The 113,677-nt window shown below is 40.8% G+C and overlaps 2 protein-coding genes across 2 annotated transcripts; one reads left to right on the plus strand and one right to left on the minus strand.

Annotated features, from left to right (window-relative positions):
- The first annotated feature begins 8,367 nt into the window (after positions 1-8,367).
- On the plus strand, positions 8,368-11,596 carry rps17 (ribosomal protein S17). The gene is made up of 5 exons (XM_030765821.1): positions 8,368-8,401; positions 9,191-9,342; positions 9,875-9,980; positions 10,151-10,216; positions 11,481-11,596. Exons 1-5 carry the CDS (start codon positions 8,399-8,401, stop codon positions 11,556-11,558), a joined length of 405 nt encoding a protein of 134 aa, XP_030621681.1. The 5' UTR covers positions 8,368-8,398; the 3' UTR covers positions 11,559-11,596.
- Positions 11,597-15,744: 4,148 nt separating this feature from the next.
- Positions 15,745-101,779, minus strand: neo1a (neogenin 1a). Its single transcript, XM_030765157.1, has 31 exons — positions 101,714-101,779; positions 88,132-88,248; positions 86,889-86,955; positions 71,884-72,201; positions 56,385-56,660; positions 55,326-55,476; positions 47,366-47,502; positions 42,324-42,478; positions 41,839-41,959; positions 33,069-33,288; positions 32,708-32,862; positions 30,973-31,121; positions 30,335-30,473; positions 29,957-30,006; positions 28,424-28,568; positions 27,188-27,298; positions 26,881-27,075; positions 26,214-26,309; positions 22,181-22,413; positions 21,684-21,822; positions 21,436-21,543; positions 21,082-21,276; positions 20,756-20,788; positions 20,264-20,335; positions 19,928-20,066; positions 19,074-19,315; positions 18,610-18,702; positions 18,140-18,298; positions 17,011-17,262; positions 16,614-16,738; positions 15,745-16,014 (listed from the first exon to the last, which is right to left on the minus strand). Exons 1-31 carry the CDS (start codon positions 101,777-101,779, stop codon positions 15,931-15,933), a joined length of 4,542 nt encoding a protein of 1,513 aa, XP_030621017.1. The 3' UTR covers positions 15,745-15,930.
- Between the last annotated feature and the right edge of the window lie 11,898 nt (positions 101,780-113,677).

A 113,677-nucleotide genomic window follows, 5' to 3' on the forward strand; every position in this document is an offset into this window, starting at 1 on the left:
CCCCCCCCTCTCTCTCTCTCTTTCCGTGGGAAATGTAAGTGATGAGGAAGACCTGTGTGAATGTGTTCCCCTCTCATGCTTCCTCTGACACTAACACAACCAGAGCCCAGTGGGAGAGAGAGGCTGTTTATCAGAGGAGCTGAGTCACCCACACACAAGGATTCATCCAGTCAACCTCAAACACTGCCTGCCCTTCTCACACACACTTAACACACCAGTCAGCACAGAGAGGGGCTGTGGCCAGCACATACCTTATTTCTTTTTCTTTTTTTCTCTCTTTTTTTTTTTTGCCTTTTTTTTTTGTTAATTTGTTGCCATTGTTGCTGATGATTTGGTTTGTGTTTCACACCCGCAGACAACGGTCTGTGTGAAAGTCAATGTCTCAGATTTATAAATAGCAAATTTCCTTGGTGTATCTATGGCGTTGATTTATCATAAACATCTGAAATATGGAAAGTGATAATTGTCTTAACATGCTAACTGGCCTTTATATGTGGACTTTGTAAATGTAATGGGCCGTGTAAAAAACAAAAAACAAACAAAAAAAATAACAAAATGAAACAAACAAAAAAAAGGTAAATGGGGCAGTTTTGTCCCCATGGCCTTTGACCCTCATGACTGCTTTGCTGAGTGTCTGTACTCAGAGAGCGGCAGAGCAGAGGCCAGGCTTAGAGTGAATGTGATGGCTGAGCTTCAGTGCATCTCTCAATTCAAACCAATGGCATTTAAGCTGCTTGTTCTAAAGCACTCCTCTCACTACAAACTACCAGCCAGCCATGCTGCTTCTCTTCTTGTGATATTTTACTGCTGACATAATACAAACTGCGTTCTGTTGGCAGGGAAATTGAGCTCAAATGGCAGTTAAAGCTGTTCTCGCTACTGCGCTTCATGGTTTTCTTACACACACACACACACACACACACTGACACACAGAATAACACACACACACTCGTACAAACAGACAGACAGACACACACTTTACTTGGAGTCACCTTATTGTATCTGGCTGAATGTGCTGGTTTAGCTATGTGAAGAGTAGATGCTGTGTTGGTGATGAGAACAGCTGCAGCAGATCCATGTGCCAGGGTGATTATATATGGTTAACAGTGTTTGTGGGGTGGCTTAAGCATGCAGTATGTATCCTTACCGATCTGGTTCAAACGCTCTTGATTGTCTTAATAGAATTTCGAATCATTTATAGTGGCATAGAGGGAACTTGTATTGAATGACATACATTTCAGATAGAAATGGCTATTTCTGAAACGTTTCCTCAGCTTGCTTTTGAGTGGCAGTTTCCACGGGTACCTGTAATCTATACACCCCTAAAGTCTGCGCTGTGATGTAGAATCATTGGACGAGCGTGGGAGGGTATGGACTGATGGCAGACCTTGGGGCGCTGTCATAACAGAAGCACTAGCTTCCACTGCAAAATGTCTCAGTTTAATGCCTTAACTAGATCTCAACTCAGCAGGCCCAACCAGGGCTGGTGTCTGAGCCTTTTCCAGTAAAGACACTATGGATTTTCCTCCCTTGCCTTTGACTGTTGTAAACAGATAAGCTCGTTCTCCTAACCTTAAATTTACACAGGAGATTCAGACAGTCTGTCACCCAGACTGCACCCATTTACAACAGAGCAGATTTAGTCTAAGAGAAACCAAATTCCAACGCCCCCGGTCAGATTTATTTGTTGGTCCGAACGGGCACCTTGCTTTCGTGTTTAGCCCCTCTTTCCCCATTGTCAATGTGTGGATAGTGGTCTTTAGAGGGTCTGAATGTGGGTAACCCTTGACCTCTGTCATATGGGATGAGGCAGTCTTCTGGGCTCGTGAATCCCACACTTAACAGGGGTTAAATATGAGGGGTATAGAGTATTGAGTGCTAAAAGATTACTGTAATACTGTTCTTTTAATACTTCTGTTTTTGTGTTGCAGATGATTGCTTTGAATGAATGGAAATTATAATCTCAGTGGTGATGTTGCCTTGCTTTTTTTTTTTTTTTTTTTTTCCAGTGACTGTCTCTCCACAGCATTACTCCATGTTTTTTGGTTTGTTTGTTTATTTTTTTTTTCTTTTGCAATCCTTTTTAAATGTATAGTAAATGTGAATTTGAAAATGTAAGATAAATAATATAACTTTATTCCTTTTTTTTTTCTTTTGTTTTGTTGCTCACATGGCCATACAATGTTGGGATTTGAGAGAAACCATCAGAGAGTTTGACTGCACTACATTTTTATGAACCTTTTGTTTACCTTAACTGTAACTTGCCTGTACTGTACTGTTCTGACCTGTCCTGCTGTGCTAGTGACTCTTTCTGAGGTTGTCATAGTGACAGAAAAAAAAAGAAAAAAACATCATGAGAGGCATAGTAGAAAAGGTCCTGTCTGATATGTTCTCTCCACTATTGTTCATTCTGACTTTGGATGGAAAAAAAAAAAACAAGATGTTAAGAGTTGTCCTGGGAAAAAAAACCCTGTGGTGGACAAATGTTGTCATTCCTGTTATCTTGCACCTTGGTAACAGCTCAGAGGGGGCAGAGATATCACAGACATCTCCATAACATATTCATCTCTTCCATAAACTCTCGTTCCAGTTTGAATATGTTAAACACCACCTGGACCAATTTTCTTTCTTTCTTTTCTTTTTTTTTTTTTTTTAAGTTCATTTTTATAAGGGATATAACTAAATGTGATGGGACACTGCTTTAAGGTTATCAGATGCCTGCGTTTCACTCCCCCCAAATTGCTATGTAAGCATCTCTAATATTCCACATACTGTGCCCATGAAGTATAGAGTGCATGGGTTTGAACACACCTCCTGGTGGGGTGCTGAATTAAGTAACCAGAATGAGCTTTCAACAGCCTCTGCGTCATGCTTCTTGTCACCCAGTGGATGGGGGTGTTGAAGGGAGGGGAGGGGAGGGGAGGGGAGGGGCGGGGGTGGGGGGGTGACTGACCTGCCCTTTATTGGTGTGTATGCAACATTACTGTACATTGTGATGGCAAATGTCAAATAAGTATAATAGAGTTTTGTCTTACAGTCATCCAGCGTTACTCAAATAACTTTGAGTTCTAAATTATTTTGTGAAAGTACTTGAATACGATCATAGCTTTTTTTTTTGTTTGTTTGTTTGTTTGTTTTGCTCTGTTGAAACTTCTATTGTCATAATTCCTTTTTACAAATATAGACTATTGGAAACACTCCTGTTAGTTTCCTTTTTTTTTCTCTCTCTCTCTCTTTCTGTGGTAATGCATCGCGTGCCTGCACCTGAGTGTTAGTTAAGGATGGCGTATTGCTCATGATGAGCCTGTGTGCCACTGTCTAGTTTGACTATGTGTGTGCTGGCTGTGAGAGTGTCATAGACTATTTGAGTGGACAGGGTTTCCTCCTTCAGTCCCTCTAAGCTCCACTGTTTCTACTTCTTCTTTTTCTTTCTCTTTTTTTTTTTTTTTTGTTTAAGTAGATTACATAAGTAAACTCAAGATGATGATGTGCAGTCACAGTCATCCTGTGGATTTGTATAAGAGGTTGTAGATGAAGAGTTATTTATTACCCTCTCCTGTGCTAATGATTCAAAGGATATACTGTTATTGTAAGACTTCTCAGAATGTCAGCTGTGGTATTAGAGAAGTCTGAGGCTCACAGTAGGGAATACAGGAGATAGGAGAAGGGTGCCACCTGTTGGCTGTGTTTCCTCCACTAGTAAGTTAGACATAAGACGCTGCACTTGCACTGACACACTACACAACGTGTGAAGTACCTTTGAATAGGGATGGCTGTTCTGAGGTTCACGTTTATTCCTCTGTCCTGGACTAGGTTTGTTCATTCCATTGCCATGACTACTAGCTATTTTCTCAGTGCCAGATAATATCAAGTAAATAGTCAATTTGAAGCAACCACATAATGTCCACAAATATTTTATTTTACTCTATTTATTATTTTGGCCGTGGGCAAATCATAAGGAGTAGTTAAATTCACGTTAGATCATTTTGGTGATCTTGTCTTATCATTAGTGCTGTCCTAAGTGTCCATTGAGAGTGGACCTTTGTATGTAAATGATTAAAAATCCTATTGTTGCTCAAAGTTTATTTTTCAGTAGCGTCATCACAAGGTAGGCATTAGGATTGAAAGCACTTTGGATTGTCAGAGTGGAGCATAAAACTGAGTGATGTGTTTTTATGCAAATTTTCCATCTTGCTACTTTGCTATTGCTAAACAAAGGCCTTTCCATGTGTGTCATGGTATTAGTGATTTTATTTCAGAAAGTGTTCAACATAGATGTACAGTATACATGCACAGCACCAATTTTAACTCGTAGAGCGCTTGTGTCATCGAAGAATGACATGACAGTCTGGTTGGAGGATTTTTCTTGGCAAAGTTTCTATGTGCATGCCTTTTTGGATGAGAAAGCAATAGCGTGTACTTAGTAAACATGGCTTTCTTTGAAGTAGAATTTTGGGCATGAGGTAAAATACACTGGTTTTTCTCTGTTCCTGCAATCCTACTGCCTACCAATGCTGCATTTTAGATGTCACAGTTTGATCAGTTATGGTTCGGTGTGTAAACTCCATGGCACATTCCAGAAAGGAAGAGTATACTGTATTGCCATTCCAAATGTTTGTCACACAGGCATTGCCTTTTGCTCTGAAATTTTCTTCTTGATTTCTTATCCAAAGTTGTCAAAAATGGCGTGAGAACTTGTAAAGCAAGCTTAAAAATTAATGTACAAGCGTAAAAAGTAATGTACATTGATTAGTAGGTCTGATTGTACAAATTTGATCTCGGATTGGCTGTGCATTTTTGTCTTGGTTGAGGAAACTGCAATATTTCAATGATTACTGAGTCACATTTTTTAAGTTTGTTTTTTTTTTGTTTTTTTTTTGTTGTTCTTTTTTGTATATTTCTTCCTAAACATGAAAATCAGAATTGTACAGTACCATAGGAGTTTATGCTCTCTCTTCTTCTGGCCATGGTTTCAAAGCTATGATAAAGCATTGAATTTGAAATTGTATTATGAATATTATTGTGTTGAAATATGAATGTTATTTCAAAATGTATTTGAATGGTTTTACCTAGTCAAGGGCTTCAACTGTGAGGGACCCGTCTTCGCTTCTCCAATCCTCCACCCGTCCCCCTTTACCTCTCTTTTTTCTTTTCTTTTCTTTTTTTTTTTTCTAACTATGATTTTTTTTTAAGTTGCAGACAGAGAAAGGTCTTCAGTCTTTCTAACTTAAATGCCTATTTTCCTGAGGAGTCGTATGAAATACCACATGTATCCTTTCAAATTCAATTTTTATTCCCTCCACTCTTAAAGGGAAACTCAAGTTTGCACCCTTTTTTATGTAAAATAAAAGAAAATGTCTCTTAATACTTTAGTGGTTGTATGTGGCTCCATGGTGTATTGTGCTTTTTGTCTGACGTTGTTTTACCACTATAGTTAATCAGTAGACTACAACAGACACAGCATAGCCATGGTCCAAAGCCAGCACTTACGAGCATTGTCCTTGATGGTACAAGTAGCTTAAGGATTAACAAATATGCTTAATTAAACATATGTTAAACATGGTTAATTAAACATATATTAAACATTGAATTACCGACACACACAAGTAATGACTTTGGGTTGAACTAGAGGCTGCAATAATGGACTGATTGTTACTGATGCATCCATTCTCAGGGAAGTGAATGAATAAATTTCAATATATATCAACACAACTTTTAAAAATACAGTGCATCCTTAAAGAGACATATTTCTTCACTTCAGCCTTCAACCTCTGCAGGCTAGTAGAAACACACTTAGTCTCCGCACTTCCCTGCTGAAACAACATACACCCTCACACACATTTCTAAGATAAATAGGTGAACTGTTAAATTTGCAGAAATGAAAACTGAAGTATAAGTTAACCTCTTCGATACATAATCCTCACCTCTGTGAGTGTACTTGGATAGTTTTTTAACATACAATTGAAATTTTAGGGTCTTGTGTTATTTACCCAGAAATCCTTATTTTCAGTAACAGCATACGATACAAACAAACAACAGTGATTTATCTTGCCATTGATGAAAGTGACCACAAAAGATGGGCATAACATGTTTACTGAATCACAAAATGTGAAAAGCAATACCATTGGCAAATACTGGTCCATATTGTATATTGTAATATATTGCAAAGCTTGTATTGACAATTTAATAACAGGCCATAGTGAAAACGAGCCAGCATGTCAATCAGGGAGAACTACCCCCCTAAGTAAAACATGCAACACAATCAGCCCAGCCATTCATCAGAGATGAAGCAAAGCATTGATTCTCTGATCAAGGTAACCAAGGTAACCACAAGCTCCCCTCTCACTTAACAACTAAGTCATAGGTCGCAGCAAAACATGCAAGTGATATAATATCTGTGTTTGCTTATTTTATTTAAGGCCTTCATTCACCAGTTCTGATGTATGCTGTATCAAATTACAGGACATCATACTATGCAGTGGAAAATTTGAGCGATGAATAGTGTAATACATTATTGCCTTGCGTGCTTATGCAGCATCATGTCAGTCACATCAAAGGTTTCCATCCATAATCACACACTGGGAACGCTACCCCTGAATGCATAGCCATGGTAACCTTTTCTCAGGCGATATGAAGCAGCCAGTTTTAATGGAGTAGGTTTATAATATGATGTTTACACATACCAGGAATCATAGTCATTTAGAAAGGAAGACTACATTAAACACAAAACTGATTTTTCCCTTTGTGTAAGGTGGAGTCCTGGATTCAATAATGCAGGTGACTGTGTACTACTCGGCTGTTGTACATCAATTGTTCAGTTTTGCTGCTGTGTTGGGTTCAGAAAGTCTAGAATTCTTATTTTCTTAACATGTATCTGTCTTCATTTGTGTGTGTGTGTGTGTGTGTGTGTTTAATCTTTGATATAAAAAAAAAAATCATATTTCTTTGTGCCATAATTAAAATCCTGTGTATGATATCTGAAAATCTCCTTTGTAACTAGAGGCTACTGAATTTGTTATCAAGAATTTGATTAAGGCTGGTTACACTTTAATTCTTCAGTATCAGAAGTTCAACAAATTATACACAGTTAAAATTGAATTTGGTTCATCAAAATTTGCTGAATATTTTCCAGGCACACTCAGGTTCTTCAGGACCCTCATATCTGTTACAACCTGGACACACTGACCAAGTCAAATGCACCTGACTGTTTATCAGAGTCTGTGAAGCAGGGAGTGACTCAAACCTTACATGACAGAACAAACAGTAGAGTTGTGCTCACGGAGTGCATTTTCTCTACATTTTGTACTATATTTGAAGGCCATAGAAAATCGTTTCTCTTTTCAATTTCTGCATTTAGCTTTGTATTCCAACTACATTCATCCATTTGTACAGAATGCAGTTATTTTTAGTCAGAATGCACATGTAGTGTATTTGAAGCTACAGTCAACAGTTGAAGTGTATGGATCTTGTATCTTTCCAGTAATTACCATAAGAAGAGCCCTCCCAGAAACCTCCCATCTCAGTGAACAGAGAGAGGCTCAAGGATCACATCGCTTGCTTACTTAGTGGTCAGGTTTGTTCGGCCAGAATGGCTCTGACAAATATATGAAACTCATCTCTTGCATTATTGCATCACCTGGCAAATATTTACAGGATTACAGGATTAAGTTCGTCATTTTGAGTTTGAGACTAGTTGGAAAGGAAAAATTCCTAACATTGTGTTAATCAGGCTGATCACCTGTGTGTTAGTCTGCTTGTTTGTATGGACACACCCATACAGTCATTCTGTAAAGGGACACAATTAAGGTCAGCTTTAGTATTGATAATAGTCATTAAGGGAGGACTTAGAGTACCTAACTCAAAGCAGCACATTGTGTAGTAACAAAATAACAACATATGCTTGAAAAGATAGAAAACATTTCATACCAAAAGGTAAGAAATGTAATAAACAAAAAGGGAAAACAAATAAGAAATGCTCTGTCCTCAAACCTGTCTAAAAATGAAAGGGGCTGTGGAAGTGACACTGTATTTTTGGTTCTCTTGTGCAAGATTTTTGAGCCAGAGTTTCTGCTGAGTTTTAACACCCTGAAGGATAGCCTTGCCCTTTTCTTTTGCCCCAGGTTCGACTTCCATCGTTTATAAATTTGTAGCCAGTTTAAGATGTAGCAGATTAAAAGCTCATCAAGATCGACTCCCGGTTCGTCACTGATAGTATCATAATAATCGTTAATGGGTATTTTCTTTCACGACTTAAGTTACAATATCGAGGTGCTTATGGAGGACCGGCCACTAGGGGCCAGTAAATATAATACACGAGACTCTTAAAATCAGCTTCCGCTCTTTCCAATAAACTTCCGCTCAGAAGAATTGTGGGTCTCTTTCCCAGCGAAAATTCAACATGGTGGGTACATTGTAATAAGTAATCCGCTGTAATCTTTCCCCGAAACTGGAAAATCACGTTCAGTTTTGTAACAGATCAGATATATATGTGTTGAAATATCTTAAACAAACTTTATTGCACAGGTTTTTCATCGAATTAAGCGATTTCTCGTATGATGTCTTGGGTCTTAACTGGTCTTGTAAACGGAGGAATCATTTTCTTTGACCCGCGATATTATAAAAGCTTCACTAATTTGAGCTCATTTTTAAAGTCTTGATAAGCATATTAGGTATTTTCTACTTATCATTGTTTAATTTTGAACACATTTGAAAACGGTAATTATCACTGACAGCCGAAGGGGCAGACTAGCATTAGCGAGACGGAACACTGGCCGAAGTACATGGGAGATGCTGTAAAATAGATTTTGAGTTTACGATACTTTTTAACACGGCCCATTGCGTGTGGTACTTATCGCTGGCTTTTCATTATATCCATAGTACACCCAGCTGTGATTATTTTCTGTGTCGGAAATTATTCTGTACCTGTAGCGATGTAGCAAGTTAAACTCTACAACTGTGCTATTTTGAGCCTTCTATTGAAGGTGTCTGAAATATAAACGACAGCATTGTGCAGTATGCATTAAAACAGACTTAGAATAATTTATTTGGCATCAAGAAGCATATTTAGTATTATATGTAATGGGAGAGTCACTGTTTTCAGATATTTTCTCTCCCCCTAGAATGTTACTGCAACCCAAATGGAGGTCCGTGGTTGACCAGAGAAGCTAATTCTACTTTATATATTCTTTAGGGTCGTGTCAGGACAAAGACCGTGAAAAAGGCCGCCCGGGTCATCATTGAAAAATACTACACCCGTCTAGGCAATGACTTCCACACCAACAAGAGAGTGTGTGAGGAGATCGCCATCATCCCAAGCAAGCCTCTTCGTAACAAGATTGCTGGGTAAGTGAACCCTGTCCACTGTTTTGTGTATAGCCGCTGTCGCAGACAAGATGAAACAGTGGTATATTTCATGGTTTAAAAAAGGCTGATCAGTTTTGGTGATGTATAAACTCCAGAGTGTGTCCTGGAGACTCACTGGATGTTTTCAGTACTTATGTACATGCATTGGAGGTTTAAGAATGTTCTGATCAGAGATGTGTACAGTGGTTGAAATAACAAAGTCCTGACGTTATCATTTATTTCTGCCAGGGAAAAATGAACATTGCAAATATGAAGTTCAGTACAGAATTTGTTTTTCCAATCCTAGCGCACATTTTTAGATGTTGAAGTTGGCTTGTCATTTATGAATTGACTAACATTTTCATTGCCTTATTTGTGTGTGCATATGTCCCATCTTTTCTATATGTCTGATCAATGGTCATACATGATAGAAATGTGTGTGTGTGTTTCTGAAGCTTCCCTGGATCAAAATTCTGAATACTGAAAGTGACAGGTCATATTTGATATGGATGATTTGTCCCTTTTCGTGCAGGTATGTCACCCATCTGATGAAACGCATCCAGAGGGGTCCTGTCAGAGGCATTTCCATCAAGCTTCAGGAGGAGGAGAGAGAGAGGAGGGACAACTATGTCCCAGAGGTCAGTGTGACCCTTAAGATGTGCTAACCAGGCACCCAACTGGCTTCCCAACCATTCCCAAACTGTTGAAATGACAGTTTTATGTAAAACTGTGCTGCTGTCTGACTGATTTAATGAGTATACTCATCATGGACCCTCACATCAATTCTTTCTGAAATTGCACTGTACAGGTGTCTGCTTTGGACCAGGAGATCATTGAAGTGGATCCTGATACCAAGGAGATGTTGAAGATGCTGGTAAGTGTTTTTTTTTTTTTTTAGGTTGGGGAGTGGTTAAATCCTTATCTAGTTAAGTGCACATACTTAACCTCCAGGTCTGACCTCCAGGTAAATTAGAGGTCTTTTAGTCAGGCTTCAGCTGTTCTGCTCCATGTCTTTGTAATGGGAAATTATTGGTTGTATGATTTTTTTTGTTTTTTTCTGAGAGGGAAGGCTCTGGACTCCCCTTGCTGATTTTATCAGTGTCAGTTCAAGCACTGTTGCTTTTTTGTGCCCAAAATAACACTTCTGTTAGTGTTTGGAATTACTCCATGGGGAATCCATTGCATTTGCAGTACTATGGTAGAAAAAGCAACAATGACTCCTGAAAAGCAAAGGCAGTCATTGTTGCTGCAAGCCTTTACGCAATCTTTGTCACTCTAGATAGACGGGGAATACCTGGATAAGTACAAACAGAACTTTCTCTTTTAGGCATTGGGACTGTATTAGGAAACAATGGGATTTAAAATGCAGCTTAGACTCAAGAAATACACCCTCCAGTTCTTCAGGCCCGTTGACCAATGCTACATTTTCCCCACCATTCTATTTTTGAAACAAAAGTTAAAGGTTTCCATTTTTGTCATTTACACTGAAGTGGGCTCTTTAGAGTCCCATCTAGAAAACCGTAGTGTGTCTGATCATCTGAATATTTAATTCCCTCAGTCTTATGATCATGCTTATGGCCAAGTTTCCCAAAAACAGTCTGTTGAATTGGTGGCAGCTGTATTTTGAGAATTTCCTCATGTTTAATGATTAAAGAAACATGGCTTGAACCTGAACCTCTTCACCCTTTCAGATACCTAAGATTTCTTTTAAAGTGCATCTCCAGGAGTGACGTGTTTTGAACACATAAAATGGTACATTCAGTTGACTAGCACAGATAAGTTTGTGTGGTCAGTTGTTTAGATAGAAACTGTGGTAGGAAATGGTGTACAAACAGGAAGTATTTCATTTCATATTTAATTACTCTATTGGCCCTAATGAGCAGCATGAGAAAGCTTTACGTGTGTCAGCAGGGAGGCTTCCCTCACAAACAGCTGTTTTTTCTGCCTATTTTCTTCCAGTTTTTCTGCTCATGTTGTGTGTGCTCTAATCAAGCAGTACAGGCTTGTGATATGATATTTGATATGTGACGTTTATGGTCATAATTAATTTTATGCTTTGTATTTGTAAACCAATAGTTTAAGATTGTGTTTTGTTGACTGCAGACTCCAAAAAGCTGACGCTTTCATGTTTGTTACAGGACTTCGGCAGCCTCTCCAATCTACAGGTGACCCAGCCCACTGTTGGAATGAATTTCAAGACACCCAGAGGCATCTAGATATTCAGTTCCGTATAAAAAATAAAGAATGAAAAAGACTTCTGTGTTGTCAGTATTTTTGGGGGAAAAATCAGTTTGGTCTTCTGTTTCCTAAAAACCAATGGTGTATAAATGCTGCTTTCACAAGCACTTCCTTAAATGGTTAAAATGAAACGTTGCGGGTTGTAGTAAACATTTATGCATACATTATTTACACAGGTACTCTTGTTTAACGGTGTGGAGGAAAAGGGTACTGTTCAAGCATTCTGTACATCACATGCTGTTAATAAACAAATCATTTATCAGAACATATTTTTGTTGTCAGTAGCTAACCGAGCGAGGCTTAACAAGTGTCGCACGTCAGCCACTCTTAAAGGATCACTATTATCCTTAATACTGAAAAGGACATTTAATTTGGCAGTTGCATAATTTATCAAAAAAAGAGTTCTAGTAGTAAGTAGTAGTAGTATTCTGATTTTTACTGATATTCTTGGTTAAATTCCAGATTAAAGATTTTCTCATGAATAATGACCATTGCTTTAAAATATTCTGCTTTCATGTGTTGCCTTCCAGTAAAGGTTGCAAGTAGGATGTTGTAGGTTGAAACATACTGAGTGCAACTATTTAAAAACTGAAGACCTCCGTATGCAGCGTTTACAAACAAGTGGATATGAGTGAAACTCGAGGAAAACGGGGAGACTTGAGTTTACAGCATTTTTGTCTCTTCACATAAAACGGTGCAGGGCAATAAGCCTGAGCAATTAAGACAGAAAATTGTCTGGAACGTTTAAACGACAGTTTAGATGTATAATAAATGTTGCTGTACATAGCATCCCAAGGCTTCTACAGTTTGCATTCAGTATAACAGGCTCATTGTCAGTAAATTTAAAAATGTAAAGACAATAAGTCAATTATGAATTATCTGTGATAGCAGGTGGCCTCTTGCTGCACTGTGTCAGTTGTAATAAGGGTTAGGTGCCGATAGGGGTCTCTTCCCCCTTTAGAGCTGACCTAGTGGTAGTGACTGTAATCTGCCACTGGATGTACATGGGCCTGTCTTGAGTAATATCGATTTTTTTTTTCTTGCTGACTCCTTGTTCTCATTCACATTCCATACACTATATTACAATCGTGTGTATTGTATCATTCAGAAAACAAAATGTTGTCATGCAGAAGTTACTGCGGAAAAAAAATACTTCTAGAAGAAGTCTTCAACATTTTTCTGTGTAGATATTGCATAAAATTAACTTCTCTTATGGACAAAATGTAGTTTAAGACTTGGATGATAACACTGTAAAGGACAGTTCATCTAGGCAGAGAATATTCAAAAGGGCTGTGATTGTTCACTTCTTCTCTGTTAGAATCCTTTGTTTTGACTTTCTCAAAAACCTCCCATCTCTAAACCCTCCATTCAGTTATCAAGGACCTGTTTATTCTCCTGAAACTGAGGCGTGACCAGCATAAATTCTAATTATGTCCCATAATTAGAAATGCCCACAACAGCTACTTCCTCAGCTGAGGAAAGTCGAAACTATGAGAGCTGATGATACTGAAATACATTTCTACCGCCTTATAGGAACAACTTAGTGGTGTTGATTTTCCTGTAGTCTAATCCCATGAATATACTGTTTCATATTCAAATTTAGCCCTCATCTACATTTTAAAGCTTTAATTTAAAACATTGTGTGTATCTTTCACCTTCAGAGATGTTTTCTGAGTAGGCTATGTGGTACACTTTTCTGTATGGTCAATGCTGTATGTTCAGGCTTTCATTCATTATTTTCATTCATAAATTCTGATGTTTAGCTGTCCACCACAGTCAACTACAGTATCTCCCTAATGCAAACCCAGTGACACAGAAACCTACTGATCAGAGTCTGTTGGTACTGCTCATGTCATTTGTCATCCTATTGTTTTTGCACATCACAAATTTTACATAAGTATGGCATTTTCACAACTACAGACTAGAAATATTTGTTTGCTGTACAATGTACTGTACTGTACATTTTTTGGCAAAATCCCTGTAACATTTACTTACGTGCCAGAAAACTTGTCCAGGAATGAATATATGGACCAAAAATCCAAACTGCTATAAGGCTGTTTTCCTGGCTGACATATATATCTAAGGAGCTGACCTTGGTTCACATTCAAAAAGACACAAAGTCAAGACTGTGCTGTGTCACAGTGCAGTCCCTGAGAAAGAACATCATCATTTGACTTCATACAGTACGTTTCTGAGACAGACAGGAAAAAGTGTCTGTTTAAGGAAAAGTGTTCTGTCCAAACGACAGGACACTTTTGCTGACACACCTTATGTCTAATGTGGTAGACCCAGTCAATAAGATGACCACAATTAGCTAGTTCAAATACTTAAACAAAACATGCAAAAGATGTATGCAAGAGTTGAAAAATAAACGGATGAAGAGATAAATGGAGGCCCATGACAGATTTTTTGAATTCATGTTTTTTTTTTAAAAAGCCACAGAGTGTTCTACAGACAGCAAAGATCTTTGTACAGAAATAAGCAACAACAGTATTTCTCATCTGCAACACAGTAAAACCTGTTGTCCAATTTCATTTCAAAGGCAAAAGAACAAATAAAACATGACCAGCTGCCTACTACTAAGCTATGACACTACATTACACAAATATAGCTTTATATTTAAAACACAGGATATGTAAGAAATGGTTTTTTTCCCAAACTGTTGAAAAAGTGCAATAAAATGTAACTGTCTACAACTTAATGGATTATCCCAAAACGGTCATTTCTTTTTCGTTTTCTTACCAACAGTAAAATGCTTCCCAAATGAACCAGAATTTCTCACAGGTGTACTAACATTCAGAATGTACATCATGAAACATGATGGCACCAAATGATCAGAAAAACATGATTGCAATGACATTTTTTTCTTTGGGTAACAGGTTGAATGGAGACTTTCCAAAAAAAGAGATCCATTGAGAGAGAGAGATATATATATTTATATATATTTTCTTTTACAATGACAATCCATTCAGAATAAGGTCTTTCTTCATATAAAACAACTACACGTTGGGGGGGAAAAAACAAAACAAAAAACAAAAAAAACAAAAACAAGCTGTGAGTCCTGTTTGAAAGGCCAGATGCCCAGATGTGGGCCAAAGTGCCCAGATAGAAGAGAAATCTCAGAGTGCACATTCTAATACATTATTTAGGAAATGGGTTAGTGAATGGGAAAAATGGAGTAGTTTAGCCCTCTATAGAAGCTTTTATGTGAGAGAAGACATTTTCAAACACTTATACCCATACCACAATTCTCTTACTAAGTACTTGACCCTACAGTTAGAACCTGATGTTTTTTGGAACTGAAGCACCTATAAAGTAAGTAAGCTACTCTCCAGCAGCATTAGACTCTGCCCTGCTATCTGGTACACAGGCTAGACCTTGTACAGAATGCACGGACAGATTGACAGGAGGGAGGGGGTGTTTCAGCATTGCAGAATAAATATCACAGTGTCAAGTGACACATGCCATGAAAGCAGTTCCTTCTGTGACAAATCAGGTCATGTTGAGTGTAAAATCACAGGCATTTCATAAGGCAATCTCTGATGAGAACTCCCATAAAAAAAGACTTAACTCCTTGATGTAACAAGTGAAAAGGCAATGTCACAGAATGCAACAATCCATTCAAATGGTTAAGAGGAAAAACAAAAAACAGTATCTCCCCAAATGAGAGGAAACTAAGCTATAAGAAAGGGCTTTGCACTCTCATCCAAAACATAACAATGTATGGGGAAAAAAATGAGGCAGTTTCATACTTATATGTACATATCCATACGCATATATGTATATAAAATAATACAAAAAATATTTTAGAAAATAATAAAGACATGGCACAATAAATGACATACAAAAGGGAACGAGACATCATTCAAAATGCTTGATACAAAATGACTTTATAGAAATAAAAAGACAACTGTCCAATGTTCATTTCATAAGAAAACGCACAAAGAAATGACACAAATGAAACACTGTAAATTGTGCTGTACAAGCACCAACACAAACACCAGCATACTGTAATTTTTCCTTTTATGTTAGGACAACAAAGTGGTGTCTTTTGAAACGGTCTCCATGGCAACAAAAGGAAAAAGGTAGCTTTATTTTTCTACAGAAAAACACAATCACAACCTTCTGGTAGAAAGGACCAATATCCTTACTGAGAATGTTCGGCACTCCGTTTCGAAATGTGAACTGTCTTTATACAATGGCCATCTCCTTCCTGAGAGTAAGCAAGGTAAGCCCAAAGGTTGCGTCTAGTTGCTTCTTTTCTCTCTCTCTCTCTCTCGGTTTTCTGAGGGATTGAGAACATGTTGAGTGTGCTCCCTGCACAGGTGAGTGTGGGAGTGCGGGCTGTTCTCAGGCTGTCGTGATGGCATTTAGGTCCTTCATTAAACCCTCCAGATGGGCCATCTCTTCTGTCAACTCATCCGTATCATAGTTCTGAGGGAGAGGAAGAGGGTTACTGCAGAGGGCGGGGAAGGGTTGGATGAAGATTGGAGGGTGTGGGGTCTAGGTTTGGAATGGGGTATTGACATAAGAGGAGAATGGTCAATGGGACTGGAAAGCAAAAGCACCATTCAAAGTTGATCGGAAGCAAGGGGGATTGATTCACAGCCAAAAGAAACACAAGGATGCAAAGGGAAGCATTTCATATCATTGATGCAGGGTAAATGGAAACCATTCAGTATGTTTTGGTTATAAATTCATAATGGATGCAGTAACGTAATTGTAATGAGGAGCCAAAAAATATAGCAGTTAAGGGGGAAGAACAAAGAGTTGAGGATTGAGAGAAAAAGAGATAAAACAGATTAAACAAAAACACAGACAAATGATGAAAATAATAATGACAAATGTGTCTGAGTACATTAATAATAATAATAATAATAATAATAATAATGATAATAATAATAATAATAATAATAATAATAATAATAATAATACATGTTTCTGGGTACATTGAGAAGGTCTGAGGGAGATGTCTTGATTCAAACTCGACCTGTACTATGGATTAGATGTGTGTGTAACACTGTGGTACTCACGCTGTCAATATCCTCCTTCATTCTGCTGGTCTCTGACACTTCTGGTGCACTGGGCACTATAACAGGCATTGGTGTCCTTGTCCTACTCAGAGTGCCAATGGAGGCAGTCTTTGCTGAGTGTGGCCCTGAAACAAACAACAAATTAAGTTTAAGAAATAAATAAGTGACAAAAACGGAAATTACTGTCCAAATTCACATGATCTGCTGATGCACGGTACACACGATTTGCAAACATTTATTTTCGCTGTTTTTCTTCTGTGGTGACTGCATAATCAGGGCATGGCCGATTTGGACCGAAGAGTTGATCTTTACCAGTGAAAGGCTGTGCTGTAGGTTTTAACAGTCTGAGAGATCTCAAGTCTATCATCCCTATAACTATTAAGCTGTGTGACCTTACCTGTCTGAGACAGCAGTGGGGTGGTGGGGAGTGCTGGGGAATCAAATGTGGGATTGTGGGGTGGTATAGCTGGCACTGCAAAGCTCTTCAGAGGGTGTGAGGGGCGTACGTGGGCGGTGGGCGGGTTATAGCTAGGCTCCTCCTCTGTTGCTGAGCTGTGGTAGCTGACGTCAGTCTCTGAGTGGTCAGTAGTGCAGAGGGGCTGGGCTGAACTGGGAAGGAGGTCTGTGCTTGGTGTGTTCCTCACTGACTCTGTAATTATGACCACACAGAGTTTATTACCAATCGCCAACACCAGAACACCTAAGAACGCCACACCTTACAGCCTCTTGTCCAGTCAAAAGAACAGCCACACTGCAAGTGAAACCATGGATGTAATGCGGCTTGTAATGGTGAGAAGACAAGTAACAAAATGAAGAGGGGGGAAAAGAAGATTGTAAAATCACTCACTCACTGGTAGGAACTGTTTGAGAAAACAAATGTCTCAAGTAAAAGATAAAAAAAACAAAAAAGAGAAAAAAGCCATTTCACAGAGTCGTACCATGTGCTCAAACACTTGCTCACCTTGACTTTCAAGTACTGTAACGGTCTCCTAGCACATTCTATTATAAATTAATATTACTCACTGATTCATTTTGAAGTATTTAATTTTATTAACCTTGACTAATGCACCAGATCCAGCGTTCCTGACTCCAGAAGCTGAACTGTTAAATATTTTTTAAATTGCTCTGGAAACTAATTACAAACTAACTCCATACTAACTAACTCCATAGCAATTCTTTAATCACACAAAATGGATGAAAATGTGATTACTCTGTTTAACAGAGCTTTTTTCTGTTTTCCTGTAATTCTTGGTCAGCGATGAAAATGAGACCTACACATATGACACAGTTTGGAGGCAGAATGAATTAATGAATGTTAAAAATGGGTCAGATTTAGCCAAAGAGAGCAGATGGGGGGGGGGGGGGGGTGTATGGGTGCAGGGGCAATGAGAACATTATGACCAAGTGCAACAGAAGAAAGCTATTCCTCTTTATCCCCATTCTTCACTCATGGCAGAATGGGTTTTGATTGGTTCTCCATCCAACCGTGACCCAGCTCTTTCCAGGACCTGAGCTGGCAGTCTCACCTGAGGAGTCGGCCCTGTCTAGGTGAGATGTGGGGGTGGTGATTGGCCGTGAGTTGGTCTGGTGGTGGAGATAGCTGCGTGTCGGCGAGGCCAGGCTGCCCAAGTGATAATGGTGCTGATGAGTATCGAGCGAATGGATGGGGTGAGCACTAATCACAGCTGTGAGCGGACAGAAATAACAGAGATGCCACCTTTTTTCAGCCAGGACGCATACACACACACACACACACCTAAGCACAACGAAAGCCCATGAAACACTGCTAAAACTAACATCACTTAGACAATATGAGCATAAACTAATTGACACACAGAGATAAGAAAACCAAAGAAAATGTCTGTTTTACATCAGCTCATCTCACATAACTCAATCATCTCCCTTTCAGAAGAGAGTTAGAGGTGAGAGTTGGATTAGAGTGGGCTGACAGAATCTGCTTTGTCCCTGGAGAGAGAGACTAAGAGGACACACTTACGCTGAGGGGGCTGAGCATCAAAGGGCATCATCATTTTAGGCCTCATTCCCCGACGCCCTGCCAGCGTAGACATGCTGTCCTCTGACTCATGGCCTGTGAACCACAGAGTGACCAGCTCATCAGAGAGGATCACAACTCCTCACTCAGCAGGCTTCAATAAAGCCCACGAGCCTGCACTGAATTATGCACTAGCATTTCACACCTCCCTCTATAAATCATGCCCTACACAGTATAACATTTGACAAACTAGCATGTTCTCCAGCAGAGGGCAGTGAGTATCTATGGTTTGACATGATAAATGGCATGGATATGACCACTGACGCTGTACAAAGAAGCAAAAATAGATACACATGTATGAAATGATAAGCATCTTCAGCTTGCAAACACAATAATCCCTGGAGTTTAGAACAAAGAAGGAGCAAATGAGTCATGGAGAAAAGCCTTTGTGTAACCCTGGGTCTCACCGCGGTAGGAGCTGGAGTTACGTCTCTGTAGCATTGGGTCCATGGTGGTATCCACTGGCGTGATGTCTTGGGAGGTGCGGGGGATAGGGGTATCGGTCATAACCGGATTGGGTTCGGGGGACTTGTCAATTGGTTTGAGCTCCAAACGCTCATGGTGAATCCAAAGATCTGGTGGCTTTAAGTCTTTGGAGTTGCCTTTGTACTTGTGGGATCCATTAGTAGATTTGCATGCGGCACGTTTCCTGAAAGACAGATTGAGACTGAGCTAACATTTGTAGAAAGGCTGTGGCAAGCATGGAGAACTAGCTGTTACACAGGCCTTCAATTACCATGTGGATTAAACAACATCTATAGAAGTCTTGTAACCCACTTGCTCTGAGTAGTACTTTTGTTCACTATTCTCAGTAACATATTCATCCTGCTGCTGAAATGCAATGTTTTTCTCCAGAGATAGCAATTACTGGTGTTAGTTCTGTGGTCTCTCCAGTTCTGTGAGTTTTCTAGTATTGGCTTTGTTGTCAGGCTAGAAGGATACACATGGCTCTCTGTTTGCCTTTTTTATAAAAGGGAGAAACTGTTGTTTAGTTTTTCTCAGTCAGTCAACATGCAAACGCTGTTTAGAGACTTCTATTTATGGAATTCCCTGTAGAAAACCATATACATATAAAGTATATACTATAGTATATATACTATAATTTGACCACATACAAAGTATTTTACTGTAGTCTTGAATGCTGCAACTGGACACTGAAGGCAGTTTGAGTCATGGCAAAGGAACCTTTTTCAGAATTTTTTTTTTTTACATTTACTTAGTGTGTATGGAATTGTGCCGGTATACTGCTGTGGAGACGTACTTTTTCTGCTGTGAGGTAGTGCGGCGAGTGCACAGGAAGGCTCCCACCACCACCACAATAATGGTGAAGGCCCCCACCGAGATGATGATGATGATAACCAAGATGTGGTGGTCACTGGTGCCAGCCATGCCTGATTTCCCTGTTTCATACACAGATGAACGAGAGCAGATGACAGGGTTTTTATTGACGTCATTGCAATTTTAAAATAACTGATCCATAATGGGCTTTTAAGGTAAAATGCAGTGAATAGGATGTTTACACTACATGTGAAAGAGTGTCCATGTTAACATCTTTGTAGAGTAGTTTGTATGCTATGATTGAGATGAGCTACATTACCAACTGCAGATCCAGAGCCAGGATCCGAGACAGAGGGTCTGATTCCTGGTTTGACACCAGGCATACCAGAGGCTGTTTGAAGATGACAGAAAAAACACAAACAACACAAACAACATCAAGGTACAATGTTTGCTCTGTGCATCAAAAGAAAAACCACTGTAACCCATGTCTGGATTTTGGTTTGAAACCATCTGTATATCTGATGGAGAAATGCTACAGTACAAATTTCAGTCTTATCTCTTGAGAGTGAGATAAAAAAAAGCCATGGGTGGGCTGTTTTTGATGGAGTATGAAATATTGTCCACAGGTGTCTCTTGCTGATTAACAGTTGAGATGAAACTTTAAGGCTTGTTAAGCGACCTAATCAGATGGTCCGTCTGCCACCTGCCTCTATCTCTCCAGAGCAGATGCCATATTTCAAAGTCCAAGACAAACAAGAGTTTATTCAATTTTGGGAACATTAGTGAGATAAGAAAAGAAAAGAACAATTACCTTGGTCATTAGCCATTTTGTCAGAGGATTCAGCTAGCAGGCCAGAAGAGATAATAGAAGGGAGAGAGTATCCAAAGTAGACGTGTTAGAGAGTGTGAGAGAGAGAAAGAGAGAGAGGCAGGTAGTGTGAAAGTGAGGCAGGTGGTAGGCAAGTACTCTAAAATCTGTTGTTGGCATAAGTGAATTTAGGAGCTCAGACAGGAAGAGAAATTAGGGAGGTGTGTAGCTTAACGTTAGGTACCAGAGGCTTTTCACACAGGAAGCTCAATCATTCAAAGAAATAGAACAGAACCAGGCTACCACAGTCTACCTCAGTGCTCACATACCTTTAGGAGTACGAAACTGCACAGCCTCAGACATGGGGCCCATCCCTTTGGAGTTGCGGGCTTGAATCTTAAAGTAATAGGTGGTGTCCACGGTCAGCTCCTGAATCTGATGGGTCAGTCTATTACCTACCACAGGCTCAATGACCCAGTCATGCACCTCTGCATTCACGTCTGTACTGTAATAGATGATATAGCCTGAGGTGGGAAGGAAAAACAAGAGAGGACGGGAGGCGAGAGGGAAGAGAGACAGTTTAAATCAGAAAGTCTTGACTTTCCACGTAAAAATTTAGTTTACAATGCTGTAACTACAACAGTTATCTTCAGTTATTACCGAAGTTGGCATTGATACATCACCTGTGATTTTGCCATTCGCCTCTGACGGAGGCTGCCAGTTGACTATGATGGTGCGAGGACGTCCCTCCTTGCTCACCACAGTCACGTCCTTAGGAGGGGAGCTTGGGACTGAAATTTCCAGATATAACTTAGTTTGAAATGTTTTGGAAGGTCTTTCATTTAACTGTAGTGCATACAAACAACTGAGAACAGCATCTGATAAAATTATGATATAGTGTGCTATGGGAAGTTCATTCAGACTGTCTTACTTGTCTCAAATGTTGTTCCATGAGCAGTCATGCTCCAGGTGCTGGTTCTCCTGCCCTTGGTAACCATAACAGAGAACTCATAGAGTGTATTGGGCTTCAGACCAGTCACCATGTAACTTAGGGTGGTAGTGTTCGCTGTCTAAAAACAAGCCACATGTAAGAAACTGTTGAAAAATGATTGTACTCAAGCATTATATATTACAGAAAAGCAATACTACACTAAAATAATCAAAGGGTATTAAATATTGCATGGCGAGGTGAAATTGAGTAATGCACATGTCGAAAAAAAGTAACGTTAGAGTAGTAGTTTAAATTATTTGTTTACATGTACAGATGTCAACAGCAGATTGCAGTTGCTCTAGAACTAAGACATCTGCACTGATTAAAGTTTGTCTTAGTTAAAAACCTGTTGTTGATGATTTCCAAATATCGGCTTTCTAAAAGCTAAAACAACAATGAACATTAAAAACAAAAAGAAGTGACCATGTCTAACATACCTTATACTTAGTGTTTGCGGGTATGTTGGTCACCCAGCGCACAGTGTAGTAGCGTGCGTCTGTGATCTTCTGGTTCTTGGGCAGAGAATTGTCAGCCCAGGTGACTTTGATGGTGTCATGGCTCAGAACAGAGGCCTGAACACCCACTGGAGGCAGCATGGGTATGGGATCTGGTACTGGAGTGTATGGAGCATGGAAAAGGTCGTACAAATCAACATCAGGGTCTATGGGGTCTGCAAGCAGTTAACACAGTGTCCAATGGCAAAACAAAAAGGTGTGGTAAAAAGAAAAAAAAAAAAAGAACGAGAACAATGCAAGAACAAAGACGAGAATTAAATACAAGGGGGGGGGGTGTTTGGGGTGAAGGAGGACAAGGAGGGAGAGACCATGTTAAGGAGTTAAAATGTGGGAGGAGGGATGCAACGTGAGCGGGGTTGGGAGGGAAGAAAGAGAGAGAATATTCTATTAGAGCGAGACAATGAGGTACAAGAAAATCAAGGCTACGATTCTAAAGACCACTACTCCTACATATTAGGAGGAACAACAATGAATACTAGTCCAACACAGTTCAACACTACCACCTACATTAATAGTGGGGGAAAAACAGCAATGTGAGGATGTAAAAGACAGTAGAGCATCAAACCCTCTCAAAGAGAACTTTCACATAATCACAGTCCAGTCTATTATAATACACCATTCAACAACATAAACAGTTCAGACTTATATTGGAGATTATCCGCAAGTTGTAACATTTACGATTTTTAGGCACATTCAGAGCAGTTGTCAAACAATATTTTTGCCATTAGGATATCATAATCCTTTTTCAGAGCATGGAGATCCACTACAGAAGTAAAACAAAATCATGCTGTACATGACATGAAAAAGCAACCAATATTTTCATTCCACTCAGAGGCATAAGAGTGGGCTACGGAAGGCTTGAGTGGACACTTTCACACCAAAACAGGCTCTTGTTCACAGACACAGTAATCTGTCTGTCTGCTCTCTACAGGTGTATGATCTGTAGTGCAGAAATGTGCACAGCTAAATTGGCCCCATCAAGGGAGGGCTGGAAATCTATATCTGATAGTGATGAGAACAGCATTCAACATGTGAATCCTGCTAAAACTAATAGCAAGCCCCGACTGATCGAGTCAACAGCATTGCTAAATTTCACGTCTGCCCAAAGGAAGGCAATGGCAGGCTCATTCATCATTCATCAAAAGCTCCATTCTTGACAGTGATCATGACTCAGATCTTGGAACTTCTGTGAACTTCTTAATCAAAGTGGTTATTTCAGGGGATGACAGCACGGCACAAACAGCAAGGACCACAATCACCTCAGATTGAATTTTCAATCATTTGTCCTGAATTATCCTTTGCAAGCTTTCAAAATACTCCTCCTTCTTCCTGTATACATAATCCAACAACAGAAGCTTACCTTTGCCAAGGCATTAGGCATTTCAAAACTAGTTTACAGCGCATTTCAGGACTACCTTCACTTGCAATTGTGTCTGATCCCCCATTGGTTTCAGACACAAAAAGTTGAGCATGTTGTGAAACTCAACAGCAACACTGAAGCTCAAGTCATGGATCTTCTGTAGTTTTTGATCGTACCAGACAGTGTTACTACGGGATCTACTTCTACCTGCATGTTGTGCCTCTCTGGGAATTGGAGTGACCCTGTTTCTTCATCTGACATCCTTGTTAAAACTACTTTTTTACTGCATTCAGAACACATCCACTGGACAGTTATGATAGGGCTGTTTCACAACAAATATTTTCTGTTTTCCCACTCTCATTCTATCATTTCTAGCATGCTTTACTATCTGTTGGGCAAGGTTGTCCTTGCTGCAGCACCATTCTTGTATTTGCCTTTGCTTATTTGTGTTTTCATTATGTATATATTCATTCTCATTTGATTTCTCTGACAATTATTTAATCCACCTACTCTGAAAATTTTAATCAATTAGTCATAAATTAATCAAAATGAGAAATAAAAACCAGTATCCCTTACAGGCCACTGGCACAGTTCAGTTCTAATTCTGAAAGTTTGCAGACAGTGAATATGGCATTAATCCACTTCTTCAACCACCTGTTTTCCAAAAGGCTGTCTCTAACAACAATTTGGAGTTAAATCAGTGGTAAAATATAGTCATGATGGCATAAAACCTTGAGAACAGTGAAAACAAATGGTCCATGGGCATATTTTACAGCAAGCATATTAGATTCACATAGGCTGACAAAATCACTGTCTTATTTTCCAATGGGAATGAAGATGCATTTTTTTTACAGTCTATTTGCACGCTCCCAGTGTTTCCACCGAGCGGGTTTTGCACTGTTTGATTAAGTACTGCCCAATCTCCAGCAGTTCTAGCTAGATGTGAAATGTGAATTGAATCTGGTAGCATGTCATATTAGCTGATCATTCCCAGCAAGCAGACACATACTGATGCCTCTGTATAAACAGCTTTGTTTTCCATTTTGCATGAAACTAATAACCCGCAAGCTGTACTGTAATCAAACACTGGCTTGCCGCAATTGCCTATAAGTTTCATCACTATCTAGGTCATTTTTTGCAAATTCATTTCTGCAAATTTCTTTGTAACAGTTATAACACACAGAATCAGCTTTTGTCTGACAGAGTGGATGAGAGTGAAAAAAAACAACCGGGGTCTTGTAAGCCTCTGCTGCACACTGATGAGCATGCATTCAAAGAATACTCTGGAGCTATCTCTTAGATCCCGCTCTCAGAAACATTTGCTGAAACAGTGGGGTTAGACTGATCATGTCAGTACTCTTAAAGCTGATGCTCTGTTAAACCCAGTATCTTAACATCACACTCTTTGATTTTTTTTTCAGCTCCTGCAATTACTGATTTAATTGGAAATATTGCAACAATCTGCATAAAACCTCAGTTCATTTAAACAAAGAAACACTTAAGCATATTTAACACACAATTTAACACACAAGACTTTCAGACTTTTCCAAAATGTTTAAGGTGTAATGTATCACATCTCCTGTCCACATATGTGGTTCCTGACATTTTGCAGAATCTGGAACCAAGGGAATTTCTGATGATCTTGTCTAATGATCAGTAAATCAAATTGTATTCAAGCCTTTCATTGAGCATAACATTATGGCAAATAACAAATGAAGCCCCTAGACTCACTGCCTCATAAATGTAGTTTCTTAAAGCCCCTATACTCACTGCCTCATAAATGTAGTTTCTTAAAGCCCCTATACTCACTCCCTCATAAATGTAGTTTCTTAAAGGCCCCTATACTCACTGCCTCATAAATGTAGTTTCTTAAAGCCCCTATACTCACTGCCTCATAAATGTAGTTTCTTAAAGGCCCCTATACTCACTGCCTCATAAATGTAGTTTCTTAAAGGCCCCTATACTCACTGCCTCATAAATGTAGTTTCTTAAAGCCCCTATACTCACTCCCTCATAAATGTAGTTTCTTAAAGGCCCCTATACTCACTCCCTCATAAATGTAGTTTCTTAAAGGCCCCTATACTCACTGCCTCATAAATGTAGTTTCTTAAAGCCCCTATACTCACTCCCTCATAAATGTAGTTTCTTAAAGGCCCCTATACTCACTGCCTCATAAATGTAGCTTCTTCAAGGCTCTCAGGAAGTGATAGCTCTGTCACACAATATGTACATCTGTCTATAAACACTCTGTGACATTTGTATCTTAACTCAGCATTTTAATGATGTCTCCAGGCTCAGAATTGAGTGGGTTACTAGAGAGCAAAGAAAGCAAAAGGTAACAAGTACCATATGATTACCCTGACAGTGCCACTAAGATCCTCACTAGACTGGCTATGTTGTGCAACTAAACTTTGTATAAGACAAACCATGTTATAGTGCATGTATGCCTCAACATACTATAGTGAACGGTAGCAAAAAAAATATAACCAGCCCAGAAGAAATGAATGAAATGGGTGTTCTTTTTCTGTGAATGTTCAGGGCTGTGTGAGAAAGCATTATTATTTTTGTCGGCGTGGTCCGTGTGTAGTGACCTACCTGATTGGGGTCTTGTAATGGCACTCTCATACACAGGGATACCTTCCCCCACATTGTTGAAGGCCTTCAGAGTGATAACGTAGTGTGAGCTGGGATCTAGCGAGGGAGGGGGAGAGACACACAGACATTTAGCTAATCAAGCCGTGGCTCCTCAGGGACTCTCTCTAATATTCATCATCCTGGCAGGGGTGCATATTTAAACACTATTATTGATTCTATTTCTCATGTAATTAGATGAATTATGAGACCTTCAATTACGTAGAATTTCTCTGTATGAATTTTTCCCCCCTCCAAGTTTAATTACAGTGGGGCAGAAAGAATGGCTCATCACCCACACCTAAAAGATTCACCCTACATCCTTCTGCTTCTCCACCTGAGACACTTCTGTTGACAGTCAGTGACTTTGTAATGTAATTAGAATCACACAAGGAGTTCATGCTAATCAGACAAACATGTCAAAAGTTTAAGCCTTTATGCATGTCATCAGAGTATGTGAAGTAACGGGACGTGACAAATCGAACTACAGATCCCTACTGCCTTTATCATCAGTACTGATTGATGTATTTTTTGTTAAAAAAAAAAAGATAGAAGGTAGGCATGGATACAGTTAAACTTTCAGACCACTGAATTTTAATATGATATTTCCAATTTAGTATGGAGTTCTTACCTAGGTTATCGATGCTGTAGTATCGCTGTTTGTAGTCTACTTTAATGGTTTGTGCATGGGGGCTGCCTATACCATATCCAATAGTGTAGCCTCTAACCACTATGTCCTGGTTCTCTGGTGGAGTCCAGCTCACCACGATACTGTTCACAAGAGGTCGCACATGCAACGAGCTGGGCATGTCTGGAACCCGTGACTCTGAAAACAACGGCATAAAACCCACGTCAGTAGATGGCACTCTGATGAGGGTAAAATCACATTGAAATAGATGAAATTCAGTTGTTATGAGTTTTGTGTCAGCTTGTTTTACCATCCAGGTCACTTTCAAAAGTCTCTGCAGTGGTCCAGTCTGTGGCTGGCCCGGAGCCATTCACTGTGATGGCCGACACTCGCACCGTGTACTCAGTGCCACGCTGGAGACCTGGAGAGAAACAAACAAACAAAAAAAACCACATCACTGACATTACATTACATGTTCCTGGAAGCACATACATGCAGTGAGGGAGGAGATGTTGATATTTCAAATAAAAAGAAATGTCTTCGTGGTCTAATTAAATTTTCAAATCACTGTCTGATCCCCTCTCCCAGAATTGAAAATATTTTTCATTCTACCAATTATTTAAGAGGTGATCAGCAATATGGTAAATAGTATGGTAGATATCAGCAAACAACAATGCCTTAGACCTCATTTCACAGAGCATTTAGTGCAGAAAGATCAATATCTTGGAAAGCGAGGCCTTTTTTTTGTTGGGTTAGTGCTTTATATTGAAAGCAGGCATACGTGATACACATACCTTTTAAGACTGATTTGAACTGACAGAAGTGCTGTTACTCTAGTGGTTCAGTTACTCTTGTAATTTATTCTTAAATCTGCATACGCAACAATGGTGCAACAAAAAAAATCACAATTTGGTGAAATCCTTATAGGCTAGAATTCAAAAGTAAAAGAATGGCTTTTTGCTTTAAATAACATGTGTTTGAGATGGCTTTTAAATCACTGACAATAACCTGCACTTCCACTATTTTTATGCTAAATGCTAATGTTGTCATTCTCCCTAGAGCTGCTCCTGCAGCTACTGCAGGATAAGCACCACCCTCTTTCTGAGAGACTCTCACTTCAGCTGAATGCCTTTGAACCAACAAACATTTCTCCATTTACTCGAAACATAACGGGAATAAACCTTCAAGTACATATTCTCTTTGATGCCACACACAGCATGATATCTTTTTAAAAATTGCTGAAAAGGCATTTGAAATTCCTTTCTTCAATCCCTGGTTTCTGTATGAATTGATACGGCACAGTCTCAGTCAAAGGCACTGTAAATGCATATCAGAATGTGTTAGCAGAAGCACCTGGTACTGGTGCTTAACACTGAGAGCAAGAACTCTCCCTAGTCAAATGCAATCAGTGGAAATCCACAGCTATTCATGATCACAGTGTATTATACAGTATCTTTTAGCATATGTTGATTGTTCATGATGTGTGGTACAAGTATGTGTACGTGAGCATTCATATGATTACAGTGAATGTAAATCAAAGACTCACCTTCTATGAGCTGATGGAGTTGTGTTCCTGAGGTCAACTCTGTCACCTCACTCTTCCTTGTACCCTTCCTGTAACGCACTTTATAACCAATGATCTCGCCATTCTGAGCATCTGCGGGCGGGGGCTGCCACCTGACCATGATGCTCTAAAGGATAAAAGAAGACAGAGGTACAGAACCACAGTGGGCCTTGGATTCTAGCTCCTTCTAGCTTCTACAAATCAAGCGCCATCAAAAATTTCCACGAATAAAAATAACCATCTCACTTCACTGTAAAACACAACCTCATTTCTCATTCTAGAACTGCAGTAGTTGGGGAAGGGTTTACCATGGTAACAAGCTAGTGCAAAGGCATTTAACCTGAGCCACTCTCTTCCCCGAGGCCACAACTGAAAAAAGGTGCTCTCCATCCAAATAATGCATGTACATGTTAATAAGAGTGGCAGTATGAGAGGGCAGTACACACTGGTCCTGTCTCAGATCATGAATAATAGATGCTGCTGCAGGAGTCAGTCTGGACCCTGTAAAGGACACTGCAGGGCAGAAGCCAGAAATGGATTCAGGCTACTAGCTGCAGGCTCGACCGTGCGCTGCGGGATAGAGGAGGTAGGGAAGAGAAGAGCCCAGCGTGTGAGAGTAGTTAATTAATGATATCCACATTAACCATGTGCACAACTGGGAAGAGCAACCCAAATTAAATCCATTGTAAGCATGCAATTAGTTTATTTCCATTTTCCACTCATTTAAGATTAACTCCTTAGTAATTTCTTATTTTTTCCCTCCCTTTCTATCCGCAAAACTGAACATAATTGACTTTTGGAATCACAAGGGAAGGCAGGGAGGCAGCTACTAGGAGTCTGAATGGTGTGCTTAAAGAAACAGCTGTTTCATGTCACACCCAGAAATTAAATCCACTTTTTATGGAACTTTCCACTCCAAGACAGTACATCTGACATGGGTCAGAGGTACCTGAAAATGAACAAATCCCCATCAACTGTCTGAAAAAATTCAAAGGAAATGAACAAAGCTTAGTAAGTTCTTTGGCTTACTAAGCTACATACTCACTTATACAACACATTAAAATACTGTTATTTTATGCAGACCCAGAATACACAAATTTCTAATTCATGTAATTCTTAATCTACTACCTCAGTAAGTGGTTCTTTTACCTGTGTTTTAGTGTCTTACTCATCTCTTGGACTGCTGCGTCCAGTCAATTTTAATTGCTTTCAAATGACAGGTACTGATCTGTTTCTCTAAGGCGTTAAAAAAAAACCATGCATTGTTGTAATAACACAGAGTGAGAAAAAGAGGAGAAGAGTGATACTGGGAGTAAAGCCTACTGACAGCTCTGTGGTTGTGAGCAGATGTGCTGCTCAATGCTGGTTCAACACAATGACAGATAACCGGCTGAATGAGACACAGAGTGCATGCGCCCACCAGCTGCCATCACTGCACCTCATGCTGGCCCTGCAACAGAAAAACTGCCTGTGCCTCTATTCCTGAATGACTCAGCCATTTCCACACAGCCTTACCTTTGAGTTCAAGACTTCCACGGTCAGATTCTGAGGGGGCGCGCTAGGAACTGGAGGGGATGAGAGAGAGGTGTCAAGTACGCAGTTCAGATGTTACAACATTGATACATGCTTAATTACATAAAAAGAAACCAGATCACACCATTGTTATCATATCATATGAGACGCTGATAGAATATATTACTGACTGAAAATGAGATATTTCAAATATCCAAACCTCCATCACTGCCATAGTAGCATAGATAAATATGCTAATACAAATGCAAAGGCAAACACAAGTAAGCAGATTTTTAGGCCAGATTTCAAAGAAACAAACTAATAAAAACAAACTAATAACAATAAGTTGTAGAAAGAACTGCAGTTTCCTCTGTCCTATACCATCAGAGAAGGTCTGCACAGTTACGTCCTCTGTGGAGACTCCAGGCCCATGCTTGTTGTAGGCTACAACTCTGAAACTGTATTCTGTGAACTTCTTCAATCCAGTCATAGTGTAGGAAAGACCTCCAACATCAGTGTCCTACAGGGAAAGAAAGGACAGTACACTCAGATCCCTATACTACTACTATAACTACCTTATCTGAAATGGGACTGTTGTCCTCCGTACCTACAGTTTATCACTACACTGTACACAGAACATCACGCTTAACAGCATTATGACATAGAATTCATCATAATCTATGTAATATCACTAACTACACTATTAGAACTGGTATCAAGTACACTACTACTGCACCTAATTCATATAGCTGTCTTACATCGAAACAGTCATTGTTATTGATGATGTGTGTCATGTGGATGGAGTACTCTGATCCCACTGTTCACTCTCCATACACATGACTTCGCTGTTCATCCCGTGTGAGATGACCTCACTTCTCATACCCAACTACATTACCCATAACACACTCTGTCTCATGGTTTTCACCCCCCCGCCCGCTCAGGTTCCAGTATCTTGTGCAGTATCTTGGGTAGTTATAAAGCACAGCTGATTGTCATTGTTTATCTCTGTGTGTGCATACCCGCTCATTTTCCAAACCCCTCTCCATGTAGTACAGTTTATAATTCAGGATCTCTCCATTGCCCGTGAGCGGCTTCTCCCAGCTGAGGGCAACTGAGGTGGGAGACATGGGCACAGCGTGGAAGTTGGGGGCTGGTCCTGGCACTTGCACTGGAAGACAAAATTAAATCACCATGATACATACAGCAAAGGACAGACAAATTACTCTCTATGTTCACCCTAAACATTCCAGACTCATCACACTCATCTGTCTTTTCCTGCATTGCTCTTTTTACTGAATGCACAGCATGATCCATCTCTCAGGATACAATTCATATTCTTGCTATTCTTACTATCTTTAAAAGGAGAAACATCTGCAAGAGCTTCTCACAATCTGCCAACCAGTATACAGGCTAACTAAACATGTGTAAACATACTCCTCCTGTGCAGTCCTGTGCTTCAGACACACAGCTTTGTTTGCATTATTTATTTGACTTTGTTAGAGGAGAGGGGAGAATTGAAATGAGGCCTAGGTTGCTTAACATTTGTTTACCTTGGGATCATGAATCATTACATTCAATTAAAAGCTCTAGTGGCTGCTGTTAGCCTGGTATAATGGCAGCAGGAGCAAAGAGAAAGAGAGCACAGATTAAGGCCCCCCTCTAGGTTTGCAAACAGGGGACTGGAACTACACTGTGAATTAAATTAAATTCGATGTACTTCCGGAGTTCTCCAGGGGTACAAAATGAGGTGCAATGTAACATCTTCCCAGACCATAACCTTTTTTTGTGTGTGTGTGAAGTAACAGCTTTTAAAATACACTACATTATACACTGCATTCTATCACATGAACAATCAATCAAATGTTGAAAAAAAAGCAGCAAAAATATATATACAGAATATATATAATCTCAACCATTCAAAACAAATAAAAAAGTATATTAATTTTTGTATTAACTGCCGCTCTGCCAAACAAACAGTCTGAATCCCAAAAACTATGGTTCACTGAACAGGACTGAAAAAAATCAACAGTGAAGAGAGTCAGGGGAAAGAAAGTCAGAAAGAGAGCGAGAGAGTGAGAGAGAGAGAGAGAGAGAGAGAGAGCGAGACAGAGACAAAGAGAGAGAGAGAGAGACAGAGAGAGAGTGTGATGAGTAGTGCTGCAGGCCGTCTGCCTGTAACCAGGTCAACAGTTTAGCCCTCATTCATAATGTGGAGGCAGAGCAATATGGTTCCCAGGCTGATACTAACATGCAGCCTCCCCTGGGTGCCTGGATCCTGCTAGCACACATTATAAAGTGCTTATGCCAACCAGCGCCAAGGACACACGCAGGGGCAAAGCTGACCCAGAAAGCAGCTGGAGCTGTTCGGAGCTGATAATGCTCAAAATGAATGGAGGCAGGCCACACACCTTCAGGGGGGTTTAAAAACAGACACCGTTGGTACTTGGTAAAAGAGACAAACACTGTTTGTTTGGGTCTAACTCCATAATGAGATTTCAAACATGTCAGGGCACTTTAGAGGTTTTAAGAAAAAGACCTTGAGACAATTTGCTATGTACTAATTCCTCAAATACATCCTCTTCCAACATAACGGAGGTGACAACTCAGACTGCAAAATCAAAACCTTCTAAATCCCATGCATAAGCTTTACTTAAATAAGTCACTTTAAAATTCTAGCGAGTGTGTAGGTGTGGAGTGCCGCTCTGTATAAAAAATAAATAAATAAATAAAAACAGTAGAATGGAATTTTCTTACCCTCAGGTTGTGTGGCCACCCTCAGGGGTGTGGAGCTCTCCCCAAGGCCATGTCTGTTCAGAGCTACCACCCGAAAGGCGTATTTAGTATCGGGCATGAGGTTCTGAATAGTGACTTGAGTTTCCCCTGGGCGACTGGTATTCACTATTCGCTCCCTGAGGAAAAATAAAAGAACTTGAATGTGGCACAGTATTTTACAAACTCATTAACTTGAATAAAAGCCCATCTGTTAAGAACAGAATAATATGCAAAGATGCATATATTGAAAAGGAAAAGGCAGAAGTGAACGGTAATAACAATGTATTATTACTTCTATGAATTCTCAAGTATTTTGTTGTGGATATAAGAGTTTGGTTGTTACCGGTTGGCTCCATCCTTGCTGTAATACACAGAGTAGGTGATGTCCTCTCCATGTGGTTCTGCAGGCTGGCGCCAGGTCAACTTGATGAAACGGGTAGACACCAGGGAAGCCACCACATCACGTGGGGCGGAGGGGGTGGGGCCAGCGCTGCCTCCGGAGCCTGGCGTTAGATGGTCAGCAGTGGAACGGGTCAGTGAAGTGGGTGGGGGTGAGGGAATGGCTACATCTTAGGTACAGGTGGGGAGTGTGAGTGTATGAAGCACAGAAAAAAAAGGGAAGGAAGGGTATGAACGAGGCAAAAGGAAACAGTTGAGAGGACAGGGAAATGAGAGGAAAACAGAATAGAGGAGAAAAAATAACAACAACAACAAAAAAGCCTTCCATGACAGGATGTACGCAAGAACATAAAAATCACAATGAAACAATAACAGATGGAGGCAAATCACAGAAAAGTGGCAGAATGATTGCTGAAGCAAACTTCAGAGCAAATCTAAAGATGAAGTACAGGTGCATGAGCTGAGGCAAGAGGACGGCTTGAAGTGTAGTACATGACGTGACAGACTGGTATACACTCTACTGTGCTTCACTGGTTTGGGCTTCACATCCTTCTTACAAATATGTGAAACATTTCATACTGAGGGTTTTGAACCATACTCTGGTTAAACATGTGCATACCTCAACTTTGGCTTCCAACAATATTGCTAAGACACATAGACATTTTTTGAAAACATGAAGCTGCTCTGCACTGAGATAGAAGGAAGTGTTGCATGATTGCACCCCCCCCCCCCTAAAAAAAACCCCCAAAACAATAAAGCAAAGTTTACTTACGAATATAGATGCATGATAATGATAAGTACGATTTACTGACACATAAAAATATTGTAGCTTCCTCTTAATCTACTTTCATCTGATTTGTTTGAAAAATAACCTGACCAGGGAATTACAAAATAATAAAAGTCTTGAGCTGAACAATCATTTTTCTGCGAAGAGGCTGAAGCGGCATCACCATCAAAACACAGGGCACATTACTGTCGTCTTTCTCTCATTCAGGGTCAGGCAGACTGACAAACCACCTACTCACAATGCTGCAGGAAATACATCATTTCCAATTACAAAACAGGGCAGCAACACAGTCACACAGCATTCACACAGCGTGACAATAAAGTTGACAGTTTCATAACTCAGCTCTTGAAAAGCCAACAGAAGATTGCTTTGTCTGAGATGGAGAGTGGTACAGCGATGTAGCTGCTGCTATTGGTACTGACACTGCAACTGTGCAATCGAAAACTCAAATGCTTCCTAGGCTTGTGCTAATGATATACTAGGTGACTAATGACATTGTTTTCAGAAGTGAAAGATGGATTGGGCACGATCTAGACATAGGAGAAAAAAATACACTGTGGACAAAATCATTACCGAAGGATCTATAAGGAGATCTGGACTATCAAATTGAAAAACTACCAGTAATTCCCAGTCAAAGTGAAATTACTTGTGCCCCATGTACTGATCAGAGAGCAGCTTGTTTCATGTTTGAGGAAAGAGGGCACATAATGTAGAGCTGTACAAAAACATTAATGGGTAGGCCTATTAGCCCATAGCCTTCTCTCAATGGCATGACCCATTAGGCAGAGAGCAAATTAAACATTAGCTGTTGCAATTATGCTATTCTATACGGACAAGCCATCAGTGTTGTTTGCCTGGAGCAGAAAAAGCACAGTGACAATTATATTTGCCGTTTACATCAGCCCTGCCTGGGGTTGCATGCAGTAGATCCATGAAAGGATGTGCCTTAGCATTTTATCTCCTTGCTCCACATCACTAGTTCCTGCCTCATAAATCTTAAAAGACTTGCTCCTGGTTTATCCTCATTGAACTCTGGGTTTGGGAAAATTGCAAGAGCCTGATTTAGGTTGACTGTGGGTCAGATTCTTTGTGTAGGAGAGAACAGTCTACAAAAAGGTCAGAGTGAGTATGAAGCAGCCTGACGATTAGTGGCGGTCTAAGAGCAGTTTTGGCTACGTAGCACCGAGCCTCTTTATCACCTGCTAGACATTAGTACTCTATCAGTCTGTCGTCATCAAACTCTACTGATGCCTATCCTCCTACAGGCTCCTACTTCCAAACACTGACCTATGAAAAGGAGCAAAAGATTCGTACCTATTCTGTTATCAGCTGTCATTGTATCAGTCACAGAAACAGATGGCAGCTGTGCTATATTTATGTAACACATGACACTTATTGGTAAAGGTCATCCTAAAGTTTGAAAGAAAAAAAGAAATTAAAGACCTGGCAATGCATTAGGTCATACTGCATTTTGCAACAGGTCATATAATAGGTCTTAGCTTTGCGATAGGTCACCTCAGTAACGATGCAGCTTGCTTTTTAGACTTTTAGGTATAAGCCTGTAAGCCTAAACAAGTAACTGTACTCAGAAGGGCTCAACAGAACTTTATAATGGAAAAACAGCTTCACACACACACAAAACACAGTTTTCATCAGATTTTCTAAAAAAGGTGACAACCTTTCTATAGCTGTCAGATGTCTCGGATTTTAGAAAACAGGGATTGATTGCCAACTCAAGATTTAATTGATTTAATTTAGCTTAATTTAACATGACAGTAAATAGAAGACAATGATTTGTGATATTACAATAGCCTACACGCCATGGCTATCTTCCTCTCTTGTGATAACACCAGGGAGGGGCGATTTGACAACTTGTTGTATTTGGAAAAGCTCTTAATCAGTAGACAACTAAAAGCTCAGTGTCAGAGAGACCAATGCTTTGTAAGGGAGAGCAGGATAAATCAAACACATCTCCAGTTTCTTCTCTTTACCTGGATTCTTGACACAAAGAATCCATGACCTGAGTAATAAGAATGAGACAACAGCCTCACACTCCCTGATTAACTAAAAACATCCCAGCTAAGACAGTGAGTGATCCCTATCACCTCTTCAAAATAGATCACATTATTGGGTGAATAAACAGTTAATGAGAAGGTAGAAGTGACAGAGGTAAAGGATTTGTCAGCAGTGAGACTGTACTTCTGAAGCAGGACATGAATGCATATGCACCACAGAGCACTCTAAACAGCCCTTCCCTTTTATTTATTTATTTATTTATTTATTTATTAACTAAACAAATGAAAACGGCAGAAAACTTCTTCCGGAAAACAGAAATTTTGGAAAAGCGCTTCTTAACAAAAATAACTGTAAGAACAAAACATAATCAGTTACTGAGAACACAATTCATTGTGCTGTGACTGTAAAGAAGGTGAAGGAAGCAACTCTTATTGGAAATCAAGGTCAGTGCCACTGTATATTCTATAATGAAAATCTGACACTGTAGGTTGTGCTAAGGGTCAGCATTTGTGTCGGCACCGTCTCCAGTGCCTCTGTTGCTCTCCTGAAGCATGATAAACATCATGAATATGAAGGATTTAAGCACATCAGACTCCTATTGAGATGAAGCACATGAAGGCCAGCCACTCGGCTGACAGAAAACATCTCCATTTCCCATTGCATGCTTCCCGATTCCCTGATCTGGGAGATTATGGATCGAGCGACAGACTAGTTCTGAGGAGACTTGAGACTCCAGTGGGATGTGTCGAACAGCATGGGAGCATGGGATTATGGGTCGCATCGTGCTCCTGGCAGGGATATCCTCGGTGCTTGCAGAGAAGGCATAGATCCATCTGGCTCTGCCTCCTTTATGGCTCCATCCACGCCGCTCAAGCTACACACGCCCTCTGGGACAAAGGACTGAACCTATTTCCAAACTGTTCCACCTGCTAAACCTCTACCCTTCCCACCCCCTGTCCTCAAAAACCCTGAGCTGAATCTTAGGACTCTGACATATTATTCTGAGCTTGAGAAAATAAGCTTACTCACACAGCCGTTATTCACTAGTTAAGTCTTTTTTGTTTGTCTTCTTCTAAAGCAACTCACACAGGATGTAAGAGGCAAACACAAGCAACAGCATGTGCCTCCCACAGCTGTCCTCATGAAGCGTAAGATTAAACGCTGCTGCCCCAATCTTCTCTGAATAAAACTATCGCCTTTGAAGCGTCTCCAACAATTGCATTGGGAGGCCACTGAATAATTTATTTTATGCTGTATACATCAATCCCTATTGCCTCGCCTGGCAGCAGCATCATAAATATCACTGCTCTGGAGCAAGTAACTTCTACTAACGCTAATGATCTTGATTTAGTCACCACATACACTACAACATATCCTGAATGTGAAATTGATGCGAAGAGCTTGACTGAGAATAAACGAGTTCATGTTGGCTTGTTAGCCGTCTTTGTATTGAAACTTTTCATGTGGGAAACTTGCTTCATTTGAGCAAATACCACATTCTATTTTAAACCACAAAATGAACAAGGGCAGCTAATGAAAAGAACACTGTATGAGAGCTTTAAAGTGCCCGCTATGAAAGACTTGGTGTTTTTGTAGATTTGGACAACGACGCTCCTTTGCTGGATCCTTCTCAGCGGGTAAGAAGAGTAAAGATAAAGATATGGACTGAGGTAAGGGTGGAGGAGGAAGAGGCTGTGGGTTGTGAGAAATATGGGTTCACTTCATGACAGCAATAAGGTGGTTATTGGGTCATGTCACCAGAAGAGTTCACTCTCCTCAAAATAGAATCCTGTGTGCAGCAGGCTGCTAATGGAGCCTGAGACTGTGATGGGAAGAGATGTAAACAAAACATTGACAACCCCTTCTCAACAAGCTAGGATTAGGTACATTATGAATCATTACAGTGCTATGTACTATACAAAAATCCCTTGTGCAGGCCACTGCAGGTTAGGCAAAATTCTCACTCCATCATCCAACATAGCTAATTTAATATGGAATAATTTATCAGTGGACTAACTGAAACCTCACTAGAAGGTTGTGGGGGGGAGAAGAGGTGTTGACCAGTGTTTCCAGCAGAGAGGGAAAAGTAATCTGAAGCAGCAGTTTCTTTCCTCTACATAGAAGAGCAAAAAAAAAACCCCAAAACATCACAACTTTATGTTTCACATGTCAGTACCATTCTTTGCAAAATATAAAAATGTAACAAACTAGAGGGGGTTTATCAATGGAGGACAGAATCATTTTGTGATCTTGTGATGTTTGCACTGTGGCAGTTTGTGTGCTTATGGAAATTTTGACTGGGGAACAAATCCATTACAATGCCTTGTCTGAACATCCTATGACTGCCTGTTGTTGACTGATAAACCCTTTAAGGGCAAGAGATGGTGGAAGGTAGTTTTAAGGGGTGAGTTCATTTGTATTCCTAAGTAACCTGAATGTGTTGACCTTGTTTTCATTAAAGCAGTGTTAAAACATTACATGAACAGAGCGTAAAAACTCTAAGGAGGCATTCTCTTTGTTTTACAGCTCAGCTGAGCATTTGCCATGAGGATGTGTATGTGTGTGTGTGTGTGTGTGTGTGTGTGTGTGTGTGTGTGTGTGTGAAATGTGCCCAAACACAGCCCAATCAGTCTACCAAAGAATGCATTTCTCAGCCAGGACTTGGCTGGTGCTAGATGAGTGTTTGTGGTGAGAGTGGATGGAGACCTGTGTTCTCATAAGGCAGAGCCAGGTGTGGTGGACTAGAACTATTCAGTGCACTGTGAGGTCAGAGCAGCCTCTCTGTGTGGCATGCCCATGGCCATTATGTGAAGGGAGATATCTGCTGGCAAAGCGACAGTGACTCAGAGCCAGTGTGTGGCTTTTCTCCACTCCATCACCCCTCATGCTGACAGAGCTCTGCTTATCCCTGTGGAAAATTCCTCACAGTCCACCAACTCCACTTTCAGACAAGAACCTGAAGATTACAGCTTAAAAAAAAAAAGCTCCCTGGGGGATCAATCAGTTTTTGATAAATACGTTTTTATAGAGCATTAGAAAAAATAAATAAATAAAAGCTTGTAAAATAACTAAAAAAAAAAAAAATGTATGCGGGGTCCTTGAAATAAAAGCCATAGCGGAGAAAGAAAGAAAACAAGCATTCAAGTGGCAAATGCAAATATGGGATCATAGTGAATATGGAGTAGCCACACGAGCCGAGAAATAAATAAATAAACGAGGAAGAGAACAACTAACACATAACTGCCATTCGAATGCCTAGCCTTCACTGGTAGTTGAGTCCATATTACAGTGCATCCAGGGGAACAGAAGCCTGACAAAACTGTACATCTTCCTTGATTGTTTAGAATGTGTCTCTCTCAGGAATTTTATTAAATCTCCTGGAACAGAATAAAAATACACTTTGTCCGGGTGACGGTGGAGGTGAACGAGAGCCACTCACCATCATTACCATACACTGGCCTAATTTATTCATATGTTCACGCAAAACATCATCAGGCAGACTTGTTTTTGGGTGTCCAGGGCATATCAGAACAACAACCCTTGGCTACTGGCAGGTTGTGCACTTAGTAATCAGACCCTGTCAAATCATGAGCATGTGGAAAAAATGCATAAACAACTCAGAAACATTTTCATGATCCCAATTAGCAGGAACGCAAGAAAAAAGTTCAAAATCCCATAAAGCAGAGCTGAATGCAAATGAATATTTTCCCTCTTAAAAACAGTCACAGTTTAAAGTATGCAGCAAATTTGCCAACTCTCACTCAGTCAGGGTAAAGGTATGCATTTAATAAACAAGCCAATCAGCTATGACAATAACCAAAAATAACTGGGCATGATTCCTGATTTGCCATGTGCCAGTCCAGATGGAAGCACGGCCTGGGGCTTAACAAATGCCTACCACCACACCTGAGTAACAGCTTTAACAGGAACAAGCTGTGAAGCACCAGCAAATGAAGGAGGATATCATGGAAACAGAGCCTAAATGATCCTGTAGGGCACACTGTAACTAAACAGAAAATAAATTTAATACATATGAAAATCCTACATGTTTCTGTTAAAGAAGTTTGATTAAATGTCAAAACTGACTGTTACAAGAAGGGAGCTACTCTTAACAGAACCTTTAACTTCTATGTGTCTTTTTTTGGCGAGATGAACTCAGTTTTGATGTGAGTCGAGCATGGTACTTTCGTAGTAATTTGAGAGGACAGAAAACAAACTCAATTTCTGCATTTTGGAAACAAACAACTGGTATTACATAAGTACTGGTTTATACATGGACGCAACCCAGGTAAGAGATGTTACAGAAGTTTCTTCAATTTGGAGTTATGAAGTTTTGCTTCATATTTAAATTTGGCCAGTGCGGTTATGATTTCAAGAATCATTTTGTGTTTTTGGCCAACATCTGGTTGCAACTAAAAGTTGTATATAGCTTCAGAATGTTTCCTTTTAACAGAAACTTGAGGGCAGCATGTGCTATTTTCCCATAACATCCACTTCGGGGACTATAAAGAGTTGGCATTTAAAATCACACAGATATGGCATGGTTTAGTTAAGCGTAGAAGTGTTTTCCAAAAGAGCCCATTCCACTGCGGGTAACACAATGCTATTTATGTACGGAACAACATTCTGGCCGACCAGTGTGGATTTTAAAAGAAAGAGCTAAATATTGCTTTATGATCCACTTAAAAGAGTCCACTGCACAGTACCACCACCACAATGGTAGTATTATTGTGACTCTGCATCCATTTAAGCATCCCAACTGAAAAACGGAAACCAGTGGCTTGGAGAGCTATGACTTCCAGCATGTATCAGTCAGAGTATAAACAGACCTCTTAAGTTAGTCTGAATGCAGACTGACAGAGGACAAGGGAACATTCAGTACATGCTGTAACTTGAGTGTCCAGCGTGACACTAAGTTCTATCTTTCTCTCTCCGGTTTCTCTTGTGGACGGTGTTAATGTGCTGGCAGTGGGGACAAAGGCAGCCCAGGGGGAGGTGATGTGCTAGGGAGTGGATAAACTTTGCTCGCCTGAGCCTGCCAGAGAGGATCACAGGGAGCAACCCTCAATGGCCAGAAAATTCATCTCAGGGTCCAGTGGACATGAGCTCTGAACAGGTGGCTCAGAGAGAAAGAGAGAGAGAAGCAGCACTGGCAGATGGCATCAGACTCCTCAATAAACCAATGCTGGATTCTGTTGAAATTCCCTCTATTAATGTGGAACGTTCCAACTCACAGATCCAAAACCAAAATGCCCTGGTGCAGAACACACACTCACATTAAAACACTGCCTTTCACTGTCTGTGTTTGATCGCCGGCCCTTTGAAGACTGAGGACTGTTAATGGGAAATTATGAAGAGCAAAACTGTAGAAAATACTCCAGCGTACTAGAAGCTCAAATCTAACTTACAACTTAGGGAAAGTACATATTTGTTTTGGAATAACAAGAAATTTCAACTTTCTGTCTCCATGTCGACTGGGTCACAAATTTCACACATTACAAACGTAGAAAGGCAAACAAGGAGTGCCCATGAATTTTCTTTAATTTGATGGCATATGTTCCCTAATTCCTTGATATGTAAGTCACAGACTGTTAGGCAAACTATAATCCCTTACTATAAAGTACTGCAGATGGGCACATCCAATCTCACAGCAGTGCTGGACTGTGTTACACCTTTATTACATCACATCCATATCACCTCCACCTTTATAAAAACTACTCTGTCTACTGGTCATGCAGTCGTAATGAACACGGTATTTCCACTCAGTAATTCATTTGAGTATTCATTGTTCTGATATTCATTTCATTTCAGACCATAGGCTACTGAGGAGACAGCTGGTCTTAACCTGAACCCACGGTCAGAAAAAAGCAATTCAGATGTAAATGAAGGGCATATGGTTTGTCATACATACCGTGGTCCAGGATGATGAGCTGTGCGCTGGCCTGCACGTTGCCTGCGTCATTCTCAGCCAAACACTGGTAAAAACCCTCATCTGTCTTCACCAGACCCAGAACCTGCAGATTATGCTCCCTCTAAGAAAACAAACACCAGAGAAAACATGAGCACACTGAAATCACAGCTAGCGGTGAAGTATTTTGGAGTGATCCAACTTAACAATAAAAAAAGTTCCGTCTCAATACATTTTCAACAAATAAGCTATGGTGTTCTAGGAAAAGCTAACTGGCCATGTTCTCTTCATTTCACACTGCTTTTTGCATTTCTCGTAGAAAGTCACAAAATGATGCACAATACCGTGAAGAGAATGGTGTCAAAAGGAGTTCAAAGAGTCACCCGGACCAGACTAACCAGTGGATAAAAGACTGAGCTTTTACTCCACCGAGTCTTCCCACAAACAGTCCTGCATGACTATACTACTCCAGCTGTATGTAAACTTACAATGATTTTGAAGTAGTCACTGGGAATGACAGCTTCTCCATTCTTGAGCCATTTGACAGTTGGAGCAGGTGAGCCCATGACCTCACATTCAAAGACAATGTCCTTGGATTCATGGGCATAAATGTTGTTAGGTTTCTTCAGGAATGTTGGGGGAACTGATAGGAGAAAAAGAGAACAGGGGAATTAGAGTCAGCAGAGAGCAGTACATTACAGGTTATGAAAAAATGTGATTGTGATTGTTAGTTTGTTTTATTTTATTGTGCCATAAAGTTGTACAGGGCTGTTAGATGTTTATTTTTTCCCACAATAAAATGATCTTGTCAGGTTTATCAGATCATTTAATAATGCAAAGAGCACTGAAGACAATGCACACACATTCTGCATGATGTTTTCGGTTGTTTATGACTGTGGTAGTGAGAAAACAGTGTCAAGTTGATGTTTTCAGCAACAAAAAAAAATCCTGAAAAATAAATGTTTTAAAATAAAATACAGATAAACACAGAGTACACCTACTGCTAAATGTCTTCAACACAACACTTCACACAACTGCTTCTGCATGTGCCTCTTAATAGCTGGAGGAAAAAGAGCTGCTTCAAAAATCTATTTTTCTTCCCAGTAATGAGTAAGGTTATTTGATCTGTGTGAAGATAAACAGCACACGCTTCTCCCAGTAACAAGGTCATGTAGAGGAGCATGCATCAGGCCAGTGGGCTGGGTGCTGTGTGCACAATAATTGTGCTGCTTTCCTGAGATGAAGGGAACTGGCTAAGATAAACGTCGACCTCCACGACCTCTCTTTGTTCTTGAATGGTTGGCGGGTGTCATAGCAGCAGTATCACTGGTACAGCTCTTGTAACAGCATGAGATTAGCGTGCGTCATGTGTTGGGCTGGGTGGGGATACTGGACTTCTTCTCTTGTACAGTCACAGCTTTGTGATTAGCGTTTTCCTTACTCTCAGATGGCCGTGCTTTGCCCGCCTGCCTGAGCGACTGTCTGCCTGCCTGCCGGCCCGTGGAGGCGCTGAGACAGCACTGCTGAGTGACGACGTTCCTGTGGCGCTCGTTATCTGCTACAGGGAATGATCCCGTTCCCTGCACTACCCACACTGACATGCACCATTAAGTCTAAATCTAGTTCAGACGCATAACCTACAGGACTGGAAAACGAGCATAAAACAGCCAAATATACCCATAATGCTGATGTGGTACAGTTACAGTTCTGAGCGCAAGGTTAAATAACAAAGGGAAGGTTATTCAACTCAATGCCCCCCCCCCCCCCCCCCCCCCCCCGACACACCCACCCACCTCCACCCCCAAAAAAGAACTATGGTGAAAGCAATAATGTGTTAATAACCAAGGTGAGATTCAATGAAAAACCACTCAGAATTCCCATTTGATAAAGTCTGCGAGGATTTTGCCAAGCAAAAAGCAAAAACGTCTCACGGTATTTACGCAAACTGGAAAAAAAAAAAGAACATTGTTTGTAGCAACAGCTGTTTTCCCTCTCAATTAAGTCTAAATTCAACTGCCCTTTGTACGAATCCCAATGAAAACACACAAAGCACAAAAGGTGATTTATATGCTTACCCAGTTTCCCCCCATTAGTTTTACCAAAAGCACTCAAACCAACAGAACCTGAACATACTTTCCCATTGCTCAGAGATGTAACAGTTATTGGTGTCCCACATTAACAGGACAATCTCAACAGTGACAGCAACACTGTTCATAGGGAAGAGTTGGCTCTAATTAAGAAAACTAGTTCTGGTCCAACACCAATAAAAAAGAATGAAATGTACTGCATTATCAGATCTATAAGGTCTGAGCTGAATACCTGCGGAATTTGTGTTTATAGCCTGACTGAGTCTTATAAAAGCAAATTCTCTCAAACACCAGACCTGGCAGGACTATTAACAGCAGGTGTCCTCAGCACCAACCTGGAGTACAGAGCCAATACCTGAGCTGAATGCTGGAACTTGTTCAAACTAATCTGAAATTCTATTGGTCATTTGATGAACAAGCATTAAACAGGCCAATCAGAGACTGTGCAGGAGAGATGCCAAAGTGACAGAGCTAAAATGATGAATGGCTTTTTCTGTGTTTTCCTGCGGTCTGCTGGGGGACTTGTCTGAGAACCTGCTGAATAACACTTGTCACCCACTGCTGGCTTCACTCTTCATGCCAGCCCCACAAGGGACAGATGGTCCATCTAACACTACGACCAGTCAGCTGCTTTCTCTGTAACTCACAAACACACTCAATAACACAGAGAAAGGCCCACAGAGGAACGCATATTAAATGAATGTAAAAACAGTTGCACAGACAGACTAACACACCTCAGATGAGTGTGGTTTTGGACACACATTTGGTTTTGAACATTTGGCTGGGATGTTTCGGTATAGACACTTATCTACTAAATCACTGGAATTAGTTCAGTGAGGGCATCAGTGAAGGACGCCATTACAAATGGAAATTAGTGACCACTATTTCCAAAACTCTCTGAGAAACAATGTTTTCTTAAGTGGAAGAACAAGGGGGAAAATGTTTGTCCATGTGTAAATATGAGGGCTGATAAAAGTATAAAGGCACTTTAACTCTAATGGTCCAGCTCATGGCACAGGCCATCTGCTGTGTGGGCCGACTATAAAAACATCTGAAAACACCAAAGACGCTCTTATCACCGTCACATTTCCCCTGTAAATAGGCGTGTCTCCACTTTCTACTTCTATAATTATCTGTGTGAGATCACACAACTGTGTGTCCCTCCCATATTCCCACCCCACTCTAACAGAGCTGCAACACATCAGCTGAGACAGGCAACCGTGTTCACATTCAGAAGGTTACAGCAGAGGCAGGCAATCAAACTTTAATGGGATTCCAGGCCTCCCTTCTATAAGAGTAACACATGGAGAGAGAGCCCAGGAATGCGCAGTCCTGCTAACTCAAACTCAGTACACACACACACACACACACACACAAGCACACACACACACACATTCACATGCACACACATTCACAAACACGCATGCACATGCACATGCACACGCACACGTACACACACAGACACACACACACAGAGCTAGTGAACACATGGACACACTTTACTGCCTGTAGGTCACAAATATAACTGCCAAACACATATCTGTACACATTACTGCAACCTCCTTCAGGCCTGGAAATAAAAAGGCTCAGGCCTCCACAGAGTAGCAATCATGAAGCCCCATAATTAAAACCTACTGTGTCCTCTGCCCTAATTTATTGTCTTGCCAACTCCAATAAAGAAGGAAGCATAGCAGCCCTTTTACCGTGGCCTCTAACAATGCAGTTCTGTCCTTACATATTCATGCCTCTGCTGTACTAAAGCTCGGTGGATCTCACAGTGCTTACAGGTAAGTACAAGATAAACAAACCGATAACTTTCACAAGCATAAACCTCACTGGGAATCAGGTAACAATCCAGACAATCTGAAAGCATCTCATTCATTCATCAACTCAGGAAGAAAAAGCATAGAACAGAAGACATAGGAAACATGTGGAAGTTTTCTACTTTCAGAGTAGAAAACATGATCCAGGTAGATAAAATGTGATCACAGAGCAAAACATAGATTCATTCACTTCTCCTCTACTCACAGGTGAAAAAAGAATGAAAAATGTCAGACAGAAGGGATGAATTGTCTCTTCTGATGAATCAAAATAGTTGAGCTAATAACTTTGTCAATATTGTTCCAAAACTGTCTAACTGTACCAGTAGAACTACACCTGAGTGTCTCCCTGTGCTGTCTTGGAAAATGAAAGATGATAGGAGAGCCCACCCCCCCAACTGACGGGAGCTGTTGGATGGCTTTTGAGTGGTGCAGTGTAAAATGAATGCTGGGGAAGGGCAGGGGGGGCACAGCCCTGCATCAGACTATTATAGCACAAAGTGTGGGTGAGGTGGGGTGGGGTCACAGAAACCTCTTTCATCTCCTGACACACTGCCGGACTGATTTACAGCAGACAGACTGACACCCAAAGCTCATTACACACTACATATCTGCATGAAATCTTAGGGTCTTGGAACAACATCCAGGTTATGTCTCATTTTTCCTGATTTCACACCTTCTTGTGATTCTTTATGTTTTCTTTATCCAGACACAGTAACAAAGCGGCCATCTGAGGCTGCTCCGCTTTTCTGTCACATCCAGCCAAATGCCACAGTCTGAACGATTACAGCCTTTCAATGCCTGTATCTATACAGAGGTTTCACACAAGACGCAAGCATATAATGCAATTACATAACAATGACATTTCAATGGAGCAACAGCAACCGTTCCTGTGACTGGCCATTTTGATCAGGATGATCCATTTACACTGGTAGAAATTGGCAGATATTCCATTTCTGTCAGAAAATGTTCCTTTAGAAAACTTCAGTGTGATGAGTACTCAAAAAAAACGAACGTCCTGCTCATTCCTGGATATGATTGATCTTTCAGTGAGGGCTCTTATGGTGCTTCACTTATATGTGAAACCGTATATGAGACACCATACCACAGGGTAACACGCTACAAATGTGACACTGTCACTTTTATGTGACATGTTATGTGACAGGTGCTGAGGGAAAGTACGGTCTAATTCTCTTCTCTTTAGGTGATATTATGCATGCAGTTCAGTCAAAATGGTTCTAATGCACTAATTTATATCTGGATTTGTAATGTGATGAAAACAATTCATTGGCTTTTATTTGTAATAAGTCAGTAAAAGGCAATTTTGTGATTGAGATTTCAGATTTTGAGCAAGGACTCATAAGAAAAAAAAAATCAGTGACATAGCCTTGTCCATTCACAAAAAGGGTCACAAAGAAAATACCAGTCCAGCAGAAATAGAGCAACAGGCAGAAGTACACAGAATAGATTTAAGGAGTTTACAGTAGAGGAGTAATCACAAATATGACCCATACATTTTACTTTTTTTTCCACTTTGTTGAACATATGACACATGCACACACACACGCGCACACACACACACACACACACACACACACACACACACACAGGCTCACACTGTACCTTGTATTGTAAGTTCTGCTTGGGCTTCAATAGAGTCATTCACATTGTCGGCCATACAGGAGTATAGTCCAGCATCTTCTTGGGTCAGGTTGAAAATCCGCAGACTGCCACCCCCGAGCACCTCAAAGCGACTGTCGCTGGGTAGAGATAACAAACAGTAATCAGTGATTACACTGTGCGCAAACAAATATATATACATAATATGTACATATGCAAGCAGCTAAAAGATGACCTGGATTCAGTATATCAATTCAGTCTTTCTAATCTGAGTGCAGTAGATCAAATAAAGTCTCTACAAGTTTTTTTTCAGGCTTGGAATAAGACAGAAGAGGTAGCAATAGACAAAAATGCTTGTTTACCATTATTATCTCATAACATGTAAATATTCATCAAGTTAGGGTGTAACGGTGGATTATGGGACATAACCAGCAGGCCTGCATAACGGAAACGCAACTTGTTTTTTTTTTTTTTTTATCAAAAATGCAAAATTCAGTTATAAACATGACCAAAGTAGCTCCCTGTCTCACTGACAGATCTCAAGATACTCTTGGTTCAGAGCACCGGTGGCCTCTAAGCTTTCAACTCTGCCTTTTGAACTCCTTTGTGTGTGTGTGCGTGTGCGTGTGTGCATGTGTGTATGTGCATGTGTGTGTGTGTGTGTGTGTGTGTGTGTTTGGAGAAGGAGTGTTGGCATACATGATTTGGCTAGTATCAGAGCAGGACTGGGGTTAGATCGATATGTTCCAGGCAGAAGAGCTTTAGAGGTCCCAGTGCTGGGAGAGAGGAGCTTGGCCTCTGGCATTAAGAACAGAAGGATGCAGAGATAGCAGAGCAGCCACTCAACCTGATCTGCCAGCCATCGATTGCTTTTAAACAGACGCATTAATATCCAGATTCTCGCAGTGTGAACATTACACTCTCTGTTGGCTAAGTGGGCAGTGTTCTGAAGCATTCACTGCATGAAATTCATGTCTAACAGAATGTGGTCTAAGAGAATTATTGTGAGGGCTGGACTACCAGAGCAGGAAATTTCCAAAACCTAAAAATTTTCTGTTCTGCTGGACACAACTGAATTATGGCTCTCTTCCATGACCGAGCGGCTCGCTCATCGAGATAGAAAAGTCCTGGCCCGCATTTCAAACCATTGTACATGTAAATGTGACTTAAATATCCAACCTGTCACAAAACCACCTCATCATCTCTGATCATTCAAACACCAATGATCTATACTCTCTTTGAAGTACCATAAATTTTCATGCAAGGGCATAACAGCATATCTGAAAAGATAATTACTTCTTTCTGTCTCTTAATATATGACTGCTTGAGTTTCATATTTTGCTTTACTACAGTTGTGTTGCTTTATATGTTCACAAATGGTTCTAGCAATTTGTACTGGTGAGCTATCAGTAAGGAATGCAATCCTTATATTACGTTACTCCACTACACCATTTCATCCCTTTACTTTGATAAAAATTCTCTCAGTGTAAAACGTAAGAGTTCAAGCACATTATAAGCTGTAGGATTGTAAAGGGCGGGCCAAGAGAAGGGCACAGAGACAGGAGTGGCAGTGCAGAATTTTACAGTTTATTGGATGATGCATCCATTCATTGTGGAAAATAACGAAATTAAACTTCGCAAATCGAAAGTGAAACAAAATAAAGTCAAAACAAATGATTCTTATACAACTAAAAAAAAGTCTGCTCTGGCCTTCAGTGAAGGAGGTCTACAAACAGCAGAAATCAGTTTAGCCTCAAAGGAAAAAAAAAATGAATAAGTCATGCTCAGGTACGCCGGGACAAAAGACAGGACCAAGAGACAGGGACAAAAGACAGCCTCAACACAGGGAGCTCCCACACATATATATAGTTTGGTGACCTGCACCAAACAACAGACAGAGGGGGTGACAAACAACAGAGCATGGCAAACACATAAATATCTAAGGTTATAATTATAACTAATGCATTCAAATGAAATTTACATAACCAGACATCGGTTATTTAACCAATAATCTTATTAAAGAAAACAAAACAAACACATTCAGAACATTCAGGAAACACTGGTTGATGTCTGGTCCCCTCAGATAATTAATGATGGTATGATCCTCCTTGCCTCTGGGAACCCAATAAAGAGCTCGTGTTTCCGCACGTACCCCTTTCCACGACGGACCAATCTGGAGAGATGACTAGGCAGGTAACAATGAATAATGGTGAATAACAGAATCTTCCAGCAACCAAGTTTGTGCACTTAACCCGGAAACTGAAAGAAAATAAAAGGTTGTGGAGGACTAATGATAGTTTGTGTTGTTATCTATTGCAGATTTGTGTGTATGTGATAAATGAGGTGGAAACTAAACTGATGCAGTGGCCTATATGGGCGGCCATCATACACAGCCGTAACAAGGATAAAAATCTGGAATACTTACTTAGACCGAAACTGTTCATTCCACACCAAGTGTGGCAAGAAAAAAGAACTCTAACATGACCGTTTTTTGTCTGAATTGTACAGTAGAAACAGCACTACAAAATCCTCCATCACAATCAACAGAGCAAAGTTAGTTTCTAAAGCCAGGTGAGTGTGAACTAATTAGAAAAGCATTAAGCAAAGTGCTGACAGTCCTCCTTCACAAAGAGCTTTTAATTAGCTGCACATTTGTACAGTCACTTATCTCAGTCATGAAAGCATGAACACACTGGTGACTGACTGCGTTCGCTGTCTAAAGGCTGGGAAGCTGTGGAGAATCTAGATTAAGAGTAAAATGTAGGGAGTATTCAAGCTTCACATGCTTTGGCAAGAAGGATCAACACCATTCTTCATTCATGGTCAATGGTGTTTTTACTGTGTAAAATACCACTGATCCTCCAGTTTTGAGCACTGTAACCTCAAATAACCCCGGAACTAATGTGGACCAGCTTTGACTCTAGACTGTGAGAACAAGGGACAACATGGGCTAGGACACAGCCAACAGCTAGAGCACAAGTCCTAAAGCTCATCATTCATGTCCATTAACAGAAATTCAACACCAAACCTACTAGTGGCAATGACTTAGCTGCGTCTCAGAGCAGCCAAGCTGTGATTGATGGAGCCTTAAGATACCACGATCCCAGATGAAAGGCTGGCTTGTCAACAGTCAAAAAAGTTCTGTACTGGCTGTCTGCTGCTCTCTGCAGACTACAAATTCAAGTATAGCCACTGACAATACTTTGATCAAGAAGGGGCATGTAAAGTAGTACCTCAGCTCTTTGACATCATCAACTATGTACTCCCCGTCCTATTAGTGGAGAGAAACACTGTTGCTAATGTCCTGTAATGTCTGTTTTGACCGCGAGGGAGAGGAAAAATTGAACAACTGCAGATTTTAGCATAATGTGTACTCTGAAAAACACTGAGTAGCAGGCTGTGAATATAAATCTATTGTGAAACCCCAACGCCGGTCCTCAGTCATGGTGAAGTGCATTGCCCTGATCTGGTGCCAAGTCCTGATTGCACAATGCATCTGGCAATCTACAGAGGAAGATCAGTGTTCATCTCAGTCGAGAGCACACGTTAGGCCTTGCCAACCTGTTTTCTACAGCCTGAATATAAATTCACAGCAATGTTTACATCTGTGGGTATACGTTTTGGATGTTCAGTTTGATATTATACGATGAAATGTGTCCATGAGGGAACATATTCAAAAGACACAGGTAAAAATATAAATCAGTGTAAGCAGGAACTGTCTGTTTGTTTTGCTCTGCCTTATAATGGAAGCTTGAAAGGACTGAAACGGAACGATTTTTACGAGCCTTGCTTTATTTGTTTCTTTGGAACTATGAATGGTAAACCAACATTTTGATTTGTGCATTACAATAAAGCTTAAACCACAGCCTACGTAATAAACACACATTAGAGGTTTGAATGTACTGGCAAGTGGAAGTGGGACTGGGCCTTGAACCTGTCACTAGTCTCCGTCTGTAAGGGGAGAACAGCAAGACTTTTTGGGGGAAGCTAGTAGGCCTGTCTGAGCTTGGCGGAGACTAACAAGAGCGCCATGGAGGAGTTCATACGCTCCAGTTGCAGAGAACAGCCAGCTAACTGTTTACTCATCACCTCGGCTCCACATGTGGCTGACTTCACCCTGTTGCACTATAGCACAACTCCCCTGCAACTGCACGGAAGAACCATCTGTTCAACCAATGAATACAGACACATAGTTATTACAGTAGATTTTATGCCTGCAGTTTTCATAATTGCTGCAGTCTCAGGGGGGTAGCCGATATGTTTGTGGTTATGGGACAGGAGAAAGGAGGAAGGCTTTGCCATTGAGCAGAAAAAGGTTTATCTCTCTTTGTACTTAAACACATATTCTGTGGGAAAAGCATTGCTTTGCATTATGACTGCAACTTTTTGAAGGAAAATGTGCCTCATGACTATTGTCATGATGAAGTATTAATATTATAGGGACCTGTGCTTGCTTAATCACTATATGCTGCAAAATGTAGCTGTGTGTTCGAACAATGAGCATATTTTATGTAAAAGACAAGGTCTCTGTGTGTCTGTAATACCTGGGAGCGAACACCAAGTATCCTGTGTTCCATGAGAAAAGTTATCTTGTAAACCCCCACACATGTCCTTGGACTTGTTTGCCTTACTGTATGAAAATCTGTGCATTCCTTAACCTCAGTGATAACTGCAGTTCATCTCTGAGGTGTGCTTCTCCCATGTGCATGAAATAAAGAAAAAATGAATCATCACATCTTAAGCTTGTAGCCTCTGAGAATTAGCGACTCTCATTACAGGGGACTCCAAATTTCCCTTACAATTTCCACACCAAAAAGACTTAGAATTTGTTATTTATCTCTCACTGCAACAGGTCTAGAGATCCCTCACATACTAAACGGAAGTGTCTCTGGTCTGGGAGACAGACACAGCTAATGACAGCTAATCTGGAACAGTTAACATAACTTTGGTTTTTGCAGTAAAAAAAAAAATACTTTTTAAAGTTCACTGATGAGGGAAGTTGGAGGGAACCATCTGTTTGCATTGGCAGACTGTAGTCTTACATTTTTCACAGTCTGTGATCTGAGGCAACTCCAAATTTGAAGACAATATGGCACTATTCGATGAAAATACATGCGCAATGATAATTTCACAAAATATTCTGTCAAATACGGAGCCCTAGTTGAAAGTCTTGTCACATATAACGACCATGTCTAACAGAAATTTGCTGTCATTGTGTCGGTAATTTAAGCCCTTTGCCTCCCCGGTCTTGTGTTCAGATAAAGCTATCTTATGCTCAACTCAAATGAAATGTGATTTGTGCTTGCTCATCACCACCGTTCACATCACCAGAACACAATGGCCCTAAGCTCCCCAATTCACTCTGGACTGTAATACAAAAGCAATACATTTTCCACACAGACACTGTGAGACCCGTTAAGGCGTGCACAAGCTGTTAATTTTATTAATACTGACACAGAACAAAAAGCAGCGAAAATTATAGCCCATTAACGTTGATAAGGAGCTCTTCCAAAGGATTTTTCACTTTTATTCCTTCTTCAGCTCCTTCTGTGGTGTATGGAGGAATGACTGCACAGTGCTTAACCTAAAATTAGAGTTTCACTGGGGATCCGGCAAGGGCGTGAATGTTCGAGTGCATTTGTGAGTATGTGTGTGTATGTACAAGACTGTCAAGCATGAAAAAGAAAGAAAGAAGGAAAGAAAGAAAGAAAGAGCAAAAGTGACACAAGAACCTAAGGCCACACAGAGATCCACGTAACTCCACAGAGGATGTCCTTGTCTGCACCTTTGAGGCACTGCTAATTCACTTTAATAAAGCAATGACATTTAAATTTGTGTGGTGAGGAGAGGACACAAGCAAGAGACTTAAAAGCTGATTTACATGCAGCAAAAACTCCATCACACATGCCAGTAAATTATTCATTCTGTTGACAGACCATGGAGACATACTATTAAGTGGTATTGTAATATTCATCAAGACCATAACAGTTTTTGCCAAGGGTCTTGAAGAGAGGGTTTTGCTTCGTGATTTCAGGGTTGATGCATGAATCACCCTCACTTCTCTAGTCACTGTGTAATGTGTAACAATCTACAGTGAAATAATTAGTGTATTTTCAAGCAATTCAGGAGCAGCTATTTCTGAATTTGAATAAAAATGATGTCAGTGACTGTAGCTTTCATATGCACATCACTATAAAGTTTATATATATATATATATATATATATATATATATATATATACACATACACTATTAAAAATTATTCTAATAATTCTGAAAAAAATTCAAATTCAAATCATTTTTTTGGACCACCTGACACATTTCATTGCCCTGTTATAAACAGCAGAATCACACCACCAGTATGCTATAAGTCCAAAACCCACATAAGATCAGTAATTCCTTGGAAAGGAAAGATATAAACAAAGAAAAGAAGGAAGAGAGAGAGAGAGAGAGAGAAAAAAAAACAGGCCGTACAGTTCAATTTTGTTTTGAGGTCAATAATGCAGATTACACCAGTTTATTGTTTGTGTGAAGACACACAGACACCATTGCAGCCTTTTATGTTAAGGGGCCCTGATCTAGCACTGTGTACAGTCATCTCCAGCAGCATGAAAAGACTTTCATCTGTCAAGCACGCTTCCTTTTCTGAATCATTCCATTTCAACCCTTTAATCTCAGCAAAGCAGTTACACTGCCATCTGCGGAGGTTCAGAAACTCTGGTATCGCACTCTGCACATTTCCATAAACCATGTGACAGATCCAGTACTTTGGTTTGACAACCCCGTCTATCAGTATCTGCCAATGAGAACCTCCTTACAAATATCTGTGTGCTGCCTCGATACACTATCCCAATTACTCACTGACAGCATGCCTCATCTAAAGCCTGTGGTTAAGGAGCCGGGGAGTTCCTTCATCCCACGCCTCACTCTGAATGGCCCACGAACTGAGTCAACTTAAGCTTATGAGAGTGCATTCCCTCAGTAACTCACTGCTCTGTTAGCACATCCACTAATTAATGATATAAGTCAATAAAGGGGTGGACCTTGGGGATATATACAACTCAGTGATGAATAGCAACAGATAATGTAATTATTACTGAAAACTCAATAACTGTGTTGCCATATATTTCCACCATCAGGGTGTCTGAATGAAATGAAACGTTTGTTGCTGTACAAGGATGGAGGGAGATTCTGTGCTGAGTAATAGTAGGAGTAACGGTAGGATGACAGCGAGAGGAGGCAGACCAGCTAACGAGACACTTTCACATTCATGTGGCGTCTTGTCCCCGAGCAGTTAATGAGAGTGAGGCGGAGAGGCGACAGTGGCGCTCCAGTCCAAATCTGTCAACAGTCTCATGCTGTTTCTGCGAGGTGAGGGTATGTGTGTTTGTGTGTGTGTGTGTGTGTGTGTGTGTGTGTGAGTGCAGTCCGAGACACTCACGGTCTGAATGGCATTAACACCTTTCAGAGCAGGCGCCATCACCCTAATTATTTACTCCAGCAGCTGGGCCAGGGCTCCGGGCCAACGGGCCACAGACAGAGAGATACCGAATCCTCAAACCAAATGCTACAGGATGTCACACATTCATTCACATATTCGTCTGACATCTGATAGTTCCACCTCCATCCATCTATCTATTAGCACAGACACATACGATTATTGGCCAATTCAAACTACAACAAAACTGCTCCCGTGATAAAACTGTAACATGTTGTCACTGTGTTCAAAAGTACTGCTAAAATAACTGACAAAGTAAAGCAATTTTAACTACTTTTAAATAGGGTCAGCTGCTTAGACAAGGGAAGATCCTGGAAAGGTTTTTGATTGAATAGGAGGTCCCATGATAAATGATCTGAGTCTGTGCCACAGCGATAAAGTTGAGTCGTCCTGACCGACAGAGTAGCACTGAATCATAATTAAACAAGCATTAACACTGCACAGTAAATGGTCAGTGAACTCTCACCTCTCCTCAATAAGCTGGTCGTTGTGCATCCATCTGACATAGGGCGCAGGGTAGCCTGTCACCACACAGGGAAGCAGCACATTCTCCCCCACGGCCTTAGACACAGGCTCCGGCTGTCTTATGAACTCCAGCCCTCTCTCCTCTCCGGTGTCTTAAAAAAACAAAACAAAACAAAATAAACGAGAAAACAAATCAGTAAAACTAAAGTGAAGTGGTTAAATGAAGAATGGCGCTCGTTAAAAGAGAAGAACTCTGTGACCTTTCAATCTCAGCAAAATTTGATGTCTAAAGTGAAGCATTGAGTGTTTTAACCATTTTGCTGTTTCATCTGTCCTACTATTTCACAATAGTCTACCACTTCAAGTTCCCCCAAGCAGTAATGAGCATTGGGAATGAAAGTAGTTTGTAAAGTATTTTATCAGGTGGAACACTTGAGCTCAACACAGCATATTTAGGCTCTTACCACATAGCAGCCTGAGATAAGGACACCAGGTGACACTGCTTTACATTTGATTTAGAACCTTTAATATCTTTCTCAGTGCTCAGACTGCTCTCTTAACTGCCTCTGTAAATAAAGCTCCACGCTGAGCATCTGACACAAAGGAATTCCATGCTCTTTTGGTTGAGGATGAGTTACAATGCTCTCTTTGATAACCCCGTATGGGCTCGGGGCCAGCAGGAGACCGGCTCTAATCTCTCTGCATTTCAGCTCAGAACAGCATGATCAATCACATGCATGAAGAGGAATCCCCAAACTGTTGCCAGGGCACAGTCTACAAAATAAAGCTTGATTTAGCATATCCATAAGATTTTTTCTTTCTTTTTTAATCATAGATGCTGACTTCAAGCTTCTTTCCTGTAGACATATGTAATATTTTCACTGAGGCTGTTATACTGTGTACTTACTTGTACAGTTACGCAATGTACACACATAAAGCTCATGGGGATTGGGTTAATGCTTACACTTGGTATCCATAAACCAACAAAATGTTTATGTGCCAAGCTATGGGCTGAACAAAATAATCCAGATTAACATGAGGTGTTCCAAAGTGTCATTACCAGGTATTAGCCGCAGTTCAGCCTCTTCACTGTTCCTCACGGGACCTGCGTTCTCCAGCACACATCGGTAAAAACCCACATCCACCTCTGAGGCATTGCTGATGACCAAGGCTCCACTGGGCAACATGAAGACACGCTGGTCCAGCTGGACTGGCTCCTTGTTTCGTTCCCAGCGTGAAAAGGAGACCAGCTCTGGATTCATTTCACAGCTCATAACCTGGCTGTCTCCTTGCCAAACAGAAGCTCCTTCAGGTTGACTGGTGAACCTAGGCATGCCTGAGAAAGACAGAGAGATCAATGTACACTATATCAACATACACTAGATCTTCTCTTATGGAGTGTTCTTTAAGTCCTCCTGTTGATTTTGTCATGAAGAGCAACACAATGCTTGTTAGCTAATAATATGCAGACACTGTTCATCTGTTTATATTTCTCTGGTGCTTTCATCTTTGAGTAATTATTTTTCCTCTGTGTTTGGAGACACTGACTGGATCCATACTGCAAAACACCAGAACATAGTTAAAAACGATATTAAAAAGGGAACATGTCCTTTTAAGGAGAACACAGCAATAAAAATAAACTGACCACACTAAAAAACAGACGTGACATTTAAATGTTTTCCCTGGTTGTAGTGTTGCCCTGGTGCTTTAGATCCAGTGGAGCAGACCTGTCAAGAGCTCAGTGTGAGAACAGAACATGGTGTTGAAGGTTTGGAGAGCCCAGGGCAAGAGAGCAGCAGTAACCCTCAGCAGCGTTAGCACTAAAGGCACTCACACACACACACACACACACACACACACACACACACACACACACACAGCATAGTACAGATAAACCTAACTACTCCACAGCCATCATAGACAACTCTATCAACAAGTCACCACATTCATCCACAAACTGACAGAAACACACAGTCACTCATTTCTAATTTGAGCAGCATTGTACAGAGTGGTAGTAACTGATACAGGTCTCTGTCATGAGTAAGAAAGCTCCAGATCTGGCCAAACGCATTTTTTTATTTGAACCGAGTGTACTAGTGTTGCTGACAAAATCAAGGAGCTTTTTAATTTTATATGGAGCTGGTAGCAAATCCTCAAAAGAACAGCTTGGAAAGATAAACAGTGTTGTGCATCATTATGATGTTGATGTAAAACTGAACACTGTCCTTGTCATAGAGAATGACAAAAACTTTTGGATACTATTCGTGCTCTTTGGACTTCAGTGCAACAGGCACTGACTTTCAAAATGGTGAAAAACCCAGTGCTAATGAAACAGCCTGCTAGTCAGCCTTGTTGCTGTTGTTAGGTGGCAGTAGCAGGCTCAATCGCTGCCCAGTCCATCAACTTTGTAACAAGTGATACCAGCTTATAAAGTTACTGCCCCATCACTGTACACTCCATTAATACTGAAAAGGCAATTAAAGCCAAAAATCCTTTCAACAAATACAATACAATACACGGTCCCAAGTAAAATTATAAAATGTCACCCAAAAAGAGACATGAGCACAATCTATAAAGTCAGTCACAGCAGTGCAGCCACTGCAAACAGTTAGTCTGGAGCCCCACTGAAGGCATGCTTGGTGTTGTTCTGAACTTTTCTGATGCAGTCCCTTGCTGAGACCAGTAAATGGGGCACAGCTATGGAATTTCAAAAGAGGCCTGTAAATAATGCCTGAAAGGTGATCTCGATCCAGCACTGTGGGGTCTGGTCCAGGGAGACTTTAAGGATATAAGGTATTTTGTCAACTGTTACTTTAAAAACAGATACAGGAGATAAAAGTGAAAAGGCACTGCATTTTCATTCCAAGTAATTACAGAGGACTTAGGCAGCAAGTATAGTTGAGTCTTATAGTGCTAGTCAGATCATTAGCTGGACCTCATCAGAGAGAGGGCTGGAGTCAGCTCATCTAACTAATCTAATTCTATTGACTCCTCTTAATTACAATTCATCCTCAATGAACACTGTAGCTGCACATTTCCCAAATACTGTCTGATGATGCATGTCATACCACGCTGTCTCGTCAATCTTTGCTCTGGTACTGATATTGACATTAGAGGAGGTTCACATAATGTTAGATAAAAAAAAAAGACTGCTTTGTATACAGTTACCAAGGATTGAGCGATTCTGAATCTTTGCCTGAGTCTATAATAGTCCTTAGCTTCACTGAAGCATTCCTTTGTGAGGATGTGGACATTATATGATTTAGAAAAATCCCTGCTCTGGCCCTCCCTCTCTCACTATGTGGCAGAGTCCTATCCAGGAACCAGAGCGACTGTCTTGACAGAATCTTTACTACAACCTTAAAACTTCTTTACACATGACATATAACAAAAAAAAATGCTGATTTTTCTATATCTTAAAACCAATGTCAACAGTCAACAAAATACTTCTCCTCTTTGGAGCCAGTCAACTCTACAGAGCCCAGAGATGGACCAGACAGACCTAGTTGCTCCTTCAGTAAAGAAAAACATTCCTGCTTCAGTTTACTGCTCACACCATGTGCTTCATTTTCAGTGGCAGTGGGAAGAGTGTCCCTGCTGTTATAGTCTTCCCCTCTCTAAAGCTTTCCTATGTCAGAGTCCAAGAGCAATATTTGCTTAGTGACTCAGAACAGTGGTGTGGATGCAACATGGGAATCAAGCCTTTGGCACAAGACTAGACCTCACACAAACAAGGGCGCTGCATATGCAAGAACTCAGGAAGTATACACTCACAAACACATGCTAAGAAATACACACAAACCCTGTCTACCTCAATACAGTGTAGACACAGAGAGCAGACAGACCTACCTCAGTCACCCTGCGTTTGGGCTGATTGCACTGACATAACGATTTTATTGGGTTTGAGCTTATTGCCTAGTCATTTGAGAGATGTCCTTGCACTGGGCAGCACTAAACTCTCATCACAAACTAGGTGCTGTTTAATTCAAGAACTCAAAGGGAAGCAATCTGACTCAGCCAATGAAGGTTAATGAGCAAGTGCAGGAGAGCAGAGGATTGACGGGCTGATAAGAAGGCAGACACTGTGGTCCTCTCAAATACCCAGTGTAGTGTGAATAGTGTCTTAATGCTTCTCCAGCTGATAGCAGTGTCTGAGATGGTATTAGTTTTGAGCTTTCCTGCAGGGCAACAGCTTATTCTCCACGGTCAGTCCCGCAATGGACTCTTCTGACACTTGTTTACAGGGCTTCAGGGAAGGCGGACAGCTCTTAAAACCTTTAGAATATTTACAGACACACAGACAACTGCCTCTTTCCAGTCTATGGTGGATTTCAAATGCAGAGCCTAGAGTTCCACTGGGTTGAATTTACAGAGGCAGTTAAGTGTTGGTATGAGGAGATAAATCTGTCTTGGTGAAGTGAGAACAGACCAACCACACAGCATTGAGACAGACCTCTGGCAATAAACGCACTGCCATTTTCTGCTCATAACATCAAAGGAAGGGATTGAGTTACCATTTTACCTATATGAAACATTCATCACAAAGAAATTTCACCAAGTCCGTAGTCTAAACAAGAGTCTTTGATAATCAGTGTCATTATTATTGTCCTATTTGTATCTAAGGATCTCAGAATAACTGAGAAAAACAGAGCCAAACATGGCATGGCCAATTTCCCATGAAGTCAACTTCAGGCCTGCATGTCTTAGTTTAAAGCTCCTGCATCCTGTATGACCCATACATGCACAAATAAATACTTCATGGTAATGTACCACTCACTGTCCAGTTCAAAGGTGAAAGAGGGAAAGAAGTGATAAGTAGAGGAAAGCAGAGGTCACATCACAGTGTTTCAACTGTGTACTACAACCTGTACTACATTTGCATGTCTGCTATGAAATGAAAGATATTGCACTAGGCATTGCTTTTTTCTTAGGCCCCTTTCACACATGCACTGCAAACCTAAAATAATTGGGATTCTAACCGCGGGGCTGTATGTGCGAACGCAAATGTCCGAATCAGTCGAATCAGATTCTAAACGGCGTTTATTCTACCAGCCCCCTAGTACAAACTCCGTTTTCTCTTTGTTTGAGTCCATGTGTGAACAGAGCAGATTATAGTCCGGAGTATGCAAAGTGAGCAAGTGGGCGTGTTGATGCCGTTTCTTACAAGCGACTGGCGCGAAACCGGAAGGATACAAACATCCCAGGGCGAAGAAGAAGGGTCATTCACATGAAGACGGCAACGAAAATGTCTAACTGGATAGACAACAGGATTCGAGAACTTCTGTTGGTCAGGGACGACGCTGAAATCTTCAGACAAGTCGCACACTTTACCCAGGCGCCACCCCTCGCCTAAACCAACATCGAGATCCGATCGCTCAGACCACATTCGGAGGTGGTCTGGACCGCACATCACCACATTCTTATAGCAGTGTAAACGCGAATGCGAACTTGACCACACTGAACGACGGCCTACTCAACTGATGTCCTCTGCTTACGTGGAGGTACGAACTCATTTGCATATGTGCACATTCGCTCACCAACGTCGTCATATTAAAGTGCGACAACAGGCAACAACAACAACAGGCAAAATGGATATTGTTTTGATTTCTTCTTCTTCTCCTTCTTCTTCTTTTATTTTCCGACAGACTAGCCACGGGAAGTGCATTGATGCCTTAATGTTCCAAAACTGCAATCAATGATCACCAAATTTCTCTCGGACATCTCTTGTCAGAAATGCCTCCTCCTGTCAAAAAATCAAAATCGAAATCCTAGGAGTATGGTCGTCATCTCACGTTAAGCGTTTTCCTCTCCATTGACACCCATTATAAGGAAACAGCTTACCTGCCTTAATGTCACAAAACAGTGATCAATGATCACCAAATTTGTCTGACATCTCACATTTCATAAGCACTATCTCCAATCAAAAGAGAAATTCAATGTAATGTGTTGGAAATTATTTATGTGTTTATTTGCATATAGAATGGGGAAGTGAGATCCGATCTCAAGTGATCACTTCAGACACGGATTCCAACGCCATGTGTAAATGGACGTACTTAGAGCTGTCCGCTTGTGATCGAATCACCAAAATCGGATCTTAATGCAAGGTGCAAACAGGGCCTGACAGTCTCCTGTTGTGTGCTACATGTGTGAAAGGTCAACTTCGGACAAAATGCGAACCTGATTCTGCGGACATAGTTTGTAGTGCCTATGTGAAAACGGCTTTAGATTTGCTTATGTTCTGTCAGTTATCATCTGTCTGAAATGATAACAGGGCATATACATAAATAAACACAGTTTGCAAGTGAAACTTGGATAGTTTTACAAGAAGGTTGAGCTTGGCCACCCGTTTTACATTAAACCTCTGGCATCCTATTAGGCCTAAAACATGCTTTCGCCTTTAGGGTGGTACTAACATAGCTATAAGGCAAACGGCCCAGTAGCTCCAGGGTTTACGTTGTAGCTGTGTACATCATACTGTGGTTGAAAATGAGTGTTTGGGTAGCTATATAATTCAATTATTGGGTTATCAACTTTACATCATGGATTCCAGCTGAGTTCCACTTTGCTTAGACCATTCTGCAACATTTCTGTCTAGACAAAGAGCAGGACAAGCAGTCAGTCCAGCTGGCAGATGAGCAAGGTATTGTCAACTTTATCCCTGTTGGTCTGGAGGCCCCTGCCAACTCACAGGAGTGGGAGGAAGACAAGCTTTGGGGAGGCCAAGAGCACCATTGTTTTCGGACACATGCAGAGCATGGCTTAAGTATGAGCCAGTTACCAAGGAAACCATCGATAATGGTTGGTCATTGGAAGACCAATCAGGGACAAGCAATTGTAGAAAGATATTGAAAGACCAATGTTTTATGCAGATTTTCAAAAGCAACAGATTTTGTCTTTAAATACATGAGGAAACAAACACATAAACAGTGCAAAAAGTACAGGTCTTTTCCTGAGAGTAGCTGCATTTTAGTGTTACATTCAAACTTGCTTTCCTAGCTCAAAAAGAGCAACATATGAATGCACAATAGATAAAGCATTAAAATTTCTGTCCCCTAAGAGAACAGTTACATTAGAGAGGTCTCTTCACACTACCAAAATTTGTCAAAGCACCAGTTAAGACATCTTCCATTAAGGCTCTAAACCTTTTGGGCAATAGAGGCTAAAAATGATCACTGAATTTGCATACAGATGAGATCATGAAAAGGAGCTCATCAAAGCGCCTGAATAATTACTGGTGTAGCTCATCCACACTGGCTTATCTGTGTTGTTCAATCTCCAGAGCTGCCAGAAGGACTGAGGAATGAAGTCTGAGAAAAGAAAACAACTAACCCAAAACAGACAAGATGGAGCTCACTCCCTACAATGGGAAGACCAGTTGCAGCCCTGCTAATTGAGTTGTATCTGAGACAATGCTGATTGTATAAGGTTTAACAGTGTTAAAGTGTCTTATTTTATCCCAGGGAACTCAGCTCATTCTCAGCCCATTTAAGTCTGACCTTCAGGAGAGGTCGTTGCCAGGGGCGACTCCACCACTGCAGGGAGCGGCCGATCCCATTACAGAGCACAGATAAATGTGTTGTCGGGACCTTGTGCCTTATCAGAAGCTGGGAGGACAGTGCATCTGCAGAGCTCAATAGAGCGTGCTCCATTGCATCATCACAACCAATCAAAGCTTCCCTGAGCACAAGCATCAGCACAAAGCCCCTGGAAACACAGTCCAGATCCGCAGTGAATAAACTTGGCCACTCCACAGCTCTCATCACTAGCCTCTACTATCACGGTGAACACTCTCCAGTCAGCCCAATGGGCAGCTTGATTAATGTACTCAACAAAAGTACGCTCATGATGGATGGATTGATAAAGTAGGAGAACAGTAACCCATTGCTCCTCCTCTCCCTAACACAATCTCTCTTTGTGCACTCAAGCATTTTCATCACATCTATTGTGAGGCAGTCTGGCTCTTCTCAGAACTCTCGAGCATCTGCAGATCCTATCTGTGTCAATCTGTTTCTCCTCAATTTGTGCCAGGATGCTAATTGAGATGGGAAATGTTGACATGCAAGAAAAGATGGGTTCAGAATTGAATTAACCGACACTATACGTCAAAGCCCAACACTCCCAGTGCGTGGGAGAAAAGTGGGGTAAAGTCTCTTGCATGCCCAGATATGCCTAGTGAGTCTCACACTTACATTCCCAGGAGGAAAAGTTATGCATCTATAGTGGTGAGGGACGGAGGGGGGGGGGGGGGGGGGGGGGGTGGGGGGGGGGGGGGGGGGGGGGGGGGGGGGCACGATGAGCTGTGGAGTATCTTTGTTTGCTTTGTACCATCATCCAAAGAGATATCATCACACACTGTTGCAAATACACACAAACACATATACTCCAGATTACACCCATTCACACAAAGCCATGGTTGTTCACCTGGCCAAAACCAGGCATCAGTGTTACCGTGTCTGTCTCATTTCACATCTGGAGGACTGTAAACTGATCTGTGATCCAAATGTGGGAGCTGCAGCAGTTATTAACAATGCCCAGAGTTGAAAATCCACATGCTCTCTGTTCATGGACTTTTCTGGGGTCACAGTATGTATGGTGCTGCTCTTACACTCAGTGGATGCCAGGTCAAAGGTTGCACAACAAAAGAATAGCAACATAGGTTTGCTGTTCCGCCGAAATTAGCTATATTGCTGTTTAAAAAAATACTTCAAAATGAGGTCTCCTTTTGTTGGTATATTAATGTTTTGTTATGGCAGTTAGCTAAAAGCTCTCAAAACAATAAAACATTTCAGCTGATTAAAAGGAGGCTCTGTCCAGTGAAACGAAAACAGAGTATGACTGTGCACGGCAGGCTGCAGTGCGAAGCAGGTCAGAAAGAAAAACAGAGGTCTGAAACAGGAGAGAAAGAGGGGGCCTCATAGCCATCTGATGGTGGTGGGGCTGTTCTGCCCCAGACAGCTCCACCCATGGAGAGCAGAACAGAGACCTGGGCGAGGCTGTGCACAGCCAGGGGTGACAGACTCTGTGGGGTGGTAGCCAGCACAGAGGAGCAGCTGAGCTTCCCTCCAGCAAAAGCCTATTCTATTTCTCTCCCTTCAAATCCAAATAATAAGGCTCTTTAGTTTGGACACCTGCAAAAATGAGAGTGTGAAACCATTGTGAAAGCCAAGCCCTGTGTGAAAGTGGTGTCTCCCCCTCCTCCTCCCACTCTAAAAAGCAAATTAGAGCTATGAATGTCCTCTCTTCTGAGGTAACCATTATCCACTCCAAACTACATGCCTGTGTAAATTTCAAAAGTTTTATCATGGGTTTTTTTGTTTTGAAACCCTAAATCAACCATAACAAATAATTATTAAAAGGATCTGTCTGCTGCAGTCCAATGACAGGATCAGCAATAGAGCTGTTGGCATGTATAGCTGTCTATGACACACAGATGGTTGGACTATTGAAACTGACCTGTTTTACTGCTGAATGAAACTAAGCAAGAAGAGCGAAGGCCTTTGATAATGATTTCATCTTGTGCAGTGTAAGTAGTGCGCATGATTTCGCATCTCCATGGCCATCTCACGGGCAGCGCATTGTTAAAAAAAACAACAACATCAACAAAAAAAACAAACAAAAACAAAACGATACATGTTGGTCTAAGCAACACGTCCTAAGTTCAGACTGTATTCTATATTCACTGTATGCACGTTGACCAAATTAGATGACAAAGGTTTATTTCACTTAAATATCACAGTGTTATGAGAAATTTGACTAGGTATGTCTGTAAAAAAAAATGGGTAGAAGACTTCTTATCTTGGCAGATTGTTACCATACAGATAACAACACAGTATAGTCATGATGGTGGAGCAGAGCAGTCACTGACAGGCCTGATACATGAACTCACTATCTTGTCATGGTGTTGTCTCGCATGTAGCCAGTCTGAACAGACCTCCTCAGGGAGGTGTGAAGTGCCACAGTCCCCACACGGAGCCGGTTACACACCAGCAGGACAGAACAGCACAGCACAGGGGTGAAAATCAACCACGGGAGAGAGAGTGGAGGGTGTCATCTCACACCTCCTCTAACACTGTCCTGAAACACACCGGCCAGCCACAACCCTGAACCCCACAGCATAACATACACTCGGTGACATCTTATCTCAGATAGGAAACACTCCCTTTTCATTTTTACAGAGGCTCTGACATGTCTGCAGACAGCCACAGTTGAACTCTCAGCTCAGCGGAAGCAGAGAATCTCCACCACCCTCCCCAGGGCCCTGGCACACAGAGTTCAGGACAGCCCCTATAACACAAGGACATTACCGCATGGTCCTTCCACCATAATTTACTTTATTCAATGCTTTGGCCACTCAAAGAAACACTTTGACCAGGCCAGTCCAGGCTCCCACTGTTCTGTAAAAGAAAGAGAATCCGCTGCCTGCTTTATTCCTGCTTTTTCATTTCTTCCATGCTGCACCAGGGGGAAAATAGAGACTAAAATCCTGTAACATAGCAACAGAAGCTGCCTAACAATCTTTTCTTAGTTTTGAGTGACACTACGTCTAGCGCCCAGAATGAGCCTTGCTTGTAAAAAGCAGCAATGCAAATACAAAACAACCTCCTGTTAAAGACTAACAAACAGAATAAACAACGTCGGGTTGAAACTAGCCAAAAGACAAATCAATAGTTGGCGCAAAACTAAAAACACTGAAACAGACCAGACAGTGTGCTGGTTGAGAATTTAAAAGTAAGCATTTATTCTGAGAAAAAGTTATGCTTGGTGACATGCTGTGAAGCTGCAGGATGCTAAAACAGAAGATTTTGCAAGCTAAACCTTCCACCTAGGTCTGCTGTCTTCGTGCTAAAGCTTAAAGCTTAACAGATTGAGGGTGTACCGAGAGCATCCAAAAGTGGGAAGAAGCTAAATCGATGTAAAACACTTCCAAAAGCTCTGGATCCTTTGTCAGTGGGATGTAAGGGACTTAACAGATCATTTCAGAACAGATCTGGTAACGTTACAGCCTTCCTTTTTATGTGAAAGGTCTTTCGCTAGTCTGTAATTTATGCACATGAAATCCACCATCAAGGCTTGGCCAAATGCCTTTTTTCTAAGTAAATATATCTCTTATCCTGTCCCAGTTCACATACATAATTCATCCTCTCTGTTTGCTTGCTTTGGAGTTTGAAGATGTACTGTAAAACAGAGTCTTTATCTCCATACTTCTACTTAACCAGTATGTCTAGTCAATGGAAGGTAAGTTCACTGTAACCTAGGGAGAAGTGGAACCATATTAAATCTTAACCCAACCAAAGGCAGTCTGTCAGCCAGCGTATGATGGTCCATTGCTGGCACATTAGAAAGAGGTTAAATGGTCAGAGTGTAACCACAGTTCAATCGATGGACTTTTAAAGCTTGTCATCAAAGTTGGGGGAATTGTTTTTGCAGGTTGATGAAAAATGTATTAAAAAGTCCACTGAGACAAATTGGTCATATGGCTTACTCACATGTTGAGGATAGATGATGACAAATCCTTTAACAGTCAAGTCTGAGCTGTCAAACTATTCATGTCAATCAACTAATGCAATGCCTTCAATGGTACAGCTTCCGTCCATCTCAATCAAAGACAGGACTGAAAACTAATTTTCCCTCAGTTGCATGTGCGGCAGCTGAATGGAGCAATACGGCTTTGTAAAAAAAAAAAAAAAGAAAAGAAAAGGAAAGAAAAAAATTAGACATTTCTAGAATGAGAGTGGCTTAACGACACTTCCCTGCAGAGATCAAAGTGGTGAGGGTCCTGCTCCATGGTAACTTAGCAGTCATCAGTGTCCTTTCACTCTCAGAGCCATGCAGAGTCAGACACAGGGTGATGCATTTCGATGTGATGAGGGAATACAAACGATGCAGCCAGTGCAGTCACATCTCCTTTGTTATGTAAATTATTCAGCATACTGATATCCTGATATCTCAAAAAGCCAACTAGAAGGTGCTAAGAGACTCCATCAGCTGGTGATAAACACATTCCCAGGGTAGTTCTGGGAGAACTGAAAGAATTGAAAAAAGGCTTTACTATGCAAATTCTTCTCACAGAAAGACTGTTCCTTAGAGAGACTACTCCGTAAACAAATATAAATAGTAAAATGTTGTCTTTTGCAATAGAGAAGCTTTTTTGTACAACTGAAACACTTCTAAAGCATTACATGACCCAGGACTCTAAGCTTCAAATAGACAATGAAATATAAACGATCACAATCAATCCAAACGGAAAATTGAGAACGTACTGTATGACGAAACCTTGAAGTTTCGTTACACTACTCTGTATTTAGGAAAGAGTATGAGCTGTTCTTACTCTTGAAACAGGAGAGATTTTTCTGTTTCTTGGGAACACAAGACCACACTTACACATTTTGTGTATACCATTTTTTCTCTTCCATATTCATTGGATAGTCCTAATGACACACACCTTTGTCACATAGTCCATGTATCCTTTGTCCTTTTACTACCAGCCAGCCTTTAAGAAGGCCTACACTCGATTGTGCAATGGTGATATCAGTTAATGAGTTTAAGAACTTCTGTATTGTGCACCTGTGCTCTAAACTCTAACAGTTTTTGAGCAAGCACAACGTCTGGTACCTTTCTAAATTTATTTAAAATATGCTTGGTGGAGGAACTCAAATAATTGAGCTTCTGGGAAACATACTGTCCATCTGTTCCCCTCTCATCAGGGTCAATACCTACTCTTCAGCCAATGTTATAGACACATCACAGACAGTGTCACTGTAGTTGATTTGAGATTCCTTTTAGTTCATCAAAGTCACGTCGGCCAATGACACATCTGAGCTCTCAGAGAGCATCTAACTGTCAGCACATCAGGGCTTTAAGAGCAAATCTGTCAACTATCAATCATTTTCAGAGGAAAGGAGGAGACAAGAGACAGACAACTTAAAATAGAGCAAAAGTTGACAAAACTTCTATTTTCACATTACGCAAATGTGCCCCGAGAAATATGCCTCTCAGTATATCACTGACCTATCACAAGCTCCAAACAGAAGTAGTTGAAAGGCTTAGTAACTTATTCATACTTACAGGGAGAACAGTACAAACAGTCAGCAGTCAGCTCTACAACTGCAGGCAGACAACAAGCTAAAAAAAATCACTACAGAGCCCAGATGAAAATCACAAGCCTAATCCATGGACGAGATCCAACGAAAGCATTGAGTGCCCACAGACCCCGCCAGTGCAGTTCTTAGACTCGCTGAGGTCATTGGAATCAATTCATATTAGCTGTAATTTACCAAGAAACAAGAAAGCTTTGCATTCTGTAATACTCCATGGATTATATAAAAAGTTTTCTTTTTACATGGACTGGCATGGCAGATATTCTGCATTAGACATGTTTTGTGTAATGAGGCGAAATTAGCGTATTTCCCTCGCTCAATCGATACGGTCTAGATAAGTTTTGGCTAAAGTCACTTGTACAGACACACACACACACACTGTATCCAGACTCTCTCTGGTGCATGCATTAAGCACTGGGTCTTGGTGACACTGTGGGATGTGTCTGGAGAGTAAAGATATACCTGCCTCACGGCACAGAGCTCCACAGGACATCTCTCATCCATCATTTCAACACCACACACTCATAATGAGTTTTAGATCAGCGTTCAGCTTCTGGGCTAACACTTCAACTGCAACTAACTGAGTTCAGCAGGAAACTGCCAACACATGAGCACTCAAGCCTCCACAAACAGAGAGAGAAAGAGAGAAAGAGAGAGAGAGGGGCACTTGTCCAAAAGCAATGCCCCTGACCTTGTGTAGGGCCAAGCATACTCTTGTCTCTTCAAAATGAATGAGATTTCATCTGTGAACAACCATACACACCAATCTCTTTCAACGTCACAAAGGCTGAAACATATCTGAAAATCCTTGAGCAAGATCCACGGCATTTGAAAGTCACTGCCGTTTGTTTGCTTTGAGCTTGTTTCAGAGCTGTAGTTCAGCCTCTGTGGCAGTGTGAAATTGGGCTGTATAAAGTGCTTTGGTGCAGTGCACAGCATGTGATGGGCTGGAGTGTGAAATGAAACACTGATTGATTGAGAAGGATGGAGACAGCTCAGGGAATAGCATAGCTCAGACTGAGAAAGAGGTCACAAGAATAAGGGCTGAGAGGGAATGTATGTGTCCGGACAGGGTTACAAACGTCCAGTGTATACAGCTTTTCCTGCAATCCAATTCACTGCAGACACACAGATTAACGTCATATCCTGCCTTGATCCAACCTCTCTGAAATGAAACATGCATACTGTTTATTGAGAACACCTTCGCTGGGAAAACAAGGCTCTACTCAAGCCTCATTACTATAATTTTGTGCACCTATGAGGAAAAACAGTGATGTCATTGTTCATGTTGTTCACATCAGACTCTTCTAAAAAACATATGCCCTTTAAAGCTGGCCAAGGAAGATGAACTAAGACAGCACAAAATCAGATTCTTGCATGCAGTTTACTCCATGGACAAGGATCTGGTTGCGATCTTCTCTGTCTACTCAACAACTGTTTATGTTTTCTACTCTAATAGCTCTTATAATCTGTACGTGAGTTAAAGAAGGAGAGCGGAGCTCTCTGGATTTGAAATCAAAACATGCTAATTAAACAAACAAATTTCTAAGTGTTTTCCTCAAGTGATTACAACCCCATTGAGTGCCAAGGACAGACTACACACTTGAGACATGCTGCCAGGACCGTCTGAATTTTTCCTCTCACTCTTTCTTTTCCTCATTGTGCAAGACGGGCCGTTAAGCTTCTGGGAGGAACTAAGCATGCTGGAAAGCCAGTGAGGGCACACCATGTAAATGAATTCCTTCATTTCAGGTGTTCTCCTTGGCGCTCCGTGCCGCAGCCCACCTCCAGCCATTCCGTGGGGTTGGGTTCAAAGAGCGGTGCGCAGTCCAATGTAGTCAGAGAGCCAATTCTCATTACTTGCGTCTCGCTCTCTGCCCTATCATCTATGGGACATACCAGCTGAATACAAATGGTGCTGTTCAGCCCTGGGCAGAGCTAATCCGCGTCTGAATGAATGTGTGTGCCGTGGCCGCTGCCTCCTCCTCTGCCACACAAACAGATGGAGAGAGGGGAGAAGGGCTTCATTAGAGGACAACAGGGCTCTGCTGGCTCACAGCTTTCTGCCGGAGGGAGAGAGACGCGAGTAGGAGGAGGAGGCGCAAGTTCCGTTCACGGAGGCAGGAAGACATTTTTCAACCATCCATCACTAATATTGCGCCTCAATTTGTCGATGTGGCTTGATGGCTATCGTCATTACATCTAGTAGGTCACGTTCGCTTGCACTATTTCCAGCGAAATGACAATGTAAAGTCCTACTCCAAAGACACAGCAATTAACCTTTTTATTACATGCTTGCCAGCTGCCTACACACTGAGAGCACACAGACTGAAACAAGGTAAAGAGCTGTACATCCAGTTCTCCCCCTGGTTTCTTCAAAACAGGTCACACACCTCCTCCCCAAACTATTAGTCCTCAACGTGCAAAGGCAGGGTGGCAGTGAGCTCCTCCCCGCAGGATTAGAAATGCATATATAAAAGCACTTGGCACATAAATATCATAAATCACTGTCAGAATCAATATACGATGACAAGCATTGAGACAAATTGGATTTTTTTTTTAAGAGAAAGACTGTCTGTGTTTCTGTTCAGTTTCTGACGGTTTCCTCTCTGAATTGGGGTAATGGTACTGATGCACTCTCCAAGAGCCCTCTGACCCCCAGACTGCAAAGGTCAAACCATTTCCTCTGATGATATGGGGGTTCATTCATGGCAATGGTGTACAGCAGGGAATGCTGCTCAGACATACTCTCCTACACAGATGGAGGTGCCATTCTCATAGACCAAACAGAAATCCATGGGGAGGGAACTAAAATACTCATTGAGAAGCTCACTCTCCACCGGGAAAGAACTGTGCCTATTAAATTTAGCCATGAGGACATTTCATGACAGGTTCAATAAAACTATCACATATTTGCACTCAACGCAAAAGAATAATGAATTTATTCACACTACACCAGTGTGTACACAGGCGATGAACAGACTATGCCACTTCAAACAATGAGCATTTATCTGAGGCCTTTTGAAGTAACACTTTGAGTGAACCGTCCTGACCCTTACAAAGAGGCTGAGTCGCAGCTGCGCTGTCGTAGCCTGCACACAGTCAGTGTAGCTTCCTGTAACATAATTGCAGTCTACGGGCCCTTTGGCTGCAAAGTGAATTTCAGGATAAGATCCTCAAAGTTCACCTCTCTGACATAAAATAAGGTCAATTTCATCATGTTTAACACGACTGCTGCTATTTCCAAACAGACCCCCATCATCACTCACTTCATCATGAATGGCACACAGGTTTGCCTTATAGAAAAACCTTTAAAACTAAATTCTAAAAATCTGGTTAACTCTTTTTTTGACTCAGCATCATACAAAAGTTTGTACTGACTTTTCTGTTATGTAGAACATACAAGAGTGCTGTGACTGCCTACAACAGAACTTTACTTTAAGCCTTTTTTTTTTTTTTTACCTGCCACATTGAGGTGTGCTGTTCGGCTGCTGATGGTGCCCAGGTTGTCTATGGAGGCCACACACTGGTAGACGCCCTCATCGGGTTTGTTGTGTTTGGAGTGTACCACCGAGGTGATGAGGAGGGAACCGTCCGGCAGCAGCTGCTTGCGCTCGTCTGAGCCCAGGCTGAGAAAAGCACCGTCCTTCCTCCACTCTACCCTTGCCGGGCTGTCGCTGTACACAGAGCAGTTGAGTAGGGCAGGGGATCCTCGCACTGCCAGAGTATCAGATGGCTCCACAGAGAACCCAAAGGAAGTGAAGGGCCTCAATGCTGAACCTGCAGGAACAAAACAGAGCATATGGAAAACTCAGTGTCACACTGATGCCTGATTCTGACAAAAAAAAAAAACTAACATCTGCTTTGACTGGATCCCACAGTCACCATGTTTCACTAGATGTACTGCCTACGTCACAGCTTCAGTATGCTGGACCGTGACCAAAACTATCACTAGATATATGCAGAGACTGGACTTTATCACTCTGAAATCGGTAGATTACAGACATAGCACACATGACATGCAGCCACAAGAGATGAAGAAAGAAACACAGTTCTGCGTCTTCAGTCATTCCATCTGAGGTCATGCAGAGAAGTGCTTTTCAACACCCACAGTTAGAGATTGATAAGATAAGCATTTCTGTGAACTTCCATGAGCAGTGTGGACATTTATTCGGATTCCTTGAGTCAGAATCATTGTCAGTGAGGGGTTTGTGGAAACAAATGGAGGCTGGAAACTATTTTTCTCAAGTACTCCCACCAAATCAAAAGGTCCAGTTTGCCTAATTTCTCTCAGATCAAATTACATTTTTACAAAATGCTATTCCTGGAGCGTTTATCTTTTCCATCTCTGGCTGTAACAAGTCATCTGAGAACAATCTGTCACGAAGAGATGGAACAACTACAATGTAACAATCAAGTAAGAACAAATATTTTGCACACGCACTCATAAACGCTTGAAATCATAGGTTCGTTAGCCAACCAGAACTTGTTTCAATAAACAATTAGAACCACCAGTACTACTGAGATTGAATAACAAACACTGAGATTCCTGAGTGTCTTTTCATTAATAGACTATGCTAAATATAGCAGAGAAGCCCAGTCTGCCCTCACTAGTCAATGGATATGCAGGAAAGATGGGCCTGGGACGGCTGTGCATGCAACCAGAATACAAAGCGCACACAGTTTTGCCATTTTAAATGTGGGGTTAATGTCTCTCATAAAGCCTGGGATCCCACTGCAACCTTTGCTAATGACTCTACCTTAGATAGTAGGTCACTGCATCCCTCTTTTAAGCCTCACTATACACCCTCAGCTTCAAGTTTTATCAGAAACACGCTCACTGTGAAAAACAGATAAGTTACTCTTACATTCTCGCTTTAGAGCAGAGAATTTAGACTCAGCAGATGGGAGTTTTCATGGAGGTGCACACACTGTGGTCAGTGCACTGTGAGACAGCTCGTGCTGTCCGTGAACAAAGAGCTGTGTCTGCTGTCTGTGCATTCCTTCTCTCTACCTCTGCATAAAAGCCTGCAGAGAACCATATGACATCTGCTTTACTTGGCCACTCTGTCTTAGGATAAAATAAGATAATGGTATTCACTGGCAAATGTTGCTATAAATAAGTTTCCTTGGACTGTGATGATGCTAGAGGAGCTCCAGAGTACACAGAGACATCTAGATAAGATGAACAGCAGTGAGGCGAAACTGTTTCCATTGACAAGAACGTTCAGCATAATGGTGACGGGCAGAATTTATCAAACTGCTTTTCCTGGATCACTTAAACAAACCATGTCAAGATTTCAAATAGCTCTCTAGCAGAAGGTATGAATAAGAATAAAAAAACAGACATTCTGTATGAATCAGCCAAAACAGCTTTCTAACAGAAAGAGTACATTAAAATAGAAAAAGCAAACAGATGCACCCATACTGTGCTACTATTAAGGCCAGGATTACAGAACATCTATGTGAGGACATTTGGTTCCCATAACCAATCTGATGACTCGGGGCATGTGTAGTCAAAGCAGAAATGTGACAAAACGAAGAGTGTATTTGACATGCAGGCTGCGTGACAGATGCAGACTCCTGTCTACTGGCACTGAAAGGGCAATTTGGCCCTTCTGCAGGCCACAAACATCACTGCATGCTCCATCTTCAGTGGTTCGGGAGAACGCACCAAAGGCACCTGAGCACTGTAGCATTCAACTGCCTAATCACCATCAGTCCTAATGGAGAACCATCTGCTTGCTACACTGACTCAACAGCCCCTAATATCAGAGGTGATCTAGAGCTGTAAGAGCCACTCTCCTTCAAAATACCATACTTTTGACAGGTCTGTCAATGGACTACAAAGCAGCAGTGGACTACAAAGAGGGAGAAAATCAGCTGTTTAAGAACACGTAACGTGTCAAACATCTTGATATCTCCTTGACTAAACAGTCATTCTCAACTGCACTGTAGAGACCTAGTGTGAGGTTTTTGATTTGCGCTTCAGACTTGGCATTGCTCCAAGGTGTTGCTGTCTGAGAGTACACAGGTGTCTGAAGAGTGGTCAGGCCAATACAGTCCTCAGTGGCTCTGTGTCCAACTGTGAGACAATGGTCAAGGACTCGAAATAAATATGCACTGAAGAATGATGTGAACAATTTCACAAATCAGCCTAACTTTCGATCCGTTTCATCACTGATGAAAACCTATGATACTACTACACGGAGGAAAAGAAATCACACAATGAGTGAAAACAGAGAAACACAGGCACTCTGTATGAAGGGGCCCTGGATGTACTGTTTCTGACAGAAACAGTCCATTAAACTGTTCTAAGAGAACAGCCCCGGTGTGAGCAATAAGGCTGATGTCATTAAAATATTGCAGTTCCAAAGAAACAAATTGCTGTACTTTGAAGTCTTCGATGTGGTACTTTACACCTTCACTACAAACTGCTCACCTAGTTAATTTAGAGTCCTCATGGTGTTTTGGAGAGATAAAGGGAAACAATGCCTTCCTCCGTTCAGAATGGATGGAGCTGATAAAGTCCAGGAAACTGATCATCAGCTTTCAGAATGTGATGTTACTGCTGGAGTAAAAGCAATGATTCTAACATCATTTGTGGGGGGAACCTGCCATGGTGTCAAAAAAGACATTAGAGGCAAAAATCTAATCCACGCTACTGTTGATTCTGTTTGAGGTTTGACTCTAAAACATGTGCTGCAGCTCTGAGTGCAGTGAACAGGGAGAAAATGAGGTTGTCTGCTTGATAACTACAGACCATTACTACTGTACCAGGACCTGTGAAATCCATTTTATTTTGCAGTCAAAGAGCGCTTGGGATCCCAGTTTGAGGCAAGAGATTGCTGAAGCAAAGTGATGATGAGAAAATGGCCTCATGCGGGACTTAATTTAGCCATCTGCAATGGTATTCAGATTCTCTTAAACATATCGATGGCTGGGCTGACAGGATATTACGCTTAAGATCTGCCATCTAGAAGTAACAGGCCTCCTATGAACTAGGAGATTTAGGTCATGTGAGGACAGCAGTCGTATCTTTTTGTGAGCGAACAATCAAAAAAGGATTAAATAAAAATAAAATGCTCCAGGAACCTTTACTAAGAGGTAAAGCTTTATAATGTGATTCATTATTTTCAAATTCATGTCTTCAACCCCACCCCTGAAAATGAAAGAGCAACACAGACGCGTTCCTCAGACACAAAGACCCCCTGTAAACCTCTCTTCACAGCAGGAAGCTGCATGTTCAAGTGTGTTTGACTCCCCTGGAACAAGCATAAAGAGCAGGTTGTGCTAGACATGACTGCTTAGGTTTTCAGCACTCACTCTTTACAAACCATAAGTCTTATTGCCACTCACCAACTCGTGAAGCAATTTCATGCAAACATTTAAGGACATCTACATATTTTCACTTCAAAAGACCACAAAAAAAATCACAGAGAGAGAGAAAAAAGTTTGACACCACCGAAATAAAACAGAAAGCCTTGTGCCTGAACTGAAACAGCCATTCTTAACGTACTGTTAAAAACCACAATCGGTTGGTATATTAATATTATTATTAATCACTGGCATTGGATTTGAAATTCTACACTCACCCATGCCCTTGTCAGCATTATGCATTCATCTCTCTCTTCCCTTAATCTCTCTCTCTCTCTCTCTCTCTCTCTCTCTTTGCATGAGGAGACAAAAATGCCCTGTGGCATTGCTTTATTGAGTAGCAGAGAATTTTGAGCTGTTTGACCTTCAGCTGAATAAATATGCTTGGAGCAAAATCATTTTCAGCAGTTTGGGCAATGGAAAATGGATGTGAAATAGGGCTGTCACAGGTAAAGACTTTATTTCCAAGATATACAGCCACATCTTTCCTGTCCTCCTCCTGGCTTTCTCTCTCTCTCTCTCTCTCCTCTTTGTCACTCCACCTAGCGTGTCAGGAGCTCGTTAGTCCGACTGAAAATGCCTCTCCCTTTCATGTCCATCCACCTACTGCCTGTCTGCTCCTCTCTAGGCTTCCCTTCATCTTCTGACAACATTCACTTCCACCATCTGTCACAAGTGAGTGCAAAGAGAAATCAACAGTGAATTTGTCTGATGAGAGGGGAGGCTCTCAATGATAGGAAGACTACACTGCCATGAGCCTTTGTCTTTTAAAACTCTGTTAAACTCAAATATTACTTGTTCAAAAAACATGGTATCATAATCCTCCTTAACTCTACAAAACAAAAGAAAGACTCAGGTGAAAGTGAGCAAAAGTGTCATCTTGTACAGAAACTACACGAGGATTCAAAGTTGTGCTGGCTGAGCTTTATTTGTTTTATTTTGTTTTACTTCACTGGAATCACTGAGGATGCAAACAGGAACAGCACTCAAGCTCAGAGGTTCATTTAAATGTGGATCTAATGGTGACGAAAACGAGGGGCTGAGGTGAGGAAGGGTGGGGCTGCTTTGTGTGTCTTTGTTGTCTTTGACTCCTCTCTTTTTTTGTCTTTTGTGTTTCACAGGGCCAGCTTCACTTCAACTTGCACACTACCTGCCTAGAAAAATGTGCCTCATTCACAATCATTTTCTGAAAACACACAGACACACACACAGACATACACACATACACACACACAGACAGACACACAAAAGCACATTGGTTGATATCAAAAACCGAAAGAGTTCTCTCTGAGTGTCAAAGACGTAGGTGTAAAACATAGGTGTAAGGAGGCACAGCATAGTAAGACATTACAAAATAACATCTGGCTAATAAATAACATTTCAGCATTTTAAATCACTCAAGAAATAAAAGTATTTAGACTTAAAGATGTTTTGATTATAATAGAAAATTTGCTTTTGTCGCAGTTAGTATTTAAACACAAGGTCAATAGCCTGGTAATTTAATGTCACTTGATAACAATGTTGTATGTATGACAAAAGGTCTCACTACTGTAGACATGACATATGTCATGTCTCCATTCAATTTGCTTTACTTACTACACAACTGATCAAGATATCATTATACAATTGGTTAGTAATTTTTTTCTTGTTAAATTATGTAAAGAGCTTATTTTAATTACTTCAGAATTTTGGCTTTGCACATAGCATGCATTAAGTGAAACATCTGTTGTCCATACGGGCCTACAGAGGGTCCTAAGCACCAGTAGATTTCATTCCCACCCAGGAACAGATGATGGCCAAAAATACATGGATAAATACCAAGGCATTTCTTGCACACGTTTTACTATCATGTCTGTGCCTATGCATGATTTCTGCATTAAGACTACTGTCTGCAAGTCCACTGCAATCACAAACCATGCAGCTCTTACTAACCGAGCCTTCCAGGAGTTCTGATTGCCCTTCGCCCTCTCTGTGAGAGTCCAAGGTGCAAAGGCTATACAAAATGACTGGTAGGCTGCTGTGCCAGCTTTATTGGCTTGGCATATGCTCAGTTGGCAAGTTTAAGAGGAAAGGATCCAATTTTCTCTGCTTACGCCACCTCAAGTTACCTTCCTTTTCCTTGGCACTTGAGCACTTTCAGGGACAACCTAATCACACTACCTTCGAGCCAGTCCTCCACAGCGTTTAGCCGAATTTCCAACTGCTAAACGGAGTTATTTTTGACCCTCACACTAAAAAATAATTTACAAGGAAAAAATGAACCAGAAAAACTTAACAAAGCCTTTAGTCAATGATGATGTGGCAACACCCTGTAAAATACTATGACTCCTTTAACTACTTCACATTGGGAGAAAAATTTTTCTCCATTTACAAACTATCCTTTTCATTTCCTGTTTGGTAAAAAGCGACTGAGAATTAGGCTACTGTTAAAGGTTCAATTATACAGATACAGAACTCAAACCAAGGACCCCAAGGATGCAATTATGTTAAAAAAAAATCAGCCTTCCAAATCCCCTGTGAGAAGCATGTGTAAACCTGAAGTGAACACTAGAATTCCTTCTTCTTCACAGGGAATACACAGCCAATAAAATTTCATTTTATGTTGTTGAGAGGTTTACAGATTTATGGATTTAGTGAGGGACTGTATTCATTAAATTTTGCACATCACAAAACTGTAATTCAGAGTGACAGTTCAAGCACAGAGTCAAAGGCTATGTTAACACTGTCAATCCAAATCCGATTTACGTGTATATCTGATTGGAATCCGATCATATGTAGCAAGTCTGAACAGCCAAATATCACGAGATCCGATTTTTACAAATCCGTTTCAAACCACATCTATGTGGTTTGAAATCCAATTCAAATTGTATTTTTGCAAGTCCATTTAGATCTGACTGCTCTGATTGGATCTCAGGTGTTTGTTTTTTTTTAACGTTTGTGACTTTTGATGCCACGTAATTTTCACGTGTACATCACACGTACAGGAAACATGCTAGTTTGGAGTCACTGATGGGGGCTTGTAGGTTGTTGGACATGATACTGGTGGTGACAGCTGCATGAAATAAAGCGGCAAGCCTCCTCCATCTCTGACACTGTCTCATTATTTTTGTAAAACTTGTGCCGTGGCTCCACATTGCCATGTTGTAAATCAGCAAGCCCATTTCATTACCCTCCACTTTGGTTTGTTTAAATCAACTACTCCTACTTCTGGGTGCAATGTCATTACAATGGCAACCAATGTGGATAGAACAGAAAATGAGGATTGCCGACCGGACACACAGATCAGACCTGATCACTTGCAATATATACTGCGAACAGTCAGTCAGGAAGATCAGATTCTAATCGGATATTCAAAAAATCGGATTTGGACTGACAGTGTGAACCTAGCCAGAGAGAATGAGGAGAAGATGAAATGCCAGTGAGGTCCAATCCCAGACTCATAAGAATATAGATGATCATGCAGAGCAAAAGCACATCAGAGCAGGATGGGATGGGGAAGGCAACCATGGGCAAATTCATTTAAATTAAGGTGTGTGTATGATGTTAAGCATTGACTTGCTGTTGGCATGATGAAGACAAGTAAGCAAAGCGTGCTGCTTCATATAGATAGCAAATCCCAGGAGCACCCAAGTAATAACCCCCTCCCCCTCCCACGTTGCAGTGCCCCCCCCAACTGCTGCAACCCTCACCTCTGTTGGACACAGTAATTAACCACAGAGACTGGAACTCAATCTCCTTCAGTCATCAAAGAAGACTCGTTTGCTCAGGGATAGGACTACACAGACAAGAAAGAAGCCAAACCCAACACAGTGGAAAGCCATCTCAGAAGCCCATGCTTTCATTTTCAGTCACTGAGTGATGCTGATAGCATATGACAATACTTTCAATTATGGATCCATGTGGTCAAAAGCCCATATTGCAGCAGCAGACAACAAAAAAGGGGAAACTACAAAAAAAATTATCCAGACAATTGCAAAACCACAAACATGTGCCAGTGTATCTTTCAACAGACAAACACCTGGCATGATCTGATTGTCCAAAAAGTAAGTTTTTGACCCTAAGGATACGTGTTAAATACTGTGTGACAATGGAGTCTATCATATGACAGATTGGCACTTGAAAGCTCAGACTGAATCCAATTAATTTCCATCAAGGTGGCAGGCCATGATAGAAAAACTCTATTAATAAATAAAAGGATTGCTCAAGGCCAGGACAACCCAACAGCAGGGGGGCTCTGATGAGGTCCAATGACCTAATGTAAGGACTATGTGTAAAACACCATGCCTCCCTCCCTCTCTTGCTCTCTCTCTCTCTCTCTCTCTCTCTCTCTCCCCCTCTCCATCTCCCTCTCTCCCTCTCTCTCTGACCACTCTTAGATGTGCCCCTCCCAGCTGCTCCAGCTTTGTGCCTTGTTTCTCCCCCACCACAGCGGTCTGGTTCTTATCACCTCAGACAACTGCAGATATTTGGGTTTGATGTTGTGGATAAGGGAGCACAATGCCTCCCTAGATCAGTGGCAAAGAGACTCCTCCCTTTACATTCTGCTTTTCCTCATTAAGCAAGGTGCCAATTTGAGGAAAGTCTGCAGTCATAAAATCACGAGCCCCTTAAACTGTGTCCTTCTTTCCAGTCGCTATTAGGTAGATTAGGGAATAATACAAAGGTAAAGAAGAGAACATTTATCTTTCTTTTCCAATAGAAGGGAAAATGAAAAGTGTGTAATTAGATCTAGTATGGATTTTTTAATGAAATACAATATTACATTTTTTTCTTTCTCTCTCTCACATACACACCATAAAAATCAATATAGTCCAACAGTGCTTGGAAAAGTCAACCACTGAGCAATTTGTCAGCATCATGTTTCAAAAGCCGGGTTTCCAACATTTTTTTTTTTTCCTCAGCAATATTACTTTTGGAGTCTTTCCTCTCTCAGTGGGAGCACACAGAAATGCGGAGTGTGTGTTGCACACGAACTCACCACAGCAGAATCCACAGCTGCACTGGTGTGACCAGCCAGAGGGTAAGTACTTCCTGCCATAAGTAAGTGTGTTAAGGGTCATTTCCAGCAGCTCACCTGATCTCCACTGCCTCTGGTTAATACAGCAAAGTCCCACCAAGCACAATGAGCATGACCACAGCAAAATGATACATCGAAAATGACCAATGATTTAGCCCATTTAAGATAACCATCGGTGAACAAATTCCAGCAATTAAACCATTTTTACATGGCTGTGTCCTGCAGCACTCTTGTGTTTTTACATGTTTACGTGAATCCTTGTGAACTGACTGAGATTCTGCACCTGTGAACTGCTCAATGTTAAAGCAATTCAGATATCAAAATGAAATAGGGTAGAAGGTTTTACATACCATAAGTTGCAATATGCCATTCTACAAATAACTTTTTTTTGGTTGTTTTTTTTTTAACTTGTTTATTAGCAGATGTATGCTCTTGTCAGCACTCACCCACACTTACCGGCAGCATGCTCAATGCAGGTTAATTTTGTGTTTGGCACTCACATTTACTTCATTAACAGAGCCAGTGAGCAGCAGATCCTGTTAAAGCCTTTTTAATTAGAGAGTGATTCCAAAGCTAACAGCTCAAAACTCAGGAGACAGACACCTGATATAATCTGCTTTTGCAGCACAACCATAGAGACAATCAATGCTGAAATGGAAGCAGAGAAGCTCAGAAGGAAACTGCTACACGACCTACTAATTCATCAATTCACCTCACCTTCTTAATCAGACCAGTACAGAGGTGCACTCAGGTTGTAGAAAACATTACTGGCATGGGCATGGACCTTCAGCAGGCCTCAAAGTCTTTTTGAGGGAAATGTCTGAAGAGGTCAATAAGGGAATATGCTGGTTTCTACATGTCCTATAGGAGTCAGAGAAAACCATTTAACACTAGAGCTGATTGGAGATCAAAGGCTGCCTAAGAACTATGCAACTTCCCAATCCTTTACTGACTTTGAACTGGATGTTCTCAAATTTCTAAGAAAAAAAAAGAAAAGGTCAAAAGACTCAAGACAATTATGATCTGACAGGATGAAGCAAGAAGCATCACATAGGCTAACAGTGTAGAAGTTTGACTGCACATAACAAACATAATCCACCGAGGACTAATAAATAGGTGTTGCACCAGCAAGAGGAGAAGAGCATGGAAATTCAGTGCTCTGAACATTGCAAAGCAAATTCAGATATTTGTCACAAAGTCTGAACTTCATCTGAACTAAAGTGACATGAATTAGTTCGGCTTGTTGAAGCAAACACATTTCAACAGAAGAAGGGATAAAAAAAAAATGCTTCCATAATCCTTTTACCTTTGTTAAATCCTTCCATTACCTTTGTCAAATTACTCAGTACAGACTGCACTTGATTCAACCCTGTACATTTTGTGAAAACAGCTTGGAAACCTGAAAAAACTTTAAACCATAAATTAAAAACACGATTTGCCGTCATCCAAAACATGTCAAATGTCGTTATTCCTCAGAGAAAATTTGGTGAGCCATGAGGCACAAACAAATAATGGAGCAATCATGAAGAAATCATAATTTTTTCATTTCTTTTCATATCTCTTTGATCACTGTTTTATTTCAAAGCTTTCGTGCAACTCCCTGTTCCCATAAGTTGCGTAAAAAGAGGGTTATGTGTGTGTGCAGAAATCAAGCTAGACTTGAAAGATAACATGAGATGAATCCAACCAGAGCAGTCATCATTAGCAGGACTTATTTGCAGTGATGTTATCTCTCCCTGTTCCAGTGGCTAAGAGCCGTTCCACTGGGATGCCCAGGAATGCCATTCTTTTTCTGGGTCCAGCGCTCTTTCCTTTTCTGTTCCCCATTACAGTCTTTGTTCGCTTTTGTTGCGTTGGAGGGGTAAAGGGGGGAGGGGGTTTCTTCATGCCTAGTACAGTGTCACAAAGCTGGAGTTCCAGCAGTCTCATATAGAGTGTACCAACAGAGTTTAGCACAAAGAACACAGCACAATTATAGGCAGTACTCCCTCACGGAAAAGCTGGACTATGAGCAACAGAGCCTCACAAACGCCCATGCTATTGTCCTAAAAAGTGAATGCCACACAAAACAACAGGAGCATGCGACCTGTGTTTAGGACCTATTCAAAATTTAAGTGCTAACAGTTCCTCCTCTCCACATAAATGGACCAAATTCTCATTACTGCTTTCTCTTATCTCTCCCTCCCGCACTATCCATCCAGGGTTCATTTCCTTTGTGAACAGTAATGTATATCATGTTGCAGCCAGTGAGGAGGGCCCTGGTTTGGCCATTGTCTGTATAATGGCCCTTTTGTCATGTAGTCAAGGAACGGCCCCCAAGGAACAGCAGACTGGACAGCCCAGCCAAGATCAGACATTGTGCTCCAAGCAGTTGTGTGTGTGTGTGTGTGTGTGTGTGTGTGTAGGTGCTTCATACAACATCGTTAACACAGCGGCAGACAGTGTTTCATTTGTTTACATGGAGAATTAAACCAACTGTTTCGCTATCAGTCCTTCACTGATTCGCAGGCAATAACAAAAAATATAAATCTTGACAGATATTGTATCTGGAGGTCTATGGGCGTGAATTTATGTACATGTGTATTTGTCTGAGGGTGATTTACTTAAAGAAGAGACTACACCAAGATGATGGATTTGATCTATCTTTCTTTTCCATCACTGCCATTCCAATATCTCTCATGTAAACACAGGAAGGATTGTACTGGAGTACTTGACACAGATATGCCTTCTGGCTGATGCCATCACGACTGAGGGGGGGGGGGAAACAGTCTTATCTCTAGTCCATGGAATGCTATCGGCCTAGTGCCCTGTTTGCAACATTATCTGCTATGTGTGTAATCTCTCACCAAGAGCTTCCCTTTTGTAAGAATCCTCCTTTGAAATAAAGGAAAGAAAAGCCCTCTAAGTGTTTGTTGCTTTTTTACCATGGCTACTCATTGGTCCTAGAAGGACATATACTTTAATCAAAGCGAAATCAATAAAAAATGAGAGGCCTAGGTAGTTTAATATGCTACACACATCCTCTAAAGAGATATTGGAGACAATATGTATAATTAATGATGTGCTATTGGATAGGGGCTATATCTTTTGCTATGTGTAGACTTTCCCCTTTCTTTCAGAATTGTATAATCAAACCCATCCAGAGAAACCAAACAGAAATAGCAAGCAATGCTCAACGCATATTGATTTTCACACTGTGATAGTGAAACTGCACAAGTTAGACCGTGTATGACAGATCTGTCAAAGCCAAAAGTCTCCACTGACTTCTCTTTCCTTCCCGGTCATAGTAAAGACCAGTTCATTCATATACAGCACTGAACTACATTCATCAACAAACCAGAGCATGTAAACTCACTAAATAAATCCACTGTCTGTGGAGACCTAACACCTCCCACACAACAGAGACCAAGGCCATTTTATAAGACCCTGAAGGACACAAACTGCAGAAGCAGCTTCATGCAGTGTGAACAATTTTGATAGCTTTCAGTTGTGACAATAAGGTTCGTAACGGCATCAAACAGTGTTCATCTACTGAAACGCAGCTTCCCACGCCTTATAAATGCGGTAAGCGCAACTTGGGAGGATACAATGTGCAAAACCCGATCTTGAGCGTGTGTGTGTGTGTGTGTGTGTGTGAGAGATGTGTATACAGAGAGCTAAAGCAGAGCAGGAGGACATTACCGGTTTGGAGGGTGCTGCTGCCTTGGTGTTGTGCTTTAAGGGGAAAGGTGGCACAGCCCATTCTCCCTACAGCTGTGCTTGTGCGCGAACGTTAATGATTAGTGTTTTTCTTCGACCCTTCCCTTAAGAGAACCCTAAGAGCTCCAAACAGAAGGGCGCTCTGGCCGTGAACCCCTAATCCCCTTTACAAGCCTATTTTTATGCCTTGTGTATCTGCTTTCACGGAGCTTCGCCCTCATGAATGTATAAATACACAAGTAGCTGCTGTCCCCAATTTGTAAAAATGAGAGTCATTTAACCACATCACAACTTACAGGCCTTTCACACAGAACAGTGGTGCTCTTCCTCTAAACATTAGTCTTCTTATCTTATCCTGATAAGTTTTTGGTTTTTTTCTCGATAAGCAAAAAAGACAGGCCATTATGACCCATGTGGAAAGGTACGGCATGTTCAGGAAGCATTTGGGCTCCGTCTCTCAAAAGAAAAATGATCAGAGAACAAAGAACATTTTCACAACAACTATCTAAACAATGAACAGCCAAAACGAATGCTTTCTTCAAATCAACAAAAAAGACGTGTCAAGAGGGCTGAAAAAACAAAACAAACAAAAAAAAACCCAACAACAACAAAAAAACAACAGCATCAACGGCAACAAACAATTTTTATATTTAATGGGCTTGGCATCTCTTCACAACCAGAGTGTTTTATTTTCTCCCCCCCCCCCCCTTTTTTTTCCCCTGTGCCCTGACGTTATGTCCATCATGATAAAGAGTGTGTTTAATTATTTATGTGGTCCTGCTGGTAGCAGGTTAGGCACGGAGTCAGCTATATGCATCTACACTTGTCCTCCGCCTGTTTACACGCACAGACCTTGTGATGGAGTGAAATCGTGTGCCTACTTCAGTGTAGTGGCACATAAACATAGCGGTACTATGAATCACGCTCATTCAATTTGTGGATTTTATAGGCTCAGGGGTCTCAGAGAGGCGTACAGTCTGGCGGAGAGAGCTCTCCTAACAACCATGGTGTGATGATATGATAAGGTCAGCTCTACCACAGAAAGCATCATGGGATTTCTTTTTAGCTTGTTCCCATATATTCAAAGCATTTGCCATACACTCATATATGGTTTGTTTCATTTACATATCCAGTTTTCAATAACGTTGTATGCCGTCCTTCCCTCTGCAGTCTGATCTAAAGGAAATAAAAAAAAAAATAACCACCAGAAATAAAGACAGACTTCATATATAACAGTTATAACAATCATTTAGACTGGAGCTTTGTTAATCCATTACTTGCAAGCAGTGTGAGTTTGTAACAGACTGTTTATCATATAATCCATGCTAGCCAGACAGTGCTAATCAGCAGTGATCAGTACATCACTGATCCATAAAGTCAGGCAGAGGAGCACAAGCTCATGAAAATGTATTTGCCTTTGACACACTTGAGGCGAATCCCCAAGACAAAAGGCTGCCATTTTCAGCGAGAGAAAAAAGACAAACCCTTGGAAAAAAAAAAAAAAGACTGGATTGACTACATTCGGGTCATCGTTATTCTGCAACGACTACTCCTGAAAACTGGGCAAAACACACATAGAGTGCCCTTCATATCTGACATATTGCCGCTGTTCCAAACAGTGCTGAGACAGAGCGAACAAAAGGGATTGCTGACTGTCTGGCGTACGGCCAGCTGAGGGGTAAATACATAAATGAATGTGGGATGGAGAGAGGAGAGATCTGAATGTCTTAATTCAGCTCTGACAATGCACCGGGCAGACTCCTCACATGGCAAATGCTAGAGCAATTTCACATCAACTATTCAATCTCACAAAAAAAGTCTAACTCTGACAGGCATTTTACAGCATTTTTTCTTTCTACTAGGCATCCAGTGAAGAGGAAAGACAGTGCAAAGTGTGTAGTGGAGTTGCTAGCTTACAGGAGTTGTAGTCATGGGTAATACAGTGAGTCATTCGCTCTTAACCTCTTTGTTGGGTTGTATGTACCCATCCTTGGCCTGCTCTGCTCTGGCTTGGGCGGTGGCAGTGTGTTAAAAGGTGGGGGTGCTAATTGGTCTGGCTCTTTTGATCTCTAGACGAACACTCTAATCCGCCTTAATCATATTAACATAACCCCTTTTGGCCAACCAGAGCAATCCATAAAGGTTCAGATATGGGCAGTAAGCCCTCATGTCTAGCCCACACTCCTCTAGGCACAAAAACAGTTCAGAATGTCACAAAACAAAATATGCTCTTACACGCTAAGAATCTGTCAACGTTCTAAATGACGCCAAGTTATTCATATTCATCAGTGTAATCGGTCTTTAAGGAGAAATTTTGGCACCCAACTTCAGGAGGTGGGTAAGGGAGTAACATTGGGCACCCCCTGTTCCTCACAGAGCTGGTGAGGCAGATCTGGACAGTGCATCCAGAACCAGGTGTCAGCACCATAGGGGAGCAGCAACTAGCAACACAGGGTTGGAGAGCCAAAATGCTACTCCTTATATCTCGCCGTGCAAGACAGGAAATGAATCTCTACATGAACATATGGCACGTTTACATCATTTTGTCCTTGGTAGTTTTATCACATAAGCCAATAGATCATTATAAGTATAAACGCCAACAGGAACGCTAATCTTCTGCTAAAATAAAACATATTTTGAGGTTTCAAGTAAGAGGAGACTTTGGTTTGTCAGTGTGAGGCGATAACTCCTGAAAGGCTATAAAATGCTGATTGCACTGGGACCAGGACATGTGGTGGGTGTGCAGGGCAGGAGGACTCTCTAATTGGTAATCAGTGCTGGCAGCACGGCCTCACCCACGGCACAGACCCCTCCTCCCCCAGTGTGGGAATACAGCTCAAGATGGGAGCCAATGGCCACGCAGCGTGCAAACCAGTGCTAATCCTGTTGCAGGTCCAGCATCTACAACTCGTTTAGTGTCGCTAACCGAGTCACGTACACTGTTTTTCCTTCTGCCCCACCCCCCAATTTCACACATACACTTGCACGCACATATGCAGTCTCTTCAGACCACTTCTATGCTGGCAGGCGTGGCTTGTGTCCAGACAAGGACCATTCATCATTGCACAATTACAGTGGAACAATCTTGCCTACACAATTATTGCCCTGTACTGAGCTGCAAAAAACACCAATTAACATGTAAGTAAATTGAAGTCTGCTCCCCACTATCAGAACCTGTCAGAACCACCCATCTGCATCTTCTGACCCAGGATACTGCTACATGGTATGGAGGAACATATCCAGGGCTGATTGGGGAAGTGGTGGGGGTGGGGGTTCAGCATTGTTGTGGGAATCACATACCGACCGTTACCATGGTGATCCTCTGGCAGTGACGAACTCCTCACAGTAATGAGCATGTGAGGTCCCAAAGGGAGAGGGCTCCCTCCCTCTCCCTAACCCTGAACCTCCTCCTCTTTTAGCCTCAGGCAGGCTGAGGGCTTTACTCCAAATGGACACAAATCACTCTCCCTTCTTGCATTTTCCACATTTAGCAAGCATATCTGTGATGGTTTAAACCTTCATGTTGTGAACAAACAAAGGGAGGCATAGTGACTGACAACCCTGGCTGGACTTGTGTTTGGGGGCAGGGGTTCAGCTTGTCTGCTTCAGAGGCTCACAGCCATACACAGGACCCCCAAGTAACACAGGTGGATATTGTCTAGAGAGCTCTCCTGGCACACAGCCAAATCCACAATCACTGAGGTGGAGCAGCGCAGCCTCACCGGCAGCTTGAGCTGAAAAACAAAGCCAGTCAAGAGAAAACTCTAAAACTGTCTACAGAGCAAAAAAAAAAAAAAAAAAGGGACCAAAAAGAATATGAGGCTACTGAGGGCCAACTTTCATTAGAGATTCATTAGAGAGATTAAAGTAAAGAAGAGGACTGAAAACATGATAAGAGGAACAGTGAATCATACACAAAGGGTTTCAGGCAAGCAGGGAGGAAAACCTGCCAGTAATCTGATGCAGTTCATTACACATACCTAGATGGTGTTTTAATGAATTCATAAGGCTAACGGGGAGAGCCATGTGGTTCAACACTGATCAATATGGGGGAAAACAGGGAGCACTCAAGAGACAAACAATGGAAAAGGCACAATAAATGTCAATGTCCATCATCAAGAGCAATAAACTGATAAGGGATTTAATAAATGTGTCTTATATAAACTTTCTTGGCGGCTTCACTCAATCTGAGGTTGTAACCAATGCATATTGGAAACAAAAAAAAAAGGATTCCACAATAATGATTACCACTATGACTTGCTACTGTGCTGAAACATGACTTCATTAGGGTGATGGTAAGACATCGTTTTAGTTCTAGGCAACTAATGATTTCTCTTCTCCCTTAAACCCAGAGGTAGTGGTTCGGTGAGGTCACTTTCCCCTGTCTGAATCTCAAGTCATCGTGAGCAGGAATGATCTTTTTTTCCTCTCTCTTTTTTTGCAACACTGCATACTGTATCGCATTACAACATTCACATTCACTTACAATTTCCTTCACTAGCCTCTGTTCAGACACAGTAAATAGAGGAAGGCGGAGCTGAGAGCACTTCTAACAGAAATGGAATGCCATGTTGAGCTGTAGCTATTTTCTCATTTTGCCCATTATGAACTACAGAAATCTCTCCTCCTGCTGATGTCTGATAAAAAGTGGGGGAGGGAGTGGCGGGTTATATGAGTCCAACATATAATTCAAGCAAGGAATGCACTGCATCCTCAATCTCCAGTTGGTTTCCATGTTCAGACTATGTCCTCTAAGGGTGAAAGATGGAGAGAAAAATACTTGCACAAGCACTACTACTCATTCCCTCCCCCACTGCAGGACTTTCCTGTGAGAGTCACATTTCAATTTAATTACAGGTCTTGTGTTGGACAGATCCCTCTCCAAAAAACTACGTTTGAGCGAGGTGGCCTTAAATGGGAGAATTAACATGTTTGAAAATATCACATGACCACACACATACATATCAGAGTATGATGATCAAAAGATATAAGCCTAACAAAAAGACCAAATCATTAGTGGCTCTATACAGTCATATTCATCAACAGTGAACACATAAGACACTGCATTCAATGAAATGTGGATCTTCCCCAAAGCCTATCTACCATATCTAAGAGTAACGAGTCAGCATGGGTTTGTCTCAGAGGTGAAACTGGCCTGTTTTCTGAACAATGGGGAACATGACAGATGACAGTACTGTTCTGTCACTCCAGTGGGGATTTTTTTGTGTCCTTCCACAAAAGCAGAACAAAATAAACAACACAAGCCGTGTAAAGAAGAGGCACCATCAACAACCTGACGTGCTCCTCTGGACGTGTTCGTTTCTGTCACTGTTCGCCACCAACACCTGCCCCACTTCACGATCTGGACATTTCCCCTCAGAGCAGACCAAAAATCCATCTACACAACATGGCACAATATTACAGATGCTCTAGGTCACACAACAGGCTCTGGGGTTTTTCACAGCCTGGCTGTCTCTTCTGCTTTGTTGACAATTCTGCTCTCTGGTGTTGGGTTAATACATCAAACCGTGTATTGGTCTTTACTTGCTTTAAATCAACTCCCTTGTGTACTTTTGCCATGCACAGCAGCCCAGAGAATTATCTAAAATGTTTCATTTGCTTAAAATCCATTTGAGCGCCATGTTTAAGATGAGACTGAAATTCCACTGTGATTTTTTTCTGCGATGGTTCACTGCTTCCAGACATGCCACATTCTTAGGGTGCCCACACTCTTGCTGCATAATTTGCTCCCTTAACACACCCGAAGCCTAGAGCTGGTGAAGTGAGTCGACCACTGAACATGTGCTTGGTCTATAAGCAGAGCACAGCTCTAGCAAGCATGCTTCTTCAGGGCTTCGTCATCAGTAAAGACCTCTCAAGACGGACTTAAAAACCACCGCTACATATCCAGCATTTCAAGTCTGGACAAGGCTGGACAGCAGAGCCAACAGAGAAGAGTCCAGGACTGCAGCCTTTGTGACACTGCCTGTTGCTCCCTGCTGTGAAATCTGTTTGTCTGCTGAGTTTCCTGGACAAGCTGCTCATGTCTGCACGTCCAGTATTCCCAACACACATTCATTTGCATCTCATTTCCACACAAGGAAGCAGTGGGGGTTAAAACTCCTGGTGTGGAACTGATTAGTTCCTGTTAAGGTATTGGGCATAGATGGCAATCAAAAGGTGGTGAGAGCCCATGTTCAATTCCACCGAGAGACAAATCGGACACTGACATATGGCTTATGGCAGAGGTGTGATGTTGCCATCAAATATGCATGTTCATTTTAAACACACACACACGCGCACACACACACACACTACCATCACCACCACCACCAGCAGCCAAAAATGTTATCAAATAAAAAGCAAAAGGAAAATAAAAAGTTTGCACTGTCTGCAAAGGCCAATACTTAATCTATACTTAATACTTAATCATTTTCCTTGCAAGTTACACAGTGTTAAGTTGCAGTGTCCAGCTTCATTAGCAAGAACTGTAACGTAGAGCAGGAAAAAGGGGATGTTAGTGTGTGATAAACATAAATGGAGACATTACCATGCTTGCCAAAGAGGGGAAAATGCATGACAGGTGATTACAAGAACAAAGCATATTCATAGTGGATTTGATATTGTCCAGACACTTGGTGCTTGGAGTAGGAGGGGCTTTGCTACCAAGAACACCAACCAACACAGCAACTGGGTTAGGCTAAATGAATCCAGACAAGTTCTATCCAAACACTCAATGTGGACAGAGATCCCTGCATATTAAACACACACACACACACACACACATATACACATATACACACACAAAGGCTATGCTCTTGAATACCCACACACATAGATAATAATAACCACGTTAACACACCCATACACACAGATGCCCTGCCACCGCACTCACTATAACACAGGACAATGAAAGAAACAGCACACAAGCGCTAATCCTTTCAGTCCCTCCCCTGTGCTTGTGCCTTTACACAGAGAGGACTAGGCTGCATTGTCACTCTGTATTCAAAGTGACAACCAGAGAAAATCCCTGGAACAAAGTCGACAGTCAAAGACGTGTTGGTTTTTTGTAAAGATGGACTGAAAGCCCAACAGTAAGCAAGGCTAAGACAGGGCGCAGAGAACATCCACGGGAGGCATCAGAAGCCCGAAACACTGCTGTAATAAAACTCATTCAGTTCAGTTCCAAAGAGGGAGGAGTGATCTGGCATCTAACACTGAGAGACAAAAAGCGCCCGGGGGTCTCTCTGCACATACACTGAACGATACTTCACGCCACAACCCATGATGAAGCACCGATCCTATTGTCTCTTTGTTGTGATACAGCAGGGGCACATAAAACCTGGCCCTACACTTCATTTGGAATGGCGTTCAGAGCTATTCCATAGACTGGGAAGGGCTACTTTGTGGCTAGAGGGGCCACAAACAAAGAATAGAGGTGCTCCATAATGTTGTTGGTCTCCTCCTTTCACTGTCCCCGGGGGGGAGGGGAAGGGAGAAAGCCCCGAGCAGAGAAGAACCCTCTCCTTTGCAAGGGGGGAAAATCACTTACAGGGTGTGAGGTACATGTACTAGTAATAATGACACCAGCAACAGCCTAATTGTTTATAGCAGTGTTAGACATTTCACAACCATAATGGGGCAAAGGGTCTAGGAAACAATCAATAAAAACAGAGTGACATTTATGTGGAAGGCTCTGGCTCCTGAGGCGGCATCTGCACAGCGCTGAGCCAAACAGCTTGACAGCTCGCTCACGTAGTCAATTAGCCATATTAATTAACTATCCAATACATATCATTTAAAATCAATTTTGCCCTCTTTATAGGCTCTCTTAGGCACAATTTCAAGCCAAATAAACTGACACCTAATGTTCACATTAATCATACATCAATAAAAGACTGAGAACGCAAGGCATTTGACTGTTTTTATATCATGGAATCAACAAAGCACATAGTGGAGAGGAGTTAAAGGCAAATTAGGCAAATAAAGGCAAATTAGGCAAATCTGTCCGGTAAATCTGCTTTTGGAGGCTCTGCTGTTTGAACAGAGAAGGCGAAAATGATATGAGCATAGTTGTTGTGATCCTGCAACTTATGTTACATCCACTAATACACATAAACACCCAGATTTACAGTGTCACATTACCCGAATTGTCTGAGATTACATTCAGTCTGCTCAAACCATATTATCCTGCTAAAGCTTACAACAGCTCCCTCAGCTGCAGATTAAAACAGGAGCCCAGCAAGGCAAAACCTATCTGAACATGGTGTAAAGAAGCCAACTACACTGTAGAAAAAGATCATCTATAGCCCAGAGCAGTTTTCAGCACCTACAGCCCGCTGTACAGATAAACTAGCTTTGTGGCCAAAGGCCACAGTAATAAATGGCATCAGTTTGTTAAGAAACCATGCAGCATGGCCTCAGAAGGAAAGCCACTCAAACATTTTAGCAAAAACACAACAGTCAATTGTCAGCCATACTGTGTTCAAATCATGCCATGCCAGAGTGAAAAAAAGAGAACACATTTACTTATACTAAAAAAAAAAAGAAATAAAGCATCAATAATTCAAAAGTACTAGCACAATAGTTTGTCTGAATTGTTTCAATGGGGGAAAACATAATCATATAATCTCACGCTATATGCCTCTTGTGTCACATTGCAGAGCTTACATTCTAAGTCAGAGAACACTAAACGACAGCGATCTGTCTTTCCTCAGTAAATGCAGCGCGTGTATTCCACCGCATCACTGAGTGCTGTTTTATCAGACACCACATTTCTCTCAGTGTCTCTACAATTTCATTTGACTTCTACCACCACAAGAATGCTGCTTCTGTCACTACACGTATCTGTGTGCCCATCCTCAGCTTAAACCCTGAGAAATACTGACCTGTTCAACCTGCTTCCTGTTTAAGTAACTAGTGTGCCCTGAAATCAGACAACTGGAGTGAAAGAAGATAATGTATAGGAACTACAGACACAAGAAAGAACAATTCTTTCCCTTGAATAGAAACAGGGTCACCTCAATAGCAGGGAGCACATTCTATTTTCATCCAAACTCAAATGGAAGAACTGCTGTATTGGTGTAAGCTGTAAAAACTGAATTTTGAATTTTTCTGATGACCCTTGACAACAGGTTGACAGTCTTCCTGACTGTTTTTCATCTGAATGTAAAAAGAATTGGCTGATTCAATATCAAAAACCTTCTAAAGTCAGTGATCAAAGGAAGAAAACAACCAATGGAAGGAAAGCATAGCCTTCTCTAAGGCAGCGATTCCACGTCATGGACAGAACTGTGTGAATTTGTGTAGGATAATAATAATTGCAATCCTGTGCATGCGCGAGTCTGGATCTGGTGAACATAAATAGGCCAACCTGAAAGTTGGGAACTCCTTTGTGTCAATACCTTTATTATTATTACTATTATGTGACACTCTGTCTCTCTTAGCTAGCTAAAGAACAGGTGCACATTCTCTACAGCAACAATATGCATATTGGATGCATTTTTTGGTCACATGATCCTCAGAGCCTTAATCAGGTGACTGATCAAAAGATCAAATGAAAAGAGGAGAAATTCTCTTCTTCGGTAAATCATGGACAATCTCTTTGATGACAAGGCTTTGATTAAATTTTATTTATTCTACGACAGAGTGCTTAAAAATCTCATTTAACACCTGTGTGTCCTCAAACTCTTTGCAGGCCTTGCTAACAGGAGACTGACAAACACAAAGCAAAAAGAAAATAAAATGTTGGGCCAGACATCCTTACAGAAAAAAAAGGGAAGCATCAAGACTTTTTTTTTTTTTTTTTTTGCAGAGACACCAAAGAAGTATACAAAACATTGTAAAGTGTCAGAGGGACACACACACACACACACACACACACACCTTTGGCTCACACATTGCTCCAAGCCTGTATGGGGAAGCTTGTCCACCGTGAATTCCTAAACAGGCAGTCAGGACTGGGGATGAATTATTTATGGTGGCCCTTTGCTTCATGTCAGCAGCTCCACTGGATGAAATGATATTTATGGAGCCCCATGGGCAGAGGGGCAGCTAGAAACTAAAGAGGGAGGAGTGAGGGAATGGGAGGGGCTCTTCACACATGCAAGGTGAGCGGCACTCAGTCCGAGAAAAAAGAGAAAAAACAGCCAAAGATCGAGGTTCCCCCTCTGGCATTGGAGGAGGGTGATAAACATGCAATGGAAAAACACGAGAAGCAGCCATTCATCTGTTTGGAGACCTGACAGGGATTTCCAGAAAGTTTAATGTACTGGGTCAACAAGCATATGAACTTATTATAACTGCAAAACAAAGTGACTAGAGAATGTGAACATTTGGACATCAAAACATAATGGGATTTCTGCATTACTGTGCTATCTGAATTTACTGTCTGTGTCCATAAATGTAAGTTAATAAGACATGTAGAGGTGAGAGGTCTAAAAGCCTGTGTAGAACTAAAAGCCCTCTTATGTTGTCCTCATATTATTTCATTCTCAGCAAGAAGGGTGTCAAATCATGGGAAGAGACTGAAAGCTTTCAAATTACACATGTAAAAAATACCCCAGATCACAGAGGGCTGGTTTAATTAGAGACCGCAAAGATTAGAATTCTCCCATGAGATATTCCCTGAAAAAGCAAAACGTGTCTTTCCGATTATAAGTCTGTCTGACATGTTAAGGCTTTACAAAGCTACCTGGAGACAGACCATATCATAAAAAAAACCCTCTTGCCAAATGCAGAAACATACTCATTTATCCATCAAATATGCACATAACCAAAATCACCTATGTTTACAATACAAGCAACAAGTTTTCTATAAGATAAATATATATTTATTTCACGCACCCAAATATCATGTACACATCAGCATTATATAGTCGCTTGGTGCCAGCAAGGGCAGGAGGAGACTGGGTGAAAACAAAACATGCAAAGAGTTATAGAGGGAGTACAATGTCATTAGAACAGAAACAGTTGCAAGTATACGACAATTTCATGAAGACAACTGACCAGCTAATCAAGCACCCAGGTCTCTTCACTCATTTCAGATCGTGCTGTTGTCCAAGGCATCCAGACACAACAAAAGCTTCTCAGATGCTCTTAACATTAGCTTTAGGTAGTGTGCTGTTAACTTGCTCATTGAAAATGATTCAGTTTAGACGTTTTCTAGTTCTGAATTTGAATTACAACCCACGTGAGAATATCCCCTGTCTAAATGACACGGTATGGTATGTGGTTACAGCATCAATTATGGCACTGACCCGTTACATGCCTTCATAAATAGTTTTACCTCAGTGGTGTTGCATTGTATTTCACATTCTCTGTGCATTGGCAACTCTCTCTCTATTCATTACAGTCACGCAGCAGAGTCATTCAACCAGGCTTCAGCAACTAATGTTAAACAGTGTCTTCTTCCCATTTTCCAACTCTTGTCAGACGACACACTTCTCAGTACATGGTTCTGGGCTCCTGGGCAAGACAATGTTTGGCTGCTGTCCCTATAGGTAATAGTGAACAAAAAGAAGTCTCTCTCCCCTTAAGGCATATACCAGCATTTGTTGCAGCATTACAGTGGCGGTCCCTCGGCAGGTCCAGCCCAGTAGACACGTATTCCCTCAGGTGAACAGACCTCTGATCTAATAACCGTTGCAATATTGACTCATGTTTCTATTTTGTACCTACAATGTGCAATATGATGACTGATCAGAGACCTGTGGAAATCTGCAGCGTAGCACTGTCCCTCGTGTGTCTTATCAGACAGGACACAACTGATGAATATAGGCAAGTACACAGCAGAACATTTTGCACAGCTCTTGTTCAAAGCAGGTTACTGCATGAAACTGCCCATGCAAAAATGTCACAGGCATTTACTTAGGCTTACTCTTACTCCTCTTCTAATGAAACATGAGTATTTCAGAGAATTCGGCCAACATGAGATGACTACTACATGATGTTTTGCAGTTGACACTCAAAGCCAACCATAATAAAATGACTCATGGCAGTGTATCTGGCAAAACTTCCATAATTTAAGAATAGAGAACTTCATTTCTTAAATTCCATTATGACTCAGAGAGTGAGCAGACCCTCCAAGATGACTAGCATCAAAGAAGCTGGCCAAACAAAAAGAGACCAGACCAAAATTATTCTTAGCTGGAGCTCCCCTGTCTATAAATATAACATTTGTTGAATCTGTAGATGGGTTGAAAGCAGCCATCTTCTTACCTCGTAGTCAAATATAAATTCAACTTTTGGAGCTGATACTTCTCAACGTATTGATGAGAATATGCTGTGACCTTAAAACACGTGGAACAAAGCTGAGCACAAGGACACTGGAAAACAGCTTTCACAAAGAATGTGACTGCTACACTTAAAACATGAGCAACAACCGAAGAAAAAAAAAGAAAAAGAAAAAGAAAAAAAACTGAACAGTGTGCAAAAGAATGGGATGAACACATGCTGCATGAATTCACCAATAATACACCGCCTTGGCGTCAGATGGTTCAGCCTTAACTCTTAAGATGTGGTTACTCCGCCCCACACAGACTTCTAAAGAAATCCTACATTATGAGGTCAAATGTTCGTGAGGACACCAATGTTGCCTCTTCCCTACAATGCATGTTTATCTACAAGAGGACTCCTCAGTGACTCTGAAGAACCAGTAAACACACAGTGATGAATAGAGGTGATGAGCTAGGGCAAAGTCCTTTCTTGAAAAGTAACAGTTAATTCTCTGCCCAGATCATGATTAAATGATACCAGTTCTATCTTTACACCAGCTCAATGTCAAACATTGATAACTCCTCCCATCTTCTATTCAGCAGCCTTCCTTACATATTCATGAGGACCAAGAATCAATGAGATGACAGAAAGACTGATAGCCTCTGGGAAGAAAAGGATGCAAAGATAACTGGCCAACTGTTGGTGTTTTCTCAGCCCTCATTCTTGACACAAGTATAACAGGGCTTTCGCAATGAATGAATGGATAAATGAATATAAACACAAAGAAACAAACCACAAAGAATATTTGATCAAAATACACATCACTGTGCTCAGCTAGCTCTAGCATTTTGCTAGAAATGAATCCATAATCTGGTTTTCAAAAACAGAAATTGCACAGATATCTGAATAACTCAACTCGGTTTTGGTTTTGCAGCCAGTAAATTGAAAGTAAGCAACTGAAATGATTTGTCTGCATGTTAACTACTGCATTAGGTCTCTACACACAAGGACACATCTGCACAACATACTGTTTTACAAAAAAAGACGGCAAAGTGGCCTTTGTTTCCAGTTGTGAGGAGAATGGTTCTTCCTTTGTGTAGGCTTACCGATCAAGAGCAATTTCATAACAGCTATTGGCTCAGATAGGAGTTGAGTGTGTACTCAACATTACTGCCCTCAATACTTGAAATCTTAGGTCATAATAGAATATGATATTAAATTCCACCCACACTAGAGATCAGAGCAAGTCTGCTATCAAAGCAAGCCCATGAAAATTGTTTGTGGTACAAATGCTTTGGTCTGCATGTCTGACACCCATTTACCTCCTAAAAAATAAAAATCAAGATTTAAATTTTTTTCTATCACTTGCTCGTTGGACAAGATTATCAAGTAAAATAGATTATCAATATTATCTATCTTACTTCAAGATCCAACTTTTTAAAAACTGGGTACACAAGGCACTACTTAAATGGAAGGAGCTATACTTCAAATGTCAACACTCTGTGGGCTGCATAAAGGGGAGAAGATATTTGTAGGTTATTCAACCTACTATTCAGCAACAAAGAAATCAAAAGTCTTGACCACGTCCTTTGTTGGTTATGACACAGGAAGTCTATGGCATAAACATACTCATTTCCAAATAGTTTACAGATTTACAGTCCGCTTTGACAGCAGAAGCCAACCTTGCCCGGTCTCTCAGATTAAAAGGACGGCATGTCTCACAGACTTCTTCACTGTGGAGATCATTACATTATTATAACACCCTTCACAGCTACCTGCCAGGAACTCATAGCTTTATCAAACAACAGATTGTGAATAGGGAGAAATAGCTCCTTTTAGCACAGCATGACTGCTTTCAAGATTATCTGTTAAGATTATCAAAAGATAAGATTATCCAAAGGAAAGCTTACCATCAAAATGTAGAAATGGTGGTTGGCTTTGTAACACAATAATGCAGACTACCTCTGATGTACTAAACAGCAATATAAGAACACACAATATCTTGCATGATGTAAGCATGTTGGCCATTGGGTTTAACAGGGAATGTCAATGCCAGTAATCAGGGTGAAGAAGAGGGGGGTGGTGTCATGAAGGACTGAGCGGGGGGAAGAGAAACCAGCATCCATTATTAATGTGAGTGGGCTGTGGGGAGAGATGGACCTAATGTGGTCCTGATGACAAAGCTACCACATTAGAGAATCCAGAGCCAGGTGGGCCTTCCTATTTAATTGTATCCTTTTTAGTGTCTTCTCTATATTACTGAAATAAAAAGAAGAGCCTGAATCAGACCGCAGTGTGCTAAAGTCTTTTTTTTTTTTTTGCTTCTTGCATCTTTTCAAACATGATACACAATTGTTCTAAGCACCTAGCAACAAATCTGTGGGAGGGACTGTAAACTGATGCTCTGCATTCACAAAGAAAACCATGCCTCTATACCATTTCACTAAGAGTCCCCACCAAACATCATATTCCCTTGCAGCAAATGGAATCACCTCACATGTGACAAATAATTATTAAAAAAACATTGGCTGGTTGATAAAGTCAGTGATGGACCTCTAAACAATCCCTGTACTTTAAGCTGACAAGGACTAAACCAGTTTTGATCACACCAGTGAGAATGTAACACAAGTAGGCTACACAAAAACTAGACAAACAGGCGTGTTGTGTATTGCAGTGAAATGGGGGCTGGTGGTGGATGATGAAGTGACAAGACATCCCAATTTGATTAATGAAAAGCAAAAGGTTGCAGACCACAGAGGAGGAGGAGGAGGCTGTTGTGCTGATTCAAGCCCTAGATTTGGTAGGGGAGGGGGGGGGGCTGGAGACATGCATAAAATGAAGTCTGTGCAAGCCCAGTGGGTAGCAGTTTAAGACATGTGCCCCCTGGGAGGTGAGAGGACACAAACGAGGCCCAAATGAGCCTGCATTCGTCACGCAGCATATTCCGTCCCAGCTCCATCCCCCTGCCTTCATACATGTATAGCCACACAACAATGCTGCCACAGCTGATTGAAATTCAAATAGGGGATCTTTGCTGCAGGACAGACTCACTGAAGCATCACACAAGTTCTCATGGGCCCAATATTGCACAGCCCTTAAATCACTTAACTGTTTTTCAATTTGCAGTTGTGAGTCTAAAGTAATGTTTGTGATGCATGAAGACTGAAACAGCCTACAATGTTTTCATGGGCCATCAACGCTCCATCTGACAGAGCTTTAAGGACAATAGACAGCACAATCAACATAGCAAACCCACCCAGGATCTTCAAGCAATTTTTATTAAATCTCTTTCAGCATTTCAAAGAAAGTCAAGATCTTAATGATAACATTCTTTGATCATCAGAAGGGACACAACTAATGGAGAATAATGAACAGCAGAACTAGAAATTACATTATAGAGGGTTTACCTTGACTAATTTGTTTACTGATAAACTCCCACTTAAATTAGCTATGTTCTATCTCAGAACCCCAAAATCAATTTGGCAAAAAAAGAGAGAGTGGAGAAATGGCCAATTAGTACATTGTAAATCCAATTCCCAGAACTGCTTCTCTACGAATACATCATCTCTCTAAATAAGGCCTTATCAAATTCAACCACTGGGAGGGGTGCAAATAGGAAAGGTCCTGAGTAAACAGGGCTAGCTCTCCGTGAAAGGAAGCCCTTTCTCCATGACTTGATTCTAGGCTATTTCCTAATATTAAATGGAGCACCTTTCAGTGAAGTATCAGCTCTTCATACAAACAAGGTCCTAGTGTGCTGGAGATTTCAGCCGTGTTTCCAATTTAAACATCAGCAGTTTTTGCTTCAAGTTTACTTCAAGCTTTAAAGTTTAAGCTTTCTACCCTCACTTAAGAGGAGTAGTCATTGACAAGAGCACTACAGAGTGAGGTATGTCACTACAGAAAGAAAGTTCACAAATGTAGAAAGCAATGTGGAAAGCAAATATCTAATCTTGGTGAATCCTAGATGACAGAGGAACAACAGAAGTAACACTAAGTTATGTCAAACCAGACATAAACACCCAAGGGGAAAAATACTAGCCTATGTCTCAGACAGACAGAATGCAGGTTAATCTTTTGGAATGTGGTTCCCCCCCAGCTCAAAAAAAGAAAAATCATGAGCTACCAGTACTGACATTTTCACGCTTGACTTGAACCAACAATGAAAAGGCCTTTTCCACTCTTCTTCTTGTCATATAATATCTTTCACAGAAATACAGGGAAATTCTCTTGCCTCACTAATTTTTCCCTGTTTTCATCACTGCTGAGGGGCCATTCCCTCTCTCGTCAATGAAGAGGAATAGGAGCGTGCAGCCTCTGCTCTGGAAGTACAGTTCATTTCCTGCCTTTACTATCATTATAACTAAGCTCATTCGTATTGGCTAAATCGGGGTAGTGTGGGGGCAGTATTTACTCTGTGGGAAGAGACAAGAGGCCCTGGCTTCCTAATGGCTTCCTGCATTTCACAGAATTGTTTCCCCTCAGGAAATCTTATCAATACAAACCTCTACAGTACTGACCAAAAAACCACAAAAGGCAAGTCACTCATTAAATCTGACTGAATACACTAAAATTGCTTATCCAGTCTGAAGTGAATGAGAAACAGTGATTGTGGAATGCATAATACTTCATTAAATTTGAATGATGTGCTCCACTGGGGAACGAAAACATACTAATCATTTGAAGCCCTCAAAAAATAAAGTCAGAATATCTCAATTTGTCATCTCTATGCATTCTGGCCTACTCTTCATTCCGTAAAAAAGTACTTTATACATTTGTATGAAAGTAGGTATGCAGAGGACTGACAGGCAGGGCGGTGGAGTTGATCTCTCACTAGAAATTAATTACTCCGGTTGCCAGTGTGAAGCTACAGTATAGTCACTAAGTATATGAGGCTTTACCCAGAGGGAGCACTTGAACCCAGACCCCCCCTCTTTTTGAGTAAACAGTGCGTGACACCACCCTGGTTGAAAATTCACTGACCTGCCAGGCCTGGAATGCAGCAGTGGCAGTGATGCAGCCACAGGGTGGGCTGATGTGGGTGGGCATACTCGACTGATGTGAACAGAAATAATGATCATTTTCCCTTCTTGAAGTCTCCCACATTATCAACAATAAGCTATATCCCACAGCAAAACAGCTAGGTGACATGAGAGGGTCACATACTAAAAGAGACCCAATCTTCATTTATACCTCAAATTTACAAAACACATAATATTGGCAAATATGCACTATTACCTGTTTATTTAGGTTTGTATCATGTGGCCCATGTTAAAGGTCAGCTTTTAAGATTAACTCCTCTAAAAATCAGTCAATAACTCCTGAATTTTTTTTCTACTGAAAAGTTTAATAGGGGTATAGCATTTACCAAACAGCCTTTTATACATGTCATCTGAATGCTGTCCAGACTTGGCACCATTAAAATGCTGTCAGTTTGTCAAAGTGAATTGCCATTTGGAAACAAAGCAGAGGTGTTGCAAATGAAATATTAAAACCAAAAGAGCTGGTTCTAGAACAGAGAAATGAAAAAGTCTTGCTTCAAGCTCCTTTCAAATAAGCCTTAATTAATTATGGCCAAACATTAATGGCTTACTGTGGCATCTCAACTAATTTGCTCGATTCACGAGTGCATTAATGCAAGGTACTCTGCTTCAGGAAATCAGGATGAGTAATTACTTGGTTAAAGTTCTCAGGTAGATGTGTGTGTAAGTGTGTGTGCATGTGTGCCTGTGTAGCTCACCAAGGCTCCTCTTCCTGCCTTGTAGATAGGGAAACTCATTAGTGTTATGCAGGAACAGCTGGTCTTCCCCTTAATGACACCCCCTCCCATCAAAACATGTCCCCTTAGGCTCATGTGACATGTGTCTAAGAGTCCACTTCTGGAATGCCAAGTCCAATCTGCAGGTGCTCCTGCTGATTCTATCCCCTGACAACGTGTTCTTCTCCTGTGCTATCTAATCCATCACAAGGTCAGAGGTCAAAGCTTGAGGGTCAGATCCTGAGGAATTGGAGAGAGCCAGAGCAGCTGGTTTCCATCACTCCCTTGTTCATAACCTCCAAGCAGAGGAAACTGTACATCTATCACCATGTATGCATACGCAGAGCTTACCCTGAGCCTGTCACAGATGTGACAAACAGCTCCTTGATGGTCTCATAAACACCAATGACAAATCTACTCTTGAGACTACTCTGGAGGAAAAGAAAACTCTCATGATATTTATTTAGAAATAAATAAACTGACTAAAGTGTTTACAGAACATTTCATATCACAACCCTCTTAATACCTATGTTGTTGTTATTTTATACATTCCAGAGTCACTAATCACATACCCTTTGTTAGTTCCACAGTGGGAGTATGTATAACCCAAAAGGCAGAAAAACAACATGTGGCAGCCAGTGAGAAACTCCTAGACACACAAAAAACAACACTATCATCTAAAATACATGACAAAAATTTGGCTTCACTGGGAGAGGCTGAACGGATGAGCAAACAATCATGATTTTCAATATGTTTCATCTGTCGAATGTTTAACCCAAATTGGTTAAACTTGAACATCATTAAAGTAAAACAAACGTACATTTGAGAAAATTAGGAGTCACAATAAAGAAAAAAACAAACTCATTTAGGGGAGATCATAACAAGCAAATGCACTATAATGCACCTGATTAGGTTTATGCTATCCTTAAATTTCCTTAAAGCCCTTCTGTAATTAATCTACATAATCATTTGTTCAACTCAGAGAAATTAATCAAGTCACATTTTCTTTATCAATTAATCTTTTTTAGCGGGTGTGTTTGTTTTTGTCTCTATGTGTGTGAGAACATTTATATCGAGTACCAACACACATCTTCAACACACTGACAAGTTTCACCCCAAGGAAAAAAACACATCTGTATTTTTTCCTTTACTTTCCGTTTGGCTTTTTGCATTTTTATTTACACAGGTGGGCACATAGCGACACTAAACACTGCAACACTAAGGACTAACAGGAACCTAAGTTTTGGGTCCTTTTTTGAGTGCAAGTAGTTAAGAATAGAAGCCCACAATATCTTCTGACCTTCTATTGGGCAGTTTTGCACTTTGATTTATGTATTGTGACATAAATTTTGTTGCAGCCCATTCCTGTTTGGTGTCTTTGATTACTATAGTTTCCTGCACTTCCAGAATTTTCCTAGCTGGCTGCTATTGTTTGTGTCCTGCTTTCAAGATCCCTCTAGTGGAGTGGGGTTATATTTTCAAGGGAGAAATTAAACTTAACTAAAACTTTAATGTGTCTAATTGCGTTATTTGGATGAAATTAATCATTTAAAATAACCAACTAATCATAATATACATAATAACCACTAGTAGCAGCCCTTCTTTAAATTAAGCCAGAGGGGGATGTTTCTGCAAAACAATCAATTACATCATGTCTGTTCTGGATATTTCTGACAAAACTGCAGCCAACCTCAAAACAGCTTGTAGCATACATCTTAAACCACATCTTTCACATCCACGAGCCACAGGCTCAGTTCCGACAGGCCGGTTGCCTGTTGAAGCAGTCTTCACAATCCCGCTTCTGTGATGGGCCCTCCACCAACACTCTAGCACATCAAGTGCTCCTTTCACACAGCCATGGGGTAAGGGGGCTACTGCTACTCACCATGTACTTTTAACCCCTGTATATAATGGACATGCAGGCTTTAATCATCTTAAATGATCCAAGATTACTGATCTTCTGGGTAACTTGGGCAAACTTAAATACCTTACACAGCAACTGCCAGAGGGTATGGGCACTCAGCAGATGCTTTAGTACAAGGGTTGAAAATGTCGACTAAACAACAGTATCTAATTAAGCTGAGAGTGGTTTTAAGCAGCCACATTACACTTTTGCTGATAAAAAAGTTAAACCTTTTTTTTTTCTTTAAAAAACCAGCATTCTATAAAATTGGGCAATGCTAAACATGTGAAACTACACCACATTCTAAGTTTAACTTGGACTACATGCTGTCTTCACACTGAAATTTCCCAAAGTCTCCAAGCTTGCCTGACATACGTTTTGTTTTTTTCCTCAGTTTGCACACCCAGTCAAACAATTTCTCACAAATTCACTGATTAATTACATTTCCTAAGCGACGGTCTCATTTACGTACCGTGGCACAGGATCATGGATAACTTCCAACAGAAGAAAAAAAATATTTAATGTTAGCCTAAACTATGGGAGGCCCAAATATAAATGAGCAATCAGCCTACAGTCACAATGTTGTTCACAATTTAGCTGACGCACTCATCCAAAGCAAATTATAATTATCATACACCTCTGGAGGAACCTTGGGTTTTAAGCACTTTGCTCAGGGGCACATTGGCAGTCAGCTGTCATGCTTGGGGTTTGAACCCACCAGCTACTGTACCAATTCCCAAACCACTACACTATTACCAGCTTCAGGTCTATTGTGTACTTCCAAAAAATGCTTCTCGCCACCCTAATTATGTCAGAAAATGTCTCAGTGAGATTAAGAAAAGAAAGCCCTGATTAGCTGCTTTGAGTCGGTGTACAGCACAACAGACTGCTGCTCCACCTTGATGGTAATGATTCTTGGACAAAAGCATATCAAATCACTGATGATATATCTTCTGTACTACAAACAAAGTAGCATTTCAACCATCCAATTCTACTTAATTCCCTTTGACACTTAAAATAAGTCTGGTGCAGCCATTCAAACTAAAAAAAAAAAAATGCAGAGATTGAATGACTTGAATGAAATAAACATTCCCTAACCAATGAGTCATTTCAAAAAAGAGACTGTTCTCTTTTTTGTTGTTGCTAAACCAATGGAAAGTTTTTGTTCACTGTTGTCATGGCTTGCCTTGCTGAACAAAGCTCTAACATTAATTTGTATGTATTCCTCATTTCCCCTAATGCACAGCTGAATAACAGGGTAGTCTTGAAAATAGTTTGAGGTTGTTGTTTAGTGGACCTCAGCATGACATTCAGTTCTGCCAAAGCTGACATGTTCTTAGAACAGAGGAGACCATGTCTAGTGAGTTGGTCTGTCATTCTCTCAAATTTTGGCAGCAGCCCATTCAATAAAAGCCCAAATATTTAAATGTAAGCAAGGGAAAGGCTAGCTTGCGTAGGAGGAAAAACAATATTCCACTGTACACATACTCTCATATTCTTAACGCATAGAATAGAACAGCTTCCTTTGTCTATAAATCAAGCACTAAAGCTGTTAAACACTAAGAGTAAACAGAAAAAGGTATTACTGTCAGAAATCACAGTTAATGATTGACGGGAGATGGTTTCATGTCTTTTAGGTTTACAGTCCTTTCTTTCAGGTATGCATTCACTATGAATGACAGCTAAAGAAGAGAAAGAGATGTGGACAATCACACATAACTTGTAGCCCAAAGACCATTTCAAACCATTCAGTTGTGTCAGGCTAAAACAATGGTCATGGTGACAAAAATCACAGGAAAAAACATTTACATTTGGCAGCATTAGAAAAAGAAAATAATTCCATCAATTACACTTAATTTACAGTCTGCTTGCAAAGCTTCATTTGCGCATTAGGCAGTTAGCTAAGGGTCTATTGTCCATCTAAATTAATAAAGCACATGGAACACAATATCACTCAGCTGGTAGCTATTGTGATGCCCTGCCTCCAGCAAGATTCAGTGGCTTACAATACTAAATTTATGACAGTGATATTGATCCTTTGTGTTTCTCAGTGTTTGAAGGCATAAAGCTATAATAGTAATGGTGACATATGACAATCAGTTCAATGTCCTGAAAAGGTCCAATAAAACAGACATAATAACACCATGAAGCAAATTTACTCTAAAAGCTACCAGAATTAAAGTGTACCATTTGGATTTTTTGGTAGGCTGCTGGTATTTCACAGTGCTTATTTTAATACATTCATTTTAAGAGAGCATCAATAGATCCTGGTGACTGTCTTTTCACTGAGGGCACAGATGACCCAAATACTCAAATATGAAGTGATCCATTATTACCACAAATCAGCATATACAACTTCTTTTGTTTATTTGACAAGTTTATGGGTTACATATAGGCTAAATAATTAAAAGAAAACCAGGTAGTTCTTATCCCACCAAGTAACACCCAATAACCGCAGTGTTGTAAAACAGTTTCATTTGTAGGAGCTGAAAGAACTGTGATTCATTGCAGCTTTCCTATTCCTATTCTGGACCCCCAAAAAAATGACTCATCAGCTGCTAAAGTAGAGTTGTGTCAATCATTTTTTCCCACTGCACAGAAAAATAACAGAATAACTGCACATAGGTCCAAGAAGTGATGTTGTAGAATGATGAACAGTTGCAGACAAGTTTGCCAGAGTGTGAGCATGTTATTTGCACTGTCCACAGGGAACCTCTCAGCATACAGTTCCCCTCACAGCAGGATTAACATGACAGAATGTAAATAGGATCTAAATTTCTCTAATAGTTTAAAGAACAATAACACAACAGGGAACACTGATCCATCCTTCTTAAACCTCTAAAAGAAAGAAAATGCAAATTTCTCTTCAGTTTGGAACTAAGTGTCAAGATCATCAATGAGTCAAAGCCTATGCCACCTTCAGAGGACTGCTTATTCTTCTCATATGTTTTGTTTAAAGGTCTAAAAATGTGTTTCAAATAAACAGATATTTTCAGGAGGGGACCCCACAATTAGTAATTTGAAACTCTCTCTCCATATGCAAGTCTCAGTCCAATTCTCTGGAATCAATCAAAACTCCCAAAGGAACTCCCCATTCCCCCGTAATCTCCTGGTTTTATTACGTTCCAGACAGAGTCTACCCATTCCACCCAGCCCCCATCCCTCTCTTTTGTACTGATCTCCAGCAAAGCCTGTGATTTTTTACCACAGCACAGCGCTTTTCATGCAGGAGAGTGGCTTTCATCAGCTTCCTCACGCAAGACAACCCAGCAGTAGCCGGTCACCATGCTAGGGCCTATTCTATTCCATTAACATAGACTACAGAAATTAACATACATCTCTCAGAATGGAACATGATACAAAAACATATACTCAGTTTCACATAAAACTTATTTTTAAGACACCTCTCCTCCCACAGGATATAACAGCTTCGATTCAGACCACAGTTGAACAAGGGTCGTTGTCTTTCTCAGCTTGGAATATCATTAATAGGAGCAGCACTTTACCCAAGGCTAAACATACGTTTTGTGTTTGTTTTCTATGGAAGACGTATAAATTGTTCCAGCCGCTTGTTTTCAAAAACGAGTAATGTCAAAATTCACGCCAGTTCTCTCACATCACCCATGAACCTTGATCAACACTCCAAACAGGCAAGTTTTAAAACATAACACTTAAGAGGCACCCAACACCTCTCAACACCTCTTTTGTGATCAAAGCTTTATTAGGCCCATCATTCCAGTAAATGAATCCAGTTAAGTGTTTAAAATACAGCCCTCACGGGCTCACAGATTAAGATTCTGATGTTGTGTCAAAAATACATCCACAAGGCACTGCTTTGACCGCAAATACAAGTTTCCTTCCTATGAGGCTTTCTTCAAGCAACAGTCAACAGCTGTAGTCCGATATGATCTTTCATATTCCCCATTATTACTGTTTGATTTTAAATGTGTATTTGCTGCCCAATAATTTCAGTTCTTTCATCGATAAACACGACTGGCCTTTGATTATTACAGTGAACAGACCATGTTGTCACAGTAACACAAAGAAACTATAATGTTGCAGAAAAAAAATCCACAAAATGTTATTTACTATGCAAAACGGTCTTAAAGTTGTCATTATAACGCAAAATGTGGGTTTGATTCGAGTTGCTGGATTAGATAAACAATGTCAACTAAGCACTGAACTTCTGCAAACTGTTCTAGAAAACATGTCACAAAGTAAAAGCTGGAATTTGTCTTCTTGCTTGCTTATTGTGTGTTACCAAGATTAGTTGCTTTCTGCTAGCTACATTCCAGTACTGTCTGTTGGTACAACTAAGTGTTGATCTCGTGCATTATTTGTGTAGCTTATGAGGGCAGACGTTATTTTCCCACAATGTTGTTTCCTTTTATCTAAACCTTCAAATAAACTGATGAAACAGTTTAGGTCATCTTACCTTTTTCAGTGCGAGCAACCGTCCCTGAAGAAAGTGGTAAGGTGAGGCAGAAGAGAGAGAGGAGCAACCGTGCTCCCCGCTCGGCCATCACTTTTCAAAAATAAATCTTTGTAGAAAATGGCACAAAAAATGGAGACAGTCCGTGTTTTAAATCCTCCTCCCTCCCTCGTCGTTACACCCGGTGGTAGCAAAGTAAGTTCAATATTTCACCTCAACAATTTTACAAAACATCCGGAACCAGTTAACGTACTTTTTAAACTTGCTGTATGAGACATGAAGCTATGGTTCGCCGGTGCCGAGGTATGGAGAGACAATAATGCAAGAGAATTGCTCACAAAAACTCAAAAGATTTTAGTAAATGTAACAGACAATCCATATCAGTAAAGGTTTAAGTTCGCTAAAGATTTAATCGGTATATAAACGAAGACGTCTCAATTGTCGCATATTAAATCATTAAGAAGTGAGCAGAGCCTAAGAATCAACACGGTCGAAAATATTTGCCAACGACCAATCTCAGTGAATCCCCAAGCTGAGCGCAACAGCGGCGTGCAAGGGCAGGAATTCAGAGAGGATCACTGAAAAGAACGGAATGGAGTTTCTACTTATCCGGATTCAAGACGTAAACGCTGGCAAATTCAAAACTGCGGCGTGGCCTGTAAGTGAGCATTCGCGTGATGAGAAATTGTCATGGGTGGACACTTAAATAGCCTTCTTGGGTTCAGTCTTTCCTACACAAGTTGTTGTAGAATTTTAAATTTTAGAGTTACAGATTTACTACTGGATCGCCTTTCAGTGTTTATGCTAGGCTGCTCCTCAAGTTCATTTTTAGAGCATGTTCCCATTTCTCTCACTCAGAAGTATGATCACTTACTTAATGTGACATAATGTGTGTGGAGTCAGGCGTGGAATATTCTGCAAAATACTGAACATAAGTGAAAGTAAAACTAATCAAAATTTAATTTACTGAGCAAAGTCATGTAAAAATGTATTATTTTTCTTTTCACAAAATAACTCAGAATACAGTCGTGGCAATAATTTGTATGTAGGCCTTAATTGTTGTCCCAAATCAGTATATGATATGTTTCTAAATATTCTGAACATTTAACAAAATTCTTTGTCATATGAGGTTTGTCAGTTTAAAGAGTACTGGATATTCCTCATTGTTTCAGAAATGTGATTAGAGACATTTACTGTAATATTTGGATTGATTTTAGAGGGGGAATAAGTTATGTTACTGATTTTGTGATACAACAACAATATGATATACACATCTACTTGCCAGCAGAAATATTTTCTAGTAATATTTCCTTAGTGTTTTTGTACTATTCAGAGGTCCCTGGATGCTGTGTGTCAAGATGACTTGGAAGTGCTCCATCTGCTGGCAAATCTACTGGCTGCCATGACTGGATCATACTTACATGTAACATTAGCATAGACTTTATATGTGCACATAGACTTTGTACTTAGTACAATGAGTAGAAAAATACATTTTAGTTACATATTTACAATGATTTTGGTTGTTGTTACGTCTCTGAAATGGCATGTTGTGTCTATGAGAGGCAGATGGGTGAAAGACAAATTCCCCCATGTTCAAGGTAGAGGCTTGATCAGCTGAGGATCATTCAAGACTGGCAGGAGAACAAGCTGTTATTGAAGAGAGCCAGGGAACCACTGAGATCACCTCAATATGTTCCTTATCCAGTGTAGAAAGGCTGATTCCTCCAGATGACTTGCACGTAGCACAAAGGGTCATTCATGAAGACATGAACAGGGCCTTTCTCAGACTCCGTGTGTGTAGAGCTGTAAGGGTGATAGAGACCTGCAGATATGCTGTTCTGAGCAACAAAACCCAATGGCTCTTACTGGTTTTTTTTTTTTTTTTTTGTCTGGCAACTAGGGGATTAAACTACTCAGCAGTCAAACTGGTAAGGATTACAGGGATTATTTTTGCATTAGAAAACACTGACGGAATTAATCTAATCACTGTAAGCACCAAAACCTATTAATTTAATAGGGCTCTAGTTAGAGGATGAGGAAGCACACTGTGACCTGTCACCCCTTTAGAATTATTTATTTGTTGACTTAGTTACTTTTGCTCACATATATTTGAAAATTACTATGGTAAACTGGCTATTTGTAGTCAGCTTTCTTCCAAAACAGCATTAGATGGTGTAAAATGTGAAATCTGAGTTCCTTCTTTTATCTAGCCATCTTTTCGTTCATTCTTGTTTACTTCTCTTTTTCCATTAACAGAACATCCATCTCCCAGGTTTGTCACTACCTGTGGCAAAGACATCTTCCCCTAGAAACAAACTCCAGTTTGGAGGCAAAGGTGCAAGTGAGTCACTTTATGGAGCAATCTGACCATGCACATCGTTCTCACTCTAGCGGGAATCAAACAAAAGGCAAACACACCTTCCATAATACACCGCACAGGGACATTTATATATATATATATATATATATATATATATATATATATATATATATATATATATATTCTGTTTCTAGCTGGGTATTATTCCTTTAGAGGTTTCTACTCCAGTTCACTGTCCTGTCTGACCTATTATTCATCTGTTCAGTTTAAGAGACCCATTTTTAAGAAGTGTGTCATTTTACCTTAAAAATGTCCTTTAAGGATCAAAGGCAGAATTTTTATTATGAGTCTGCAGTTTCTAAGGAGGAGAGAATGAACAGTTGGATGGCAGACGTTACATTTTGTTGAAATTAAGTTTCAGAGATCTGGAGAGAGAGGCAATATAATGTTGTCTGAAATAGGCTGCCCATCTCCTTTCCCACCAGGGAGCTCTGTCTGTGAGGGCTGACTCCGTTTGCCACCCAGCAGGGGATCCTTTTTGAATACCATGCTCAGAAACTGCTTGGTTTTGAAATGAATACCCAGACATCCTTTTTGAATCATCCTCTGAGTTTTCTTTCTAGACCGAGATTGGCATAACCAGGGTGAGACTGAAGCTGTTAAGCATTAAAAATAAGATGGTAATTGGTAGAAATATAACCCTCTTTGAAAGATGTTAAAAATGAGAGGGACATAAGAAAATGTGTTGAGCTATACGTGATGTGTACACCACAATATGGAAATAATTTTTGAACGTTTCGTTACAACTGAATAATAACAAACAGAGTCCCCATCATTGTCCTTTTGTGCTTCATATGGTTTTCCTCTTAGATTAAAAAAAATATGTATTACAGACATGAATTCATTGAAGCTGCAGTTTACAACGTTTAGCCCTCCAAAAACAACAAAACTATATGACCAAGACTTCATATCCTCTGGTTTGCAGTCCGAGCTCTTGTGGTTAAGAGCTCTCTTCCTGCCAAAGGAGGTGTACTGTTGATATTGGAATTGCTGTGGCCACTTATAGAGGCACTTGCAATCAGGAGTGACTGTGTACACTTGTGAGGCTTTTGACAGTAAAGGAATAGGAAAACCTTAATGTTTATCACCCAGCAATGAATCACTCATTCTGAAAATGTCTTTGATCAAAATCAGAATCACAGTTATTTCTTCTCAAAAAGCATGATTTTTTTTTTCCTTCAGCTTGGCCTATGCCATATCTTATTTATCTCTTTTCTAGCATGGAGGGATATTTTGCCAGAATGTAGGATGCTGATGTTTTATCCATTACAGATGATCAAGTATTCACCCGGGACTCAGGCAATACAGTGAAATAGGAGTGTAACATTGTAGGAATTGCACTGAGCTGTATTAATATGAGCAGCTGAAGATATTGTTACCTAGGAGGAAAAAGGACTAACAGAAAACTCAGTATTGTGGATAAACACTGTTTTCTGTTTGAGTAGGGTAACCAGAAACAGTTCCAACTGTTTGGTCAAATACTTTTTTCTTTTTATGCATTCTTCTGATGAACCATAGCTTTGTGAACAGTTGCTACTGAAAAGAACTGGCAAATTGTCCTTGAATACTCAGAAAACAAACATTTATGAGACAACTAATGGAAAATAAGTGCCTTGAAACTGGTGAGGTTGATTCTCTCTCCGTGTATATATATATATAGATGTGCACCAAAAGTTTGAATTTTAATCTCCGCATCACTATTACAGGGATAAAAAAAAAAGAAATTTTCTGTAATGGCACTGCAATAGAACCTTGGAAAGAAATGAGTCCATTTTTGTCCTCCAGAATCTGCTTTGCTTGATTTGAGCGTTTTTCTGTCTGTCTTAATGGGGGACATGCATGCATTTGCTTCTTGTCCTGATACTATGCTACATCATGTTCTTATAGCCTGTAGAATTGTCATTGGCCCCAAAAAAATGGCACTACAAAACAGTCTCAGAAACAAGTATGTAGGCCAAAGGTTATTTACGAACATTAAACGTCTTCTGCACACAGTGTGAATCAATCTCTGACCTCACAGTTTACCCATTTAGAACCACATTCACTAAAGTGAAGAAAACGTTGTCAGAATGTTTAGTCTCCATGTTAATTCATACATATTAGCCCGCTAACTGTACGAGTGTAGCCAAAATTTTTATCTGAGTGTAAGCCTTCAAATCATTGCTGTCCCTTATTTCATATATCTGTTGTTGGTTGTGATGAAAAGACTTTAAAATGTGACCATATACTTAAGATAAGAAATTGTAGGTCATTTATAACATTGCTTTTAGAATGAGTTGAAATGTCATATCACATTTTACAGCTCAATTCTGAAGAGTTAAGCTGTCAATAAAATGAGCTTTGCGGGACACTTGGTCTGTGAGAGAGGCCAAAAGAAGGTCACAGTGACATTTACCACCTGCTCCTATGACTGGCCTTAGTAACTCACCACTGACTGAGTAATGCCAGATTGGATTATAAACATGGTCTAATGC

The sequence above is a fragment of the Chanos chanos genome, chromosome 2 (genome assembly GCF_902362185.1).
Source record: "Chanos chanos chromosome 2, fChaCha1.1, whole genome shotgun sequence".
Classification (NCBI taxonomy): domain Eukaryota; kingdom Metazoa; phylum Chordata; class Actinopteri; order Gonorynchiformes; family Chanidae; genus Chanos; species Chanos chanos.

Excerpts from the sequence above, each read along its gene's own strand:
- rps17 (XM_030765821.1), top strand. Across the intron at positions 9,343-9,874 it reads CTTCGTAACAAGATTGCTGG|GTATGTCACCCATCTGATGA; the intron begins GTAAGTGAACCC and ends CTTTTCGTGCAG. Across the intron at positions 10,217-11,480 it reads AGGAGATGTTGAAGATGCTG|GACTTCGGCAGCCTCTCCAA; the intron begins GTAAGTGTTTTT and ends TGTTTGTTACAG.
- neo1a (XM_030765157.1), bottom strand. The coding sequence starts at position 101,779 with ATGCCCACCCACATCAGCCCACCCTGTGGCTGCATCACTGCCACTGCT. Across the intron at positions 41,960-42,323 it reads GTGACTACTTCAAAATCATT|AGGGAGCATAATCTGCAGGT; the intron begins GTAAGTTTACAT and ends TTGTTTTCTTAG. Across the intron at positions 18,703-19,073 it reads TAACTCCAGCTCCTACCGCG|GCCATGAGTCAGAGGACAGC; the intron begins GTGAGACCCAGG and ends TGTGGTTCACAG.